Below are 144,179 nucleotides of genomic sequence, written 5' to 3' on the forward strand. Positions count from 1 at the left end.
AAAGCTTTCTAATAGTGAAGAAACAATTCAGACTATCAGCTTGAAATCAGTCAGCCTGGATCTCAGGCAAAAACTACTCGCCAGGGAGATCTGCTAGGGTAAAACAGTCTCCTAAGGGAAGCAGTGGAGATTTCGTATCTTGACACATCACAAGCTACCCTGGATAAAGCACTAGTACATGCATAAGAAGAAACAATCTTGCTTTTCACAGGGAGATAAGTTCAAACATTGAGCTTCTGAGATACTTCGGAGACAAGCGTGATGTGAGGTCTAAAATAAACAGAGCGCTTCATTCCACTATCAGTAATGAACGGTAGAGAACTATCCTGGTTGTTGTACTCTGACAGTAGGGCTCTATCCTGTAAAATACTGAACTCTGTAAATTCTCCTTAGAGAGAACACACAGTATTTTCGAGGGGAAAGGAAGAAATATTTCTGCAATTAAAAAAAAAACTACAAACAAAAATAATCACTTAATAATCACACTTCTGAAAAATAACTAAAGAGCAAACACATGAATTGAAAATCCACCACCAAAACAGTGTGTTATTTTAAGACACTCTTTAGTGTACATTTCAGTTGCCTTCATGTATACAATTCAATTACCCTTAGTTTCAGCATATTAGTTCACATAGGATTTATGGTCAGTATGAATACAATTCAATACCTCACTTTAACTGATTAATGAAAATTCTTTCAATGTGCAAAAAGTTTGCTCCAATTTGGGCTCAGCATCCACCATTTTTAGTAGGTCTAAGTACCTCAGAAAAATTTCCTCTGCTGCAAAAGAAGTTGGAATAAACATTCCAGCTGTTTTAAAAAATTAATTGAGTAGAATTTGAAGGTAGACTATTGGACTGACTCCTGAAGTACTTACACATAGTTCGCAGAATTTCTCAATATAAAACATTTATCCTAAAATCCAGAAATCCATACCAAGTCCTCTTATTTTCTAATCCTTCAGGAATGCTTATGGTTGCCTGAAAAGCCTTTCAAGGAACATGGGCAAGACAGAATAACATAACTTTTGCTGTAATTAAATGTGAAATCAGGAACTTAAGAGCTAATATACACACAGGAGAGAAATCCCTTCCCATTTGTTCTGCTTTGTCATAATTTTTCATCAGATGGGAGCAACCTTTCTTACCAAATGATTTATCAACGATTCTTTACTTAAACTTATGCTTCCTGTCACAGACTTTGGCACATACAAAGCATATTGTTCCAACTTAAAGTTATAACATAATAACTTTGAGCATTTTGTGAAATAAATAGAAGTAGCAGTTAGAATTCTCCTTCACATCATTCATAAAGAATAGAGAACTTGGCAGTTCTCTGCTAAGGAACAAGAGACTGAAATGGAAAATATTTCTGAGATCCATGCAGCATATATGGGTACAAGCCTTAAAATTTCTATGCAGTCACAACAACAAATTGAAATAGCTCCTGAAATCTTTCATCCTTGCTAAAATTGGCTTAAGCAGTTCCTGCCTTCCCTGTCCCAGACCATAGTTCCCAGCCTTGCACTAAAGCTCATTAAGCCCCTGGTTGTGTCTACACAACTGTTCCTGTGATGACATGGTACTGCAGTTGTGTCAGTAGCATAAGGACAAGAACTATCAGTAATCTATCAGTAACAGTTGTGTATTTCCATGGCTTGAGGCATTCATGGCCACAGGAAAAAAATATTCTTTCAAGTAAATCTTTATTTTTTTTTTTTAATTGAAAGAACACTTATATCATGTTTGCAATACATAAAGCCTCATCCCAAAAAGGTGTATCATTCTAGCTATACATGAAGCTGGGAAGCTAGTGCTTATTTCCCATCACAATCAAATGATCTATTGGCATGACAGCAGATGAAAATATTTTTGTTGCCTTTGCAGCAAAAAAAATGGTATTTACTGTATTTTGACATTTCTTACTATAAATTTTTTCTTGGAGTCACATTAAACTTACTTTAATCATCTGCTCCATTTGTATGCAGGCCTCCATCTGACAGTCTGCTGTAACCAACAGAGACACTTCTGTATATACCGTGATATGTCCTACGGTAGTCACTGCTATCTGATCCATGCAAAATCGTTTCTCTGCGCCTTCCACAAAGTGACAGCTTCTGCCTGTTAGCGGGTATACCCCGGTGTTGTGGTTTAACCCCAGCCAGCAACTAAGCACCACGCAGCCGCTCACTCACACCCCCCCGCCCCCAGTGGGATGGGGGAGAAAATCAGGAAAAGAAGTAAAACTCGTGGGTTGAGATAAGAACGGTTTAATAGAACAGAAAAGAAGAAACTAATAATGATAATGATAACACTAATAAAATGACAACAGCAATAATAAAAGGATTGGAATGTACAAATGATGCACAGTGCAATTGCTCACCACCTGCCGATCGACGCCCAGCTAGTCCCCGAGCAGCGATCCCCTGCCCCCACTCCCCCCAGTTTATATACTGGGCATGGCATCACATGGTATGAAATACCCCGTTGGCCAGTTTGGGTCAGCTGCCTGGGTCTGTCCTGTGCCAACTTCTTGTGCCCCTCCAGCTTTCTTGCTGGCTGGGCTTGAGAAGCTGAAAAATCCTTGACTTTAGACTAAACGCTACTTAGCAACAACTGAAAACATCAGTGTTATCAACATTCTTCGCATACTGAACTCAAAACATAGCACCGTACCAGCTACTAGGAAGACAATTAACTCTATCCCAGCTGCAACCAGGACACCTGGCTTCTCATCAGAACATGGCCACCAAGTCAGTGGCCAGTCACAGTCCACTGTAGGTCAGCCAACTGAAAATACAGAAATTGTGCCTCAGCCCTGCCTCAGATCCCTGTCACTTCTATCGGTTTTGCATTGCATAGGACCAATTTATCCCAGATACTACATATTCAGCAAGCAGCAAGTATTGTCCCCATACAGCAAGTCTTTAGCCTGTATTAGAGATACGGAAAGTGGCAATCTCCACGTATCAGACAAAGTTGAGCATAGAGGGCAATCTAGCTACAGTTCTCCTGGGCAATACATTTCTAGTTTAGCTTTTCATGTTTCAGCAATGACTTGATCATTTCTGTATAAAGTCTTGAAAGGTATTGCCGTGGTTTCAGCCCAGCCGGTAACAAAGCACCAGGCAGCCGCTCGCTCGCTCCTCCCCTCCCCGGCCACGGTGGGATGAGGAGAAAACACAAAGGCAGGCTCGTGGGTCGAGACAAGGACAGGGAGGGATCACTCCTCACTTATGGGCACGGGCAAAAACCAGACCGAACTTGGGCAAAAAAAACCCCAAATCGATTTAGTTTGCTACCAATCAAATCAAAACAGGATAATGAGAAGTAAAACCAAACCTCAAACCCCCTTCCCTCACCCCTCCCTCCCTCCTTCCCGCCTCTACTCCACTCCCGGTTTTCTCTCCCTCCTCCCCACAGCGGCGCAGGGGGACGGGGAATGGGGGTCGGGGTCCGCTCATCCCACCTGGTCTCTGCCGCTCCTTCCTCCGCAGGGGGAGAACTCCTCGCTCGTCCCCGGCTCCGGCGTGGGGTCCCTCCCGCGGGAGACAGTCCTTCAGGAACTTCTCCAGCGTGGGTCCTTCCCGCGGGCTGCAGTGCCTCACAAACTGCTCCAGCGCGGGTCCTTCCCGCGGGCCGATCTTCAGTCACAGACTGCTCCAGCGCGGGCTTTCCCACGGAGTCACGGCCATCTTGGGGGGCCTCTGCTCCCTCCATGGGCGGGGGGGGTACGACAGCCTGCTGCCTCACCACGGGCTGCAGGGGCACCCCCTCCTCCTTCACTGACCTCAGTACCTGCAGAGGGGTTCCTCTCACATTCCAATCCCCCTACTCACTGCAGGTTCCCCCTCTTAAATCTGCTCTCCCACAGGTGTTTCCACTGTCACTGACTGGGTCGGCCTGGGTCAGCGGCGGGTCCGCCTTGGAGCCCAGGAAGCTTTGAGCAGCTTCTCACAGGAGCCGCCCCTGCGGCCCCCTCCCCTGCTGCCAAAAAACCCAGCCACGCAAACCCATAACAGATATATAACAATTTTTTTGTTTTAAAGGAGTTGTTACCTAAAATGTGAGCTTCTGTTGGCTGTTATCAACTATATAGACCTTGATTTCAAGTCATAATGTGGCTCTGGACTGAAATAGCGTTCGGCAAAGGTAGCTTGGGTCAAATCACTCAACTCTTGCTCCGAGTGAGCGAGCACTGGTACCTCCCTGGCTTACCACCTCACTCTAGCCAGATCCTTCAGCCTTCAAGCCATGTGTCAGCATGGAAACCGGAAGACTCCGACCACATATTTTTTTACAACTAATATTTTACCCCTGTCCTCTGTCACTCTCCCCATGTCATTGCCTGGAGATGCAGGGGAGCCCGTCTCTCTCTCCAGCTGCACTCAGAGCTCCAGACCCAGCAAGGAGCTGCAGTTCTGCACTAGACATCAGCTATGAGCCAGGTGGAGATTTCCAGAGAGCTCCAGTAAAGATCTTCTCTTAAAACTTCCCAGCTCTGACAGGAGAAGCTGTCTGGATACCACATCAAAACTCTACCTTGCACACAGTACTCACTCATTCTACAACTGACCCTCAGCTACCTGGGTGTGCCAACCATTTGCTCTTTATATAACTGTTAACAATTTTTTTTCACAAGTTTACTTGCTTGCATGAAACTTCTTGTGTGGATTACAAAGCAGAACTGTGAAGCAATAGTGTGTTTTAAGCAGCAATCTGAAACATGAAGCCAAATCCATGATTATTTTTTCCAAAGCATTCAATTCAGTGTACCTTCAGACAACACAAAAAGAAGAACCTTGTTTCTTCAGAGCTTGGTAGTTACTTTTTGTTAAAGGATTTCTCCAGGCTGAATTTTGCACTTAGAGCAACATTTAATCAACACTTATATTGCTTAGCATTGCATTGTGAATGTCTGATCATTTGACTGACTAATCCAATCTTCTCTTTCCCTGTGCAACACTGAAATGAGGGATGTCTTTCGAAAGGGGGGAAGGCTAGTCCCCCGAAGGGCCCCGTTCAGGAGAAAAGGCCAGTCTCTGCACACAAGGCAGGCAGCCACCCTAGGACACTCACTGGAGCTCTGGAGGGGACCCCACCTGAAGAAGGCACAATGTCCTCCATGCCATAAGCAGACAGCTATGGCAGCAGCATAGATGTGCTGGCCTCTGTTCCAGCCTACAAACCTCTGCTGCTGCTCAGGAGGAGAGGTAGCGGGAGAGATCTCTTAGCCTGCCTCCTCATTCTTCTCACAAAGATGCTAGCATCTACTGCAGCGGAAGACCCTGTCGTGGCTTGCACTTTGCACAGAGGCATGTAATCAAGCTTCTGCCCTCTCCTTCTGTCTTCTCCTCTGTACGCTGCAGCAGGCCCACTGACCTAGCCTAACCTTCCCATTTGTGCAGCCCTGGCTCAGCCATGCAGCCATGTGGTGCTTCTCTTTACCTGTCTCTGCAAACAGGACACTTCCCTTCCCCACGGAATGACTGTCAGACTCACTTAATGTCTGTAGATCATTTTGAGTTCATGAGGAACAAGGTATAGTTTAAGCATAACGATATATCTACACAAAGCTCTAACACTGCGTATCAACTTAGTAAGATATTCCATTTAATGCTACTGTTCATGTAATTTACAGTTAAACAATTCGGTTTTGTCTGCCTGTGGAGTTTCTTTCATCCAGGTGATGAATCAGATGTACACTATAAAGTGTTTTGAAGAACTGACAGCCTCCCATATGCCCACCTCTGTACAGGCACATAGAATCACAGAATTGCTCACGTAGGAAGGGGTTTCTGAGGGGCATCCAGTCCAAACCCCTGAGATCTGAATACCTCCAAGGACAGATTTTCCAGTCATCAGGAACCTCCCCCAACTGCCATGATCTCTCAAAGATGACAGAGAGGGACCTCACAATGACAACAAACAGCTCCACGAGCACCCTTGGGTGCTTCCCGTCTGGTCCCATGGACTTGTGTACGTTCAGTTGGCTTGAAGGCTCCCTGTCTGTATCGTCCTTTGTGTTTCACTCTCACAGACTCTGCAGGGAAAGGAAACAAATGTTTCTTCACTATTCCTTTTAACATAAATTTGGGAGGACAGAGCTGTGAATGGGTTCAAAAAGCAATTAAACAAAGTCACGGAATAAAAATCCATCAGGACTGTTCCATGCTGAGATGCTGATACCACCACCTGATACCAGGCAGTCCTTATTCCAAAGATTGCCAGACAGTGGGATGCCAAACACAGGAAACCTCACAATATGGTAACCACACTGCTTTTCTTTTCCTTGTGTATCTGTGCCCAGTCACCATTCTTGTTGGCTTACACTGAAAAAGAATAGATCTGAAAGACTTCCACACCACCAGACAAGGTCCTGGATGAAAGGACTTTTGGTCCAACCCAGTAAATTCTTACCCAGTATGTTTAATGCTTTTTCTCTGCAATTTAAAGCATAAGTTTTAAAGATTCCACTTCTGGTGAAGAGTAGTATATTACAATACTCCAGTGATACAGGCCTAGATGTGAATGCCTGGTCACTCAAATGAGCAATGCTGTTCAAAAATGCTTTTATTGCTGTAGCTATTCACCAACACAAGCTACATGCTAACTAGACTGTAGCAGCAGAGAACTGAAAACATTTTAAAAGTAGCTTTTAAACAGCCAACATAAACTGCATTCACAGCACCTACAAACCCTGAAGCTGATTGCAGTCAGCTGTAGCCCCTTCTACTTTCTCCTACCCTAGCAAGGCTTCTCAAGTAAGTGTTACTAGCCATTTGAGTACTAGGTAATCACAGAGGGATCTAGAGTCTTTAAAGCTATTTGTTGATTCCTGACCTCAGCAAAACCACACCAGATTGAAATCCATCTCCACTTCAAAATATTGTCATACCCTCAAGCAACAAGTGGGGAACTCTTATCATCGCAAAGCTAGTGGTTTATGAGGAAGGCAGAAAGTGGAATATGAGGTTGTGGTTCCTACAAATAATTATCTGAAGTCGTAGTGACCTTTATTGAAAGTTGCACTGAAGAATAAAGAAGCATTATATAAACTGTGCATCCTTACGAGAAGGCAAAGGTACATAATAGCATCAAAGTCCATTAATTCCTAATAGATCCTGTCACAAAGGGGACCTTTGCTATTAAATGACTAATTCAGTCCACTGAGTTATTTTTATCTCTAAAACTCTACCTTGGCAGTCATTTTCATACAAAAAGACCTATTACTTCTCGTTTTCAGGATTTTTTTAAAGTGTATATTTTAAATCTCATTAATATTCTAAGGGCTTCACATGTGGAGGTCAGCAGGGGCCTGTACCAGCACTGCCCTCTTTAATATGTACATTAGCCACTGGTGGTTGGGGAGATTGCTAAGTGTACAGCATAAGCAATTTGCCAAAGCCACAACTCTCTGCTTCCCTGCCATTGAATGTCGATGAAACATGGTTTTTCTTTGCCCTGCAAAACAGAGTCTCTCTGAGACTGGAAGTCAATCCAGCTAAGAAACAGGTATTAGAAAGCTGCAAAGAAAATGAGAGTGAAAGAAGTACAATGAAAAATAGAAAAAGAGTATTAGTGTTAGTCAAATAGCTATATGTTATTTATTCTCTTCAGTATAGGTTCCATTGCAACATTGACGGAATACAAATTGACACAAAATTCATGTAAATTTATGTAAATGCATATATAAATGAATTGCAGCCCTCAGGCTCCTGGCAAGTTGCCACAGTGGCTCTGAGCAGAGCAGAGACTTTGCACCACTCTAGTACTCTGAGAGGTGTTATTGTGAATTAGAGTGTGGTTTTCTGAGAAACGTTAGTAGCTTTATCAGTTTCTACATGGAGTTTGCCAGGGGCGAAAGAAATACCACTTTGTGAACTTTTGGCTTCTTATCTGAGTCAGTAATAGCACTGAGCCTAGAAATAGCTCATGTGTGACCATTACAAACTCTTTCACTTTCTCAGCAGAGTTTATAGTTACTGTAAGACAGAAACATGCAGCTCATGAACATGATAAATTTCACTGGCATTTCTCTGGAATCTGTAATAGCCATGAACTCAGAAATAGCTGGTTCATGACCATTATAAACTCCTTTGGCTTCTCAGTGGAGACTTTCTAATAGCCGTGAGCACAGAAATAGCTGGTTCACAGCCATTAAGATCTTTGTCAACATGTCCATTGGGAATATAATGGTTGTAAGTCCAGGAACAGCTAGTTCACAATTTGTACACATTTTTTTACTTCTCCATACTGAAACACAGCCACGTAGCCAATAATTTGCCAGTAACAAATAATGCCATCATACAGGCTTACTTAGCCGTTCAGGGATAATGCAACAGAATAAAATATAATACATTAAGGTAAATGGCAGGACTAGATTTGGGTAGCTTTCCAAAGCTTGTGGCTTATAACTCATGATTTTCTACCTATCTGTCATGGTATTTAGCCCCAGTGGATTGGCATTCACGGAATCCGGTCCCATCTCCATTCACAAGGGGAAGGCACAGCTTACAGGAGGTGTCACAGACAATAACAATAGCAAGGATGGGGAACTGGCCTGGAAGTGTGATGGGCTGTGCAGGGGGCACAGCTGTGCATGGGCTGTGCTTATTTTTCCATAGAAAGGATCTCAAGATGAATGTGACACCTCTACAGCCTGTCTACAGAAATACCTGTCACCATGCCTATAGAGGTACTTGCTGGATTTTTCTAACTGAAGATACGTTGATTCTAGCTGGTTGTCTGTTGACCATATAGCCAGATGAAGATAGCTGACATGGTAGCTGAAGGTCTGCATACAGACCCCCACCTCGGCCCTTAACAACCCCCACGCAGACCCTATGCTCAGCCATGGCGTGACAGGAGGGAAATCTGCTCACAGCCCTCTTGAATCTCTGCAAAACACCTGGTCTTTGCAAAAGAACCTCCTCCCCTTCAGAAGTCTGCTAGAGCAAGTGTGGGAGGCCTTCGGGGTCCTCACAGGTCCTTTGCTAGAAACTCTATATATTTACAGGTGCCTGCATGACAGCTGAGCATCATTTGCAGGCTTTACCAAAGGAACAAAAATACGACAAGCCCTAACTTCTAATGCTCAAAATAGAAAGGAAGCATGGAAGCACTTTTCCCGTGACCCTCCCCACAGCCCCTGGCTCCGCACCTTTCCCTTCAAATTGCCCTAGAGCCCTCTCCTGTGTGACCCCCTTGTCACTGACCTCCCAGGGCTCCCATCTGAAAACACCTCTCTTATCAGAGAGAGAAAGTTTTCTGGGGGTGGAAAGTCTCTCCTTTTCCCACCTCACCATAAAAAGGACTGAGTGGGAGCAACAAAGCATAAAGGTACCAGTGGCACAGGGGGAAGCATTTAAGTATTTATATGCTCTTCTCCCTACTGCTTTGGGGAATGTATTATTTCTTGTAATAAGAAGTGTTTGTGTACATCAGCCCCTCTGGGGCCATGCGGTTGTAGTCCTGGGACCTAATTCTGTTCCCACTGAAGTCAGTGGCCAAATCTCTGTTGATTTCAAATGAAGCAGCCCTAGGCTCTTTGGTGTTTTCTCTATATTTCCCACTAAGAAATTATTTTCTTTAAAGCTCTGACATCATATGATGCAACCCACTGTAAAAATGATGCTGTTGGTGCGTATAGATGTACAGAAACGGAGGAGTGATTTTTCAGCGATAATGATAATTCTCTGTGGCACAGCGAGCATGGGAGCTGAATCATTGCAGGATAGAAAGCCTCTGGAGAAAGCATGTACTAACACATCAGGCTTCAGAGAAGAGATCATGTTCCAGCAATTAAACATAAGAGGAATCAACCATTTTAATTAATTTTACTGAGTTTTCACTGTTTAAAAATCCCCAGCCTTCGGGAAGGAAAAGGACAGATGGGGCTTTCAAGGAAGTTAAGGGATGAAATAAAAGATTGAATGGGCAAACTGGCAGATAAACAATAAGAGAAAGAGATGCCAACGAGTGTTGTTATGGTGGTGCTGGGAAAGGACAGTAGTCCCAAGAGAGGAGAGGAGGCGATCAAGGGCCTGATCCTACAAATCTTTATTTGCTTATGTGAATGATCTCATTGATCTTAGCTGGACTCTGTGCCTGGGAAACTATTTGTGGAATCAGATCACAGAGCGTTAGAGAGCAAATGCTACCTCATTCATTGCCTAACCTGCAAACATTTAGCCAGAGGGACAGATCGGGGGTGGAGGGAGGAGGAGGGGGTGTCAGAGTAAGAAGAGAAATTAACGCAGCGGGAGAGATTTTGTTCTGGTGTCATTGATGCCACCTTGTCACCCCTTGATCTAAAAGAAAGGGGAGATCCAGGTACTTAAGAATGTATTTTAAAAATTAAATGCAGTTCCTGGGTTGAGGTTTACTTCACCCAAGGCTTAGCTCAAGGAAAGCTTTGAAAATAAAGTTATGAACCCCCCCCAAAAATAAGAAACGTTGATACAAACATATCTAGTCTGGTGTAAAAGCCCTGTCCTACTAAATAGATCGTACTAGGCTATGATGTATGATGAAGCTGCTAAAAAAGAAATATCTACTGAAGAAATAGACCTGTCAAAGTAAAAATTTTGTGTTAAATATTCATTTATTGCATTTGCCTTGTACTTGTTACAGTACCTGCACAGTCCCAAATTCTAAAAATGTATTTGAATGCCTGATTCCTACTGAAACCAGTAGGAGTTAAGCACTTAAATGTCTTTGAGGGCTTGAGTTCTGGTTCACTAATATCATAAATTTAACAGTGCTCTACCTATTTTCTCCTAATGATGCTTCATCTAGTTCCTGATTGTTTATTTTGTTTCACAGCACTGCTAGCGCATTAATAATAGATATTCACATACAGGAGCTATCAAGAATGTTTTCCAGTAAAAAAGATTTTCACTTCCAAAAGCTTTGGACTGCGTAATAAGTTACATACACATTAGTTACTGCAAAAAATGGTATTTATGGCAACCGTATTTTCTCTAGGGCCGCAGATCTATATTTGTTAGTAGGTGCTAAGGTGCTCCTGTCCTTGATGACAAAAAAGGTTACTTTACCAGCCCTTAGAGAAAAAGCAAAACGGTGGCTGCAATGTCTTCTATTCTATTGCATAACCCGCTGCTATTCACAGAGCAGCTTAATTGCCACAGTGAGAAAGCTGATGCTTTTAGCTCTAGCATTACAGACACTGATGTTTTTCAGAAAAGGTTAGGGAAAGGATTTCTAGAAATTTAAAACAAGAATAAAATTATACAGAGGTTTTTCTTAAAAAAAAAAAAACAAAACGTGAAAGTTGCTTAATTTGACTATAGGATCTACTGTGCAAAAATATATCTATGCTGAAACAATTGCAGTCACTTGCTAATGTGCAATCAGAAGAAAGGCAGACAGAACAAAACTGTATGTTCTATTTGTAAGTCTGGGAAATAAGGAATATTCACTTCTAATCCTTTCCATGTTGTAGGCAGGTAGGAAGGTGGACAGAAAAACAGCAAAACACGGGTAGGTGACAATAATGGTTTTTTTTAAGGCCCTGAGCAGTATAAAATTGATATTTTTTTTTTCCACATGTAAGTTCAGTTTCAGAGAGAAATAGCTCAATAATGACATCATGCCAGAGAAGTCTGTCCTTTCACCACTGGAAGCATAGTTTAATCTGTCTAAGGCCATAAGGATCAGATCTATTTTTAGTAAACATAACGCTAAATAACTTTCTTTGCTTTAATTGAGCTCATTGGACTAATCACTAAAGATAGGAGATCAAGGCACAGTTCCTTAAGAACTATGACTGTAGTAAATAATGACAGTATTGGCAATCTTTTCTAAAACAGACAAGTTTAGTATTATTGATTCTGATCTCTCCCTGGTTTTGCATGAATGTACATGTACATGTGGCCTCACTAGAGTTTCTCCACATTTACCCCAGCATCAGTAAGATCAGAGACTCGTTTATTCACCATTCTGAGGAAAATATCTGGCTTTTCATAATGGCAGAATTTTTTTTTTTAACCGATATTTTTGTGACCAAATTTCTTTCATGAAATATTTAGGGTCATACTGGGATGTACAAAGTGAAACCCTGAGACACAGTCCTCACTCAGTTCCCAGGGCTAGAATCATATATAAGAATCATGTAATTTCCTGTTACTAATATGAATAAATACTTGGATTTTCTTTTCTGTTATAAGGTTTTGACTATTCAGACTCAAGATTGTCTAAATGCATTGAAGCCTGAAAAAAGCATGAATCAAATTTTGACACATTTCCTTCCCCTTATCAAAAATTCTTGTCATGAGGTGTTTTTTTCTTAAGCTATATTTTGGAGGTTTCCCCACCTCAGCTATCTATCCTCCCTTTACTCTTATCAATAAGTAAAATACTTTCCAAAGGCTCTACAGGGCACTTACTCACGAGTCTTCCAATTTATCAAAGGGTGCCCACCACATAACTGTAGGACAACAAGTACTTGCAAAAGATGCTCTCAGAGTAGTAAGTAGGAGTGGGTACAGGGTAAAGGGATGGTAAGGGGTAAGGTAGAGCCACTGTAACAGAGCAGCTTGCTGTTCAATTTCTGTGAAGGTGTATCCTGGCATTCAAAGTGAGTCGCAGCTCTGGGAGCCCTCGCTGTGGTCGCTATCAACACCACCTTCAGCACCAGCTGGTGGCACAGAGCCGAGCTCCACATTATTGCCACCAGAAGCAGACACACCAGTAGCACCTCTTTCTTTTCTGTTGTATAAAAGGCAGGACACAAGATGACAAAATCAGTGAGCTTTGCATATGCAGAAGAGTTGCCTGTTGCCAGTCATGTTGCAGGTGAGGTGAAGTACAAAATTGCAAATTAGGCCTAAAAAGCAAGTAAGAAAATTGTGCTTTGATGGTCAATATAGTGACCCACTGTGCACCTAAGACAAGTGCTGAGAACACCCACATTTGCTGGTAAAAGCTTATTCAGATATCCGCAGTGTTGCTGTTGCATATGTCTAGAGGGGCCAGTGCTGTGGCGGTGACTGGCACCCTCTCAAAGACTCTTTGGAGGTCACTTGACTAAGCACCAAGGTCTTCTGTGGCACCCAGGCCAACCCGTGCCTGCATGTCCCTCCTTGACTACTCAGAGGAAGAAAGGATGGTCCCCATGTGTGTTTTCTTTTTAATAGCCAAGCAGTTAGACCATTCAGCCTTGTGGTAGGAGATTTGGTATTCTCAGACCCTGCTTAATCAATACAGTTTTTCGAACTTATTAAAAGAAGCTCATTGTGATGAAATGACAGAGAAAGACTTATGATGAGCAAGAGTCTCCACCTCAAATTAAAAATGTCTCATTCTCTCTGTGTGCTGTATAAATCTGGCGTGTATTTTGGAAATACCTAGCATGTGTCAGTTCCAGCTGAAGCTTATAATGTAAATAGGCATAAGAACATTTGGCAGATAACCCAAATTACAGCTTCGCCACTGCAATTTCATTAGAAAACAGATATATTAGAAAACTAATCTGGTAGGAGGTGTGGAACAAACTGACACTTGCCTTTAAGCTCTTACAATGCCTGAATTATAGAATTTATTATTATTATTATCTTAACATATTTAAAGTCAATCAAGTATGTATCTGAACTCTAGAATGAATTATTATCACTGTGTCACTGCCTTGAAATCTGTTAATTATCTAGGAAGGATCCATTTGGAGACTTGCTGCACAGATAGATATATGTATCATATGCCTGATCTGAAGACTTTCACCTGTCATTTAAAATAAGATTAATCTCTTGAATATCAATACATGAGTGCAGGGTCATGAATCTGAATGAAATGATTCTAAGGCAAGCTCATAATAAAATTAAATTCCAGTTTCTTTTTCTGGAGGCTAAAATGATAAATAGACTTTGCTGTCAGGTCTGATGTTTGATTTAATCAGTAATATATAAACAGCCCCTATCACAAGAAGGCTGCCAGCTCAGTCTCTGCATCAGTCTAACACCTGTGTGCAGAGTACACCTATTTTCAAAGTAGTTTTCAAAGAAAGTAGCTTATAGGACATGTGACAAAGAGGGATAGGGAATTAAAGTCTTGTGGAGATCTACAAGATCTGGGGACATTAGCCACTAGAGAAAGACTGAAAAGCATCTGCTCTATAGTGGAATTTAGGACATTCAACAGGCTAAATGGTCAAGGTGAAATCCTGATTCCAGTCAAGTCAGCAGCAAAGCTCCCTTAGACTTTTAAAGGCCAAGATTTTCCCTTATCTCATTACAAGTATCTTGAGCCCAGCTTTGTGAGATGATGAGCATCCAGAAGTAATGTCTATTCACAGTGACTGCCAGAGTTATGACTTGATTTCAGTTCAGGCATATCTGATACATTTCTTCATACCTTATAGGAGAGGAGATGCTCTGTACATGTGGGAACAGGTCCTTCACAAACTAGCAGTAAAGCCTGTCTTCCTTATCAGGGTATTGTTTAGGTATCCAGAGAGAAGAACAAAGCCTCAAAGGAAGGAAAATCCCCTGCACTCATTTCTTCCATCCACCCTCCTCTACCCAGGAGCAATGAAAGAAGTTCTTTTTGTTACCTGCACAAAGCAATTTTCCTAAGAACCTGTATTTTGAATTTTCCTTTGACTAAGTGGAAAAGGAACCAACAAAACAATTTACGTCGTTGGTTACTTGTCTCCTAATTAAAAAAAAAAAAAAAAAAAAAAAAAAAAAAAGGACAGCAGCACAGTAAGGAACAAGGAAATAAAGCAGCCCTGCAAGGAAAACAAGCAATAAAACATTCCTATTGATTTCGTAAAACAGTCCCAATTGTTCTTGGAACCTGATTCAGGGTAGATTGTGAGTTATGGGAAAGGGAAAAAGGACAAAGTCCTAGTAACAGATAGAAAACTGTCTCAAATATGGTCTTTAGACCCTGGGAGGAAAAAAAAAAAAGTAAAGGATATTATGCAAGCTGAGAAATCATGCTTTTTATTTAAAGGAGAAATATGACAGATCAGTTTCATTCATTGTTTACATCCCTGGATTAAGCCAGCAGGATTCTATAGCTATTAATTCAAACCCAGACAGAACTCAGTTTCAAAATCCATTAATTTTTTTGACTGGTTTAAAAAATTTCCTAATAATATTGTAATTTTCTGCTAACTCTCTCCTGAACAACTTCTTCAAGAAGATGTCCAAACGGGGTACATTTTTTCTGCGTTCCTACTCTCACATCTTCATCTGCTCTTATTTCCTGAATGTTCAGTCTTATCTCTATTTGTTAAACCTTTTTATCCCTATCTCATCTGGGGATTTATATTCACCAACACAAAAGCTTTCACTTATAACAAGGTGTCTAATGTGGAATACTTATAAACATAGGAAGATCTCGGCTCAAACAAACCAGAAAGCAGTCGTAGAACCTGTTTCGACCAGTCATCAGCAAAACATCTCTCCCAGTCACCACTAAAACAGCTTTCTAGCACCTCCCCCCCTACAAAATTACCTCCAGTTACAGACCGTGCTAAAATCCTATAGTACACTAGGTATCACCCAAAGTAACCAGGCAATATCCATGTGTCCCCACATGGTTAATATCTCACTTGCCTTATAACAAAATGTTGACTCTATTACATTTCTGCACGGGGTTGGCTAACGTGACCTGGTAATTCTGTAGTAAGAACACACGTCGCTGTCAGCAGTGACAGCCTTAGTGTTTTATGCTGTTTCCCATCACGGCAGCATCCGAGCACTCTCCTTGTCAGATCAGTCACATTAGGAATATAAATCTCCTGTGAACCACACAGTTACAGCCACTTTTTTTTCTCCTTGCTTTGAAGTTTTGATAGCACATGCTTTATATCTTTGCTAGCTTTTGGTGATGACTTGCATGTTTCTTGGGGCTTGAAAAATAAGTCTTCATAGCCCAAGAATGCCTACAATAGTTCAAAGCAGCAGACCATACACATCTCTGGAAATAGCCAAAGAAATTCTTCCAAGAACTTCTAAGATAGACGAAATAACCTTGCAGACACTGTTTTTTTTCTGAATTCAGCCTAGATAACAGTGATCCTAAAGCATTAGGGTGTGTATCTTTGATCTTTTTTAGCCTTTACAATGTCACTACTGTGGTTCTATTATTCATAAAAATTACAAATCTTATTATGACTCCTTGGAAGCTCTTGGATTCTACAAGTAAGAGCTAGACAGACCTGTTCAAACAGAGAGAAAATTAATTCCAACCTCCACAGAAACTTTCCAAAAGGATTTTGCTAAGGTTCAGGTACAGATCAAAAATTTAATCTTAACTCTTTTAATAGACCTTAGTATATAGAATAGAGTAAGATGGCATTAGAAATAGTCTGAGATAACAATATCAGTACCAGCTTAGCAAAGCATGAGTAGCGATTGTAAACAGTGTGTGCCTAGCTTAGCTTTAGTCATGGTAACAAGAAATAAGATGTTTGGAAAGCATCAGCAGTGAGAACATTCAGATTTTTAAAGCTGAATGAGAGCTTTCAAGAGGTGAAGGTCAGAAAGCAGGTCTGATTGTAAACAAAGGAGAGTTCTGTCCCCTCTGGCACTGAACCTGTATTCCTGATTAGATACCCATCTGCACAGGCCCTAAAACCTTCTTGAAACTCAAATGCTGAACTGAGGTTAAGTTAGGTAGAATAAGCCCTAGACGTCATTCACCTGCAGCAATTTCTAGAATAAATATTATTCCTTTTTCTTTATTATTCACAGAATTACAGATCTAATATATTCCATGTTACTGTTATATATGCTAATAACAACTAGCCTGTACTGCATTGCTCTTTATTTGCTTATTTAATCATGCCTTTGAGATTTTAAACACATTTATTTTAATCTCTTACTATGAGAATATGGTTCATCTATGGCCAGTTCTTTGAAGCATCTTTGTTTCCAGTTATATCTAGGGTTCAGCACAAGCACCCTCTTGTATCAGTGCAAGACTTTGAGACTCTGGCTAACATTGCTTATTGAAAGAGATTTTATTTGCAGTGACGCTCTATATTTCAAATTATTTTAATACATTAGAGAAGGAACACTAACTCTTCAGTCCTCCAAAACATGTTCACTGTGGCAATGGCACAGAACAGTGATAAAGAACCCAAGATTTAAGGGTCACCGCATCCAGAGGAAAAAAATGCCTTATTTGAGTTATCCTCAAATCAACTTTATCCCAAGACAGACATTATGAAATCAGTACAGAAGTAGATGCAGAAAATAGTTATAGGTTGATTACTTTGTTTAAATGCAAATTTAAAGAAATAAAAGGGAGTAATGATTATATATGTCTGCACTTTAGATCCACTCAAAGACATTTTTCTCCTTTGCTTCAAATACTGCTAAGATGCTCCCATGCACACTATTCTTAGGATGAAACTCTTATTTTTCAGAAGAAAATCTTGTTGAAGGCAAAGACCCCTGCTGAGGTCATATTCAAACTCAGACTTTTACCTGGCCACAGACACCTGTGATCTGCAGTTTAATCAGACTGAAAATTTTGGCACTTTTCCTGAAGGGTTATTGGCCCTACCCATCTAACTTTGAGACTTATTAACATCCCTTTCAGGTGGAGTCATCTCCCCATAAACAGAAACTTGCCAGGGACTATTTCTGTATTTAATATAAACAAGTCATTAACCCCCTGGGGAGACAATGTTCCCTCCTGCCTGGTGTTCAATGAATTCAGCTCTCAGTGTATACATTCTTTACAAACAAAAATCTGTCTCTCATGCAAACATCTAAGCTGACAACTGTATTTTATACAAGCATATAAATTACACCATGAGGTGGCTCACTATGTGTTCTTGATCGAGGGTGGATGTAACACTAGACAAGGATCTATGAGGAGACAGTAGGTTTGAAGGTTTCCTTAATCTGGATTTTGCAAAAATCATACCGTACTTCACATTCTCCTATGCCAAGCAATCACAGCTATGATGATGAGCACCTCTTTCATTCCAAACGTAGAAAATGGTCTTTGTTATATATTTTCTAAGTACAGGTCAGGCAGGTGTAACAAATAAGGCCCACAAGCTCCCACAGCAAAATTGCTTCTTTGTTAGAGCTGGATCCCAGGACAGGCTGAACTGTTCCCAGCTGGCACCAGTTCTCAATTTATATGATCAAAGCTGAAAACACAGCTGTCACCTTGATGTCCTGAGCCTTTTGTTGTGACTGTAAAAATTTGTACTTACATCAGTGGTTAGAAGTTCTGCTTCATCTGTTGCTGAACATTACGCTGCTGTGCTCACTGCAGCCTTTCCTGAAAACAAAAACTAAATCCCGTTTTCTCCACCGGCAAAGCAGTGTGAAATAGTTTGTCGCTCCCCTGTCCCCAGACGCTTGGGTCCAGTCTTTGCAAACTCACCTGGTTCACAGCTGCAGCTCGGTGCCCTCCCGGCTGAAGGGGCTGTGTGGGGGCTGCTGAGGGCTGCGCTCTGATCACAATCACCAGAAGGATCAGAGGGACTTTTTTTAAAAAAAACCCTACTTTTGAAGAGGGATTTTTATAATTTCGAATAATCCCGTTTGCAACAGATCTCCACAAATAGTTGTACCAGCACCGCTAAGAAAGTAGTAGGAGAAACATTGCAGAGAGTGGGAACAGGAACAATCAGAACCTGTTAAACTGGCTTTGCTGATGGGAAAAATGTTACTGGAAAAATGTTACTGGGATGAAGTTTTCGGGTTATGGCTTTGTTCAGCAAGATGAGCCCAACAACTGTTTGGAGGCAGGAAAAGAGAAAGCCTGCCTGCCCTCGCCAGGTCTGGACACCCAGGTGGGTCGCTGAACTTCTGCCAGCGGTGCTGTTTGTCCAGTAGCACGGAGGGACAACCGAGAATACTAGAATTCAGTGAAACAAAAAAAGTCGGGTTGTTGGGTGGGTTTTTCCCCCAGCTGAGGGAGTTAGCTTAAAGAGGAAGGGAATTATGCTTATGAGTGGAAAAAGAAACAAGAAGATGTGGGAAAGAGTCAGGGCAGGAAAAGAAATAAGTGGAGAGGGAAAAGGGTGAAATGCAGTCTGCCCCTTCAGGGGTAGCAGTTATTCATTTGGCTCAGCTGTGTCAGGAAAATTTGCCATTTGTCTCTGAAAAAATAGCAGCACTAATAAGAAGATAACCATTGCAACCAATAAAAGTTATTCACTCATAGTCAGGCTTCTTATTATAAAGACAGAAATGGAGTGTGGCTACTAAGCAAAACTCCTCTGGTGATGTTATTTTCAGAGACGTGTGTGTTCACACTGCTGGCACTTCAGCAGGTGGAGGTGAGGGGCTGCACCCCAACCCAGCCAGGCTGGACTTTGGAGCGGGGGATGCAACAAAGCTGTAAATGCATCCATTGTCTAACATAATTTTAAAATGCATCTGAGAGGCAACTTTATGACATTGAGCCATCCTTCAGGGACTCATCGTCCTCCCAGAACTTCCCAGCACACAACCTGCATTGCCTTCAACTCCTCCTAACCCTCACTTAAGCCAGCAGTATTTGTTGCACGTGGCTCTGAAGCAAGAGCAAATAGCCGGATGCTGTTGCCAGAAATCACTGCAATGCTGCTGTTCAGACAGGTTTTGTCTCCTTTGCGTTACCTACATGATTCAAAATAAGGATAGACCAGGCTCTTTCCTTTGCAATAGTAACAGCCTTGCATAGGAAAAAGGAGTAAGAAGCCTGAAATCACTGACTTCTCACTGATAAGATGATGTTATCATTGATAAGTTACTAAAATTCCTGTCTGATACATACCTGCCATTATATGAAAACACAATGCCTTCTGATTTTTGCCATTTTCATAGAAGAGGCTTTGTTTTTCATTGGCATGCTCCATTTTTGTACTCTCTTGCATTGGAGTTAACCCCAGGTGGAGCAAACAGTAGTCAAACACACAGTAATTGTAGCATGGGATTAAGAAACCCAAACCAGGTGACAGAATCCAGGCAGCCTGAGAAATGAAACTGAAGCTTTGTTTCCACAAAGAAGCAAGGTAAACAGCAGCAGGGCCAGCAAATTACTGTGTCCTTTAGTATGACTGTGCAAAATAGCTTTACCTATTGGCAAAATTGTGCATGGGTCTGAAGTTCCTCGCCTACAGCTTATTAATGATAACTCCAGGAGCCATCCCCTAAAGCACTGCCTCACCCTGCCATTGGGCTTGATTCTGAGAGCATCACCTAATTTTCTACTGACCTCTTTGAACTTGGGGTGCTCAGCACTTTTCCAAGCAGGGCCATAAGCTGGGTAATAATGTTCAATGGTTTTACTGCAAAAAAGTCTGCCTTCTGGTGGATTATTATTATTATTATTACTATTATTATTATTATAGATCAGCCTGCATCCTTTAAAAAGATAATTTTCTCCCTGGAAAAAGTAAACAAACCCCAATAATTTCCTCTGTTAGGAAAAATTTCTTCACTCTCTTTCTTTTGTCAGCACGCACCTGACTGGCTGACACCAGTAGCCTTTGCTCTGTTTACTTTAAAGAATAAGCCACTGCTGTTTGATTTAGTTTTTCATTTTTAATGTGTAAGCCCTCTCTTGATCCTGCATTCCAGAGAAAAGGAACCAGAGTTCCTTTAAATATCATGCGGGGTGCCTCTGAAGCCAGAGCTGTAGATGTAAATCTCCCTAGCAAGTTTATAAAAATGAGATTTTTTGGGGGGGGGGAACCCCACAAACATGCGAACACCAAATTCCCCTGTCAGCTTTAACATGACAGGTGTACCTCAGCCCAGCCCAGTTTTCACTTAACTGTCAGTAGACTTGTTTAACACTTCTAGCTGCATTGCACCAGTATAGCTTTTTATTCTAAAGGTCAGCCACCCACACCAAAGTTCAAAAAGACATGTAATGCAAACAAAAAATTAAATCAAAGGTGGCTTTCATCTGACCTGACTTGAACTAGCTAGGCAAGATGAGATTCATTAACACAAAGGTTCTAAATTTTAAAGAAAAAATTCTTGCCAGAGCCATATGAATTGCAAAATGCATAAGATATAAAGAGCTATGTTCTTCCTTATGCTTGTATCTCTTTAAAGTACTCAGGCTATCAGAGTTACACAAGGAGGGATTTGTACATTTGTATATGGAAAGAAAAACCACTGAAGAACGGGACTTAACATTTCATTCTTAAGGGAGAAATAAGGACCCTGACCCTCTCTCAGGAAAATCAGTGCAATTGATTAGGGTGGCCAGAAACTGGTTTTAAACTATCAATTATGAACCCCCAATCCCAGGTCCCTGATCTCGAAGGTGCTCTCCAAGTCATCATACTGGAGGTGCCTAATGAAGCTGTGATGGCCGCTCCAGCATTTAATATCAAGAGAGTGAAGGTCAATGCAGAGCCCTGCTATCGGAGGCTGCCAGACCCTTCCCCCGTGTCACTGAAGAGGCAGAAGATGAGCCACAGTGACTGAGTCAGATGCCAACAGAAGGTGTCTCTATACAGCTCACATCCTTCACTCTGTGTGTGAAGACTTCCTAATGAATTCCTTGCGTCAGAAACAGGTTGCTCATCTATTTCTAAGTGCCTTCATCTGATACAAATATTTACAGTTCTTCATTAGGCAGCTCCAGTCCTTGGGCCTCTTAACCAATTTCATGATACCCTGCCCACACGGTGATCCTGGAAACACCTCTAGGGATGTACAGCAATCCCTGACATATATCTGACTCTGCTAAGGTACAAGGAACAGATTTTCAGGTGGGCTTTCCAGTACTTTAAAGATCATGCAGTCATTTACAGTTCCAGAAAGCAGGGATTGCAAACTGTCCTGCCAAAGAAGAGGGCGGTCTGAACAAACCTGACTATCGAACTCAGCCACGCTGAACAAGGGAAATTGGACTCTGCCTCAGGAGTCACCATATCTAATCTTCAAACCTTTCAGGCTGGTTTATATACCACAAGGCAGGAAAAACAAACAAACAAAAACACAACAGATGATTTTTCTCTGCACTTTCATGTCATTTTTTAGTTTAGACCTAGGGTCAATGGTGTTCTTTTTTTTCCTTCCTAGGTAAAAAAAGAGTTCAGCTACAATCTGCTTAATTTTTCATGTTTTGTGACAATGAAAAAAAAAAAAAAGATTCCAGTTGGAAGCTTGGCTTTGAGGAGTTTATTGTTTTTCTTCTTGTGGAATGTCAAATGATGTGAAATATTGCTATCAATTGAAAAGCCATTTCAAGTGAAAAGCAACTTTTAGTGTAAAAATTTCATCAGTTCCCTTTTGAATGCAAATCTTCAGAATGTTTATATAAAAATTCTGTGCATTTCAAGGTACATTCATACTTCTTCACCTCCTTCAATAAGGCTATGCAGAGGCTTAACTTTAAGTGTTTGTTCAAGTGTTTTGCTGCAGAGGAGCCTCTGAGACCTTGATGGCAGCAGGCATTGTTGTGGTGATTTCAGACCTCGAGGCAGGAAGGCAATTGCACATGTGGCATCTTGCAAAGGACAGAAAATAACACTGGCTTTTTTGGAAAATATAAAAGCAGGCTTTTCCTTGGATTCAAATGGACAAATTAATGGTCATCGGCAAAGCCAAGGAGGGAACAAGAAAAATGATAAGAGAAAGCAAATAACAGAAGAACAGATGTCTGTCTTCTTACAGGCTTTACTGAAATGCTTTCAAACAATTGCCTTTGGATCAAGAAGAATTCCTGAATGATTTTGCAAAACAAAGTAGAACTGCAAATGAAAACAACACTCTGACAACCAAAGGAGATGTTTCCCAACTCAAATATAGTAAAACAAAAGGTCGGGGTTGGGATCGAGGGTGGGGGGAATGCGTGACTCTATAAAAGAAAAGAAATAGAAAGAGGTTTTTAGAGGGATGGAAGTGGCTGTAAAGATGGGAAAGCACTTTTATTTCCTGATGTTTCAGTGGTACATCTATATTCTCAATGTTTCACAACCCTAACATTGACTGGTGTAGTTTGTAAGGGAATTTATGTTTTCATCTTATGGCTGCTATTTTGCATATTAGTAGAAGTGTTTTCCTCCAACCTAAGATATCCATATGCTTGTCTTATTGAACAAAGCCAGAGGACAAAACCAGTCTCCTATTGCTGTACAGTCCACCTAGAGCTACCTACAGAAACCGAAGACCATTTGCAATGCCTTCAAACATATCCCCTCCATGAACATGAGATGCGTGCACTTCAGCTGAGCTGCACTGGGCTACCCTTCTACCCATCTCTCAGGCTGTTTCTGTTGGGGGCTGTCTGCTGCCTATGCTACGTGCTGTTGTGAGCAGGGACACACTTCTTTCTTTGTTACTTTCTTCAGCCCTTACCCAGCCTGTAAAACCCATGGTCCATCCCTACATGTAGGGCATCTGGATTGTTTTTTTATTTGGGATTTCGGAGTGAGCGATTGTGCAACGTTTGGAAGACTTCCATTTTTGTGCTGCACTGCACATATTCCCACTGAGGACTGGCCATCCCAGCCCTTGCTTCCTGCGCCATTACCTCACACAGAGGCATTGTGCAAACAGCTCTATTCTAACAGTGTGGGGCAAAAGCTGTGCTTGCCCGCGCATAAACACCACCAGTAAAGCCAGCGAGCATCTGAATTGCAACTGTCCAAGTACCTGACAAAACATCTTTTCCTGCAGACCCTTACTTCCTTTTGGCGTGGAAGACCATGGGAAGAACCACTCAGAGAAGGGCAGCAGCCAGCATGCCTCTCAGAAGGGCAGTCGTTTCTGCCGCTTTCCACTTGTCTCCTGCTCACTACATGCACCCAAGCACACCACACCATGGGCTTTGCGCTGGGAAATACCCAAGACCCCAGCAGAGACCACTTCAGGGCACTGTCAACTCATAGGGACAATGAAAGTTTGCAAAAATGTGCCAAAATGTATGTGGCAGTCCCTAATATCTCAGTTTGGGGTGCAAGAGAAGGGAGTGCAGCCTGACTCAAACTGGAAAAGACTTGCTGTAGTCAAGCATTATTATACAAACTTCCACAAAAACATAAAAGAGAAATATATTTATTGCCTGTATTCCAGGAACCTGACTGACTAAGCTGTGGATGTTGCTTACCGTAGGCCAGAGAAAATTCTCTGCCAGAATAAGATTTTATTCAAGGTTTAACTACGTTAATTCAAGAGATCCAGACATGGCACTCAGAGGCTGTAGTTCCACAAACACTTTGGTCCGCACTGAGGCCAAAAGAAGCAGTCTCATTCTCCCACCGCTTTCATTTTTTCATGACTCAACATTGCCCTCTCCCTTGTTCTGGCATCAGAAGGTGCGTGTCGATGCAGTGGACCGGAGCAGGGAACAGGCCCCCATTTGAGCTAGCCAAGCCCCTTTTCCTGGCATTGCTTTCTCCTGGATGGGTTTCCCTGCCCAGCGCACTGTGCAGCTGCACCAAACCTCGCGGTGGCACCAGGGATGGCATGGCATGGGGTCGAGGGGGAAATAGGCACAGGGGCAAGGAGAAAGCAGGACTGCTTGTTCCAGTGGCTGTGCTGTCTGCTAGCTTAACTTGGCTGGGAACGACTGTGGCATCAGAGTCATTCTTTCTTGCTGTAGACTCCAAATTCACTGACCTGTTTTGGAAGTGCATCCTCCCCAGTGCCGTGCTGTGAATGGGTAAGAGGATGTTACTTATACAGGATATTTATTAAAGTGACTGCATAGAGCTTACACAAAGAAACTATACAGAACATGCGGAGAGTATGCAGCATACATATATTACACAGGTTTATAAATGGCTTTAACTGTGTTAATGCTGAATATTCAAACCTGGAACTCAAAAGGCTGCATTTTACAAACACTGGCATAACAATGTGTGATCCAGAATGGGAAATGAACCTAGGTTAGGAATGATCATTCAGTTCTCTCATAATCTATGGCTACCAATAGATACAGCAGAACCGCTGTTGAAAAAGACCTAGTGAAAAATACATGCCAAAATAATTAACCTGATTTTAACAAACAGTTTAAATAAAGAATATTTGTTTTCCTCAGCTAAGTTCTTTAATAGGTCTTTAGTAAGGGGGGCGGGGGGAGGCAATATTTTTCTGGGACGAAAAAGCAGCAGTTTGGCTGCTGGCAAGAGTCCCTGTAGAGTATACAGAAGAAGAGTGAGGAATTAGGCTGTGCTATTTTAAAAGGCTGCTTTCATTGACTGGAACTTTATTCACTGGAGTGCAGCGCATTAACACCAGGAGAGCATTTGACATTTTTTTGCAGTTCTTAGAACTTTCATATTTCCTAGTACCAGTCAGACTAAATATGAAGTATTTCCTCTGTGATGCTGATTGTTCTTCTGTGCTTCTTCCTCTGCCCAGGACAGACTGATCTGTTGACAACCAACTACGTGGGCATACACTTGGGTTTACACATTGCCATTTGAATCTTTCATGATACAGATACTACTAAATGCCATGTTGCAGGTGGCCCCAGGTGAGAACAAGGGTATGGTTTCTCCTCATTAACACCTCTGTTTTCCAGACAATGGGACTTTCCTGGCAGACTTCCCTCAGGAGCAAAGACTGCAGGAAAGTAGTGCCATGAGACCTGCACTTCCAGCACTTTCTCTTCTTCTTCCTGTCTCTTCCTCTTTTCTCCTCATGCCTCTTTCTTTCTCTCTCTCAGCCCATGGCTTACTGAACATCCCTCTTCCAAGCTGGCTTTCTGCTTTTCTCCTTCTTCTGGAAACATGGCCCACCTTACCCGCACCAGTCCCTCTGTCCCTGCAGCCCTGGTCCCCATCAAGACCCATCCTAGCCCCTCACAACACCCTCCTGGAGAGCGGATCAGTGACATGGTTGGGGGACAAGCAAGGGCACCCACTTCCAGTTGATCCCCATCATGCTGTCGAGGTAGAGGACTGTGCAGGATCTTACAGATCCAAAGGTGTAAGACCGAAGGGGATAAAGGTGGGCAGAGAGGCACTGAACGTGGGCCACATGGCTAGCACACCACAGGGCAGCATACTGGTCTTGCAAAGGCTACACAAGCATCAGCACCTAGTAATTTTGGTACTACTTGACACCATATATGTTTAGAGCTGCAGCATGCTGCCTAACACTGCTGGAAAGAGCGGCGGGGCGGGGGGGGGGGGGGGATTGTTGCTATTGTTTGGGATTTTTACTGTGTTCTAGCTGGTTTTTATCTTCCCTTGTAGTGAGCAAGTAGAGTGGTTACTGTACAACATAAGGCTGACTATTAACTGACAAGTAGGCACACTAAATCTGCTTCTTGTCCCCTCAGGCAGTGGTCCCTAACTCTTGGCTCAGAGACAACATATTGAGCACCAGATTCCTCAGCATTACTTGCAGCCATCAGGGAAAGCGGAGTATGGCATCAGACATCACTTGCCGTGCATTACTTCTTCAATACTTGACCCCAGGCTAGTGAAAGTTGGGGTTCCCTGCTTGGGATTAGACATTGGCCAAAAGACATCAGAAAGGGAAAATAACAGAAGATGGAAGAGAAGTCAAGTGATAATAAAAACAATCTTGCCCAGTACTTGAAAGCTCATCTTTTCACTGCAGCAAGCCCTCAAAAAGAAGACTGGGCCATTCTTTGCTTTCAGTGCCTTCCACAAACTCCTTCCTTAAGTTCATGAGAAGAGAGATATCATCTCTGCACTAGTTAGGGGCTCCTGGTGCCACGCTGCATTTCATGGGGTAGCTAGGAAAGCCACATCTTTGTTTATAACAAAAAAAACCCAACCAACCAAACAAAAAAAGCCTGGAAACATAAGAAAGTAATTCAGATCACACAGAGCTATTCACCTGGTTTGGGATGATTGTTTTCTTCAGTTTATAAAGAATTATTTAAAACATTCTGGAGTTCAGACTGGCCCCACATGTCTATTTATGTTTTAAGTTTGAGCAAAAAAGAATATTATCCATGAAATACTAGTTAGGTTACAGTGTACTGCTGATCCATAGCCATCGATACGGCAAAATCCCACCGACCAACTCTGAAGGTATTTCTCTCCTATATTCAAACATCATAACGATGATGGAAAGAGGCCACTTGTTCCTCTGGTGTAAAGGGCAGCAGCAGTAATGCCTATTCAGCAGAAATGAAGCGCTGTCCAAGCAAAGACAGATATACAAGCTGACCTCGCAGATAGAGTAATCCTGGTCAGCCAGACTTGAAGTGAAACATGTATTTATGGACAGTATTGCGAGCATGCAAACTCTCCGGGTTTGGATTATAAAGGTTACACACAGATGAGTTAATCCTCTTCACTGCACAACCCGATTGTGGCTAAGAGAGAGATGATCTATCTTAAGGGATCTTATCTTTGAACCTCTACTCTGCATTCAGGAACACTCCCCAGGCAGGGCTAACAGTCTCGTACAGATCTCCTACACGGACGAGGAGGAGAAATACCTTTACTGGCCTCTTGCAGCTATCTCAGCTGGGTCAATGGCTCTCTTCTCAAGTGCAATGGGCTCCCTCAGGCTCACCCTAGTACACTGACGACATGCTCTCCTTCCTACTGAGTAACTTTTTAATACCCCGCAAGCTTCACGCGTCTCCTAGTTGTGCTGCGAGCCGAGTACGTACAGCAGCACAGCTTGCCTTGCAAGTTGCCAAGGCTACCCCGAAAACTCTTCCCTCCTTTTCTCTGCTTCATGTAGCCTTTTCTTGGTACGCAAATGTCAGCAGTTGTAACCTACTGTAGGGAGGCATCTGGCAGTGATGGCTGCCACAAAGGAGGACGCTCTTGCTGAAGATGCTCTGCCAGCAGCGTTATGCAGACTCCCCTTCTCAATTCACATTTTCTTGGCACCTACACCCCTGTCTGACTGACTTTTAAATGGGCAAAGAGTCAACCCAACAGATGGGCTGGGTGGCAGGCAACCAAGACGCTATGAATGTACATTGTCTGGGTGTGGAGAGTCAAACTGACAGTCAGGAATATCCAAGTAGCTGCCCGTCACACAGCAATGTGACGACAGCGCAGAGATATGCTGTGAATAGCCAAGTTTGAACGTCTTCCATAACAGCAGCATTCGTAGACAGAAAAAAGTACAGTAAAGTGGTGTTGCAGCTGACCGCACTTGGGAGGAATCCAGGAAGGAATTGCAATGGAGAGGCGCGTCCAGCGGAAGAATGACTTTCCTCTTGCGAAGGGACTGTCGCTGTCACCCGTCACGATACCTCAGATCTGGCATCACAGGGGAAGATTTTATACGGGGCAAGGCAAGCAGCAGAGAAAGTTTATCTTTTGTCTCTCAGGAGCCCTTTAACATTAGTACAAAAATCCAATGCTTTAAATGTTTTTGCTAAATGGCTCAATAAGCTTTGTGCAGTATGTGGTGGCCTCTGCATGCATGGTGTGAGCAGACTAGCCTAGCAAGTCTAGTTACCAAGGAAACAGGTTTTAAACTTGAAACATAGGTAGTCAGGATGACAAAGAGATCTTACACTTTTTTGGAACGTGTCTCTTCTGAGGAGGGAATGTGGAAGCTGGCTTTCAAAATCCTTCTTGCTGTGGTCACGGGGCCAGTGGAAGATGTTGTTGCATTGCTGACCCTGACTCGCTGGTCTAGCAGAAGGGGAAACAGAATACGTAACAAAGGATCATTACGCAGCATCACCTAATGCTTTACCTTAAAAGAAAGCAAACGGGGGTGTTAATTAGGCAAGGACTTCCTTTCTCTGAGGGAGCCAATCAATCACATTTTTTCTGTCCTGAAATGAGGAGGTTTTTTTTTTTAACATAAATCTTTTAAGCCCCAGTGCTACGGCTTTATACGAAGAGGAAATTGATCTCAGCCATTCCCCGACAGAATGGCACTGAACATGAAGTGTCTTTCTTCCAGAATGTATTCATTAGTTCCTTCTCTCAACCTGACCTTGAAAGCATTTGATTAAATGATTAAAATAGCTTCATCCCAAAACGACAGTTTGTAGGACAAACTTAATTAAGCTCCGGGATTGAGGAATGGAAAAGCGTGTGCTATGCTTCTTGCTTGGTATGAACTCCTATGCTTAAATAACCATGTGAGGGCCTTTGTAAGCCCCTGCAATATGTGGGGCATCTGGCCTCCCTGACTCCCCTCCACCCGATGGGCTCCCCAAGCCCAGACCCCGACAGGTTACTGCTCACTGCCTGCCGCACCGTCCCAGCCACCGCTCCCTTCCCTACAGCAGCAGCTTTACCTGCACCATCAGCAGAGTCACTCATTAGCATCTTCTCATCTCACAGCGCCTCCAGAATACACAAACTGGCCACGGAGAGCTTGAAAAATCAGTTGGTGCATGTAACAAAAAGGGAAGGAATTCTGCTAACTTCATTGTCATCTCATCATTTAAAAATACAAAAAAAAAGTTACACCTTCTGTAGGATAGTGCAGTGAAAGTTGTGAAATTATTACTTTCTCGCCACTTTCTTTGATCAGCCTGTCTACACTGTCAAAAACCTGAATCTGATTTCTCTGCTAAAATAGCACCACTGCTTTTGGCAGCAGTGTAATATTAATGCAGATTGAGATCTTCAGCATTGTTTCTTTGAAATTTCTCAGGTATTCTGGCAGTTTAGAAATATGGGCCTTCATCTGCTAACGTTCACATTGCATCTAGTCCTTTTGCGGGGCCATCAGTGCTAGCAGTGGTGGATATACCACATAAATACACCCTTTTAAACAAGGCTTGAGAGAAAATTACAGCGGGCTTAATACGATGCTCAGTCATAACTAAGCAATTCTATTGACTTCAGTGGGGCTGCATAAAAATAACTGCTAGCAAAACTTGGCTCAGAAACTTCAAAAAAAAAAAAGAAGAAAAGAAATCCTTGAGCCACAAACAGTATGTGGTTCATTTTGCAAACAATTCCTTAATTCTCCAATATATCAACGATAAAAACAAACCTCCCCCATTCCCTAGCCAACAACAAAAAAAAAAGGACTAGGAAAGCAAAATTGCCTACGCAGGGTAAACAACACACAAATAGCCTAGAACAGGAAAAACATATTAATGAATCTTCCTTTAAGAGGTAAACAAAATGCTGGCTTCTCACCAGGGAGGCAAGCATCTAAACCGAGCAGGGCATCCCAGAAAGCGCAGCTGATGAAGCCTCTCCGGTGCTGTAATGGGGCAGGCACAACCGGAGCCATGGCCGTGCCGCACAGACAGAGCCGAGGGGCGAGCGGCCCGTCTTGGCACGGGCAAGCTGGGTGTGCGGCTCGGCTGGGGGGCTGCCGGCGGCCGCTTCCCTCCTGCAGCCGCCTTTGAGGAAGGCCCTAAAGTACGTCGAGGGTCCCACATACGTCGAGGGTCCCGCTCTCGCCCTCTCGGTGAGGAGAGCACAACGGCAGAAAGAATCGGCCGAGGTTGAGCTTGATGTTCTGGGATGTTCCCCACTGGTGCGGCTGGCTGGAGCGGGAGCAGCTTGAGCGGAGCCTGGCAGATGATGCGTCCAAACCATTAGCTCACCCTGTCCCAGTGGCCGGCATCCATTTCTACGCTGCTTCTGTACCCACCACCGTAAAGGCTACGGTGTTTCTGTATAAAGATGCATGCCGCTCTGTGCTTAGCTGGATGTTTTTATTTCTTCCCTTGAAAGGCTCCTGAAAAACCTGAAATGCCAAAGGAAGTATGAAAAGTCTCACTTCTCTTTTCCTCGAGTCACTCATCTTCCAGAGCCACCTTGCAGATTAATGCAGTGAGACCGTGGTTCAAAAAGAGCTTTGCAGAGCCCTCGTCCTCCCTAAGTCTCAGTCACACGGTTTAACGTGACGATTTAAACGGATGCGCTCAGACAGGCACATAGCTGGCGGTTCGGGCTCTCAGGCAGGAAGGTGAAGTCTGGTGGCTGAATAAAGTTGGAGGTCCAGTTGAAATTTCTGTTTTCATTCAGGGGGCAATAGATTTTTGCCTGGTGGATCTTTTGTGCTAGAGGACAAGTGAAATCAGTCACCCACTCATTAGCAAAACAAAGCAAGCAACCAAACAACACCCTCCAAATACATGTCTGTTGGTACACTGACATCTGTCAAGCTATATTTGAATGCACACAAAACGTGAGATTTCTTGTGCAGTAGCAATTATAATTAGGCCTTTATCACAGTATCCGTTGATAAAAACGGAGCGCTGCGTCTGTGGAAGGGGAGAACCAGAGCATTCCCCTGAACAGCCTGGGAGAACTTCACCCACAGAGCGATGATGCACCTCACGCACCAAAAAGGTACATCACTGCTTTAGACATCAAATTGAGGACAATCACAGTGTAAACCGACAGAATTGCTGGAGCTTACAATTTGTCACAGGACAGGCAGTTCAACGGCTGGCGAGTGTAAAGGCAAGTCCAAACATAAATGAGGTTCTTCTGACCATGACCCCTGGATGTTTCTCCTAATCTGCACGTCTGTAAATGAAGAGCCAAGATCACAGATACAACCCGGCAATGGAGTTCTCCAGGTACATCACGTAACAAGAGTACTTGTTAAACAACAAAGGAGCAGGTTTCCAAAATGAAATTACACTGTCTTGAATTTCTTTGCAGTATGGCTTTTCTGGTTTTGAAGGCATGGGACTACAGCTGCTTGATTAGAAATCTTATTTTCTTTATTCCTTTAGAACAGAAAAATCCTGGGGTCTGTTACCTTCTGAGAAATACAGACAAAGTCAATAAAGTAATGAAATGTTTATGTTGTCCAAGTATTTTGTGTGAAATAGTAAAACCATTATTTGATTAAAATAACACAGAATCCAGCACTGGGATATTAATCATGCTGCATCAAAGGCAGAGAAGGAAATTACTATTCCTCTTTTGTCAAATCTGTTACTAAGAAAAGACTCTACTCAAAGTAGAAACACTTCAGTATTTGTTCTTTAGATAAATAAGATTAAATTTTAACCTTTACTCTTCTGAAACCCTTAGAGAAACATTCATTTATCTGCAGCTGAAATTAATATTGGATTGCTTTATTGATTTATTGGCTAAAGGCACAGACTAGCCGTGAAAATTCCTCTCTGCTTGCATTGACATATTGAACAGGAACAAAAAATATGTCATTTAAAAGCAGTTTAGCCTTGAGAAAATGGGCAGTCACTGTGAGGTTTGGCATTCTAGAAAAAAAACAACCCGTTCTTTGTGTATCCCACTTAAGAATCAAGATATTTATATAGAACAGCTTGATAGAAATGATAAATAACTGACTATAATTACATTTCTTGAGGTACTACTCAAACACAGTGTCCTGGTTTTGGCTGGGATAGAGTCAATTTTCTTCCTAGTAGCTGGTACAGTGCTGTGTTTTGGATTCAGTGTGAGAATAATGTTGATAACACACCAATGTTTTAGTTGTTGCTAAGTAGCTCTTATCCCAAGTTAAGGATTTTTCAGTTTCCCATGCTCTGCCAGCAAGCAGGTGTACAGACAAGAAGCCAGGAGGGAGCACGGCCAGGAGAGCTGACCTGAACTAGCCAAAGGGATATTCCATACCACAGGATGTCGTGCTCTGTATATAAACTGGGGGGAGTTGGCTGGGAGGGGCCGATCGCTGCTCGGGCATCAGTCAGCGGGTGGTGAGCAATTGCATTGTGCATCACTTGTCTATTCTTGGGTGTTATTCCTCTCTCTTTTTGTTATATTATTGTTATCTGTTTTATTTCAATTATTAAACTGTTCCTATCTCAACCCATGAGTTTTACTTGTTTTTGATTCTCTCCCCATCCCACCAGGGAGGGGGGAAGTGAGTGAGCGGCTGCGTGGTGCTTCATTGCTGGCTGTGGTTAAACCACGACAGGCAATCTTATACCACAACACAGAAAAGCCTTCAGAGGACATAAGTTTTAAAAAACAAAATATCAAAAAATATGTACACAACCTCCCAAACGACTTTGAGTCAGAGCTTCAGCTGCAGTAAATCACCATGAATGTGATGGTGGCATATTCCTAATCTGCAGCCGCTGAGACCGGGGCCCCAGGGTTTATCTTTGCGCGACAGCTTGTGATATTTAGACTGCAAATTGGCAGCAGTAAAAGGGCAATCAGTGGGTATGTTGTAGGTGATCCGGGTGACCCTGCTAAGGGGGAGCTCGGTGAGAACTTACTTTCCAGTCTCTGTGTTTACGCCCTGATCCCATGGCCAGTGCAAGGTAATTTGAGGTAATCACTGTTCCATAGGGAAAGGGGTAAACACCTCACAGTTACCTCTGGGTCAGATTAAGTAAAACGATATATATGGCAGCATAGTTGCAGTATCCCTTATTTCTCCCCTATCTCTGCAGCCTGTTTAAGTACATACACATTTACGTGAACCATGACAGCTTCACCCAGGTTTATCACACAACTGAAGTAATGGCATAATACACCCCCCCACACCCCCTCACACTTTCTGGTCCTTTTGCGGGATGGCAACACTTGCCCGAAAGGTTTGCTGAGAACAGGCTGCTTCGTCATGCCAGCCAGCTTCACCCCCAACGCCCGAGGAGCGGTGGGAGACCCGCGCGGAGGACCGGCTCTGCCCTGAGCATCCTCGGCCAGCAGAGCTGCCAGGCTTCTGCAACGCGCCGGATGGCTCCTCTCCCGATACGTGGAAAGCATTCATGTCTCCCGATACAAAATGATACCGTCTGCAACTGTCAGAGAAGTCAATCCTGGCGTTGCTTTGGTTTTTTTGATTCATCGTGTTGAATAAGGAGTTTCATCTGCAGTTGGGTAAGAGCACTTGAGCAAATGATCTTGAGTTTTAATTGAGCATAACCAGTCTCACGAGTTCCTTTCTCTTCAACATCTGCATCTAAATCAGGTCAATTGCCAGTAAAAGGCCGATGTTACAGATATTACCATTATTTTTTTCCAGGAATAACTGCCCTCTCAAATAGGGTCGTAATGTATTGCAGCACCACAAATTTAGACTATTCCTTGGAGACCTCATAGGGGATACCTGGGAGACCTTTCCACAGTCATTTAGTGTACAAATTTGTCCGAAAAGCCATTATGCCTGGGTGAAAGGAAACTTTTTAAAGGAATTAGGAGCATATATTAACTCTAGTGTTTTAAGGTCAGACTTTTCACAGAAAAATATTGTAGTGGAGATGTAGTAAATTCATCCCTTTATACACCAGTTTCATAATTTGATCTGGTATTTTGAATTAAGGGTACACTTCAGTTCACTTTTTTGGGGAAAATCTAAATGATATTACAAGATCTAAGTCTGGACCCTTTTGCTTGGGTGGAATTTCCACATCAGAGTTTGTCTGAGGTAGAATGGTGGGCCTGGATGTTCACCTCTGCAATACAGCTTACTCAGGCTAAGGAATGAATGGGGAAGTAATAACTGCTTTGTTGGGTACACCCACGTTTTCAGACAGGATCCTTACTTAATGACAAGAAAAACTATTTTTAGGAGCAGTAGCAGAAATTTCAAAGGTTGAGACAGAATAATATATTAATGTTTAATTCCTGTCAAATGGGGGAGTTCCATTTGACTGGTCCATCTGCAGCAAGCATGTTTCCAAGGGAATCCTGTTCCTTTATCTAGATCCTCCCGTATTCATATTAATGGATGTTTCAAGGTGTCTCTAATTCCATCTTTTGCCTCCTCCATTTACAATACGTAAATACAGCCTGATGTTTATATCCTCTTCCTTGCATAAGAGCTAGTATTTTGGCAGTAGTGCTCCTTGCCTTCTAGACAGACCTTCTACATTCAGTTTAGCACTTACTGATGCATTTTTTATGATTGTTCACTTTAAGCAGAGGGGAAGACAGAAGATGCAAAGAGGCCCTGTAAAGAAATACTGAGAATCAAGTAGACTTTTCAAAAACTTTTGGCAGCCACACATTCCCCACAAGACACCATGTTGCCTAATAATATGAAAAAAATTGTGAGGCCATGGCTCATATGAAGCAATGTTATGTGTCATATCCATCCCAGAGGCCATAGTTTCCCCATCCCTAGCCTGAACACTGTAAAGCTTATTTTTAGTCTTATATATAGATTGGACACATCACAATAATAAATAAAAGACAAAAAAAAAAAAAAAATGAAGAGGGATGTACATTTTCAAAAGTGAATGGTGACATTTTTTGTCCCTGTTATTTTGGTAGACCATTGAGATACTTCAGAGACGTCCTGTCTTCAGAAGTCAGATTCCCACTAAATGTCACAAATCATACCCTTAAGTAAGAAATACCTATCATCAACTGTAAGCTAAATATATAGGGCTCCTAAAAAGCAAAAACTCCATTCATTAAATATAATCTCTGTTTGCAGACCCTTTCAGAGACTCTTGTCCCCCAGGAAAAGCCAGTTGCAAGTCAGGTGAGCCTTGCAGTACATCTTGATGTCTCTGCAAGAGCTGGCTGAAGTTCCTCAAGGGGGAAAAGCCATCTGGGAACAACTGAAACAGTAGAAATACACTGAAAGATTTGGTAGGTGATTTGCCTCCCACAGAGCATGAGGGCTTGCAACTCTGACCAAATCTGTTCCCTTTGCACTATTCAGCAATGGCTCTCCCAAGACCAGACTCCAAGCTGCATTTCCTCACTCAGAGTACTCACAAATGAGTTCAGAATTAGCGTAGCAAAGACCTGAAATCTTTCTTCTTCCCATCCTCTCTGAGAACAGAAAGCGAGATGGACACTGTTGAAGGTGGCAACTTCCTTGTCCCATGTTCATTATTTAAAGGCTATTGGAAGATGATGCCTTTTATAGTGGTCTCCAGGGCCACTTGGAACTGGAGAATTTGGGAATGCTTCTGTTGCACAGAGCATTGGGCTCCTGTTCACCTTGTACCACTGTGACTACACAGCATGCATAGGGCAAGCCTGCTCCCACTAAACAGGCTGCCAGGAGGACTCCCGTAGTCTCCCACTCACTCTTAAAACCAGAATTAGAAAATTAAGACCAAGTTCTGCTCCTACTTATTTCCTCAAGTACACAAACTTTGCCTTTCTAATACTAATCATTTTAAATCTTGTTTAAGACTAAAAAGATTTAACGATTTTTCAGGAGTGTTCTACGCATTAAAAGGAATGCAGGTAAGTATGTGCAGAGCAGTAAAATTTATTCAGCGAAAGTGTGTTTCCATTTAAAAGAGAATAAACTGATTTTATGTAAACAACCAGAAAAACCACCCCACCCCTAGAGAAAACAGGCACACAAATACTTTACTCCTTTCATAAATAATGTATTTTATTGCATATGGCTATTAAGGAGAGCATCCATGATCAATACAGACTAAATACAATACACTACTCTAGTTCCATTTATTCTGGTCTCCAGCAGCATCACATTTATCCTTATATACAGCGTGTACATTGGAAGACACAGCAAGATAAGTTAAGTCTCTTGTCATATCACAATAGCAAGAAATATATTTAACATCTTGATATCCAGAAACAATACGTACCCAAAAAAGAAAACACTGCTTAATAACTGTTAAGGTTATATAGCAAAAAATATTTTAAATTTAAGGTAAGTCAGGCAAAATGTACAAAGACCCAATATACATTGTGAAGTTTTAGCAAACATAACATTTATACATTTTGGTTCCATTCTGTAAACTAAATTAAGAATGTAAGTATTGCATATGCCTTTGTGAAATATACAGGATAGAGAAGAGTTGACTATATTGTCAAGTTTTTGTTTTGAAGTTGCTGTATGCATTTTAGCCATTTGTTTTAGTGGCATGATTTCTTAATTGGTACAGAGGGCTACTTCCAAATAGAAGTTCAAAACATTGAATTCAGCAGGTACCACACTCAGTGCTATGGGGAGGTTCAGACAGAAAATGTCAAAGGTATTTGTTTTTTTTCAGTTCCAGACTTGAATGAGCAGCATTTTAGAATGTCTTAGAACCATTTATAGTATTGTTATTTAAAAAAAAAAAACTTCAGATAGATCAGATATTTAAATTGATTTTAGATCTAATATTGTATTAGACTATGCATTGCTGTGATTTCAGACCCCCAAAATTACACTGAAAAATAACCTGTATCATGGGGTAGGGAAGGAATTAGTTTACATTCATCTTTGTCTTGTAATACAATCCTCAGTTCTAAAAATTCAGCACGTAAGCAGGAAGACCGCATTGCCATTCATTATATTTGTAAGACATTGACTCTTGTCTTCCTCAGAAAAAAAAAAAATCCCAAAAGATAATGCATTGTCAATAGTGAAGTACAGGTTCCACCTAGCACAATGATTTAAAAAAAGAAAAAAAGTCTCATGTAACTCAAATAACTTAGTAATACTTACATGTCTATCAGAGCAGGCACTGGGGAGGTACCCTTAAAATGTATACGAACTCTTCAACAAATTTATCGAAGGAGAAACAAGGTGGCATGACATTCCGCTAGTCTGGTGCAACAGTTGTACGTGACATTTGTGACGGTAGCCGCCACATCACTCGGATTTTCAGGCTACTGGAAATGTGATGCACGGGTAGCCTTGAAAAGAACTCAGGATAAGTGACTGCAATGGTTCTTCTTCCCTGTAATAATGCCTGCAGCTGCAATGGTGCTTTCCTGGTAAAAGGCAAATATCAGGACTTTCTAGATGGCAAGATAATACTGTGTTAATATTAGCGCTTAAATCTGCCCGATACCTATTATCATCCCTGCATTCCTAGCATGCCTACGTGGATTTTTGGTTACAAGAAACGCAGCTAAGAACAGAGTTAGCTGACAAAAGTGAGCTTGTAAATAGGAGAAAAGGCTTTTGCAATCTGAAGTACCTACATAAACACCTACATAGAGAGGATTAAACAAGTGTGTCAAAGGTACAGAGAGATACCCCCAATACAGTTTGATGTTTTTAACTCACGTTGCTTCAGTTACACATTTTATATTTCTTAACTACTCTGAATCCTCTGTCCAAGTCCGATTCACAGAGTTTTATCCCATTTTAGACTTTCCAGTGCCCTGGTTAGGCTTTGTCTGAGAAGTAAACCCTGCGGCTAGTGATTCACAACCCAGCAGCAGCAACTGTACGCGTTGCAAGTTCAGTAAGGCTGACGACCGTTCTTGAGAGAGACTCAGCATAGAGATAAAGGAGGTCCTGTCGTACACCAACACCGTAAATCCGGCTTTACTTTGAACTGAGGTAGTACTGTGGTAGGCTTGAAATTATGCCAGTAAATACCAGATCTTACTGCTTCAGCGGGTGTTACAGAATCCCCTAATATGACGAAGAATAAATACAGTTTGTCTTTGCAGAAAAAGGAAATGAAGGCATTGGCCGTTAGTTAAAGAGGCCGGCAGAAAAGTTCCTACGATTTAAAGAGCATCTCCAACTTCTGTCGAAACAGCAGCAAAACGATACCGTAGATGCCATGGACAGGGAATGAGTTAGGCAGGTTGCTTTCCCTTCCTCCCAGATTTGTTGCACAGTTTAGTCCACAACAGTTAAGTAACTGTCCGGACCAACAATAACAACAACAAAAAGGAAACCTTAAGCAGCTTCAGTTACAAAAAAAAACCCCCAACAACAAAAAAACCAAACCAAAACAAAAAGGTATATGCCGAGCAGCTTCTTTGAATGTTGTACTCTGTTGTTTGAGGTCATGGTGAGAAAACTAACTCCTTCACTCTGAAAAGAAAAATGAAAGAAAGTCAATAAAAGCTGCAAAAAAAAAAAAAAAATCATATCTGTTTTAAACAACACAAAACAATACCATAGAAAGATTATTCAGAATGGGTTTTAATGGAAGAAAAAAAGCTATGCAATAGCTACACATAAGGTATTGCAGAAGCAATAAAGGGAGTACTCCCCAATCCCATATCACCTCCTTTTCTTAGGACTTTTCAGCTATAGCTCTTCTGACCAGCAAACCACAAGAGACAGAACTGGTTAGAAAACCCAACACAAAATCCCCCCAGTTCAAGTTGTGACCATCACTGTTTGCGTCAGTGGAAAGGAAAAGGGGTTGCAGAAAGTAGGTACAAACTCAACTGTTTTCTTAGTCAGCTGGGTGTTACCAAAAACTGTCCACTTCCAGACATTAAAAACAAGTTTCTTGAGACTACTTTGTCTTTAGGGAGTCTTCTAAAAACATAAGCAAAGTATAGAAAGAACCTTCTTCTAATTTAGTTATTTGATTTACAAAATAACTATTATTCCAGAAGTAAAATGTGGGTAGGTATGCAAATGGAAGGAACCTTCTCCAGATTACTGACTACAAAGCTGCTTTAAACGGTCAAGGTGCATTGCACAGTAAAACAGAAACTGATTACAAAGCGACCCATCCTATTCTAAAGAATGCAGCTGACTCCTTTTGTGTTTTTTCCACTGCAAAGAATTAATGGATAGTACGTGCCACCTCTATAAAGACACTATTATATTGATTAACTCACAACATTAAGATGATTTGTTAAGGTGGTCATTAAAAATCAAAATTTCCTTAGTATGTGGCTTATTGTGTAGATTTTTCCTGTTTGCTATGATATTTGGAAAGCAGCAATGCACAAACAGTAGTGATTAAACCACTGATACTGTAAATTTCACATGACAACACATTGACACCTCATTTCGAAAGGTGCCAACTAAGTGGTAAATTCTGATACAATGTCAGGCTGCAACATTACATTCACACTAAGTGCTATTAATAGCGTTTAGTTCATTTAATAGTTTATAGCAATCTTTTTTTTTGTATGTTGTTATCCCCAAGTTTAAAAGTTAAATGAAAATTTTAGTTTGAAGATGTATTACACAAGTTTTCCTAAAACTTGAAGTTATTTGGAACGCCTGGGGAAACAACACTGTTACTTCGAAAAGTCTATAAAGAACATGACCCATTAATTTTGACTGTATTGACACAATAAGTCAGTATTCCTGTATATTTTTAATTCCTTTGGGATCATAAAACCAAAGTAAATTACATATGAAACCTGGATGTCAAAGTAAGCATAGTGCTTATCTGTGGAAGTTTCAACCCATATAAGCCTCCGATAAACCAATACGAAGGCTTTTCCTCCAAGTCTACACAAAAACAAAGGTTGTCATAGCCTGGCATATATGTGAGAATTGCTGAATTGCTATTGAATCTCTCAGAGCTAAGGTTTACTTAAGGAATTAGTCCTGCTGGAGTCAACTGGAGCCGCTACATGATCAGATACTTAGGATATTATGATTTTATTTCATGACACAGCTCGAGATGAATTAATAGCTTGCCAAGACCAAAAGGAAAGCATCTCATTGCCCACCCCCCCCACCCCAGCCCTTGCCATTTATTTGCTGCCACTCTTCTGACCAGAAACTAAGTCAAATCTACCCATTCAGTCTTCAGAAAATGAGCCCGCATTGTTTGGGCTGGGAGGGTGTTTCAAATTAAGAACTTGGGGCTCCCTTGATTGCATCATAAGCCAGTTCAAAACTGCCATCAGCATCCAGTAAGGCTGCGTGGGAGAACGTGCGGCAGGATGGATGGCTCTCAGAAGGGAGCAGAGATCCCTCGTTTGAGGAAGAGCCGCCTAACAGACCACTTCGTTCCGATTTTTGTTCCGGGAAGCAGGATAAATGCATCATGTAGGCAAACAAGCGAGTGTTTAAAGATACCTGCTGACTCTGTGTTATTGCCTTCCTCCTTCAAATGGAAACCAACCTGACAACTAAATTTAGGTTCCCAAAAGTGGCCATGTGATAGTGAAAGCCAAACAAATGAGGAAAAAAAAAATAAATAAAAAAAAAAATCATGTGTTCAGACAACTCGATCAGAGGAAGACATTTGTGTACATGTAAAGAACACAAATATGTTTCCAGAAGTATCTCAGCCTAGGGCGGTCATCAGGGAGGATTATTACCAACTGAGTAAACCTGCCATTGTTCTTACAGCACAACAGGTACTTTCCAGCCAGAATTAAACCGGAGCAGTTGAAGTGGCTGATGCTTCAAAGCATTTCCAAACTTGGTTCGTAGGGTTTTGTAGGTGGATGATGGGACTGTGGGCACAAGCCTAAGAGCCTGTGATGCAATAAATACATCATCCGATGAGTCTGTAATGCTGACCTATAACTCAAATACTAACCCAAACATAGTCTTCAATAATGAAACTATTTCCAGACATCAATAAGCTTTGAATCAAGAAGGGAAAAATAAGTACTGCCACCACTTGATCCACAGAAGAGCAGCATCAGCTTCAGAGGAAGCCCACTTGCAAGAAATAAGTTGCAAGTTCCATGCTAAAGTTAAAAAAAAAAAAACACCACCAAACAACCAAAACCCAAACCACATCAGTATCACTGTTAATTTTTACTTCAGTAATTAGTATCTTTTACTTATTTCAAGTCTCAGGTCAACATTCCACTTACACAGCAAGTCACACCAATGTACATTGTCTTTATCCAGGAACGAAGCAAAATTCCTACAGGACACAAATACATTCTTTAATAACCTCATTCCCCACAGGCACGCACAAATCAAAATACAAAGTCCAGCACTGTGTCAATACTGAAGTCTCCTCTTGGTTTTGGGCTTTACTGAGAAAAGCATCCATGATCACTGCTGAGTTTCCAAAAGTAAAGTCACGTGATTTCACCAGTGCTTCCTGGGGAATAAATCAGATAATAATCACAAACACACAGATTGTGGGGAAACTACCAAATAGTCAAAGACTTGTTAAATATACTGTGAAGAGAATACAGTGGTTAGTCAACTAAAGAAGATCTAGTCTGCTTATTAACTTTCAAAGACAGTAAGCAATGAAGAAAAATTTTCTTAATTCCTAAAGGTAATTCTCGTCTGCTAAGAAGTACACAGACAGAAACAGCTATTCACGCGGCTCACGGCAAAACACGTTGCTGGTCATTCACAGCCAGTAAACTTATTCCACCGGCAGCGCGACAGCCAGAGCGGATCAGGCATCGGGCGCAGAACCCCCAGCTCCGCCACGGGCTTCTGCCCCGACTCCAGGCACGTCCCTCGCTGGCTTTGTCCCTTTGCTTCCCCTCCCCACGCTGCCCGCCAAGTCGATTAAGGCTCTGATCCCGCTGACTAACTTCTCCTGGAAGAGCAATCCTATCGACACAACCAAATCCGGAGGTTACCGCCACGCACGTCTGCGGGCGCCAGGCCAGCCCGTCAGTCGGCACAGCCCCAGGAACCGAATCCCGCCGGCAGGGAGAGGCCTTCGGCCCCCCGACGCCCGGGAGGAGACGCACGGCCCTGGCCGGCCAGAAGAGGCAAGCGCGTCCCCCCGCCGCGCCCGCCAAGCCGCACCGTCCACCGGCGGGCACCGCACGGGTCGCGGCCCCGCACGGCGGCGCGGCCTTCCCCGAGGGACAGCGAGGGGCCCGGTGGCCGTCCGCCCGGGCCGAGCCGGCACCGAGGGCGACGGGAGAGGGTCTGCAGCGCGGCGTCCGGGGGCTGCTCCGCGGGAGGGCTGCGGGACGCAGGCGCCCGCCTCGGACGGTCGCGGCTTTGGCTGAGCAGCCCAAGGCCGGCGCAGCCTGCCCGGCGCCCGGGACGGCACCGGGGAGGCGTGCCGAAGGAGCCGCATCCCGGCCTGGCTCCGGCGCGTTCGGCAATTTAGTGACCGTGCTGTCCTTAACGTTAGGTACACGGGTAACCCCGTGCGCGGAAGGCGACGGAACAACTCGCGTGCTGAGCCACGGCTCTCCCCAAGCAATTCCAGGGAATCTGGGCTCCGCTCGGCAGGGCCGCTCGCGCCGCACGAAGCCGAGCTCGGCCATCCTCGCAGCAGAAGGTTTCAGCCGGAGCGTCAACACCCGCCTCGCCAACACTGCGCAGGGAAACAGAAAGCGGCGTGCTCCGGCAGTTTACAAAGCGCATGAGTAATATCCATCCCAAGTAAAACGTTTCCACGTTTGATGGGGAAAACAAGTTAAACCATGAAATGGAAGAGCCATGTTGTTGTTGTTTTTTTTTTTTTTTTTTAAACAAGTCATGGCTGACTGTAATTGGAGACATGCTGCCCCAAGTAACTAGGCTCTTTTGGTGGGTTATTCCGCTAAGAAACAGTACGCAACGTCATTCAGATATGTCTCCGTTGTTTTACGAATCGAGAAGAGCAAGCATCGGGTCAACATAGATTCTTTGTGACTGATAATAAAAAAAAAAAAAATAATCGCTGAACTTCTCTGAAGTAGTAAAGTAGGGATTTGGCGGCCACAGTTATCTATATTAAAATAAGCTTCATAGTACTTTTGCCTCTTGTGTCAAATAGTTAAAAATTGTAACATCTTGAACTGCATTAAGGTAACCATAGGGAAAGATATCACCTTCTACAGTGGGAAAGGAAACACTAGATTATCTGGAAAAAGATGTTGCATGTCAGCACCTGGGAGTACTTTTTTTTTTGTGTGTCCCAGCATACACACAAGAGGCTAAATGTTCATCTGATGGCATGGACAAATCCCCACAATTTATAACGAGTGTCAAGTTTTATACAAAGGTACTAAAAATCAAAGTAATCTGTACTTGATACCATATATTTACATGACTAACACTTATTTTACCTGCAATCTTACACTAGAGTTTAAGCAGCTGAGTCTACAGTAGAAGTACAGATGACAATGAGGGCTATGCTTAGTTGATTTCAGAATTTGATGTAATTCATGTTTCATATCATTTTGTCAACGTTCTTATAGATTTTGTAGTATGAATAACTACACATTAAAATGTAATTATGTGGAAAATAAAGGATTAAACTTACAAATGTCATTATAATGAATTTATAGCTAAAGTGCTGGTCCAGAAATAAATTTCCCATATCAATTATAATAAAAATAGGCACTTCGAATTTAAAATTAAGAAACTAGACATGCTCATTTTTTCCAGGATTAATTGAATACAGTTGCTATTATATCTCTTCATTTCAGAGCTACAGCCACTGTGTACTATTAAACAAGTTTGTATAGATGTGATTTAATCCCATGATTATGGATAAAATAAATTAGACAAAAACACCTCAGCGTAGTACTATCTGAAATTTGTTCAATTATTCCCTCCCTTGCAAGTTGGGTATACAACCGTTCAGAAACTTTACATGAAATCAAACAAAATCAAGCTGCTTTCTCTGAGCAAACAAAATGCTAGAAAAAAAAATTTAGTCCTTTTGGCCTTCCGTTGGGAGTTTGTAAGAGGGACAGAAACACACATGCAGAAGCAGATGTGGAAACTATATAGAAAATTTGCCACTGAAAAGATTAGTCTGTGGCAGCCAGCCAAAGAGCCACGCGACAGTTCACATGCGCAGGATTTAACCATCGTGGAACAAGAAGTCACGTTCTTGGTTGATGACCATTATCATGCAACTGGCACTGCCTCCCACCTTACAACCATCACAGCATTCCTTTTTCAGCGCAGATTCAAAACCCAACACTGCAAACGTGGCCTCAATTAGGTGGTGGGTTTGATTTTCACAGCTCCTTCCACCACACCAAGGAGAGAGCGCAGCTCTTCCCAGGAACAGACTGACAGCAACTCGCAAACTCCAGTGACCCCACTTTGCATACAAAGTGAGGCTGGAAGTTTCTTAAGACACAGAATTTTTGCAAAACAACACGCTCACCTTCCAAGCGATGAACAGCGAGGGAGGAAGGGATTAGTGACTAATACACTGAACTACCTACCAACCCCATCCTCGGAGACACAACAAAACCAGGTGAATTAGCACATCTGCCCCTACGGCATACACTGGGCAATACCCAGTGCGCACCTCTACAGCTCTGGCCTACTCACCCTATGAGGAGCTAGTCATTCTAGCTCCTTAGAGTCAAAGAGAAGAAACAGGCACCTCTAAGCAACAACTCTTCTGCCCCATTTCATGTTAGGCTCAGATGAGTAAGAGTTACGCAAGATCTCCAAGTCTGTGAGGTGTATGACTTGGTATTCATTTTAGGAGCAGAGACCATACCCTTTTACACACCTTTACAATTGCTGGGAAGTTTGCTCAGCTGCGATGTCAGAGGCATATTTTTCCATCTTCTAATATACAGCAGTAGTCATTAACAAGGGCAACAAGGTCCCACAAGAAAGAAGAGCTCCTGGAAATAGAGCTTGATATTCTCACACAGCTGCTGACTGAAATGCCATCAATGCTGGTGGACCTATTTCAGGCAGGTAACGGTGGGGGGAGTATAAACAGACTTCTGGTTAGATCCACAAGTGAGAACCTGACTGCCGTTCAAGATATCAATGGCCAACAGTAAAGTCCAAAGCTTCCCCTGAGCCCCTAGGTTACCTCCATCCACATGCCAGAGCTCACAATGCGAGAGTGCTCTCAAAGAGCTTAAAAGCATGCTTTTTCTCTCTCTCACTTGGGAGAAAAAGCAATCTTTTCCAGTGACTAAACTGAAGAATTATTAATATTAAAGATTTAAATATTCATGGGAACAGGGATAAGGACTCATGTAAGTTGTGGGAAGTCGTGTTCACTCTCCCTTTCCATTAAAGTGGGTATCTAATTATTCCATGAAAACAGCTTCAGTAAGAACAAATGAGAGCACCCTATCAAAGAATATATGGCTAGGATGCACTAGGGATGGGGAGGGGCGGGAAGAGGATTCAGATTTTCTTTCAGCCAGAAAGGTCCTGGATGCTGGTCAGTCCTGGGTGAGCACTCTAGGCACATAAATATTGTGGGTAGGGGCATAGAAACACTTCATCCAGGCCCTCTTTGAAAGGCTGATCCCTGCCTCCATCATTGCCAAAAAGGCTCAGGCACCCAACACCAAAAGAGGTTTCAGACTTACAAAGTCTTTATGGAGACTGGAGCATTCCTCCATCCTAGAGGAAGACACTTACCTTCTTTCTTTTAAAACACAAGGCTCTCCTCAATTTTCAGAGTCAACTACCTGCCTGTTTTGCAAACTGACTTTCAGACTGCTTACCAAGGAGTAATCATTTACGCATCTAACCTGGCACCTAAACCCACTGGATGGTCATGCTCTAAACATTGGGCTGGCTGCTGCAGCTTTTGGACCTTCAAGTTCAGAGATACGGCCAGAGAGATGCTGGTTCTCACAGAAGAGAGACATGGGGAGCGAAGGGAGAGAGAAAGCAAGCAGGGAAGGTCTGAGAGGAACAACCTGGCACACGCGGGAGGGCAATCTTTTCCCTTCTGCTTTCTCTTGTTGTCACACCCTCACTTAAAACTCTGAGCATCTGGTAGTAGGATAGAAAAAGATTTTAAAGGATGATTTTCAATTTCTGTCAATGCTTTTCTGGGAAACTTTTGTGTTCTCACTGTTGCCAGTGTGAATCAGTCAGTAATAAAGGAGTGAGGGAGAGATGAAGCTAGGCAAGAAGTTGCAGACTTCACGGTCTGTGATGAAAAGACACCACCCTCCCCAAAACCATTTAGTGAAATGAGCAATACCATCCAAAACAGCTGCACCGAAGCAGGCTAAAGGCTCCTCTAATCCAGTTTCCTCTCTCTGACAGTGGGTCAAAAGCAGCTCATTTTTATAGTCTTGCTTAACCAGGACAAGATATGGAGAAACTTCCCCAAATTCTCATCTACCTTCTAATGATTTACCTATCAAGGACCTCCTGCACTTCACCTCCCTTCATGGAAACCTTTAGTACCCTGTAGCCTGGAGTTTCACATGTGAACTACAGGCTGCAAGAAGAACGATTTCCTTCTGCTTGTTCTGAACCTGCCACACGTTAGCTTAATGCCCCCAATAAAGCTGAAGTCTTACTTCCCACGTGCAGTTAAGACTCACAGTCCATATATTATCACACGTTGTCCTTCTTTTACTCTCTATATGGAGACATGCAGCAACAGAACCACAATTCCCCTGTACAGACGTTTCCTATCTACAACCTGAGAGCACAATGGAAACGCTCAAAAACATGGTGCCAAATCATTTCTATACAACCCTACAAAAACTAGGATGAAAAGCCCTGTGCAGCTGGCCAACACCTTTTGCAGGATTCCTGGGAGAAGAAAAACTATGCTACATGTTACCTGAAAAGGTTCCTAACACTTTGATGGGAAATCAGTTGCACTGTGTACGTGGACTGCGGTAGAGGGAGGGAAAAGAAATTCTCTGTGAGAAGAGAAAAAAGCACCCACAGATGTACAGTGTTTCTCAAGAAAGGTCACTATTTTATTTTGGCCGTTTACTTCAAGTCTGCTCTTTAGGACAAAAAAAGAGGAGAAAATAGATACCCTCTTTTTACATAATTTCCTAATAGGTTCTCAATATTTGACAGAGATAGCTCCTACAATTTATTTTCATTTTAACCAAACCTTTCTCAGTAGGTTTACACAAAGAAGATTTTTTTCCCCTCTGTTTTTTTTTTTTTTGAGGTTTGTTCTGTTCAAGTTTGAAGAGCTTTCTTCCATGAGACCAGGTTGGGATCCTTTTCTCACATGGAAAGAAGGAGCTGATGCATTTTGGGTAGTATTGCTTAGAAAATGTAAGAACAGTTTACTTTCTCAATTTTGTATCTTTTGAAGTATCATTACTGAGTTGTTAAACAGCTACGTATTTCACTTCAGCTATTAATCTTGTTGCATATACTACTACCCCTGTTCTTTTAAAACTGTCTTGTAGTTGAGAGTTGTTAACACACTAGCACATATCATGTTAAGCCCTTAACCTTTTTGCTGTATTAATTCCACTTAAACAATAATTCAAACTTCTATATACAAACATTTGGATTAAAAAAAAGGTAAAATATTTCAATTAATAAAGCCAGAGTCTCCTTATTTTAAAGCCTTTTTTATTCTGTAAACTTTGGGGTCTTTATATTGCTGTTGTTAGAAACCTCTATTAATGGAGCCTATAGTTCCAGGCACTGTATATACACATAGGCACAATACATTTTTCTACTAACCACAGTAAATTAACTGAATAGAATTGTGATTATGATTTACCAAATGTATTGCTGCTGTTAGCAACACATAAAAGAACTAAAAAAAAAAACAAACCACCAAACCTAAAAAACCAAAACAAAAACACAACACTACCACACCCAACACCCCCCCCCAAAAAACCCCCAACAAACCCACTCCAAGAAAGTGCTTGGAAACAACACTGCAAAAAGAATTTGGAAGACTAAATTTGTGGAAAAAGCTATTACAACAAAACCTTGTGAAAAGATGAACTTGAACTTCCCCATACTACCAGACCACTGACAAACCTCTCATGATGAGGGGGAGCTAAATCCAAAGCACAGCCTTACCAGTTCATCATGCATTAGGGATGCGGCTCCCAGCTGCCGCTCCAGCCGTAACCAGCAGTTTTTCCTCCAAGCAGAGCAAGCTGCTCCTCGTTGCATCACCCCTGAGCATGTTCCTTCACTTCATCTGCAACACACCTTGGTACTTACTCTGCATGTGACACCAACCATTGCTGGCTTCAGTATGCTGTCACAGACACGCTACACAACACAAAGATGGGAAACCACCTGTTTTCTGTGAATTTTTTTTTTTTTTTTTTTAAGCCTTAAAAATATTTCTGCAGGAACATTATGTCTGACTGTTTGAATTACAAGTTCAGCTTATCACTGGTCAGAACCATTTGCAGATCTATTTCTGCTCATTAGAGTACTACTCCTTACCCCTGTGGCATCTGGTCGCACAGTTCAGACATGGCATTTGGGAGACAGATCCTGCCCAGAACCAAGAGTGCTGAGTTTAAGCAAATGCTTTGTAACACCTCCACAGAGAACAATCAAAACACTGTACCCTTTTCTCAGGTACACAATGGGATTATGATCATCTCTCCAGATAAAGTTTATAAAAGTACTCCTAGCCAGCTCGTTAACAACCATGAGCCGAGCTCTCATTAACTCCCTTGGAACCCACACCTGGAACAGCGGATACTGTCCAAAAGCCAGGCTCACACACCTCACAAGGTGCCCCGTCCCTGCTGATTTCAACGTCTTCGTCTGCTTCAGCCTTAATACTCATCGCTCCACAGCAACCCACTAAGTCTCCTTGAGAACAGCCACTCTAACATAATCCCCCAGCAGACGTTTCCTACTATTCCTTCAATAAACAGACAAACACCCTAGTAATCAAAGCAAAACAATGTCTCAACATTATTTGTAGACTTCTTATTTACAAACTGGATTGTATTCTCCCTTGCATCAAATGCATTTCTGAGCAACGCTAGAAAACAATGTTTTTATGTTGCATTTTTAAAACAAACAGGGGCACCTGTAACTTCCTGTTCTGAATTTAATCTTGAGATGAACTGGCATTTCTTTCTGAAGCTGATACGGATTGTATTGCCTACAGAATCTACTATTATGTTAAGACATGAAAGGAGAGGATGTACTTTTTGTCACATGGGCATCATAAATATCATCCACGTATCACTCCTGGAGGGTAACAGATACTCTGTTCGAAAGCATAGGCAAAAAGCTTAGTAAACTGTTTAGAAAAGTAATTTTGCTGGTTAAAATTTATCTTCTGAGAACACCAGTTTCAAAACTGAAAGCTGCTCATAAAATAACTTGTGAGAGCAGAAAGCATATAGAGTAATTACCTCCTCTGTCTTACTCAGATATTACTTTCTTTCTCAAGCAAGAAACAGATTGTACTGAATGAATGAGGTTGTTCCCAGCCCCACCGGATGTGCCTTGAATCCTCCCCATCTAATAGTTTACTGCAGAAATAAAAGTGAAGCAGGCCCACATTCATTAGCTCTGCAAGACCAAACAGACACTAAAGCTTCACTTTTAAGAAAGGCAGCTGAAGAAGGTGAATGCAAAATGCCAAGTTTTACCCACCCTAAGGAACAAGAATATCCGAGACATGCAATGAATCTCAGCTTAGAAAACAGCATTTATTTCACTGTTGTTCAGCCACAAAACCTGCAGTACAAAATATTACTTTCCCCAAGAAAAAAATAATTGTTAAAATACAAAAAAATACTATGCCATCAGAGCACAGTGTGCTTTCACAGCACTTTTCTCAAAGCTTCAAAGAGACTTTTCAAAAAAGGACCAAAAAAATTAGCATCACTTACGTGCAATATTGCTAACTCCAGACAGAGCAAGATGCACTTTCTTCTAGAATTACAAGAGCTCTCAGTAAATATTTACATGAACAGAGCTGTACTCTACTTTTTCACCCGTTCTGTTTTCTCCTCCTCTCCCAAGTGCTCTCACACAGGTGGCTTGGTTTTGTTTTGTTTCATGGCTCCCCTGATTTGTTGCCAGTAAATATGCTTATAAGCAACCACTGACACTTAATTTGCTTAAAAAGGCTCACCTGTACCTCGTATAGCATTTTTGAAAAATACATTTTACTTACAGCAATATACCTGGCCACACAACTATATAACTGATGCTGTCATCTTTTTGAAATTGTATTATGTTGCCGGGACTGTTTCTATGAAATAGATTAAACCCCATCTTGGTCACTTAAGACAGGATACTTAAGAGTTTGGCTCTAGTCCCATGATGCTCAGCAGAGAATTCCCCTAGACTTCAGGGACGTTTTCCCGTACATAAAGACCCACGTGTGTTTTCTCCCATTGCCAGCACCCCAGCTCTCTGAAGTTGCTTAGGACATCTCAAGGAGGTGTGATGAACACTTCAGGACGTCACATTAAGGAACTCTAGCCTCCTGCAAGATACTGTGCAGCAGGTGAGACTTTAGAAAGCGAAGATGCTGTTCTAGAAGGATGCTCCACGAAGAATGGAAAAGGAAAGATCGCAGACAACGTGCGTGAACAAATACTTTGCAAAACACCAGTATTTCCCCCAAGGTGCCTGTGCCTTTAAAGCCCCAGTTTGCTCCCAAGTGCTAAGGCCCTGACACCACTGCCTATTTCACGTATTGTGACTGAGTGGGACGCGTATTGAAAAGCCTTCACCCAACAGTGCAGCAGCTGCATAGCTAGAGAAAACACAAATCCCTTTTAATTTCACATTTACTGAACAAGTACAATACATCATCAACTAGCTGGAGTACAGGCCAGGTCAGGCAGGAACACTTCGCTACGCCAGCTGATCCACATATGAATATCCATCTCATTTCAAGTCCTTCTGCTTAAAATAGACTCCACGCAGCAAGTTTGATTTCACAAGCCACAGACCTCTGGAAGGTAGATGTTCCGTTCATGCCAAGCGTATAGGCTCCCTCTGAAGTCAGGGAAGACGGGCTTGTGCCAGTCTCCGGGTCTGGCTCTGACCAGCCTCTTCGACACTGAAAAGGCACCTGCATCCTTCCAGTGACCACCTATGGGAGCCAGGTCCTTATTTTAAGAGGACTGTTTCGGCAGGCTCCTAATAAGGTGCAAATGGGTGTCTACAGACCAGGCCAAACCTCTCGGTTCTACGTAAAGTGCAAGAACACCGGCTAGATGAAAAAAACCCACCATGTACGTGGAAATCTAAAACGGGAACATGGACCCTTAGGACACACTGGAGACAGCTGAGCTGGAATCTGCAACACGTAAAAAACCAACCAACCCACCTCAGGCACTAATAAAAGGCACAACAATTTTGACAGTGGCTTCCACTTTGATGCCTCAGCCTCTCCAACTGTCATCAAAAAAGTCCCTTAAGTGGAGGGAAAGAAAAAAAAAAGCCAGATTCAATCTATGTTTGAGACAAGAGACCACAGATACACTTTCCTATACAGCAGAAATAAGACTTGGACAAAATCAATTAAACATTGCCATAAAACACATATAAAATAAACCCAACACGAACAGGCTGTAAACGACTGGCTCCTCCACATCACAGCTTTCCAAATTACAGTCCACAGACTACTTTATACTGCACCAGGGGTCCTTATTTCCAGTAGCTATTTTTAATTAAAGTACATTGAAAAAATTGAAATAATTAATTATTACTATTCCAGAAAGACATTATGTGGCCACAAATGGCCCAAAAAAGGGACCTAAGACAATCCAAGAGAAAGAAGAGAAATGGTTCCAAGCCTCCCTATTAATATCTCATCGCTGCTATGAAAAATCTTGGAAACCTCTGTCAAATTAAAAATCATCACATTACAGAAGCAGGAGAAGTTTAAGAAAGGTGCCACCATATACACCAAGACAAACACATATACTAGGAAGAAAAAAAACCTCCGGTAGCATCTGATCCAATGAAGAAACAGAATTTCATACTTAAAAGACAGATGGCAATGCTGTTCATTCCGACAGTTACAGTCACAGCCCCACTATGCTACTTCCTGTACTAACATGGGTACCGCTTATTTCCAGTGTTTCTCCTAAACTAAATCATGGAATTTGGACAAGAGTTTCCTGCCCCGGATTAACTGACAATTACCAAATATAATTCTTTTTAGCACGGTGCTTTTTTTTTTTTTAACTGATGAGACAACAGGCTTTTATGTATCAAATACACTTTATTCCCTTCTTCCAGGTAAGGATTTGCTTTGTTTGTATCTGATGCAAATAACGAGTTAATATATTTTGAGACATACCAAAATGTGAAATGTTTCTTTGGCTACAGAAGCAAAATGAAGATCTTATTCAGGTACACACACACACACACAAAACCACAGCTACACTAGTGAGTAAGATAAAGCCACTTAACAGTCCAATAAAACAATGGTTTTACATGATAAAAAAAATTAAAAGATTGCAAAGACGAAATTTAACATACAGTTTCAATAAAGGATTTATTTGTCTACTGTTTTGCCATCTTCAGCAGAACTTAATAGAACTTTGCCTCCAGAGTGGAATGAAGAAGAGTCGGCTGCTCAGGTAGCCCATTACAAAATGTATGGGAAAATGCCTCAAGAAGACAAGCTAAAAATCAGTGCCTGATAAAGGGGCTGGGATCTAAAGCCAACTCACAGGAAATACTGAGAGCATCTTCAGTTAAGATACCTGACTAAGGACAAGATGTCTACACTTCATTCTGCTCAGGGTGGAGAGTCTGAAGTTGTCCCCTACACACCAACCCTCAAAACAGCTCACTATTTCCCAGGTACATGTTCTAAAGTCCCAGCACCTTTTTTTTTTTTTTTTTTTTTTTTTTTTTAAAAACTTCAGCATTCTGCTTCTCCTATGCTTAATTAAGGAAGCAGAGCAAGCTGCATGACAACATTATGGAAATTATTAGTAAAAAGCAATACAATCATATTCTTTGGCAAAGTAAAAATAAGCAGAATACAAGCCTGAGTCTATATGGCCAAAAATACCATGTAAATAAGTCTCCATATGTTTTTTAAAATAGTATCTTTGAAATGTTATCCCCTTGTAAAAGCCTCAACAGCCAATCTATGAGTACAAAGAAAATGGGGAATATCTACTGACAAGTGAGAGGAATAGAAAAAGTTCCAATATTTTCTCTTACTATGACAACATAGCATCCACCTGGCCAGCATGGCAAGTTAAAGCTTGCCATGTCTGTGACTGATTAAGCAGACTCAAGACTTAGGGAACAATTTCAGGCTCGTAGGAGACTCTCATGACGACTCCATCAAAGAGCAGCGTGGTATCTAAACATCCTACATAGCTCATTCACAGCACAGACCAGCTCCTCCTGCATTCAGGCACAGTGTGACTGTGCTCACTCAAGCTGCAAAAATCTAAGTCTATCTTCTTCCACCTCCTAGCATAGTCAAGTATACATTTATTAAAACAAAAGTCCATCAATTTATTTCCTGAGAGCTGAATTCTAGTTCTACTAAAAATCAGTTACAAAAAACTCCAGCTATTTCACTACTATGAAGTAGGTTTGGTTTTGGTTGGTTGTTGTTGTAGGGTTGTTTTTGTTTGTTTTTTTTTTTTTAAATAACAGATGGACTATATCACGTTACCAAATCTTACAAAGCTTCTAGTTTACTGTCACTTGAACATTCATACTAACAGAAAAAAATTGAGAGGACCTGGGCTAGAAATCGCTTATAGTGCTGAAATACATTGGTGCATTTGTATCTGGAAATCATCCTATTGGCTAACATTCAACAACAGAGTACTACCAATTTATTTATTTAGAACCCACGCAGTCTACTCTTTATTTAAAAATACACCAGTTACAGTTAAAGTTAAAAGCTTATCATGACAGGATTTTCATTTGATATTTAAAGATTAAAACAGAACAGTGTAATAAGTTACCTTTCTGTAGATATCCAAAAGAAAGCAATATTATCCTAGCACTCATTGGTGCATGTTAGAACCTCTCGTTGGTATTTGTGAGAGTAACTGCTAGACTATTGGGATTATGAAGTCATAAATACCAACCATTTTAAGTTTATGGCCAATTCTCTCAAGTATTCTGTGCCTCAGGATCATATATATATATGCGCGCTTATTCCTAATGCTCCTCCACATAGTCATTTCTCTATAACTATTGTGAAAATCATAAGCACTAATTCTGTAACTTTACCATTGAGGGGAATTATGTACCCTTGCATTAAGTTATACAACTCTGATTCCAAATCCAAACATAAATGTTCAAAGTTTTATGCTAGGTCAAAACTAATTAGTGGTACATAATTTTATTATAAAGTGACTTTTCATAGTTCACAAACAACTTTAATATTAATCACCATCACAAATCTTTATCAATAGTTTCTGTACAAGATTGGTACAACAAACACGTAACTTTTCTTTTTGTTACGTTAAAGAGACAGTACTATTATACTTGTATTTCATTAATTTTGGCAGAAATAATTGCTCGGGACTGAAATCTGTTGTAAAATATGCAAGTCCAACCCCCTGTAAACTTTTTCAAATGTTTACGTTGTAAAAACGAATGATGTTACAACACAGCCAAGTGCAACTGCCTTACAGAAGAATTTTACCTCCACCTTACAGATCCAAATCTCCTAATTCCCTCACAAGAAGTCTTTTTTGGGTATCAGTGAAAATTTTGGTTAGACACGTCACCTGACATTTGGTCTGCCTTTTAAAGTAAATTAAAACCACTCACTGGAGTTTTTGAAAAAAAAAAATCAGTATCAGAGAAACTGGTAAAAAGACTACAGACGAAATTCACACCACAGCTTCTCAATAGCTCAAGCACTGGAGAGACCACAGTTGTTGAAGCAGTCAACTTGGTGATGTAAAGGGGTTTTGCATTGACTAGAAAACTGACGGGGTTTGCATCCATTCATTAATTCTATTCTTACTTCTTTTAAATAATGCCAAAATGTAGCATTAGCGGTTATTGCAAATAACTTTCTACAGCCTCAGTTATCCCCATCAGCGAAGGCAGACTAAGCCAGCACACCATTATTGTTTTCTTGTTCTTGAGTAACTGTTCAACACTACGGTCTCCTACGTAAGAGTTAAGCCTCACTCTCCCCGCAAAAGACTGTCAGACGTCTTGTTCAATCAATCTTGTGACTTCTGGTCAGCAAAATCCTAGATCCGAAGGGGCAGCGGGGCTGGGGTGGGGGGTGGGGGGGGAATCTTCCGAATTCTCAATCCATGCATTAGTTTGACAATGCTACCCAATTTAATGAGGGGTTAAATTGGACATGAGGACTGTCTTGAAAACTGTTTTTAAACAATATACTGCCTGGGAGGACACAACGCAAGGGGCAAATCTAAAACTGCTTAGATCTTATTTCATTGACATGATTTTCCCACTGTTACTGGAATGATTTATTGATTTGCCTTTGACTGAAGAGAAGCAAAGTCCTCTGCCTCAAGCGGCACAGACAGTGTTGCTCTCAGCCTACTTTACAGTATCTGTGAAACGCACTTGGAAATTGAGACCCAATGGAACAATGAGTTTCATACCTTATGGTCATCATCACAGCATGTATCAAACAGATTTTACTAAAGCATCACCTGGAAAAGCTTGGAAAATTCTCCACTGTGCTCTACTGTTTCTAAGAAACTTCTGCTGTTTCTGGTATCAGCAAGTTTGCTATTTTGGCGTCACACTAAAGCCCCAGCACCTCCATTTCTGACCCCTTCAAACAAAAACAAGCTGCTCAACAATGTCTAATCCGTGCGTCACGTAATCCTGCTTAATACTCTACAAACTCTGGGTAATATTTGGGTAGTTTTTAAATTTAGCAAAGAACATCCTGGCCTACTTCAAAGATACCCTCGCCTTGGGTAGCGTCCCCTAGAAACGTCGCCCACACTCATTTCAAAGAAGAAAAGCAAACACGCATAAATGCATAAGAGAAATGAACAAAAGATAAAATAAGAGATCCTGGTCTAATGACATGATAAAAACATATAATATTACAAACTGAATGATCGAAATGGGAATGCATTACGCAAGCACCAACCCCACCACTCGAACAATTAAAGAGACATTCTGACTTTCTGACGCCGCTTTGGCCCCATTTACCAGCGGAGGACAGAGCCCTGCGCGAGTACATCCGACTCCCCGCTTCCAGCGAGGGCAGACTCTGCCGCAGAGGACCGTGGCACGGCCAGCTCAATCACGCAAGCCTTCCTCCCGTCGACACAGAGCTATTTATATAAAGTCGGCTATCGCTCCGCCGGAGAAACAGAAAATCCCTCCTTTGAGACGTTGTTCGCTTTCTGCAGCATCATTACCTTAAAAGCGGCTCACACTGCAAACACTGCCAAAGAGGTCTAAATCAAATTCCATGATAATTCTTCAGTATACCGTTCTGACTCTCCTTCCTAAGATCTCTCAGACCCTCGCTGAAGGACAAAAATATGTTCCTATTTTGTTTAGGCTGTCAGGCAGACAGTCTCCAATCATTAGCCTCTTGTCAACAGCGATGCTGGGGTAGATTACCAGTGCGCAGTGCTTGTAATGGCAGGTGCATGGCCCTGGGGCTGCCATCTGCCAGGAAGGAAGCGTTCTCCTCTAGGATGCTGAAGAGATTGACAAATAATGTAAACAAAACCCTGAATCCTTCCTAATCTATGGAATCAAGCTATGGCATTACTCTTCTGCAATGTAGATGTTACTATCGGAGGTGGGGGCTTAGGTCTGGGGCATGGGTTGGGTTTTTTTCACTCTTAACTATTTCTGCGATTGATTTGCTGAGATAAAAAACACACTCTAAAATAACTTTTATTTAACCGAGACAGGCAAATCTGGATTTGAAAACAAACAAAAAACCACCCTAGTATCAAAGATGTTTGTTTTGGAAAGTATTTCCCCACTGTTAATTTGTAATGTACCTCTTTCCAGAGTGTGTTGCCCTTCACTGTGCACAAGAACTGGATTTTTTAAACTACTATTTTTGATACACCTAAACACAATTTTGGGCCATCATCACTGGTAAAAAATTGAGAACATCTCTTCTGAAAAATTTTTTTCAAAGTAAAAAAAACCTGGACAGTAACAGAACTCTGAGTATTGTCTTTGGTCTTGTAAATCGATTTGCAAAGGGATTTCTCATGATCAGATTGAACATCTTTCCTATACGGTGCTAGTTTAGTGACCCATTTTTCACCTCAGCTACCAAGCAATAGCATGCTTCCGTGCAAATGTGCACACGCTTACCAGACTAGTTGCTGCGATCGCACCTATTCTTCAGGAAAGTTATTCCTTACTGTCTAACCGGCCACACAGAGGAGATTACACACTACTGCTGCCTTTGAGCGAGCCTCAAATGTTACTGTATGTGTTCGCACTTTAACACTCCATGAAGTGTATTTTTTAGGTGAGCCTCTGTAAAGATGTAAGCAATCTTTACATTGATTTCTCTGTGGTTTGTATCAGGCTTATAATACCTAAGCCTTAAAACCTTGCTTTAAATACAAACACTTACGATCCTACAATTAAGGGATTCATCCTACCCAAATTAGTGTGGAAACTGCAAATGCAATCCAAACCAGTAATCCTGGTTTCCTCTACAGCTGACGGAGACGCAGGTGAAAATCCATGCTACTTTATAACTTGCATTTCAAAGAGGTGGTGGGAGCAGTTGCCCTTGCTGGCTCTGTTCACTGCTGCTGGTTCTCAAGAGCGCCCGACGGACGGACTGACTGACCCAAGATGCCCACGTGCTGGATGGCTAAAGGCAGCTGAGACAAACACAAATGTAAAAAAAAAAAAAAAAAAAACAAGAAAAGTTTTCCTTTTGAAAGGCTGCAGGAGGAAAACCAGCCTTTTCAACAACCGGCAGCAAGGGGACTACTCAGCTGAACTTGGCTTTTCAAGGCTGCCGCTCTTGACCCCCTACATCCATACGCACAAAAACTTTAAAAATAACTACATGCCAGACAACAGACACACAAACAAAACATATCTGAACTCTGGGGTTACTACACCGCTTCCTAAAACCTCAAAGGATGCTACAGATTTCCATGTATACACAGATGGCTTCTAAGCAAACATTGTAAGAAACTACAACAAAAACCAGAGTTGTGAAACCCTCATAATTGCATGCCCTGATTTATCAAATCAGTTGCTATATGCACTTCAAATTGCTGTTACACACACTGCGCCAACACAACGTTCGAACTTCCACAAACTCTGCTGAAGTATATCATGACTAATACACAACACACCTAGACACAAAGAGAAAACATATGGATGACCAGTACACAAAAGCACACTATACCTCAACAAATTGGGAAAAAAAGACCCCAGATACAGCCATTTCTTTATGTGTTTATTACTTTAAAAAGAAACATATTAACGGTGCTTTAGAGAAAACTTCATAGAAACAGAAAATACCTGGATGTACTTATGTTGCCCTTTAACTGCTGAATAGGGAGGAAAGTTAGGCTACATACACTAACTCTAGCTTAATTCTTCTGGGGATGTTTGCTGTGTTTCAACTTTTAAACCACTCCAGCATTCCAATGTAATTAATGGTATTTAAAAATAATAGTAAATCAAGTGTAAAGAAACCCATGTTATTCTCTCCTTATTAAAAAAAACACAAAACACCACCACCACCATATAAAACATGTCCTAATGCTCTTTCTGTTCAAACATTCCTTTATCCATTTTACTTACAAGCAAACGTTAGTCTCTGTAGCTATCTTGAAAGAAATCAAGTAATCAGAAGCAATCATCAACCTAAGCATTTCCTCTGCCTTGAGCAATGACTGTACTGGTTCATTTTAGAACAAACCCACCATTCAACTTGGTCTATAACAATTTATCTTAAATGACTCAAAGTAACCATGACATTCTTTCTATAAGCAGTATAGCTGAACATAATTTAAAGTATAAAGCAAAATAAAAGTCTAATAGATGTTACACATTTTAATATTCTATTTGCTTGTAAAAAGCTGACATCCGTATAATCAACATAATTTAAAATATCAAAGGCTTCATTTAATCTTAGATAACCTCAGTTTACATCTTGTGTTTCACAAGTGGCACTGCTAGGTGCAGACCCAACCATTTTCGTTTGGACAGCTGTGAAATGATTTTTAATAATAAAAATCACCTAGTAATAATCACCTCAGATTTTTAATTCTAAGCGTAAGAGGTTAAAAAAAAAAAATCAAACTATGTAAGGTTATTAGAAGCAGTTCAGTTCTTCCTGCCGTTAATTGTCATGTTCTCACAGAACTTATCAGTAAGAGAAACTACTACAGCTAATTTATGCAAAAACAGACTTTACAAGATGTATAGATTTGTAATACCGCATATACTTCTTTTAAGACTTTTAAAAAGTTATTTTAAAATGAATACAAGTTTTGTTAAAGATACAATTAAACATTCTCATGCTGCTCTGAGAACCAAAACTTTATGGCAGTTGGCATATTAGAGGGGGAAGGAAAAAAAACCTTAATAATATAATTAATCGTGCAAAGTAATCCCAAAGAAAAAGGAAAACAAGGGTTATTTCTTGAATTATCTAAAATGTCATTAGAAAGACACAGGAAGAGATTTCTTAAGATAGGCTTTTTATTGTTTAGGTGCAATCATAAAACTCCCACAAAAGTAAGAGCTAATTGACAAGGCTGGGGGGGGTCATTATTATAAAAAATCACCTTATTACGATCTCAACTAGATGCATTACAGATTATTTCTTTAAATAAATCAAGACAAAAGAAACTTAACACAGGAGGAAAACCACCCTCAGGTTTTTTTTGCACCATTACACATAGTATCTGTTCAATTTTAGGAAACTAGACCAACTACTAGAAACATTTACAAGTTACAGAGGATTTGTTAATGGAAAAGAAAACAAAACTAAAGATAACCCACCCAAGTCTGGTGTTTTCAATTAAGCAAAATTCCTTATTACACACCCACTAAATTTAACAGGAATTTTACTTAAGGATTCCATGATTACACACAAAGCGTAAAATCTTAACCCCACCAAAACAGAGAGAAAACTCCCATCTGACTTCAATAGAACTAAGATCCACCATAAAGAGTCACATCGTTATTGGGTGTAATCTGTCATAAATACACTGGAATAAGTAGTTTACACTGTACGAGAGAAATGAGTGTAAATGTCTCCATAATGAAAACCACACACAGTTCATAAGTTTTTAAGCAAAAAAGCGGTCATAATTTAAGAACAAAGGCTAATTATCAGCAAGTAACAAGTTTTAACCAACCAGTAACAGTATTATTTTATTTACACATCAGATGAATGCAAGTGTTTCTCCAATTCTTAAATATTTGCACACTTTCAGAACACAGTAAAACTAAATGAACCGGTAATTTCGAGCAACCTTTTAATTTCGCTGTTTTGACAGCAGTTGTGGATGCACTCCCTTGCTCTTGCCACGACAGGATAATATGGACAGGGATCTCCGCAAGCACAGCACTCCCTACAGCAGGGGCAAGTTACTGATAGCAGAGAGACAAGCTACATGTGAAAACCAGCCACCTTTAAATGATACAAGTAATTTCGCTTAAAACACTTATCCACGTGAAAACACATCTACTGCTACAGACCATCAGAAAGAATTCAAACTGGTTTTTTACATGTATTTTACACAAATTGAAATATTAACTTACTGAGAAGGTAATTACAAGGAGCTCATTTGCATACCCTGTATCTCTGAGATTCTCCTGTTCTAAATATTAAATATATGTGGATTCTCCATTGTCTTAAAATTGCTAGAAACCTCTCTTGGTTTTTGAAGAACCTTTGAAGAAGTTAAGCTTCTCACTTTGCTAATGTAGTTAAAAACAAAACTTGAAAAAAGTGCAAGCAGCTAAGTAAACAATGCTGATCATATATAAGCTATCTCTTGTGCAAACCATTAATTTTTACAAAATTAGATTCTCTCAAATCTACCTGAATTACTACTGTGTCAAAGTAATCTTGCTTATGCTCAAAATACAGTTTTCTTTAAATTGCATAAGTGTTTCTCTGTAAAAGATGAAATTCTTAGTAGGCTCCCAAATCACAATGCTTGAAATTCAAATACACTGGCACAATACTTGGTGATCTTTTAGACAGTGGCAGAGGTCCTTCCGTAAACAAACTTCAGTGTGAAATGCCAATGAAAACCAAAAGAGAAACTAGGAAATTTGCAAAAGTTAATGACCTGATTCGACTTACACCGGTAAAGTCCTTTGTGATACATGCCTCCTTCCCCATGCTACGACCGCTTCAGTTTGCCTGCCACAAGTGCAATTAACCCGAAACCCCGATTTTGGTACCTAGCCCTGCACACTGCGGACTGATGGTGCTCGTGTGAGGCTTTTCCTTACTGCCTGGGCCTGACACCGGCCGCATTAATCCCCGAGCCCCATCACCCAGCAGGCGTGCACGCTCCTCAGGGAAGCGGGGAAGACAGCCAGCCTTGCCTCCTACAGCCAGAGCAAACCTCCGCCAGCTTCCCCGCACCACTTCTCCATGGGGTCTGCGTTTAAAAGCTTACGGGAAAGAGGAAAAATAAATACGCATGCAGATTAAATATTGAAAGAAGGCAAGCCTAGAACCTCCCTTTGACAAACGTGCAGCAGAACTGAACCCTCTCCTCTGCACGCCGCCGTGCACCCAGTGAACGCGGCGATGCTCACTGCCCTCTCCTTTTGTCTACCGGATGGCAAGGACAGCAGTCGGTTCCCCCTGCTTCTCTGACCAACCGGCTCTTTCATTCCCGCTTTGCACCTGGATGGTGACCGTGCTCCCATCCACTCCCAGTTTTCTCGGTGCCCCCCACCCCCCTCTTAGGGTCAGCACTTTCGGGAATGCTGTGGAAATAGCTCTTTCCCAACACGGGGCTTGGTTTGCAGCTGGGGCTGTAGGTGGCTCAAGAAAAACTCCTCGTTTCTGTGAAAAGTCACTCTGCAAAGCAAGGGGCGTGATAGTTTGTTGGTGCCCGGGACCAAGGCTGGACACGGAGAGCGGTAACTGCAGCACCCGCACCCCTCCAGGTCGAGCCACAGGGAACCTGAACACAACCCCAGCAAAACTAAAAGCAACAGACAAGTAACACACTGCCCTCAGCCCTTCCAGTCATTCAGAATAAGCGTTCATCCTTTCAAACTCTGACATTTCATTCAACAATCCTCTCGTCTTAATTAGGTTCAAAGCTTGCTCCGCAAACGGTGAATCTCTCATCTTTTCCATCTTCCTGTACTTCCTATCAAAAGAGAAAATATTTTCTTCTTCAAAATCAACTAGCTACTAAGAAAAAAGAAAAAAACTGCAAGCGGCTCTTACAAACTCTCGCTGTTTGCTTATTGTTGATGACCTCTATCAGCACTGTGAATACAGAAGCAATACCTATTCACCTCCAAGCAACTGCTTTTATGAGGTATGTCATTTTACCGAGCTAGACCCATAAACACATATTACAGCTATACATGCATATGGGTTTAAAATACTGTGTCTTGCATAAATTCAAGAGCAAAGAGAATCCCTGCGGTGTCTCATCATTAACTTTTCATCCCTGACAGACTGGCTGTTCTGCGCCCTCCTCAACCAGCCCCCAGTTGTGTACAAATTCTCACTCGCTAAGAGGAGGCAGGCTGCTATTTTGGGGGGGGGGGGGGGGTGGAGGTGGGGGTGCATTTCTTTGTTTTGGTTTTTTTTTAAAAACAGCAAAACTAGCACCTCAACAAAGGAACAGCTACATAATCAAATCCCAAATTCTCTCTCACCCCAAGTTTCAGATTTCTTCGGTTTGCTGTTGTCTTTGAACACCCAGCATTTGCAATCCGTATAAAAGCAAGGCAACCAACTGGTCATTTGGGCTGGGACTGAGCTGCCAGCTGGAACGCAGTTAGGCACCACCATAGGGTGGGCCTTGAAATGAAATGTGTGATACAACATGCAACAGCTCATGCCTATAGTGACTTCTGGAAAGAATTTTTTTTTTTTTTTAAAGTCACATTCCATGCTCACCATGATTTACTGTTAAAACTTTTGCGAGAGATAAGATATTTCAAAACCAAGATATTAAATTTATCCTTCTCATTTTAGTAGGATTGACCTTCCCAGCCAGAGAGCCAAGGATTTTTTTTGTAATCTGATGTCCTCAGTCCAACAACCTTGTTTTTTAACTCCATCGTTTTACATTTTTAAATAGCATTTAGAAGCTGCATTAACATAAACTATTTTGGTCACATTTTCCAAACACTTTCCAAAAATCTTACATAAGAAAACTCTGAAGTACAGCCCAAACATAGCAACCGTGTAAACATTAGCTTCTATTGGGGTACCCAGAAGTATACACTTGTAATAATAGCACAGAATTCAAACGTGAAGAAATATCCCGAAATTGAACTTTTTCTCACACAAAGAACCAGCGAGTTCCTCCAAGGCCGTTTATTCCAGGACATGTCGGGGGAAAAAGAAATCTTTAAGAAAGCGAGGAGGGACAGGGCCCTACCCCACACCACACAACCCCACGGCGAGGAACAAACACCAAGCACAAACACGCGGTGGCACAGGCACTCTCAGACGTAGCTACTCACCTTTCACAGCACTCGCTTCTTTCAGGTTGTGAGACAGAAAGTCTATGCTGGCATAGGCGCTCATCTCCATGCCGTTGACACCGCCGTTCAGGACGTGCCTGGCTCTCGACCTGGCTTTGTCACAGTTTGCCAGGGTCCCGTCCACCACGTCGATGGCGATGTAGTTGAGGCCGTTCTGGAAGCCAGCCGAGGTCTCCCGGCACATGGGGCTGCTACCCTGCTCCTCCTCCAGGCCTTCGCTTTTCCTGAGGGACACGTTCTCCACCGAGGCCGAGTTGTGCCGTTTGGGGTTGTGTGCGAAGGAGGGGGACACGGGGGTCACAGTGGTGGTGGAGGAGAAGGTTTCCGAGCTGTGCCTCCTGCGCCCCTGGGGATCCGCCCGGATGACCTTGGCCCCCCGGTTCGGGTCCGGGGGAGGGCTGGAGAGGATGAAAGCCTCCACCCCGGAGAGGGTGAGCCTCTTCACCCCAGCCGTGGGGCTGTCGACCCGGGCACTTTCTGGCTTCTGAACGATGGGTTGGGGTGGGGTGGTGGCCATGCCAAAGGTCATCTCGGTGTAATCCCCGCCGTCGGACGGGCTGGACGAACAGGCCACCCCCACAGCCGCCTTCAGGTAGCGCCCCTCGGGCTGGCTGGTGCTGGAGGAAGAGCCCGGCGAGAGCGCTTCCAGGGAGCCCACCGAGACCGTGCCCGACTGGGAGGGCGACTGCGACCCGAAGTCGATGTTCATGTAGTCAGAGAGAGGGGAGCGCCTCTGCCCCGTGCCCGAGCCCAGGGAGGAGGCCGGGCTGTCGGCAGGCAGCGAGGGGGGCGAATAGACGGCGGCATCCCCGAAGTCGATGTTGATGTACTCGCCGGGGCTCTTGGGCTCGGGCGGCAGAGGGTGCTCGTTCATGCTGGGCAGCATCGTCCGCAAGGTCTCCAGAGAGAGGCGGCTGGGCCGGGCCGCCCGCTGGCACCGCTGGCTCAGGAAGCTCTCGGTCCGGCTGTGCCGCAGGGGCGAAGGCACCGTGTGGCTGGAGGGGGCGAAGGTGCTGGCGGGCGACCGGCCCGCTCCACACACCGCCTCCTCCGGGATCGTCCTCCCCGGGGAGTTCATGAAGACGTACTGGTCGCTGTCCTTCGCCGGGCCCTGGCTCTTGTAGGAACGGGGTAAGGAGCTGTACGAATAGCAGCCGGGCTTGGGGGGCTCGCCGTGCCCGTGCCCCGAAGGGGCGAAAAAGAAGTCCGGGGGGGTGAGGGAGGGAGCCTGGGGCCCGTGCTGGGGGTCCCGAGGGGACATATTGATGTAGTCGCCGCAGCTCAGCCTCCCGTCCGAGCTCTCCACGGAGAGCCTGGAGCCGCACCACATCCGCATGTACCCGCTGTCGTCGGGGGAGCTCTCCCCGGGCGAGCTGGTCTTGTAGCCGCTCCTGTTCCCGGGGGACCCGCCACCCAGCCCCGCCCGGGGCTGCAGGATCTGCTTGGGGGCGGACACGCTGGTGGGGCTCATGGGCATGTAGTCATCGCCGCCCCGGCTTCCCTGCCCCAAGGCGGCGGCCACGCCGGGGGTCATGGGCATGTAGCCGTCATCATCTCCCCCCCCCCCCTCCTCCTCCTCCTCCTCCTCCCGCTGCCGGCGGCCCCAGGTTGGTGCTGCTGCTGCCGGAGCTGCGGTGGGAGCCGATCTCGATGTCCCCGTAGTCCTCGGGGTAGGGGGTGTAGGTCACTTTGGGGGAAGCCCCGGCTTGGCAGGACGGGAAGAGGCGGCCGGCGCTGCCAGCGAAGGTGGCGCGCATCAGCGTGTACTCGTCGAGGGAGGCGGAGGAGACCTGCGGCGGGGGGGGGGCCGCTGCCGGCACGGGGTGGTCAGGGAGTAGGTCCGCTTCCGATGGCCCCGGTCGGCCGCGGCGTCGGGGCACGGCCGGTAGCAGAGGCGGCCGCTCGGGGGCCGCTCCATCGCCATGTAGCCGTAGAGGTCGGTGCCGCCCCCGGGGTCCCGCACCGGGGGGGTCTCGGCCACCGACTCGGGGGTGTTGCTGCGGTTGCTGGCGGTGGAGGAGGAGGAGAAGGGCCGCAGGTCGCCGCCCGGGCTGGAGCCGTACTCGTCGAAGGACATGAAGCCGGCGTCGCTGGGGGAGCCGGAGACAGAGGCGCTGCCGCTGGACGGCCGCTGCGGGTGATGCGGGGGGGGCCGCCTCGGAGCCCAGGCCGCTGCTGGAGGAGAGGCTGACGGGGCTGGTGGCGGAGGGGGGCGAGTGGGAGGCGGGCATGGACATGGAGCGGCTGCTCTGCAGGCCGCCGCCGGCCAGCACCGGCAGCAGCTTCCCCGCCTGCCGGCCCCCGCCGCCGCCGCTAAGCGTGTGCGAGCGGCTGAGGGGGGTCCGCACGGGGCCCGGGCTCATGGGGCTGCCGGCCGCCGAGCCCACCCGGCAGCCGTCGCCCTCGCTGGCCGTCCGCACCCGGCACGGCGTGCACTTGCTGCCGGCGCCGGCGGCGAGGCTGTCGGTGCGGGAGCGGCGGAGGAGGCCGGTCTGGCTGGGGGGCAGGTTGACCAGGTGGTGGTGCCGGCGGCCGGGCACGGTGATGGGGTGGGTGGCGGAGGCGCCGCCGCCGGGCCCGGCGGCCCCACCGGAGGAGGAGGAGGAGGAGGACTGGCTCTTGCTGCGGGGCCGGAAGGCGTACAGCTCCTTCAGCGCCTTCATGGCCTCCAGGATGGTCTCGTGGATGTTCTGGGCCACCACCGAGTCGTCCGCCTGCATCCAGAGCTCGCCGGGGCCGGTGGCCGCCGAGCGCCCCACCTCGATGAAGAAGAAGCTGTCGGAGTGGCCGCAGCGGCGGATGTTCATCAGCTGCAGCGTGACCGAGGGCAGCTCGCAGTTGAGGCGCACGAAGCCGATGGTGCGGGCCGAGAGGCAGAGCCGGTGAACGCCGGTGAGGTTTTTGCTCTGCCCCAAGCCCTTGGGCTTCAGGGTCACCTGCCAGACCTCCCGGTAAGCAGCGGCGGCCGGGGCGATCAGCCCGTAGCTGAGGTCCTCGCCGGCGGCGGCGAGGGAGGCGGCGGCCGCGCTGCAGGAGGCGGAGAAGGGGGAGGCGAGGTGGCGGTGGGGGGACCCCTGGCAGGCCGCCTTGCCCTCGTTGAGCAGGTCGGTGAACGCCCGGTACCAGCCCTCCTGCTCCTGCTCGTTCTCGGCCGCCACGGCGAAGTACTCGTCCTTGGTGTAGAGGGCGATGAGGTACTTGTGCTTGGCGTCCGCCCGCTTGTTGATGTTGAGGCAGGAGTCCAGGGCGATCACCCGCTTGGGCGCCCCGGACTTGTTCCTCCATTTCTTCTCGCTCTCGTAGTACTCCAGCCGGGCGCCCCCCGCCTCCTCCCCGCCGCCCGGGCCCCGCAGCACGAAGAAGCGCTTGTGGCCGTGCTTCTGCTTGCGCAGGTACCCGCACTTCCTCACGCCCTGGTTGTTGTTGTTGTTGTTGTTGAGGTTGGGGCCGGGCGGGGAGCTCAGGGGGGGCAGCAGCCCCAGCACGGCGGGGCTCGCCATCCCCGGCCCCGCGGCGGGAGCGCCGCCCGGCTTCTCTCGCTGCCGCCGCCGAGCGGGGCTGGGGGCCGAGCGACGCGGAGAGCGGGGGGGGGGGGGGGGGGGGGGGGGTAGTGGTGGCGAGAAGCGGGTAAAATAAAGTTATTCCTCCGCAGGGAGAGCGCGGCTGCCCGGAGCCGCAGCGGGGTCCTCCGCCGTCGCCTCTAGGCAGCGGGCGCTGCCGGCGGCCGCCCGGCGTCCTCCCCGGCTCGGGTACCGGCGGCTGCGCCGCTGCCGCTCCCCGGCCGCTGCTGCTGCTGCTGCTGCTGCTGCCGCCGCGGCTGCTGCCGGCGCCGGCGGGAGTTTCGCCGTAAGTAACACATCGCGCACCGAGTGCCCCAACTAAAGAGCAAAACAACACGTGACCGCCGCCTTACCGAGACGCTCACACACCGAGACAGGGCGGGGCGCGGCCGCCGCCGGCGCCGCCCCGCATTGGCCACCGCGCCGCGGGAAAGACGGCTCCGCCCGCCAATGGGACGGCGGGGCGGGCCCTGGGGTGCGAGGCGGCGCGGCGCCGTTGGGCGGCGGGAGCCTCGCCCCCCCACCCCTCTCCCGCCCCTCCGCGGCGGGCGCGTTCCCGCCCACAGCCTCCGGCCCCCCTCAGGCGCGGCGGGACCCGCCTGCCGCCCCCCCCCCGCCTCAGCGCACACAGCGCGGAGCGCGCCGGGGCCGCGGCACGGCGGGGAGAGCCGGTGCGGCCATCGAGCCCCCGCTGCTGTCCCTCGCCATCCATCGTAGTCCCGGCGGGCAGCACGCCGGGGGCAGGGAGGGGGGGGGCGCACCAGCGTAGCTCGCCGCCGCCGCCGCCATCAGGTGCTGCCGACCCGCCCGCCGCGGGCCCCTCACCCCCGGAGCGGAGCGGAGCTTCCGGGCGCGCGTGTGCGCGTGCCAGCCTCCCCCCCGCCACCCCTTCCCCCCGCACTCCCACACACACGCGTGTGTGCGTCAGCCCTCCTCGCACATGCACGCACGGCGGCTCCCACCTGCCCCCCCTCCGCCGTTCCCGCGCTCCTCCACCCGGTGTGTCAGCCCGTGGCCGCCCCTACCTCACCCGCCTCCATTCCGCTCCCCCCCCCCCGAAGGACTCGGGGAGTCGCCGCTCCCCGCCGGGCCCGGCTGCTCCCGCCCCCCCCCCCCCCCCCCCGGCAGCGGCTATTTACGCGCGGCGAGGAGATGCCACTTAGGGAGGACCGCACTGTTACTGGGTTTTAATTAAATAAATTAATTTATCCGGGCGTTCCGCGTTAGCGGTGAACGAGGGCAGCGTCCGCGTCTCCGCTGGAAACGAACCCGGCCCCGCCGGGGGCATCACAGCACGGCGAAGCGATTAAGGAACGCGCGGGCTCCCCCCCGCCACCCGCGTCCCTTTGCGTGGGGTCCCCGCGGGTCCCTCCGGGGACGCGGCGGCTCACACGCTGACCGGGGCCCCGCACGCCAGGGTCGGCAGGCGCCCTCCTCTCCCCTCCCGCCGGCGGAGGGAGGGAAGGCAATGGCGGAGAGGAGGGGGCGCGACTGACCGCCGCGGGGCGGGGAAGGGGCCCCGGCCGGGGAGGGAGGGGGGGCTCGCCAGTCCCCTTTTTGATGTGAGCGGCGGGAGCGGGGGAAGGAAGGGGGAGCGCAGGGGGCCCGGGAGAGGGCTGCGATGCCCGGCTGCCGCCCACCCCGGTGAGGGCGGTCGCGGCTCCTCACGAAGCGTGCTGCGGGGGGGGGCAGCGGTAATAAAGGTCGGGGGAGGAAGGGAGAAGGCTGTGCTGAGAACGTCCAGCCCGGCCGGTTCCTCATCGCAGCCACGTCTGCCGGGGGCGACCGGGGCAGCCCGCCGCTGCCCACGCCTGGGCGGGAGAGGGGGGCTGCGGGCGGGCACCCACCCGCGCGGCCGTCGGGACACGCGTTCGTTTGTGGGCCTGCGGCGAGGCTGAAGCAGCCGGGTTTGCGTGTAAAGCCCAGGGAAAAAAAAACCAAACCCAACCAAACAACAAACAAGCAAAAAGGTAAAAAACAGGCGAAAGTGATGCGGCGCTGCCGGGGCCGGGCGCTGCCCGTGTTCCCGGCTGAGGCGGCGGCGGGGCCGCACGCACGTACCGCGACCGCCGCCGCCCGGCTCCGCTCCGCTCCCTCCTGCCCGAAATTCTCCGCGGTTTGGGTCAGAATAACCCGTTTAGAAATCAACAGCTGTAACGAGGGGGGGGGGGGGGCTGGGAAAGACCACTGCACGGTAGGCACCGGTACGCTGCAATAAAGCAGCTTTTGAAGAAAGACCTCTCCCTTCGCCTCACGGGGAAATACGAACGTTTACATACAAGGTAGTAGTTACCGGTTTTATTTATTTGTTGGTGCGGGGGGGAGAAGTGACCGGAGGTGCGAGGCGGGAAGGCGCAGGCGCGGTACCCCCAGCCCTCCGTACCTCAGGGGGCCGGCCCGCAGCCGGCGGTAACGTCCGTCGGTCTCTGCGTCTGGAGCAGGCAGAGGAGCGGTAGTTGTGAATGCAGATGGTATGTAATGGCTGCGTAGCCGACCTCAGTGAGGAAAGTTTCACGTGAAAACCCGGGAAGAGTTGACTTTCTGCCTGGGACCGGAGCGAGCCGGGCCCCGCGGTGCCCGCGCCGCCGCAGACGTGAGGGGGGTCGGTTCCCTCAGGGGCTTCCGAGGCACCGGGGCCCACCGGCGCCCAGCGGGGCCTTTTGTCTGGAAACCCCCTGGAAATTGGGAAAGGTTTTTCCAGACGTTTCAGAAGTGCGCTCGGTGACCTTCAGCAAGCAGTCTTAGGTCTGACATCTGAAAAAGATGAATATTAATTCACCTATTTGATATTTCCATATATGTTATTCTTGACTGTGTGGGCAGTGTGCTTTTGATACACTGGCTATAGCACCACAACTAAGTTTGCGGACGATTCCTACGACAAAGGCATTAGGATAGACTAGAATTCAAGGTTGAAGTTTGTACTTTTTATTTCTGTATTGGCATTGATATAAGGAGCATCTTTAGCAGTTCGTCTTCAGCAGCGGCAGATTCATAACAAGCATTATTTTTTCCATAATTATGTTTGGGGTTTGTTTTTTAATGCATAACTGGGGTATGGAGCACAAGAAGTGGGACTCAGGTGTGCGTAAAATTCAGGTTGAAAAGTCCTATTGTTTCATGACCGACACTCCAGAATGAATGACCCCAGTTTACGTAGGTGACCTGTCTCACTCAGAGTTTTTTCTGAACGCCTCTGAATTGCTTTTCAAAACTACATCCCTTCTGGAAATTTTCTCTGGTCATTTCAATGTAATTACAGGGGCATTTAATTAAAATAAATGCACTAACGCCACTTGTCCATCCCATCTCTCAGCTACAGGTTGCTGTTTCTACGGGCTGGCAGTCTTACGCTTCAGCTTTTCCTATGCATTGTGTAGCATATTAGCTTTAATTTCTGAAATAAGTGGGTTTTCAGTGATGCAGCGGGCTCTGAATTTGGACGGTTGAAGCATAGCACATGGTCTCTTATTCCACCAAGTAATTTGAGGCAGAACGTAGTGGTGGATGGATAGAGACAGCAGCATCTTCAACAACTGCAGTAGATTTGCCGGAGGATGCTTGCTCAAGTCATCTCTGTAGAATAATTCCATCACAATGAAAGAAAAAATTATCTCGTTTTACCTCTCCCGTTCCTTTTCTTCTGTCATGTCAACCTGCCCCATCTCTATTTCACCATGTTTATCTTCTAGTTTGAGGTCTCTGCTGGGAATGCTTTGCTAATATACAAAGTAGACCAACAAAATAGCGCTAATATTAGCATCTCCCCTGCCTGCTAAACTATGTTTTGCCAGCATACCTTGTTCCAGCCATCTTCTTTTTCCTCCAAGAAAAATAAACTGTGCTGGTTAATGGTCAGATTTCTCAAAATACACTATCTATGTGAGGGGCATTTGCCATCAGTTATGTCAGTCCTAAAATGTTACCTCCATCCAGCCTAAACTGGCAGAGACATGCCTAGAAAATTATAGACGTTGCTTATGAAAATGATGAAGTTTAGTTTAGATATTGCAAATACAGTTTTGCCGGCACAGAGCCCTACTGATTTCATGTTTCCATGCTTCAGGTACTTGGGGTTCCTTAGCTGTATGTCAAAAAAACCAAAAGAGAGTGCGATTATTTCATTTATGTATTAATGTATTTAAACTCCGTGTTTTGGTTACTGAACTTTATGGATAGATGATAAACAGTGGGCAGCAGCAGTACATTTTGTGAACAATGAACTTCTCAAGCCATCACTGAATTCTTCTTGGGAAGACTGTCTGCCTGAATAGTAGTTAAATGGTCAGATAAAAGTATTACTTCTAGGGGCACACAACTGTTTTTAGTTACATGTGGAAGCCTGATTCTACAAGGCCAGCACACGAAGGATCCAGTTACTTTTTTGGTGGGTTTTTTTGCCCGACATTAGGGGGATTGGAGGACCAGGCCCTATGAATATGTAGCTGTATTTAAATACTGCCCAAAGTCACAGCCAGGCTACTCAGAAAGCACGTTCTGAGAGGCTGGATGCACGAGTAGCTTGAATTTCAAAATTTGTCACGTCCTTTAAAGATACGTTTTTGTTTGTTCTTAGTCTAAATCTCATTTTGAAATCCCTTTCAATTTTGGGCTAAGGAGTAACAGTTGAAGGGGATGTGCTTGATGTTTGGCTTGGCCGTTGCCTTCTACCTGTTGCCAGGATCACAGAGCTGATGGTAGTGAAGCCATGGGAAAAAAGTGTAGGGAAAGATTATGCAACACTTTCTTAGACTATCAAGAGTACAGTTATCTGTTCCAACAAAATAGAGTGATTTATATTTTGATGTCCTTGAACTTCTACATAAACAGGTGAAGTCAGTTTATTCCCTTGTACGTTTATTTGCATGCTTCTGATCCAGTGTCATTCTGGTTATTTATTTCATAACCTTACTGTAAGAGGACACAAACTCCCATCAGCTCCTTTCTCTCCAACCTTTCTCAGCTCCTTTGCGTGCTAATGTACCGTGACTGTGCTACTACCCGGTTGTGAAGTCTGTGTTACTTGGAAGGGAGGACCAGCTTATCTTTCCAGATAGTTTTATAAAACGGTTTGTTGATGCTACTCCTTCAGTAACTCCTGACAGCATGCTTTGTCTCTGTATAGCACGAGTAACAAGTAACGCTAAGGAATACCGTTGCCCTACCCCCCTAAATTGGGGCTGCCAATTTTCTGCCAAATTTTTGTTTCCCCTGGCCCTGTGAAGACAATTACGGGTGGCTTTGTACATGAGGGAAAGGTATTCAGGAATCATCTGAAGATACTTCTTTCTTAAGATTACTTGCCTGAGTGAATATTGCACCCACAGATTTCCAGAGAATTCCAGGTTAAAGAAATTGGGGTTACAGTTATGCAACTTTGTGCATATTCAGTGATTCTTGAAGCTAGTAGTACTTTTATTAATTATTTCAAATACATAGGGAAACAACGTCAATGTTATTAGCTTGTACGTTTGTCTATGGGAGGGGAACAAAGCTAAGGAGAAGCTGGACCGTGCCCGATTTCCAGTTTATTTTTTTTTTTGACAAAGACTTGGGTATTTTTCTGCGTTTTGGACCGCGTCTTCCTCACAATCTGTATGTCCAGGGGCAAGTGCAGAAGCCCGCGGCCCGTCAGCAGGCCGGTACGCTGGGAGCATTTGGAGGAGACACTCCGGAGCAAAGTTCCCGCGGTCCGAAGCGGGGGGACGGGGACGGTTCTCGCTCCTGTGGCAGGTGGACCCAAAACCTCCGGCTTTGGGGACAGGCCGGGGCCGGGGCCAGGGCCAGCCGGGGGGGGGCCCGCAGCGCCTCCCGGTGGGCTCCGCGTATTCGCCCTCTCCCTTGGCAATCCCTGCCTTTGTTCAAGCTCCCGGGGGCCATCCGGCGGGGGGGTGGGCACCGGCTGCCAGCCCCTGCCCCGCGCCCGCCCCTCCGGGAGCGAAAATGACGTACTGGGGGCCGAGATGCGTCAGGGCGTCGCAATCGCCAGGATTTTCTTCCCGGAACATCTCTTTCGGTTGGTTGCGGGTTTTATTTTGCTCGGGAGTGGTTGTTGTGGGTTACCCCCCCCCCCCCCGCCGCCCCGTTCCCGCCTCCCAAGGGCGCGGGCGGCGATGGAGGAGGCGCAGGCTGCGGGGGGAGCCCGGCTCCCCCTGCCCGGGGCTGCGGGGGCGGCTCCGCCGGGGCGGGCGGGCCGGGGGGGGCCCGGGGGGCTCTGCTGGCAGGCAGGTATCGGCAAATGGGCTTTACGTGACGGGGGTTTGGCGGGGGGAAAGGCTCTCTTTTACTCCTTCTGGAGTGATCCCGAATCTAAAAAATACTGTTGTTTATTTAAAGAAAAAAGCCTGATAGAATATCACCGATCGCGGTTTAGAAAAAAAGGGCTCGTGAAGCAATACAGCCAAATATTTTCAAGCAATAGTTGAAGTCTATACCCTCTTGCGTATGAGAAGAACGTGTAAATATTTAGGAATCATTGAAAACAATGCCCCTTTTTTTCTTTTTTTTTTAAAAGAGATTTTGTAATGTACGTTCCTGACCTGCATAGCCGTGGTCTAGGGTCCTTCGGGGTATTTCTGTTCAAGAAGAGGCCGACGATAGAATGCAACATTTCTTTGATGCAATATTTACAGAAAATTTGCAAAGGCCTATTTGCCCAAACACAATAGGACTCCAACAGAAGAGGGTTTTTTTGTGGTCTGCTTTTTCCAACTCTGTTTCTTTCCAGGTAGCATTCTGTTTGAAAACCTATTTGTTTGCATTTTTCCCAAGGCAGGTTACTCCAGCCTCGCTTTCTGTTTGTTTCTTACTGCTCTTGGAGGCTCTTCCCCAGCAAAACAATCCGAGGCATTCAGCTTTCCCCTCTGCCCTACAATTTGTTTGGCTATTCGTCTTTGTTTCAGATGGCCTTTGCATCTGCTTTAGGTAGTAACTCTTTTTTCCTCTAGCTTTTTTTTTTTTTTTTTTTTTTTTTTTTTTTTTTAAACTTTAGAAGGGAGCCTAACTTCCTCCATCATTTATCTTGACATCAGGACAGTTTTCCTAACAACAGGGGTAATGCAGTCCTGGAGTAGATTGTCAAGGGATTTTTATAGAGTCCCCATCACCGGAGCATTTTAAGCTGTGCAAATATTTATCGGCAATGACACAAGTACAGTTGTCCTGACTCAGGGCAGTGTGATAGTCTAGATGATCTCATGTTTACTTCCAGTCCTGTTTTATTGGATTTCTGTGATATATACACCTTATAAATAGCCCCAGGATTATTACTGCTGAAAGGGGGAAAAAAAGTCTTCTCTCTTTTTTTCTTTTCTTTTTCTGTCTACTTACTAGATTGTGCAAAATAAAGAGTATAACACTATGGTTATGAATCGTCTCTTGCTTTTACTGTTTGGGATAAGCTAGTGGTGCAGTTCTTACTCATGCAAAACATTTGCTGGTCTAATTTGTGCACAGACAAGACCACCAGGGAGATAAAGAGACATTTGGGGAAATAGAGTCACTACAGGGGAAAATCTTGCCTGCTTTTTTCAGTGTACCTCTTCAGTGGAAGCTTTATGTGAATAAAATGAGGAAGGCTTGCCCTCGGAATGGGCTGACTGCTTTCGAGGAGAATTATCATCTATCTGCATTATTTAGACAGCGTCCGGGAAACTCACTGGAGTCTCAGGCTCCCATTGCGCTAGACATTATGTAGATGAGTAATTAATGGTGGGCCTCCTTCTGTTTTGTGTAATGTATATATTGTATATATACAATGAACTGAGGAAGATTGTCGATGCGGGGAGTCAAATGGGAGAAAGGCGATTCTGCAGTCCTGTGAACGGTGTGGCTGGCAAGCAGCGGTTTCAGCTTGCTGGTTGCCTAACTGATGGACGCTGCAGGCATGCTCAGGGTTTAAAGAAGAACTGAAAAGTGTCAATCTTCCATATTTTGGTGGGCTCATATGCATGGGGAAAGCACAAAAGGCAGCATGTGCACTGAAGGAAGAGGTGGAGTATCTTTTCCAATATATTTTTGGAAGCCTATTTTTTCAGACATACAACTTAGATCCAACTATTAATTTCAGCAAGGTTAAGCATTGTAAGATGAGTTCGAAACTGTTGGCACTTGAAATTTCTGCAGTTTCATGTGCCTACAAGAGAGGTTGAATAAAACCTTCTCCCAGTTGGTGGGCATCATGGCTCAAACACCACACCCACTGGTCTAGACTCTGTCATGGATGGCTGGATTGTGGGGCAGAGGAAAAAGGAGCGGGTATCTCCAAGATGCTTGTTGTAGCAAGCACTACTGTGATGGGAGGCAATTTATATGTCTAAATAATAATAACTTGCTAAAAAAATTACTGTCAAGTAATTTCCACAAAAAGAAAAAAAAAAGATTCATGCATGTTCTGCTGAGTGCTCATGGACACAAAACAAAATGGTCACTTAATGTTAATAAAATATTCATGTGAACATTACATTTTCATTACTGAAGTGGGAGACCACAAAATCAAATACAAGTGAAGAGTGTGCTTTCAGTTAAACTGCTGATTAAGCAAAGGAACAGCATTTGTAATGGGAGAGAATGAGGTAATCATGGCAAACGAACATGTTTTTAATTTCATCTGTTGCATTTAATCATACAATAAGGGAATGTTTCTGGGTGCCTCACTTCATTCCTACACACTTCTCTCTTGAGAGACTTTTTGCTGACTTGGAAAATCTTTTGAGGCTATGGAAGTAGATTTTTTGAAGGTGAATAACTCCAAACGCAGATGTTGCAAGAGTTGCTGTCATCTCTCGAAAGCAGCTGTCATGGAAGCAGATCAGTGAGCTAAGATTCAGTCCAATACCTTGTGGTGACCAAACCAAAGCAAACCGTTTCCTCAGCTGGAGTTGTACAAGGACCTGGAAGAAGCCTCGGAAATGAAGCCTGCTAGGGGTATCTTTTTCTTACACCCTCCAGTGAGCTGAAAGGGCCTCTCGTTTCTGGTGCAAAGCGTTCTGAGTTTGCTAACAAAAACTTCTTCTGTCCTAACTAACTTGGACCTGGTGAGAGATCCCTGGGCTGCACCATAGTTTGGCCTTTGGTTTATGTTTCCCAGCCAATGTATCTACCCAACTGTTTCCTCTGCAACGATTTCCTGAGAAGGTGTCCCATTTTGTGACAAAATGACCTTCTTTGCTTTGTTTAGAAATGCATAAGCACAACAAATGTGCTAAACATGTAACTCTATCACAGCAGTATAAATTACGCAGATGTGATTTATTGATTGTGGAAAGATCAGATAGTTTTAAAGTCAAGGGTTGGCTGTCAAGTTCTTAATTGAACATTTGCTGAAAAACGCCTATGGGTAAGTGATCTAGATATTTTTGCAGGATAATCAAGTTTAAAAACAACAGTTGTCTGCCACCCTCCTGTGTTTGCTATATTTAAAGAAATACCAACAAGTTAAAAATCACACTCCCCAAAACATTCACACTCAGACATCCTTACATTACCAATCCTTTAGACTGATAATAGTGAAATAATTTTACAACCCAATTTGATGACTTGTTGATTTTAGTTGCTTTTTTACTTTCAGTTGGGGAAAAGAAAGTAGGTTGTTCGGTTTCTCACTTTCAAAGGTTGTCGATAATTAATTTTGATTTGCTTTTTCCATATGCAGGTTCAACTTCGTAACCATGCTGCACACACACATCAAATTAATGTATTACTTTAAACAGATAACTTGTCTCCAATTGGATTTAAATAATTGAAGACATCTTAAAATCTTACAAACCATTCCTTCTGAATTGTTTCAGCAAGACTCAGGAACACACAACAATTGATGAGGCTCCCTTCTTTTTGAAAACAACCCCACAGAGTTGACAATATTTTGTCCTAAGTTTATTAGTTTCAGTAAATAATTTTCTATCTCTCATTCTAAATGTTTTAGTGCTGTATAGACATGGGGTATTTTACATAAATGCGACAGCTGTACTCTGTATTTCCAGAAGTGATGTTCCACAAGACCTATTTTCTCTCAACAAGCGCATTCTGTTTTATTGGTTTTCTTGGATAAATTTTGTACTTTTTCTCAGGCTTAACGAGTCACTTAAGAATAGATATTCACAATTCAAGTTGTATTTGTTATAGCAGCATGGGTTTTAAAGCAAACAGTAGAGAGTTCAGTGATCTGATGTTCTCTGCAGCACAAACAACCTGTGATCAAACTAGATTATAATATTTAAGTCTTCCTATACAGGCCTCAAGTGGCCATTAAGTTATATCTGTAAGTGATGGGATAAGTGAAGAGATGCTGTAAACTCAGCTGGATTGAATCTCCCTGCATATTTGGTGAGGTGGTGTTCATCTCAGCTAAGCACAGCTGTCTAAAAGCTGGATGACGAATGCATTTTAGCCTCTAGTGTTCCTCCAGAGTGATGAAGGGAGAGTTATTCTTTCTTCAGGTAGATCTGAAGTCTAACAGTGAGTATATTCACAATATAGTGAATCTGGGCTTATGTTCGTGTTAATACTGGATGAGACAATATGTAGCCATACGATATAGATGTCAATCTGTACAATTGCAACTACTAATTCAAATGTTTTACAAAGAATTAAGACATTAACTTTTTGTAGCAGGAAATTTATACCCGGTCAGATACTGTCCACTCTCAGCACTCACCTACATGCCAGTTAGGGCATCTTAGAGCTTCTGTAGGCGGCATAAAACCCTCATGCCAGCATGGACTCAATATTGTGTGCTGTGCTCATTTGACAAAAACATTCAGCTTATTTTAAAAGAAGTGTTCAAGATATGTTTAGTATCTCTTACGTTCATTTGCGTGCAGCTCTGGTATTAATGATGTCAAAACAATGGCCTAAAAAAGGTATGACATATTTCCATTAGAAAATAACTGTCCCTCTCCATTTGCTGTAACGGGACTCTAGAGGACTAGCTGACAAGCTGACACTTGCCCCCTCTCTTTTAGAAGGCCAAGATGAATATATGCATTTGATTGCTTGCCTGCCTGGATATGATGTGACCACTTTGCAATTTATCGAAAAACTTCAGGAAACATTTCAGGCATTATGGGGCAAAACCCTGATGATTTTGCTGAAAATCAGAAAACTAGAAGACATTTGTACTTTAAAGTTGCTCATTGCCCTCTGTGTGCTGTGGGACAGACCCTTAGCCGGCAAGGGAAGCTGGGGGGGAGCAAAATGGAGACATTTCATTTTTTCCCTCTCTCTCCTCACAGACAGTCTGTCGATGATGGTAGAGAAAGAAGGAAGATACCAGCTGTTGGGTCATTGTTTTAGAAAGGGCAGAATTACAGGCTATTTAGAAGAGGGATTAAAACCAGAAGCCCACAGTATCCTTAGTGTGGTGGTAAAGATGCTGAGGGGCAGGGATGTTATTCATCAGTGCTTTATTTATATCCTATCCATTTTATCCCTTTTCATCTATGTTGATCTTCACATTCCATACAAATGTCAGTGATTATTAGATTAGGTGATTTTTTGACTCCTGCAGTCTCCCAGCCCCGATGTCAGTCCTGCCCCATATTTGCCTCACACTTCCCAGTCTGCCAAACCTCATGCATTAACCATGAGATTTGCACACTTGCTCCTGCCTGACACTTCTCTCCATTTGGCCCACATCTCACCCATTTTTGCTGCAGGCTTTTCTGCTCCATGAACTGATGTACTAGGTGCAGCTGATGGACAAACCTCTGGTTTTACTGATCAGATAAAGGATTGCGTGTCAGATCAGAGAGGAGAGGCTGCAGGACCGTAAGGTGGTGAGTCACCAAAGATACTTTGCACTCTTAGGTGTGTGGGGTGTATGCCCGTGTTGCAGGGCAGCATGAGGGCTGCTGCTTCACAACATGACCTGATACACCAGTCTGATTCGCCATCGCATTATCAGCCATTACTACCGTCTTATCCACAGGCGCTGAGTATACCAACAGATTTGCATCTCCCCACTTATTTCTCTTCAGCTTCATCTCTGCTTCCCTACAGCAGCCTGCCTAACCCTACCAGCTTAGCAAACCCCAAGCAGTTTCTTCAAACTTCAGGTTCGGCTCCATACAGAAATGAAACCTAAACATTGAGTGGCCCCTTTTCCTGCTCCTGGTTTCCATCTGAAACTGTTGCCCTGGAGACTGGAGAAGACTTAAGAGATTGGGGTCCTGGGGCAGGCTGCATGCAATCTGGTATAGCTTCTCAAGTCAGCATCAAACTGCTTTTGTGTATGCTTTCTCCTTTCCAAACTACGAGTGGGGTGAGACGTACAGAGATTCTTTATCATCTTTCCTTTTTAAAGCATTCCAGGAAGGGAAAAAGGAGTGGAAAATTAGTGTCTTTCTCTGATGCTCCTGGAGAAGGGAGACCGGAGGAAGAAGGGGGAGTTGGGGAGGGTGGACAGAGGGCTCTGTCCTCCTGTGCCAACGATGACTGCCCCGGAGGGGACCAGGGGAGCATTCCACCTCTTACTCAGCAAATCCCTGGGGACCAGGAGACAGGAAAATAAGCAGGATGCTGTCCAGATGGGTTTCCCATTAAACATCTCAAAAATTTCAGCATTGTCTCGAGCTTCTTGATTCACTCTAAGACTTGCTTTGTGCTTACAAAAATCAAAAAACCCCAAACAAAACCAAAAACACCACAAGGGCTAGCAAAGTTGTGCAATCTTATTTACAAATAATGTAGCCAAAGTCTTGTTTCCCCAAACACAGCAAGGAATAACTCCCTGCTGTTCTTCTGTGCCTTATTTATGCAGATGTACATAACCCTTGCTAACCATTTCTCCATCCACTGTGTTTGCAATATATCCCAGAGAACTTGCTCTGTTTGTATAGTCCAAAACAGAGTAATATGTGTTTGTAGTTTCTGCCTTTTTCTATGGAGAGCTTATTTTGGTCTTGCCACCATACCCATTAGAAGACCATCTCTGACCCCTTCCGGGGTAAAACTGTGGATCACATTAGCCAACTTCACGCTATTTTACACTAAAAAATTGACCATCAACCATTGCCTTCCCATTTTTTTAGAGCCATTGCACTTCTCAGTCCTGCAAGTGTAACCTATATGGCCTCCTCCCAAAATAGCTAGCTTTTAATTGGCAATATTAATACCCACATTGTTTCTGCTTAGCTAGAAAGTTGTCTAAATCACTTCCTGCTTGTAATCTGTCCTCATAATTTCTCTCCTTGTTTTGTCATTTGCATAATTGAGAGGTATTACTAGAATTCAGTTTATGGTTTTTTTTCTCATGCCATAGGTAAAAGCACTGAATAACAGTGTCTCAGGCATGAAAGGATCTCTGTAGCACCACACTGGCAATACTTGGTAAGTTTTAGTTAACAATTACACATTGAATTTCTGAGTTATACAGTTTACTCTCATTTAATATATGTTTTCTTGGTTTTGTTCTGGTACTAATATTTTAATCAGGGTGCCATGTGGTATCAATGCTTAACAGAAGTCTGAAAGACATTGTTTTGTCAACATAGTTACCTTTATTAAATAAATCAAATAATCAAAATTCTTATCTCATAAAAGTTCTATGCAGTTTGTTTGACTTAACCTGTTTTGCATAAAGTCATGTTGACTGGCAGTAATTATGTTACCATTTTTTATTTCCTTATGGACATGGTCCTGTATCAGCTGTTCCATTCTTTCACACGGAACCAATGTCAAGTTAACTCAACTACAGTTACCCTGGTCATCCTGTTTACGCTGTTGAAATATCAACATGGTGTTAGATTTTTCCAGGCCTCTTGGACTTCTCCAGTATGCCAAAGCTTTTTGCCAATGAGTAGCAGTACAAGATTCCTTTTAAAAGCTTTAAATCAAGTTATCTAGTCCTGCCAATTAAAAAAATTAATAGATGCTCTATACCATCCACTTAGCAGAATGTCGGAATAGATGATACTTTGGCAATGCAGACTCTATTTTCCTTTCTAAATGCAAAACAGAAATACTCAATGAATGCTTTTTCTTTTCCACAGCTAGCAATGGGACTATGTCATCACTAGGATTTCTATTGTCCTGAATAGTCCTACAGAAATCCAGAATAAAACAAAGACATGTTGTTACTGTCTTTATCCCTACATTTTCGTAGATATATTTAGTTTGCATACCAATATATTGCATTTATTAATGTATGAAATTTATTAATTTATGTGAACTGTCTGTTGGCTTTCAGTTTTTCTTAACTACAATTATTTGTAATTGTCTTTTAAGCATTCTGTTGGTATGTGTGTATACACATATATGTATATGTACACTAATATACTGATGTACTGCTGTATGCGCTAATTATAATACACATACTAATCAGCACTGAATTCTGCATGCGCATCTTTAATTAGATCACTGCTATGTACTTCTTGGCAAGTGTTTTAAGTTTAGTGAGCAATCACTTTCATGAGTCAGAATGAAGGATAATGCAGTATTATAACATGTTTTCTTTTGTGATAGGAATTTCAGTCTTTAAGTTTTAGAGGATCTAGGGCATTGTAGGGAACGTGGAACAAGAGCTTTAGCACATATCATTGTGTTAGAAGCCTTTTTATAGAGGCAGTGTTTCTTTCTTTATAGATATTTGTTCTTGGTCACAAAAGTTACATGGGGCGGAAATCATCTCACCTTACTTGATAACATAGATATCCACATCTAAGCTAGTGATTCCCTAGGGTGACCATGCCTCTGTCTATAGAGAAAAACAGACATTTTAGAGCTCAATGAATCTGACCTATTTTAGATGCCTACATTAGGATGGTATGAATCATGCCTTAAAGTGCTTTTTCTCTTTTTTTTTTCCTTTTTTTTTTTCCACAGACAATAAAAGGAGCCGGGGGTGATTAGTCCTGATCCAGTTCTTTGCACTGCAGACTTATACATCTGGCCATCCATACTGCATTTTTCTTTCCTAACTGAAAAAAAAAAATAGTTTGTTACATAATCATGAGGAAAAGAAACAGCTGAGCCTCTGAATCTTAAGATACAAAAATCATTTAAAACCCTTCATTTTCTTTACCAAAATTGCAAGCTAGACTATGATTCTGGGGTGTGTGTATTATTATTTTTAGTTACATTTGATGAAAGAACTTAAAGTTCTTAACTAAACAGCTTTACATTGAAGTAATGATTATAAGTAGATATTTAAGGTTACTGTATGTCGAATGAATCAGACTAAATAAATCAAGACAACATTCTTTAATTCAGGTAACAATTAAATTCATTTAATCCCTTTTTATTTGCTTTACCTAAATATTATTTTTTATGTTTACTACACTTGAAAATGTTAATCTTTAAGTTTTTAAGGGTCTAAAATGTGTTCAAAACTTAAAGTTGAAAATTAATTTGTTTCCAATAAAACCATAATGGCATGGATGATCCATAAAAGAGCTATCTGAAGGGGTATGTTGAAGCTGATTTCAAATAACTCGTCTTAATTTACCAATCAATTTGGCAAAAGATTTCAACATGCTGACTTGGTGCAAATAGCTAGCTGGGTATACAGATTGCTTCAAAAAGACTTTGGCTAGTGGGTGAAGAATTTCTTTCGCATTTGAGAATGCTGCTCTAGTGACAAAGAGACAGGAAATCCTCAAAAGAAACTGTTTTTTGCAACACCAGTTTTTCAGTTCACTCTTGGGCTCACCGAAATACTTTTGATAATCATCAGTGCAGCTATTAAGCCTGTAATTTGAACAAAGAGTACTCTTCCTCGATCATCAAGTAGGAGACCTCTAGAAGTAACAATACATTACAGACAATGTTTAAGTGAAATTCCGGTGTTAGAAAATACTTTTCCTATTGATGATATTTGCTTGTCTGCTCTAGGGATTGAAAACATTTCAAAGAAAATAATTTATTTAAGGTATTTGCAATATTGACCATTTCCCCCCTTTTTATGCAGGCTATGCCACAAAACCTGTGGACAAGCCAAAACTTTCTCATTACCTATTGCCATCAATAGGAAGTCATGGCATGCAGGCCTTTAAATGAATGCCCCAAAGGCTTAACCATGCACAGCATCAGAGGTTCTGGTTGTGAATGTATCTCTAACAACCAAGAACTTGAAGCAAGCAACAAGTCTTAAGATGTTTCATTTGTTACAAATGATGCAGCTATGCCAAATGCTTGAATACCTCTGATATCTTTTGAAGCATAAAGCGTTATGCCAAGGGCTACCCACCTATCGGAGGGGTGTAGTTCTCAAAAGTTATTGAATTTGTCGATGCACTTATAAAGTACAGAATTCTTTTCTTTATACAGCCAGCTACTGAATCCTGATTCTCTCGGTATTGGCTGTACTTACACTGGAGCCTTCATGTGCTAGTCTGGTTATGATCATACTGCCTCTTCCAATGAGGATGGTAAGAACTAATACATTTAAGAATTAATGCATGGCCATATCTTACAAAGACACATTCCTTTATATCTAATATACAGCTTTCCTACCATAATAGATGCTTTGTCAAAGGTTACGAAATACATATGCATCACCATTTTACACATAGTCTTCAAGAAGACTTTTGCACACCTATGTGGCCTCCAGGATTAGCTGGAGTGCTGCTGTTTTCATAGTTAGGAGCATTCAAGGGGTATTACGTGCATCGTGGTATTTGATCACTTCTGGTTCCTTGACCCAAATGACATATTCCTGAGTTGACTGTGGGTAGACTTCACCACAAATTCACAGCAGTTCTTGAATTTGTCTCCTGATGGATAGCAAGATGCCCATCCATCTCTGACTCTATAACACATATGGCCTCCATACTAATGTCATCTTCCTTGAATAGCTAGTGTCTAACTTCACTATTGGTTAATGGAAGTTGGCCCTGAATTTTGTTTTCTGAAGAACCCACAGTAGAAGCAAAGCACTTAACTTTGGAATTGAACGCTAAAGTGCCTCAATGTACAAGACCCCAGTCCCACTTCTTGTGAATGTAGAACAACTCTCAGATGAAGTTTGCTGAACAGCCCGTCATCGTTGTTGCCTTTCTCTCCCATTCTACCATTTACCTCAGTCACACGTATCCAATGGGGCAACTCTGTGTGGTCTAATGAGTAGAAGGCAAGTTTATTGTAACAGCAGGTACAGGATAGAAAAAAATGATAAATTTTCTGGCTTATTTTCATTATGCCTTCAGCTTTGGACTGAGTTGTTAAAAAATAAATCACCCAACTCAAGTTGTGACTACACAAGTATTTCAGTAACTACAGAGATTCTCAGCATTTTTTATCTTTGGTGACTGCAGAATTCTGTTTATTTAACAGATTACTTTATACTGACCTACGGGTATTAGAAAAGAAATCTTCAGGCAAAGATAGTACTCTATTTTGGAATGGATATTGTGCAATTAAGGAAAGAGCAATATTTTATTATTCTTGGCACAGAGGCTATTTCTTGGGCAATGACTACCTGATCCTTTTTATCTTTCCCACCCATGCCACATTGCAGCAACCATGGCTGCAGGTGCCTACACTGGATGAACACCTGTCCAATCTACGCAAGAAGGAAAGGAAATCAAGAGATGGCATGTTTGCTGATTTTGTGTACACAACACAACAGAGTGATAACATGATGGAGAAATGAAAAGAAAGTTAAATTTAGCATGATTAAGAGGAGAGAGAGTAGAGGAAAACGGTCATGACCCTTCAGAAACAGCTTTTGCAGGAGACAGAGCAGGTAAGTTGAAATACGCTTTTTTCAAAGACAAAACCCAGCTCGCTTTGTCTGTCAGCCTTTCTCTAACACTGTGTCTACTGAGGTAGCACCTTTTAACAGCGGTTTGCAGACACAAGTTTGTCCTTCCGTGTTCCACATTGCAAAGCAACAAATAAGATGTGCATAGTATGAGAACCCATAAACTCATTCATCTGCCCAAAGGGATAGTTTATTTCTGCAGTTCCACAGAATATTTTCCCCTGCTCTCTTGCCTTAACTAACTTATATCTGCTGAAATAATTTTTGTAACATTGCTTGATTATATAAAAAGCTTTGCAGAATTCAATAAAATCCCTGTGTATATTAAAACCCTTCATGTGTATGAATTTCCCTACTCCTGCCCTAAAAAGGCATCCATTTTGTTCACAAATTTGCACTCATTTTACATTTGAACTGTAGGGCATCCCTGACTGTTGTCTTCCTGATCAGACGGAGGTGTGCACCATCACTACTCTTTCTACTACTCAAAATGTCTCAGTGTTTCTCTGTTTACTTTGCTGTGAAGGAATCTGCATAACACAGAGGAAATAATTCTCACAGGAGGCAGATACTGCCAGTCAAGCATCCAGTTTTTGAGTATTGCTAATGCAGTCTAAAATCACCCCACTTGGTTGGGTATAAATGAGACTTTCTTTAGTTAAGCATCCAGTGAAAGGCTTCATAAACAGGGGAAACATGGGTGTATGGGTATGGTAAGTCTTTAGGACAGACAAGCATCATCTGTTGTTTTCTATATTTGTCCTTAAAGAAAAAAGACAGCATTAAATAGCCCAGCATTTCTAAAAATGTAGGTTTCTTGGACCTACCCATCACATCATTCTAATATTAGTAAGTCTCCCACGGTGATCATCTGTCTTTGCTATATCATAGAAAAATGCTGCCTTCTGTTAGGTACGATCTGAAGTGAGAACAGTTTTATCGGTCACATTAATGACCTAAACACAATCAGCTACCTTCAAATACTTAAACTTATCAATAAATGCCTGTGTGTTGCCAGCTCATTTAAGCCAGACAGTTTTTTAGTTGTTGCACATAACTCCTTCACAATAATCCTGACCATTTTTCCTGTGGATTTCTCTCTGCAGAAATGGTTACCAAATGAGAACGGCGAGCCTTCAGATGAAAATGGGTGAGTATATTTCACTGTGCCAAGAGAAATTCTTATGATATGTTCCATTCTTACAGTTGCGGGGCAATTTCTCCATTTAAGGCTCTTGAAAGTTAATATTCCCAAACCCTGTTGAAATTGCTGGCTGTCCCCGTTTTGCATCACTACTGAGCCTCACCATTTCGTGCATTAGTTTAGTCAGTTGTCTCTGCTCAGCTTCAGCTGTGCACAAGTCCCCATCCCTAAAGATACACAAATAGCACCAGGAACCTCCCAGCGATCTTCAGTGCTGCTTGCCTGATGCCTAACAGTCCTTTGAAAACGGAGCTCACTTCGAACGTTGTGATGAAATGAGAGAAACCATGGGAAATACTCCACTACCTTCTGGTGGGATCTTTCACAATGAGCAGCATGGAAAAAACCAGAGGGGCAAAGCAATAAACCATGGAATCTTCCAAGAATGCAAAGCAGCAGTGTCGTAACAGCTGTGTAGACATAGTGATTCCAGAGCACTGTGTAGACATGATTATTCCAAACGCAAATTGCATCACCGAGGATAATGAAACACTCTGGACATACTGCTCCCTGTTTCAGAGGACTTCTTGTAAATACAGATGTCTACAGCGAATTTCAGTCGTATGTAGAATTTAGGTCTCTTTGATAAGCTTTGTGCTGTGTGGAGGGTGGACTACAGAATTGCTTCTGAGGTAATACAAAAGCAGATTATAAAGACTAGGTCTTTGCTACTAAAAAAAAGATACAATATTTTTGCACAGAAATCACTAATATATGTCAGATATGCCAAACTGGAAACGCCACCAAGTGCTGGATTCTTCAATTTTATCACAAGGTTAGTTCAGCAAGGTCAGGCCTGTCCTCTTGCCTGGGACTGACCTTGGAAAATTCACCTCACTACAAAATTAAAGCACCTTATCTTGACTGTGTTTTTAGCGCAGGGGAGCTGATGCATGTTGGTTTCTCTGAGGTTAAAAAAATAAATTAGTTAATCTTTTTAACAGTAAAGAAAAGTCCAAATCAATAGAGTCATCTCCATTAGGGTATCTCTGCAAAACCATGTGTTACCTATGTTCTTCTATGTGTTCACTGTTGCATTGGAACATGATTAGTAACCATGGTATAGACACAACATTCTACTAGTGTGGCTGGTGGTGGCTTTATGCAGGACTAGTCTTGAGAATGGCATAGTATAAAATAAGGTAGATAATGAATTTAAACAGGCATAGAGGTTGGCATAACAAGTACCCTTGGCAGCTGTACACACGGCCAGTGAGGTGCTTTGTCTTGCATCCTTTTTATACTGGTAAAAGCCCGAGGGGAAACCCACTTACTGTGGCACAGAAGTGGTACGGCTTATTTTGCACTTCTGCACTGGTATATGTTACATAGCTAAAGCACTTTTCTTGCTCATACAGGCTCTCCCTGTCTTAAGAGGGCTTGCTGAGAAGGCTATTCTGACAAATCTTTCCTGGCATGCATTTGGTCCTAACTTTGTACCAGCGCAAACTTTCACGTGTACGCTTCTATGACAGAGTAAGAATGATTTTTCCCATTTATCTTGAATATATCACTGACAGGTTGAAAATTAAAAACGTCCTCTGATACCAAGAAGGTACAGAACATGGACAGGCACTACAGTAACTATACTGGCTTCAAAGCTAATTAAATTTACCTCAGTGCAGCTTTCCCCCGTAGACAAACCCAGAAGTGCCAACCCCATCAATCATTGCCTCACTCACCTCCCTGACCTATCTCTAAAACTAGAAAAAAAGCTGATCAGCTCCTCTCCATTTCAATTTTGTGCTCCCCAGCCTGAAGATCTTTTTAAGTCCTAGCTTCTGGCATGACGCCTTCCAGTCACTGGTCAGATTCAGCAGTGGCAGCTGCTAGCAGAAAATCCTCCTATTCAAGGGATGACCTTATGTGCTCCAAACGCTGCTTTCTCATTCTGCCTAAATCGTTTCTCCATGTTCAGTGCCTGCACTAACACCATGATGCAGATAGATTGCAAATGTTCTGGAACAAAAGGTATTATTTAAAAGGTAAGGGGGTTTATATTTTAAATTCAAAATCATGGTGAGACAGTGTTTTTACTAAAAGAAATTAAAATTTCACACAGAGCATCCAAATTTTATTTTGAAGTCAATGCCACAGTATCCATCCTGATTCCCTTATGAAAGATCCCGTGTAAAATCCTGTAATGCCTTGAGAATAATTTTAATGATTCACTCCTATGCAGATCTCTTATTTTTCAATGCAGATATTGCATAAGGGTAGCACAGTACTTTTAAACATGAACAAGACATAAACCAATTTCATTCAGATTATGTTTGTGTCATAAATAAGGCTCTGTATCCACTCAGTTCAAATCGGCCTCCTTAAGCAGGCTTGCACTCGTTAAATCCTGTCTATGACCTCAGGCAGCCTGTTCTAAATGCACGACTCTTGCATGTGAAGAGAGGAGCTTGGAAAATAACACTGAACTGAGCTAAGGCTAAATCTATTTGGATTCATTACATCGATGACTGGACTGTCTTTGTAAATAACACTTATTTACATATATTTTAAGAACTGTCAGTTTTGCATATGGAAAACAGAATCACAAGAATATGAAAAACTCATTCAAGTTTGGGTGACCCACAGTCACCAGAAAAAATGGCTGGTTATTCCTTCATATTTTACAGAAAATACACAGTCAGTGCATGCCTACTAAAATCACTACATTTCTCCCATCCCTTTTTTTCCACACCATTCTTTTGTATTTTTCTGCTCATCATACTAGCTTGAGTACATTTTACATATGCAATTCTCTGTGTGTGCGTATGTCTGAAATGACTGCTATCAGTGAGTGACAAGCCAGTATCCAGGCAAGTTTTGACGCTTTTTTTTTAACGAACTTTGGGAATTTTCCAGCAGCACAAAGTATGGGAAGGTAAAAAAGGTTATATACAGGAAGGTGACTGGTTTTAAACAAATGTCTTCAGAGAGTTTTCCTCCCTAAAGCATACCTGTAAGGTAACAGTTTTTCTAGATGTTAACCTGGTTTTACTCCTGTTTGAAAAGGTTCAGTTCTGCCAGCTGTTTAATTCTTAAACACAGGGTTTTTTCCTACTCTAGGCTTTGCTTAGGAGCCCCAGTAAGGTGCTATAGCTAGAAATCTTCCATGGTTGTGCTGCCACAATTAAGGGATTTGACTCATGCTCACACAGGACTCTGACTCAGGAGCAAGAATGGCTTATGCTGGCGTGGCTGTAATGTTTCCTGCTCACAGTCATCTATTTTGGTCTAGCTTTCTCCCCTCTTTTGAGTTTACTTGCTCCACTGCAAGATGGGCTAGGCTTTTTGGGAAGCAGCTATAACCCTAAAGTTTTTAGGCCTGTCAAAATAAACCAGCACTGATATGTGGTTCTTTAATTCATGGCCATCAGCAACTTCATTCATAACTTAGTCACCCCACAGTAAAGGTGGGAATGGAGAACTGCATCTGGGAAATGCTCTGTCTTGCCCAGTGTTGGTCACTCTTGCTCCCCAGTTTAAGACCGTAGCTTGTGGACATGCATCCTCTTCCAGGTCTGTCTGCTGTCTGAAATTACGACCATCCATAGCCATGTATTGGCAGGTTGTGTTAACCAAGCCAATTTTACCTAAGAAAGATTAAAGGAGGTAATGGGGGAAAACAGAGTGGGTGCCTCCCCTGAGAGGATACTGAGGATCTAGGAGATTAAAACATTATCAGAGTGTGCTGCTGTTTGCAATACAAAGTCCATTATAAGCAGTGTCGTGACCTGTGCAACAACTGCTCAGCTAGAAAACCACCTCCCAGTCAGAAGTTAGGTGGATTGAATGCAAGTCCACATGTTACCATGTCAGTCCAGAACCTAACAGTTTCAGTTCACCTGTATAAAAAATTTATGCTGAGCTCATTGACTCTGCTGTAAACTGGCTGAGGGTCATTCATGTGTTCTGTACCACCATTCTCCTGAGGTGGTTGTAACCTTGGTCAGGGAAAAAGGGAGGGGTGAAAGACCAAAGAGCTACAGGTGACAGCCACTTTAATGCTACAGTTCACTTGTCATCCCTCTAAATTTTCCATGGCAAGGACAGTATCAAATGGACATCACGTGACTGCGTAGAGGTCCTTAATCACCTTGCACAGTTAGTGTGCAAGCCCCAGCCTCTGCTTTTGCTAGAGAGTGGAGCTTGTATGTAGGACATACTTATACTGGTGCAGATAAACCAGTTTGAATTATTTTGGCCTAAGGGCTGACACCCACTGAAACTATGAGAGATTTTTTGGCCAAATTTAATAGGTATACAGTTTGGTTCTAAGTGTAACCTTAGGCAAGTCAGAATGGATTTGTACAGTCTAGAATTAAGAGTAAATTGGCAACTCAGGTAACACTTCTTAATGGGAAAGGTAATGCATGAACAGGATGGGTTAAATTGCCAGGGAGGATGAACTAGATGAGAACCTGTAGAAAATGTCAATTTTAATTTTGTTCTGTGCCTTGTTTTTCAGCAGCTTGCTAAGAAATAGACCTTTTACATGCTGGTCTTCTTACAAGTACATACCAACCATCTCAGGAAGATGATTCATTAGAGCTATTGTGCTGGTAAGGCCCTGAAAGAGAAAGTCAGAGGAGGTAAGAAAATACATGGGATCACTGTGTGGAGGCGATTTGATTGTCCAGGTCACCGCACATACTATTAGTTTGCCACATGAAATGCTGGAGACCAGGCTTCAGGATCTTTAATGCTAACTTAATCCTCAGAGGACAGTTAGGCAAAAGGCTATTTTCCATGAACAACAGCAAGCAAACTGCATAAAGGTGCCTTAAAGTAGGGTGCCACCAGGCAACCTGCGGTGATTCATGCTGGAACAATTTAAGCAGGTAGTGGCCCCAGCCTTATGCTGCACCTCTCTGTGGAGGTTACCACGCCTACAGCAAAAAATGCGTGTCTGCTTCCCAGCCACACCAGCCCACAGTCCAGTGCATGGGTTTAACTGGCTTTGATGGCCATTTAATGTAGTATGCCAAGCTTGAGGCTGTGGCAGCTGAAGAGCAGACACAGTGCCTGTTCTTTTCAGGCTTACAAAGGGGCAACAGTTCCTTCCAGAAGAGCAGAGCAGCCAGCAGGAGTGATACACTATTCTATGTTGCCCTAACTGTGCTCTTTCTAAAGCATTCTTTTATTTGCTGCTATTTTGCATCTTCAGCTGATACCATATACTTTTTCCAAGTGACCCTGTGTAAACACAGCTACTGCTATCACAGTTGGTGCGGCCATACCTAAGCCAGAACGTGGGTCTGGTACTCTGCTGTCAGTGTAACCATAGCAATGTGAAGCTGTGCATCTAAGACATAGCAGAAGATACATGAATATCTTCTTCCCAAGGAGTCAGTTGATACATGAAGTACAACAAGCCTTGGGTCCATGACACAATGTTTTGACTGGGAAACACTAGGGAAATGACCACTGCTATGAAAAAAAGGTTTCTGTAGACCATCCGTGGTTACTCTGTTGGCTAAATAGTGGCCACCTCCGAGCTGACATATTTCACGTGTTTCAGGTGGTTTCTCCCTTCTTTGTTATGAAGATTGAGTGCTCTCTCCCAGGTTCCCTGGGTAGGAACATCACATATTTCCTCTCTTTACATTTAGGAGAGGGAGAAATTTTTAGCTAGGGGTCCTCAGCAGGCATTGCTTCAGAGAAATCAGTGGCAACATTCCTTAAAACACAGGCAGACAAAAAAAACCCCAAACCTTCTTAAAACTATCAGGTAGGTTTGAATCAATTAATGTATTTCAATTCAGTCCAATCGATTGGCAGTCTATGAAGATGAAAAAAAGACTCTTCTGGCAGAAGTCCTCTTACCTTCAGGAGAGGGGCTCACTGATGCATCAAAACTCAAGTTTAAAAGTCCTCACGTGATTAGAGAAGGTTGCTGTTACCACATCAAAGGCACAGTATGGTACCCAGTTTAAGCCAGTTTGAAGTGTCATGGCCACTGATGGAGCAAGCTCTTCCCCCTCGCCCTTGGCAACATGTGCCTGCTGCCCCTGCCGTGATGGCATGCAAGGTGACTTGGATCAGTTTGCTGATTGCACTAAATACTGATCTTACCAAAAATAAAAGGTTGTGTTTCAGCTGGATCAGAGGAGGAAACGTGAATGCATTGTCAGGATAAAATCATCGCTTTTGTGAACTTGTGTGTCTTAGATCACCACCCTGACAGAATGACTGACTAGTGACTTTGTATTCAAAGAAGTCTGGTCTGCCTGTCGTTAAAAGTTCTTTTGAACACTTTTTAAGAGAAGGCTCTGTGTATTCAAGTTGCTTTTTATAAGCCCTATGTGTTCTAATATAACAATTAGAGAACTTGTAAAATTCTAAATATTTTAATTTTGGAATATTTGTTATGTTGTTCCACAATAGTAAATACAATACCTTCTCTTTATTATATCACTCGGTGAAGGAGATGTGATTTAAATCAGTTATGGGCCCATGATCATAACTGTTGAACTACTCACGAAAAACAAAATGGGGTTCAGGCTGACTTTTATGCATGTGTGCTGGCTTTATGCAAATTGTCAGCAATTAGCTTATACAATTAACAATTGTTAAACTACTCTCAGATCAATACTGAGTTCCTAATTATACTGGTAATTCTTCTGTCTAGCATATCTGGTGCCAGGAGAGTACTTCTTTAGCATTGATAGATCAGAATTTCATGACAGGAGTAGCCAAGTTAGGAGTTAGGCTTGTCGTTTTGGCCCTGAATAAGGCTGGCCAAAAATATATTAAATCAATAATATATTGCTCAAAGGTACCATTGCTTCACAAGGAAAATGTTTAAATAGGTTTTAATTACTATTTTACTGTCTGAACATAGTTCAGATTCTCATCTATTAGTCATTGTTGCACTTAATACTGTTTGTTCTGTGGCTTAGAAACTTTTATAACATATAGTCTACTTGAGTACATGTGTTTGAGTTAATTTTCCTCATTGTAAAAACTGGCAGTATAGACATGGGAATGGAGAACCTGCCTGTGTCTTTTTTGCCAGGACCCTTTGCCATCACAAAAACCTCATCACGATTCTCAGATAACACTATCATCCATTTTACATTGGCATTCTTCTTCAAAACAGTTTAGGTTATTAATCCAACCTACTAGAATATTAGAATTCCCTATAAGAATATTGTTCCAGAGCCTTATTTTCCCCAATGGTCCTGGTAATTGTTTGATTTCATGAAATGGCGAATTGCAGCACGTTGTCCCATTTCACTGGGAAAACGCTGCAGTATTTATGTTTTCTATGATGAACACAATGAATTCTAGTTACAAGGGACTTTTAGGTGAAGGTTAGTTACAAAAGAACTGTAGCAATAGCAAGACCTAAATTTCTTAACTGAGATTGAAAGATAATGCATTCATCAACAGCTTTTTTTTATTGTTATACTTCTGTAATAAAGTTAAACAGCTTGTGAATTGTTCAAAACAATGCACTCCATCTAGCTTGCATCAAGTTATCTCTGCTGAAAACCAATGCAAATGAAGTGTAGCAACTAATGACATAGGTCTTCTCTTTCCTAATATGAAGCTGAATTTTTCATTGGTAAATCAGAGTATGCCTGGATCGCTGATGGCATAATGGGGAATTACATTTCAAATTGACTTTTAAATTAGTTATTTCCTTTACACTTTCAGTCATTTAATAACTAGGCACTTAAATCTTCACGAGATCAGTTGTATTTCATTGTCCTTCCTTTTCAGTAGTAGGTAAGAAATAATTAGAAAGCCATCTTCTCTGTGTCTCCTTTCATTTTAAAATAATACCTGTTATTATGTGTGTAATCAGGAGTAGAGTGGGATCATTTTAAATATATAAAATTAAAATGGAATTACATCTCATAGCTCCAATAAATTAATAAAAGGAACACTATGACTATTTTTGCAAAAAGATTCCTTAAAATTACCCTAGAATAAAAAACTTACATTCATTTTGTCTTGTATTTTATTCTGTAACTTGTATTAGAAATATATACGTATATTATTTAGGTTATTTCTGTCTTAGTAACAAGAATGCTACTATAAACTACCAAAAACAAGTGATAATGTGTATCTCAAATATATTAAAAAATAGAACATTAAAAAAATCTAAGTGACAAAGCTAGGAGTAGTTGCAATTTCACATTTATGAAATGGAAACATTTTGTCAAAAACATGTTCTAGTTTCAAAATGAATGCAAAATGATTTTTTTATATAATTAGCATACATACTTGCAAAGGTTCAGATAAAATTAGAATTCAGTCAAGACGAAAAAACTACTTAACATGCACAAAAAGGGACCCACAATTAGAGACTGGAAGGGGGTTAGGCACAATAGTAGGAATGCATAATTCAAAATGTCACTCAGCAATCTACTTTGGAATAATATTAGTTGTACGCTGATTCTCGTGTTTGGCAACTCAGAAGATACTTTGGCTCAACACAGGAAAATAAAAAGGTACTTCACATAGTTCTGTTTGGGAGGATGATGAGAACTGGAACATTTTCTGACTGTTTCAGGAGAGATCCCTATCAAATTAAATAAGGCTGCTGTCTTTCTCCTGGTTTTCACTCAAAAAACATAATTCACCTATGCACAAAATTCAGTGCAGATTTCTTAAAGTCTTCAACATAACTGTCCCAGCATTTTAGCTCATTAAGTAAAAAGTAATGTAGCTTAACATGGACTAGTTTGAAACAGGAAAACAAAAAGCAGGGGGAAGAAATGCAGAGGAAGCAAGTTAAATGAACACATGATAGAAATTCTAAGTCTTTTCAGGAGACAAAAAGAAAAAGGTGCAGTTAACTTATTCTTAGCTTGGAGTTTTATTCAGATGTTTCCTCAAGGCTTTCAGAGAAGGAGAGTTGAGGAGGAGAAAGAAAAACACTGTGGAATAGCTGGAAAATATAGCAGAAAGGACAGTATATGTGGCATGAACGGTTACGGAAAACTGGCAGATAGTGACAGAAGAGTCAATTGACAAGAGCAAAGGTCAGCATAAAAGAAATCAGTATTAAGGCCCTGAAGCATGGAGAAAAATGTCTACGCACTAAACAAAATTGTTTACTTAGTTTTGATTTATAGCTGCTGCATCATGAATTTCAGTTACAGTTAGCTGCATAAGACAACATTTCTCTTCAATCCAGACCTTGCCAGTAAATATCTGATTTTCAAAACAACCTTTCAGAAAGGGAGTATTAGGTAACATAGGACTGACGAGTAACTATAGTGTTATTAAAATTAATCTAATCTAATGTACTCCCAAAGTCTAATAGTTAGTCATTTAGTTCATTGGTATACTCTCAAAAGCTGAAATAAAAAATGAACTGACCAAAACCACATTTAAGAAAAGCAAGTTCAAAAAAACCCCAAACATTATATAGCTCCAGGCTTTGCCTCATGTTTGCAAGTAGCAATCAATTTGCTTGCTTATTGATGACAAGTGGAGCGACTGACCATTAACCTTCCTGGATGCTACCAGGCACTGAAAACGCCTTGAATCCTAACTGGTATCATCAGGTACCAACATTTGAGAGCTCTTCAGTTTCTTGCAACCATTCCACGTTAAACTGCCCTGCAGCCGCAGATGGTTGTTCAGGCAGCTGTTCTGGCCAGAGGTGGTCCCTCCTCAGCTCATTATTTCATAGTTCATCATAGAAGTAGCTCGGGGGGGTTGCACTGCCCGGACTGACTGACAGCAGTTAAAGAGCACTCACGCAAGTCCTTCTGCAGGCAGTGTTACAGAGGTGGTAAGTCAGGGCCCTACCGGCTCTAGCACAGTGAAACCCAGAAGTTGTCTGTTTATAGGCTGAAGTTTGCACTGTGCATATGGGATTGACTTAGTAATTTAATAAATTAGCAAAGCAAGGTAAATAGAGGTAGATAATGGCTGTGGGAAGGATTGTACAGAAGCCTTTGACTTCATTTTTGCAAACCTGTGAATAGATGAGAATATAGAGAGTTCCATTCCATGTTTTGGACATTGAATGGGCAGGACACGCCTCACAGACAGTCAGAAAGATATAAAGCAAATTCCAGCATTTAGAAAGTGTTCTCAGCAGACTGTCTGATGTGGTTGGGCCCACTGGGACACGGAGAGATGTTCACTGCAGAACACGTGGACTTAAGATTTTTTCACTTTCTAGTTGCTTAGCATCACTTCTCTATGAGATATCGCTTCCATGGCAGAACAAACCACGGGAGTATTCTTCATCCACTACAGTGCAAAGCCACTTAAACTAATTTAAGCTAGTTTTTTACTGAAGCGAATGAGGTGTATTCATGTAGTCAGTTCTAACATCGCTGAACACTAACCTCCAATAAAGCTTTTTGAACACAAGTGGCAACTTTTAAAAATCAGTCCACTGAAATGCAGCACTGGTTATCCAGTCTACAAAAGATCACTTCCTGCAGGTCACCGCAGAGCTGTAAAAACCAGCAGTGACTTAGCAAGAGCTAAAAGTAGGGAATTTACATCTTTGGCAGTTCCATATCTACTCTTGGAGATACCAGAGGTGACAGTTGGAAGCCACCTTGCCTTTTATGAAGGTGGCTTCTAAAGGCGTAGTGAGCGTTGAGCACCAAGGAGTTACCTTTGATAGTGTCTCCTTTGGTCAGCTCTCTTATTTACTGGTTTGTTTTCAGCACTGATTCTAGGATGCAGCAGACCTGCTTAGTGTAAGCAGGTGGCAAAGTATTTGCCTGATCAGGGATACAAGAAACCTAAGAGCTTAGTGAATGAAGAAGACAAATGAAAGGACCAGCATAAAACTGCTATCTTGAGTTGGTGTTAGAAAATAAAATGCAGAACTTCACCTACCATGAAAATTTTATAGAATGAATATTAATGTTATGAAGAGAAGTAGGGTGGATTTGCATTATGTATTTGACTTGTCCCTGGAGCGCAGAGACTGACACAGACTTGTGACTGCATTAACTATAGCCAAATTTTAATTGAAGATGATTGATTGTTGAGCATTCTGTTAATTAACCTCTTTATTCTGTGTTTTCCTACAGAATCTGAAATGTCCTTTCAAAGTAAGTTTTCAAATTTAACCATCAAAAAACATGGACATGATCTTCATTCACAAAAGATGCCTTGTAATAGCAATCCAGGAAAAAGAAAAGAACAAATGGCAAATATAATGTGAGTGGATTTGAGCTCAGAAATGGTGTCATGAAAACCAAAAAATATTTAAATCCAGGCTAGTTACTTGTCATTTCAAAGCTAGAAGCCCAGTCCTCAGAAGCTCATCAGGGACTGGTCCTCATAATACAGAGATAAGCTCTCACAGCTCCGTTTTAATAACAAAAAGACAATAAATTAATTTTAAAAAATTCATGCCCAGAAGAATCTCCCCCCCTCCATCCAAATGCAATCGACTTTGTTTACTTTGAGCTTTTATTTCTCCCCTTTATCTTGGATTTAAAATTAAATACATGTTCAACCACAAAATAAAATTTCTTCACTGGTTCTGCATTATTTGCTAACAGGTTTGTGCAATATATCTGATTTCTCATCCTGGCTTAATACAAAGGTCAGATTTGTGATATGAATGATTAAAATAATTTGCCCAGGATAAGAAAGGATGCTTGTTTCCTGATGCAAAACAACCTCTTTCTAAATCACGTACTTTTCTCGAACAGTCGCATGTGCTATGAAGGAACCTTCTACATCCAGTGACATAGAGAAACGGAGGGATCCTTCTCCAGTCGGTACCAGTCACCAGAAGCAGCTGTTCCACATCTGATCAGGTGTCACTCCATCACTCTCCAGCTGCCCCACGAATGGCAGCTTTGAAGCATCTTGTCAGTGACAGTCTGATGCAAATTTCAGCACCTTTACAGTGCAAAACAGATCATGATTCACAGAAGACTAGAAGGAAAACAAGGCAGTTAAAATGATTTACTTGTTTTGGGATGGCACACTGTGCCGTTCAGATTGAGATTTAGGGCGGGATTAATCTAAACACTGAAGTCATCTCAACGCTGGAGGACTAAGCCAAATTGTTTCTCTGCACTCCCTCAGTGTGTGTCCAGGAGAAGAGACAGACACCACCAGACGGTGATCACCCCATCCTGCCACGGGTGTCAGAGGCAGTGTGATGAATTGCTTCCTAAGGTACCTATCTCTTCTCGCTGACTACGGGGGAAGCACAGACTAGGCATCTTATTTTATAGGCTAAAATTAGGTGAGATTAAGGCTACGCAGCTGCTCCAAAGTCAAGACAGCATTTATTTTCCTTTTACATACTTGATGGGAGGTGCAGATAGCAGGATCAGGAAAGGATGAACAGAGCTCAGTGAGTGCGTAGTTGTTCAATATTTCTTTTTAGACTCATCTCTTAACGTGTCCCCCATCCATTATTTACTGCACACCATCTGAATGCTGCACTGAATAGAGAATCCGTCATTTTCTCATGGGCTTTTCCATGCTGCTCTCATTGTAGTACTCTATTTCTCTGCAAATATTAATGAATTTATCTTCCCGACACCCTGGTGATATTATTAACTTCCGCTTACATGTTGTGAGTGAAGATGCTGAAAAAAAGTAAAAACGGTCCTCTAGTACTGTTTCCTCCACGTAACATGCTTTCCAGCTGGATTTTTCAGAGTGCTTAGCAATTTTAGGCCTTCATAAGGTCAAAGTACAGTTCCTGTTCACTTGTGCTGCGATTATTGGTGCTTAGCATTCAGCTGCGTAGTCTCTAGGTGTTTTAAGATGGATACCCAGAAAAATGAAGAAAAAACAGGGGCCCAAATGCCTCCCTTTGAAGTTCTCTGCCATATTCATGACACACTTTCCAACATTTGCAACCAAGCAGATTCGGGCCTTTTTCACTGTTCAGCGTTGACTCCTTCCCTGTCTGAATGCAATTCCTCTATTTCCCCTCCCGGCTGGGAGGTCCGTGGCGTTGGGGGCTGCGCACTGCTAGGTGCGTCAGGCATCCTGGGACATAAAGAGCTAAATCCAAGCCACGTCCCGGCCCCGCGCCGATGCGAACAAGCTCAGTCAGGCCATGCCTAGGTGGAGTGCCGGGTGTGTGCAGTACTGGGGACAGAAAGGGGCCATCCACAAGTTAAATAAAGGGGCTCCTAAACCGGACTTGAGCATCAGACCCCTGATCACCGACACTGCTGGCCCTTCTTTCCCTAAAAGAAATTCCCACGTGAAGAGGGGTAGTTGTGTCCTGGACCTCCAGGGCATCCCAGAGATCACAGGACGACGTGCGGCACGGCACGGACCCCATCCTGCCCGTGCCCGCTGTGCCTGAGCGGTGCGGGCATAAACCTCTCAGTTTCAGCAGCGGGAGTTGGTCCCAGGTCCTCTTGCTCAGCAGGAGCCCCCCTCGGGGGCTGCGGGGTGAGAGCGGGCCCCCACCGGGCAGAACGACTGGCCGAGGTGTGGGTGAAGGGGGTGAGAGCCCTCTTCTCCTGCCCTGCCTGCACAGTGTCAGGCTTGAAATAAACGCACGGAACAGTACATGCTCTTCTCCTACTTGGTTACGGAAACAGTGGTAGCAGTGTTGTAGCTGGGATGGGCTGAAGACACAAGAGCAGCAGGGTATACAGGAAGAAATCCTATTTTTGATTAATTATTAAATAATTAAAAATAATTTCAAAATCACCTCACCCTGTAACTCATGCTTGTATTTCAAAACCAGGCTTTTATTCTGTGTTAAACAGCCCCGACCCCTAAAAAATAACAAAAGAAAGCCTTTTTTCCTGAAAGGATTGCTGCCAGAAAAATGTTTTTGCCAATGCTGTGATCTGTCCAGGCTGCATGGCAGGGGTACACCAACTGGCTGTGTTAGCCGAATAAGCTTTATTATTTCAGTGAATTTCAATTACTCTATTAAAATAAAACAGACTGTTGCAGATAATAATAATAGAAGAAAAAAAGTTATAGGAAAAATTTAGAATAAAAGTCATCAATACCATGGTCTGATTTTAATTTAATCAAAGTTAAATCAAGATAAGCACAAACAGTGTTTATAAAATCAGCGTAAGTCTTGGCGTGTCAATTGATATAAAAACTGAATAGGATACTCAGTATTGCCAAGCCAGTGGATTTCCAAAGTTAAATATGGGTTTAATCAGAGTCCATTAATCTTCATTTTCCATCTGACCAAATATAAAGAAATTTTATTTTGTCAGCCTCATTGATCATTTTTACCATTTACTTTTTTTCAGTTTGCACAAACCACTTGTGTATCGCTACATTCCTGCTTTTAATGGGAATATTTTCTGTAGGATATTGTGCAAAAAATAGATTTGACATTGCACTGCTTCTGTCTTCACAAGTCCTTCTTTATCTCCGCATCCATTAGCTGACTGTTTGCAATATGGATTTATTTCAGTCTGCTTCTCGCACCATCAAGGTCTTTAAATGAAGTTCTGCCCCTGTACATGAAAAGACTTCTTAATTCGTAGTTTCACATTATACAGAGATTAACAGTAGAAGGTTATTAACAGTGCAAGGTTATTAAGAGCATGTTTAATATTATTTGAACGATAGCAGAATCCCATGGAATCCCATTTTGGTGTAACTTTATTAGCGACAGAAGCATTCAGCTAATTCCATGCTTTTTCCTAGAATGACCAATAATAAATTACTGCAAATCAGTATGCATTTTAAGCTCCTTTTCAGCTAGCTGTCGACAATTTTGTGGTCTATTAGAGGCTGTGGTTGCTCAGTGTAAGCGCTGAGAAATGAATGCACTTTACCAATGGCAAAGCTAATAATAGTGTTACTGTTATTTCACAGAAATTTCTTTCTGGTTTACATATAATCATCGCAGATACATTTGGAAGTTTTTGAGTTCAAGCCTAGCATTCAGTAGGCTAATTTCCTAAACTCTGATGAGAGCCAGATCCCATCACATGTCACTTCAGTGTAATCCAGGGAGGAGGAGAAGGGGGGAAGCGCGGAGGCTCTATCAGCTAATTTGGTTTGTAAGGTGCTAGAGGTGATCGTTTCTGGATCCAGCCGGGGCTTACAATTAGCCACTCTGAGCTTTGTTACTAATCCTCAGCAGCAGGTCTTTGCCCCCAGAGCTCAGCTGACATCGGGGATAGCTCGGGAGTGTGTTTGCCCCTGCCTTGCCACAGGCACCCACAGGGACACTAACCCGACCAGACCTGTGCCTAGGAAACCCGCTCAAGATCCTTCACAACACCTGTGCTGGAGGATGGGTCCACCATCAAACCACATGTCAGGTGTAAACACCTTAAACCGCCATGACTGTTTATAAAGTAATCGTAAATCTAAGCTCTTAATCAGCACCTATGCTGAAAACACCATAGATGTAGAGTCGTCATCTAATACATTAAGAGCATACACCTACACATACCCAAGAAAACTTTTCTTCTCCAAGCCCAGGTAATACTTTCCCTGTAAAGTTTCAAAATCTCACAATTGGTCTCAATTCCTATTGCTTTGTGATTTTCTCACAAATTCCTTGCAAAACCAACCTAGATGCGCAAATATGCACTTCTTTAAAAACACTTGTTCTAGAAAAATTTTTCTACTAGAAAAATAAAAAGATGATTTGCTGTTGAGGGATAGACTTATTTTGATTTTGTAACCAAACTATGCTTAACCTTCGGAGCCTTGTTTTAACAGCACTTTGTTTACTTAAATTCCCTGCTGTTGCACAGCATCTGCAGCGTGTCCTGTGGGATGCTCATATAGATGAGCCCCTGGCAGCTATCAGTGCTTTTTAATCTTCATATCGTCCAGCCCTACTCAGTCAAGGGCTGTAGTGTAGTTCCAGACTTCATTTTCTCTGGTAGCAAAACCAATTTAATAGATTTCCACCCTTTTGCACCCTAGTTACTCACTCCCTCCCTTGCACAACAATTTATCACCTCCTTAGCCATGCCTGCGTTGCAGGACAATGCGTGTTCAGTGCCATGCTCCAAATTAGATTAGTGAAATAATCTGGGCTGAAAAGACATTTTTTTTTCAGGAGGATTTTTCTTCACTTAGAACGTTTTGCTGAGCCTATTCAGTAAAATCTTATCAATGACTCCGCTGGCAGAACTGAGGAGATAAATATCAGTAAGGGAATGGAAACAAGCAGCTAGAGAGGAAAATGTTGTCAGAGGGAAAAATTGTTCATGGACCTCCATCTTTAGATGCTGTATGCTTTAGTTCCTCCTCTGGAGAACCAGAACTCCTGTTTTCGATGATACAGAAACCCTGCAGCGCAAAGAAATCATGAGAACAAATTTGGTAATAACTATGAAATCCACAGATATCACAGAGCTCTAAAAATCCCCAGAATACTTTGGAATTTTTATTCCGACAAGAAAATTTTATTGTCTATTCAGCTTTCTGCCTGGCTCCTGAATTTGCAGCTCTGAGAGCTGACTTTGCACTTTCCGTTTGAAAAGCTGTTTTTCTGATTCAGAAGAGGGTACTACCCTCCCTTCAGAAGAGGGGAGTCTGCTCTACCGTGCACAACTTTTTGTTGCCTGGCTTCTTTTTAGCCTCAGAGCGTGAGATGATTGACACAGAACAGACAAAAGCTCACATACCTAACCTGCGACACTTGTGAAACGCACAGTGTTTCTGTACACAGCGCATAGGAATAGCCAGAATTGTTCGGTCTGTGCCTGAGATCCCGACGAGCAATGACAATTCTGGGGACACCTTGCCTTTAGGCATGGGCAACAGCTAGGCAGGGCATACCTACCTGGCTGGAGTGGTAATGGTTTAGACTCGCGTTGAAGTGTGGGTAGCTTTGCTGGTGGTTACTTTGCAGGGAAGTATCTGGGTAGTTCAAGATAAACTAGTGCACTACATGCTCGCAGCCTCTGAGAAAGAGCAGAAGTTCACCGAAATTATCGAAGGAAACGGTGAAAAATAGAGACCGTTTTAGCCGACACATCCCATGAGCAGAAATAAAGAGGGAGACGAGGCCGAGGGGACGACCGGCAGGGATGCTGGAGAGCAGCCCCGCTGCGGCGGCATCGCTGGGGCAGGGGCTGAGGGACCCGGGGGCTGCGGGCAGGGCAGGGGGTCCTCAGCGCCCTCCGCGTCACGGCAGGCGGAGGGTCAGGTCAACGAGGGATGGGGTGAGGGAGGATAGTGTCAGAAGATAAATCCGCCAGAACTCATTTGCCACGGGTTAGGTGAGAAATTACAATGAAAAAAAACCCAAACCCTCCCAGATGTAATGGTTTGCCGAATGCAATTTGTTATGATATCGATAGAGAAATAAAACATACTCTGCGCCTCTAAGCCACTGAAAAGCAATCATAAAATTACTGCAACCAATAAACACACCACAATGGAAACAGAAATGTGAAGTAAAATTTTAAGGCCTTGTCTTGCCCTGTGTGTGAGGGGAGGGGATTCTGCTCTATTGTTAAAGAACATCACAGAAAAGATTTTAGAGACAAAAGTTCTTGCAAATATGTTTTCATTCAAGCCTGCCTGATCTTACCTCCTTCCTGCTTCCACTACATTCCTGATTAAAAAAAGAACAGGGTTTGATATGTGGCTCTCTTGCCACCTGCCTTTCCCTCTTATCTCGTGGGTCTCTGTGGGCTATTAGCACCCAATGGGAAGACAAATCTTTTGCCCCCTTCTGCCTTATTTTATGAATAGGTAAAGCTGTTTAAAAAAAAAAAAAAAAAAAGAAAAGAGTAGGTAGAGATCCAATCAGGTTTTTTTTTCCTACCTTGAAAAAATACTTTCTTATTTTTACTGGGAGATTTTCTTAAGGACTGAAAAGCTCTCTGCACCATTCACAGCAGAGGGACAGGCTGTGGGTTTCACAAGGGCAGTGTCTGGGTGTTCAGGCAGGGATGCCTGCCCTGATCCCCTGCTGCCCGCTCCCCGCTCGTCCCACCCGCCTCTCACTCGCTCCGTGGCAGAGACGACCAAGGAACCGGAGACACTTACTTGCGCTGTTCCCTCAGCTTGACCCTGGCAAACGTGTCCATCTACAAACCTCCAAACAGGGGGGCTCGGTCCGCAGAAGCGCCAAGATGTGGGAGGGATCTGTTGTACCCGTTACACAGCTGCCCACTTCATTGTGCTTTCTTCTGAGTTCCCCTTCATTCAAATTCTTTAAGAAAAGAAAACATAGTCTTGCTTTTCTCCATTATAAACCCCACTGTACTTTGTTTGGAGATGATTATGAGAAGAAGCACTTGTTCTAAGCTACAGGGTTGAACGTTTTATTTTGAATTTGAGGTAGGAATGGGTCCTCTGCAATTCTCTTACTGCTACTTTTGGAGAGTTTATATTTTATATGAGGCTGGGTCACATCAAATAACTAAAACATGCTTTTTTCCCCCAGTGATAGTTTCTAATTACTGCTTAACTATAAAACTGAATGAGGAATTAGATGGGCAGTAGAATGACAGAGTTCAACATAAACATTCAAAATGAAAAATAAACTCACCTGGGAGTGGAGGGGAGGAAAACAACAACATGTGCAACCCATTTTATAATTCAGGACAGTCTTGAACATTTCAGCCATTGCTTCAGCTTGGCAGAACTAAAGCCAGAAAAAGGCAGATTACCAGAACTCCCCAGCTTTAGGGTTTGTATGAAGACAAGGTGATTTATTTTGTTGACTTTCTCTACTGAGCTTTATGTTCTGATTTGTTGATGTATAACTATGATAATGGTTCCATAGGTCTAATGCAAAAAGTCTTTCAGTTCCAGGTATTGCTTTCAAGATGTCATTTCACAATATGCTGTCCCTAACCACTCATTCCTGCCTCCCCATATTGTACCACCTCCACAGTTGTGTCAACACAACTGTTTGTGGAACTGCAATCTAAACTGGATCACTGAACTGATTTGGATTAGAAATAACATTTGCTTTGGAGGGGACAGGGCGTGGGAATGAGGAACTGGGGGCAGAAAAGGGCTGACTGAGATGGAGGGGAGGAGAAAGGATGGGAACTCATTAAACTAGTCTTACCACTGAAGTTGAACTATTGTGAAACTGTGAATTCATACTCACCTTTTAGCTAGCAGAGCCATGCTTTTCACCCAGTATTAATCAAATTAGAGACATTGAACTCTCATTCCCATTACATTCAATGCAAATAAGGGGACGAATTCCATGAAGAGCTTATGACCTGTCAGTCAAGACTACATCCATTCCATGTACTGTTCATACTATACCAGAGAAGTCAGTAGCAAACAACACTACTGAAAACGTCTAACCCAGACCTCATGGAGGTCAGTGAAGGTACGCCTCGCTAAATAAGCAAGGGCCAGGGAGTGAGCTCTAGCCCTGGTCTTAGTCATCGCCACAGATGATTTGTTAGCTGACTCCCCAGCTCTGCACTGGCCTGTCACATCTTGCTCGTTCAAGGCAATTCTTATACAAAAAGGACTAACCTGAAGCAGTGTGGGTACAGGTCAGCGGAGAAACGTGGACTTCAAGCCAGTTACTCATTCCTGTCCCACTTCTGTTATGCAATATCGAGAGGCCTGACTGCCCTCCCTTTGCTTTCAGCAGGCTTTAGGTCAGGATGCAGAAACGGGAATGCCAAAAAAAGTTATTCATACTTGAATTTCACACAAAGAGATGTAAGCAACACAAATACACTTGTAGTCCCTCTGTATATTTTGCTTAAAATAGATCAGGAACTAAAGGAATTCAGGGACTGAATTAGAAACTGACCCAATGAAAAGATGATTCCTTCCTGTAAAAAGTCACCATGATTACCCACTGATCTGGAATTATAATTTAATGACATCAGTATGTCAAGTAAACAATACCACAACCAAACACTGGAGTGACCCACATGTAATTCCCTTATTTATAGCACAAGTATCAACAGCACATAAAATTGTAATTAAATATTTTAGATCTAGATCATTGGCCATAGGTTAATCAAAGAGCTGCTAAAATCATTGCTAATATGTCATCAGCATGCATAATGCTTTTGTCATATCTTAAAATATGATTTCATGTATTTATGTCAGCTTTCTCCTAATGAACAATCATTTCCCAGATGCCCTATCAATCCACATAAATAAAAAGCCTAAGTAATTTGCTAACTTGAAGCAGTGAGGATATAGTTAGACTTTTGTTATCAAAACACCCTTGAGATTATGGCTAGAAGCAAAGTGACTCTGTTTAATAGAAAAAGATATGATCCTATGTCCTCTTGTGAAGAAAATCAGCACCAACAAGTTAGTGTTTCCTAATTTTCTAGTCATTATTCTTTTACTAGCTGTCGACCCACAGATAGCTGTGATTTGCAATCTAGCCTGTTCTGTGCTAGGATAAACCAAGTACAATATCTAAGTTAACATACCAAAGTCATATTCGAATGAGAAAAAGAAGTCAAGATTTATGATTTCTCTCAATGTCATGCCTGTGAACACTGTTGATAGAGTAGTGGGTAGTGTTTGTGGGCAGAGACATTCAAATGCTCTTACTTGATTCTGCTTAAGCAAAGGTTATTTTTCGACAAGGTTATGATTGTCACTGTCATAGACCAATTAGTGCCCTGTGTCTTATCTTTTGCCAAAAGTGCTATGTAATTCTTCATGTACTGTAGCTCCCCTATGGAACATTTGACAGTGAATGACCCCCTCAGAAATATTTAATCAGGCTTGAATTTGCCACGGTAGCTATGGGGGCAATAGGTTTCCTTCTAGGACAGGATGCCATGGTGTGTAAGCTATTGCCTCCTGTATCAGAGGCAGAGCAATGTGACTGTTCAACTCTTCCTTCTGATCATGGATGTCTTTATCCTGTTAAGAAAAATCATAACTCTTCTCATATTATTCCAGTTTCTCCCACAGGCACCGGACAGGTAAATAACAAAACCAGAATTTACAATACAAAACTCACACTGCAGTTTTTTTTTCACAGAAGTAATTGCCAGGTTCTAATTGCATGCAACCTTTATCATTTTGGAGGAATGAATCTATACCCTCTGCCTCAAAGAAGAGCTGCTGAAGGCGATGATAGTCTTTGCCTACCAGCAAGTGCCTCCACATTTTTATAGCATCCAAACAGTGCAATCATAATGGAAAAGAAGATCCAGTGAACAGTAGCTCTGTAAGTGTGTTGTATGAGGAGACACAGAGTTCAGAGGGCATGATTTAACTGACTCTTGGAAATGGAAGAAGCAGAGCAGGATGATTTTCCAAATTCTGGAACAGGAAGACCTGCAGTGTCTAGAGTGACAAGCGATTTCTGGGCCATGGTTTCACACTACGAAGAGTTTATATCTGCAAGATTTTCAGTTCCATGTTCAACCTCACAGCATGGTGCCACAAAGAGTTTTTCAGCAGAGCTGAGGGTCTGCCCTCAGCCACATGCTGCAGTGCAGGGTGGCAGGAGGAGAAAGGGAAAACAGTATCTAAAGCCAGTGTTCTCACTGAGCGCTTTATGCCATGAAACCACATCTCGATGTATTAATTTTCAGATACTCACATTAGGCAAATGAAAAGACTAGAAAACACAAGCTCTTCTAAAAAATTAGGACCTTTTAATAACAGTTCACACTAAACTGCCAAAGACTGACACAGAAAATTCATTAGTCACTCAAAAAATGAAAGAAGAGTATATTTAGTTCTAGGAGTTGTTTATCTAATTCCTAAAGGTAAGGTATGCCAACCCAGGAGTACAAAGATTATTCTTTATGGATTTTGTTCTGTCTCAGGCAAGAAATGTTGTTTTAATTAACTTTTCTGATGTACAGATACCCATTTCTTTTTGTAGGCATTGAAAAACTCTGTAGGAAAGTGATGGGTTCCATAAATGAAACAAAGGAATTAAAACCTGCAAAACATTACTGGCAAGCCTGACCAGATAGTTTTTAAAGCTATAGCTAAAGTCATTGCAGACAGCAGCTGAAATTACTGTGAAATAAATTAATTGTTTTGTGGAGATAGCTGGCAGAAATTATATTCCCCTTTACATGGAAAAACAGTGTGAGAACTATTTCTAAAATACTATGAAGCTGTGGATTTAAGCCAGTTTTCCAGCAACTTCATAACTAGTAAGAGTTATAGAAAGCATAGGATGTCCTATGTTTCTAAATTTATAACTAGGAAAAAAAATCAGCAAGACTGTCCAAATACATATATTTTGCTTCAAAATTTAGCTGCAAAGTAATACTACTTGTTTAGATTCAGATTAAAAGTTGCGTTTAAAAACTCCAGCATACTGAATGGGGACCACCACAACCCTGGTTCAGGTATCAGTGAAAAGCTCAACACAGTTTTATTAATGGTTAATAATAGTGTTCTGAGTTTCCCCAGCATGAGTCATGAAGCTGAGTAGGCAATTATGTAAGACAACTTTCGGTAAGTATGGAATGACATAAAATGGGTCATTTTAGTTACAAAAACTTAGGACCATTTTATGAAATGCTGTGTTGTTTGCTCCTAACAGCTTCAGTAAGTATTCAGGGTTGTCTGTATCTCAAAAAATAGGGCTTGTTTTGCTAAAAGTTATGTTGATAAATTTTATAGGTAGATTACTGCATATTACTAAAATTTATTAAAAGTAAATTGACAGATACTAATAAGGATCCAGGAGAACAAAGAAAACAAGATGCTCAAGGACAAGATCCCTGGCTGGTGTAAATCAGAATAGTTCCTAGATTTCAAAGGATGTATATTAATCTGTATCTGCTAAAGACTTCATTCTGTAAATACACAGATGCAGACAACACTTTAGTAAATTTATTTTTCCCCTGAGGGTCTGCATACAGATTCCTGCTCATGCCATCCATTTTCATTCACAACAACCTGCGCATTCATAACCTACCCAATGAGATCAAGAGTGGGGAAAACAAAGTCAGTCATAAATTATCTAGAATCAGAGACCTGGAACTTTGGGAAAGGAATTTTTGTTCAATGTTTTGTTGCACTTGAGGACTTACCTATTGAGAATATTTTTCCAGTCTTCATGTAGGAGTTTGGCAGTCTCCTTCTGAAAAGCAGCACTTTGGCTAGGATCCCCTGACAGCAGGAGCATCATTACTGTGGAGCGATAAGAAGCCCTCGGAAACCAAACCACCATGCTCACTTCCCCACGGACAATGAATTGTCTTCTGAAGGGTACCAGACCGACAAAACTATACATCCAGATAAACAGTGGGCTTATAGAAAAGCAAGTAGTTTTCCAATGCTTTTACAAATCTATCTGAAAGAAGATGGTGCCCCTGTATGTCACCAAAGACTAATTCCTCACCAGTAAATCCTGTAGAAGTATGGCTTCATGTCTGAAATAGCTTGTGATACAGAGTAATGAGAAGGATAGGCTGAACTGTTAAGAAATTAATGTATTTCAAAGTACATATGTTTCATACATGAGGTCACTTCAGGAGGGCCTCAGGAGTAGGTTAACAGAGTCAGCAACTTCAGCGAAGGAGGAGAGAGAAAGCTAAATTGACCTGAAATATGAGGGTAAGTGCTTACATTTTGTGCTCTCAAACTAGCATCTGGGGAAATAAAAAAATTAGCAAGAAGAGTCTGAAAACAGTGGTCCCAAACTTTTAGGATCAGATATGTCTGTTCTTAACCCTTCAATTTTACTTGCAGACTGCCCCATGCCCTTTTATTATGAAGGTTCTAGGCAAGCAGTTTAAATGTTTCCAAGGACCAGATGTGGACGACTTACCACAGCCTTTCATTACACACTATGGGAATGGCATAATTTTCATCTACTGCTTATTACCATCTAAAATGTTTTATTTTACAGAGAGCTTATTGGACTACTTTCAATTCTCCTGAAATAAAATTGCAGTGATGGCTTAAGGTCAAAGTCTTAGATAATGGTTTACATGATAAGGACTATCTCTACAAAGAAGCCTAGAAATGTCTTTCTAGCCCCCCTCCTCCTGACCACCAACAAGTTTTTAACTGACATACTAGGAATTTTATTTGGTGAGCAGCTATCTTAACACTATTGCTTATATTCTTAATAATTTTAAATAGCAGTTCACTCAATTATTCTTTAAAAAGTGTCTTAGCTGTCTGCCAGATGAGTCGATCAGAGAAAGCTTTCTCTCTCTTCTTGCTTCTTTGCTAAAAACTGACAAAAATTATTAAAAGATAAAGTGAATTCTGATGAGCATTTCTATTTTGTGATATCAATATTTCACTTCACATTTGGTAGAAAAACTAATTATATATCCTTAATTTAGTCACTCTGAGGTAGATTTTAGAGGGGAAAAATACATGGATTTGAGAAATGGCAAAACAAAATATATCACTGAAATTCAGTTAAAGGGTACCAACATCACACCACGCAGAGGAGCTGGAAGGGGACACTTTACATTCTGCATCCAGTCGCCTGGCATGTGTCAGCGTCTTCAAGGTTACCCCTCGTCACATGAGAGGCATCAGTTTCCACTGAGCATGGGGGCTACTATTACAGCAAGCTTCAATCCAGGATGGTTGTCCTCCCCCGTTTGTAACAGTGTTTAAAGCATTTGTGCCTATCTCGTAAGCTCTTTCTGGCCTCATGACTTTTGCTGTTTTACAGTCTAGGATACAGCGTGTGCTGTGCTCTGGAATATCTGCTATCTGTACTGCACATACAGCTGAGACATGAAACATTCCATAGTAAGGCAATTACTTAATACTTTATAGATTGTCCCTTGCCTATAGATTTCTTTCTACCCATGTTAGAATAGCTAAATCTTTTTGTACACTACTTTTATTAAACCTAAACCCTGCAGATATATTGTCTTAGTTACCTTATATATTTTGTATTAAATTATGGCATAATAATAATGAAAAGAAATTATTTCTCTTTTCTGCAAGCACAGACCCTCCTCTCCCCAGAAATATTCAGATATTTAACAGACTTCTGAACACATAATGATCTTGAAAGACTTTTGGCATACAATAAGAGAGTTTGAACTCTGAAACAAAATCACCTTACAAAGTCATAAATTATTAAGTATTGCCATTCAAATCACACAGCCTGTTCAATAAGCTCCAGCAAACAGGTCCATTTATCATTTGAACTCAAAGATCTTTCCACTACTTAGGTATCATAACATATTCTACATGATTTTGGGACAATCACTGAAGCGCAATAAATTCCACGATTTGCAAAAAAAACTATCCTGTTTTCATGTAATGAATAGAAAGAAGTAAGTGGACTGCTTTTCAATGGCATTTACCACCCAGAAGAAGCCAGTCCCACTGGACATAGTGAAATGATCTTGCATTGAAGTGAAAATATGACATTAGAAGCATGACTTCTCAGTACTAATTTTAGAAGATCTGGAAAAGGCAAACACATTACTATGCACTAGGAACATACCTAGGTGTGTATATGTTGTTTTTGTATGATACCATTTATTTCTAAGGTATATATTATAATATAATCATGGATATATCTTGGCAAATTCGTGGACTATATCACATATATAGACATGCTTGTAAGGCTGATAATGGAATGATTGAAGAACACAAAAATGCAGTCTGTGCTTCTCTGTTAGTGATTTAATGTACCAGAGGAGGTTGGTTTTGATATGCATTTGCTTTCCTTTTATACTTAGGGATGTGATATACAACCAACCACATCACTGGTGTTGAGAGCAATTTCCCTCCAGAGGGAATCAAGGTTGAAGAAACACAAAGGGCCACCACCCAGAGCACCTCACCTACAGCACGGGCTCCAGGTCCTGCAGCGGTCACCTACCATGCATGCACTGTGTGTGTGCCATGGACCGACCATTGGCATGAACCTTACTGTTGTTGAGGTACTGTTGAGAGGCATTTAAAGAGTAATGCAATCATAAGGCACAGTCAACGTGGGCTCACAAAGGGAAAGTCCTGTTTAACTATTTTGATGTCCTTCTATGGTAAGGTCACCTGCCTACTGGATGAAGGGAAGGCAGTGGATGTAGTCTTTCTGGATTTTGGTAAGGCGTTTGATACTGTCCCCCACAGCATCCTTCTGGACAAGTTGTCCAACTGTGGGATGAGCAGGTTCATGGTGCGCTGGCTGAAGAACTGGCTGAAGGGCTGGGCTCAAAGGGTTCTAGTGGATGGGGCTGTTTCTGGCTGGTGACTGGTCACCAGCAGTGTTCCTCAGGGTTCAGTTCTAGGGCCGGTTCTGTTCAATATATTTATCAACGATCTGGATGGAAGAGTTGAATGCACCATTAGCAAACTGGGAGGTGCTGTTGACTCTCTTGAGGGACATGAGGCCTTGCAGAGGGATCTAGATAGATTGGAGCATTGGGCAATGATTAATGGGATGAAATTTAACAAGTCCAAATGCCAGATCCTGCACCTAGGATGGAGTAATGCCAGGCACAAGGATAAATAGGGAGAGGAGTGGCTGGAGAGCAGCCCTGCAGAAAGGGATCTGGGGGTGCTGGTCGACAGCAGGCTCAGTACGAGCCAGCAGTGTGCCGGGGCAGCCAAGAGGGCAAACCCCATCCTGGGGGGCATCAAACACAGCGTGACCAGCCGGTCAAAAGAGGGGACGATCCCGCTGTATTCAGCGTTGGTGCAGCCTCACCTCGAGTACTGTCTGCAGTTCTGGGCCTCACCGATTCAGAAGGATGTGAAGGTCCTTGAATGTGCCCAGAGGAGGGAACAAAGCTGGTGACAGGGCTAGAAGGCATGTCCTGTGAGGAGCGGCTGAGGACTTTGGGCTTGTCTAGTTTGGAGAAAAGGAGGCTGAGGGGCGACCTCATTGCTCTCTGCAGCTTCTTGGGGGGGAGAAGTGGCAAGGGAGGTGCTGAGCTCTTCTCCCTGGGATCCAGTGATGGGACGTGTGCGAATGGCTCAAAGCTGCACCAGGGGAGGTTCAGACTGGACATTAGGAGGCATTTCTTTACTGAGAGGGTAGTCAAACCCTGGAACAGGATTCCTAGAGAGGTGGTCAATGCGGCAAGCCTATCAGTGTTTAAAAGGCATTTGGACAATGCTTTTAACAACAAGCTTGGTCAGCCCTGAACTGGTCAGACAGTTGGACTAGACGATCATTGTAGGTCCCTTCCAACTGAACTATTCTAGTCTAGTCTAGTCTAAAGATGCGATGTAGACATACGGTTCTGGAACCATGATAGATCTCACCAAGACAAAATCCAGTGCTTTCCCTTTGCACTGTACCAGCTGCTGACAGAGATGTACCATAAGTATTAAAAAGAACTCTATAATTATTAAAAAACTTTACATTTCTTTTAAAACCTGTGCCCTTCATTTGTGTAACACATTTCTGACATGCTTATTTGGGCGCTCTGACACACTGCAGCCTTGTCATCTGTAAATACTGTGGTCACTCCAAGTTTATTCCAAGCAAACTTTTATTCCACAACCTCATGTATACATGTATGCAGAAAATAGGCAGAGATTGAACATATTACTTGAAGAAATCTTGTGAATACCTGATCATTAAGTAAATGTAGTCTCACAGTGATTTCAGTGGAAACTGAATTGTATGTATATACCCCCCGTAAGCAATCAGTGACAACCAAACAGTGACAAACCCACTATACATAGAATGTATATGAATTTACATAGCATTTATCACCAATCTGGAATATATTTGCATATATTTCTTGCTATTTTAGCCAAGAATGTTACATTTTAGTTAAAGAACTACAGTTCACATTTAAATATGGAGGTGCTTTGAAAGCCAGCTGGTGAAAAAAACTAAACAGAAGTTTATTTTATTTATTTATTTCCTTTAGACGACACAAGAGAATGCAGAAAAAAGTTTCTGCAGCACATTTTGCACCAGGGTGTACCATTTCTGCTGCGCATTGGCTCACAAATTCCACTGTTTACATTTTTGTTGGTAAATTAATAAAAGGTCAATGAGCTGTGATAGTTTCCAGTTCAAACAAACCAAATGCATTTACATACAAGATGTATCCATGGCTTTCATGCACTGCTTTATCAGTAGGAGTTAACAAAGAGAGACATGGTTTCCCTGTGCAGGGCCAACATTCCACTCATACCAGCAGAGAGTAATGCTACTGAGGTTACGGGCATCCCTTCTGATGTTTCAAAGCTTCAAATCGAGATATGGTTGGCAGGCAGCAAAAGCCCAAGCAGTATAAAAGGCACAGAACACTGATACAGGAGTGTAAATTAACAAAGGAAGGGTTTCATTCCATTATATTAACCCTGCCTTTTCACAGTGAATTCATGGAGGTCCCTGATCCTGCAGTGAACAGCCTTCAGCAGCAAAACTGAACAGACACCAAGTTTCTGTACTACCTGTATCTTCAGGTTTAAAATGAGGGACATGACAGCGTAAAAATCAGGAATAGTCACGAGGGACAGGATTTACGTTGGAGCAGTAGGAAGATCATTTTGGCAGTAAGTTTTACCTATAACCCAACCACAAGGTGATAAAAATTAAATACATTTGTCAAAAGCCATTGATGCAAGCCAAATATGGTATTGCTTGCAGAAAATAGACCCTTGGACTGCTGACAAGAGAGCCCATCTTCAAGGAAGCCTGCACTTAGGGAGCACACCTGTTTTCAGCTTTATTCCACAATGCTAAGTTACTTGGCAATTTTTAGTCCCTTTTCCTCTCCATGTCTGCACAGACTTGGAAGCAAATATTTTCCCTGCAGTGAGCTTTGTGTGCATGTTTTGTGTATTGTTTTAATTTTAAGTACTTGGCTGGTAGTAAGTTCACAGCGGTAGTAGCATTATAATCAAATTGAGAAGGCCACCTTCCATCTCAGCAAAAAAAGAAAAAAATAAAGCAATAAATATGAGCCGAAATAAATTCTGCAGACCCTGAAGATCCTATTTGTATGAAATTACAGGTTACCTGGGCATTCAGCAACCCATTCCCCTTAACTTCAAAGAGCGGTTATCTTTAATATGTCAAAATACTAAGCAAGTATACTTTCTAAAGCTGCTGACCTCATTCAGGTATGTTGACAGCAAAATTAGGGAAGAACACAAAAATTAAAAGGCTTCTATAATTGTCATGATATGAGAATGCCAGAAAGAACAAGAACAACTCAAAGTCAATGAATTTCTGAAATACATAGAAGCTCTGTCAAAACATCACAGCTTAGATTTTTTAGAGAGAAAGGGAAAGGTACTTTGAGTATCGAGTAAGAGATTCTTTTAACCAGGGAAACAAGGCGGTAGTCATGTTGTCTGCAATGAGAAATGTCTTCTTAAATTAAAGGTTTCTTCCCTGTTTTCTGTAGGAAGTAGAATCAGAGCGCCAAATTCCTGTCCCCACTAATGTCTGATTTTACAAGCAGGAAAATATTAAACAAAACTAGCTTTCATATAACACTTAATGCCCTTAGGCCTCAAAAGAGATGTCAAAGAGGGACAGTATTGCTCTCTGCAATTTTGGACAAACATTGGCCTATTCCTGCAGTCCGTGACTCAGGCAAGACTCCTGGTAATGCCAAAAGGTCAACCACACTCATTCTGAGGCCCAGGCAAAGCTCGGTCTGAGCATCTCCGCTCTTTGGGGGATCAAGCCCTCCTTTGCTAACAGAACAACATACATGTGAGAGGTAAAACATTTGCCTGGGAAAACAAAAATTTTCTTCCTGTCAGATAGACGAAGTACCAGCGGCCAGATACCACCTTAAATAAAAATAATAAAATGCGAAATGCTCAGAGCCAAAACAAGATTAATGCTGGATTTTTGGGGGAAAAAAAAAAAAGAACTAGAAAAGGACTGCAGAAGGATTTTAAGCCTTAACTTCTAGCAAATAATTGGCAGCAAATGTCTAACAATTTATATGAGGGAATAAAAATATTCATTGTGTGTGTATGTGTGTTGGCTTTGAATACCGTGGTCACCCTCCAGCTAAGGAGCCGTTTACAGCTGCCAGCCAGCAGCCAGACACCAGCGGGGAGCTGGCAGAGCCCTTATGGGCTCATTGTGTGTGTGTCCAGCCAAGGAGCAGAGCCAAGGCTCCTTCTCGGGCAGTCCCCAGCAGCCAGAAGGAGCAGCTCCCCTCAGCGAGCTAAAAATGACCTCCCTACCTGCTGGCCGAGCCCAGGAAGGTGCCGAGCTTGGGTTAGTTCAGATGGATGCCGCTCCCCCCGCAGCCCGCCGTGGGCGTCCGGCGACTGTCGGCGTGTGGCCTGCGAGGGGCTCTTCCACGAAGTCTGATAGATTTCACTCGAAACTTTCCACTGCCTTGGAGTTTCAGCCTATGGTTTGCAACCTTTCGGTGTGTTTGTATTACTGCAGTCCTGACACGTAAAGCAAAATAGTTCTCAGAAGCGTGTCTCCTCCTGCTATTGTTCCAGCAGAAAAAACCCAACCACCAACTGAAAACCTGAAAATCTGGTGGACTTTTTTTTTATTATTTGTAGGCAAGAGCAGCTCTTGTCCTAGGGCAAAGTCAAAACCCCTGTCTTGCAAAGCTGTAGCAGAGGTGGAGAGGTGGTGGTACCTGAAGGGAAAGACGCTCAGCTCAGCTCAGCCCACCTGGTGCAGTGACTCCACAGGGCAGTTTGATTCGATTTATTTTCTTCCAGTGAGGGAGAGGGAGTTGCTGGATACAAGCTTTGCTGTAGTGACCCACATGTGGGCTGTGGAGGGGAGCACGTAGTGGGGTACCGCAGTTACTGTGGCGTCAGTGGGGAATAGGGGAAAATATATGCAGAAGAGGCCTTCCATTGAGCATGGGAGATGAAGCTGGAAAAGACAAGCTTATTCTCTGCCCTTAGGCTACCCAAGGCAGCTATATGATGTGTATGAGGTAGTACTGGTGAGGAAACTTCCACAGCAAGCAAGAGGCTGTCGACCAGAGCCCAATTCCAGCGACACAACCCGGCCACCGCACTAACGGGAAGGTGTGAATGAACCTACTTCTTCCTTTCCCAGGGCATTTTAGAAAAGCCTTGCTTTTAGCTGCCGGTAAGTCAACTGTAGATGTTACCCACGGTCACAGAATGTGATTCATTAGCATATTTATGAACTGAACCAATCATAAATATAGATATATGTTATACCTGGAAATATAAAGCACCCAGGGTCCAGCTCCGTAAACATGAATGCGTTTTCTCAACAGATGTACAGTGTGACGGACATGTCTCCTTCAGTCACTCAATACATTGATCCTAAGCAAACAGGATTATTCAGAAGGCTATGGCACATGCCGTTTTGTAATTCAGACGTGTGATCTTTTAAACAAATCAATGGGATTATATTTGCATTTTGCAAGTGGAAGATGAAATGGTGGCAGCAAGTCCATAATTAGCACTCTTTCTTTTGTTTCATTCCAGTTTGATTTTTGCTCTCATTTCCTTCAATCTCCAGGAAAAATTATCTCAAGCTCAAATGTGCCACCAGACGATATTTTTACTGTCCTGTTCATTTTATTCAGGTAAGTCCTTTGGAAGTGGGAAATGAAAAATCATCTTTAAACTAGCTAGGAAATGAGGTGGAGAGGGATGGGCTACAGCTGAGATTTTCACAACCTTGAAAGGACTTTTGTATTTAGAAATGAAAAAAAAGAAAATAAAGTTAGATTTCAAGGTCATTAGTAGAAAAATGTGAAGTTTTAATGAGTTTTTATTTAGTGTTGCCAATCACAGCAGTCAAGAATCATGACTCGAGCAAAAATTAATGAGATGGGCTTAAACATTGAATTTTACATGTCATAAATTTGGACTTCTTTGTTTTATGTCTGGTTTTAAGCCTTGGGCATTCTTTATAACAAGGATGGCTAGAAAACTTCTATTAAAAAAAGGAGAATCTTCTATATCTAAGGAAAATGGTGTTAAAAGCATAATGTTATGGAGCTCTGTAAAGAGAAGTATTTTCTAAAGTTTTGGAATTGTGTACTAAGTTCAATATTAGAAAATGCTTTGTGATAAGGGATAATTTGGACCTTTCATCACCAAAAATGCTGAAGTTGGGTTTTAAAGTTCAAGAAGTTTCATTTTGAAGGTTTTGGGTTTTGTCTATGAAATAATTTTGAGGGGGGTACACTGCTCAAACATTACAATTAATAAAAAGCATTGTACTTTATTTTTGTGACTAACCTTAGGCAGTAATTTAGTCTGGGGCGTTTTGGAGCCCGGCACATGCTTTGTAAGTACAGTGAGTGAAAAACCTCATGGGAGCAGAGAAGTTCATCCTGCTCCTGTGGAGTTTCTGATGTTCAATGGCAATAGGGAGGAAAATGGAGAGGGTCAAAAGCTCCGTACCCTGAGGCAATTTTGGGGAGTGAGGACTATGCCAGCAGCAAGCTCCTCCCAAGTTCCACAGGTTTCTGCAGCTCCACCTCTGAGAGGAAACCCTCCGGACCATAGGAAAAATAAGCTTAAAACAGAAAATAAAACTCCCTGAGCTATCTGAATCCCTCATTCAGTGAGTGGATGGGGAGATAATTCTGAAGTAGGTAGTGAATGATGTTAGCAAATGGATAGATGGGAGCGGATGAGTGATGAGACAATGAATAAGTAAGGAAGGAATGAGTGGTAGGTGTGATAGCCCAGAGCTGCTATCTTACAGCCTTAACAGGACTCCCCAGGAAAAGATAAAAAGAAGCAGGAGAAACACCTGAGTCACCTGCAAGATCAGCTATTGTCAAAGCTTTCACTGCCTTTTTTCTTTCTTTCTTTCTTTCTTTCTTTTTTAACATCTGCATCTTTTATGCAAGGATTGTAACAGTTAGGCCTCTGAAATATACTGTCAAGCCCTGATTCCAGTCTAATTAGGAGTTACTTACTTGCTTGTCTGGGAACTCATGATCTCTTTGAATGGAGCTTCTAGATAGACACATGAACACCTCTGGCTCCAGTAGAATAAATTTACAACACAATTCCTGAAAAGGCTCAGGCTTGTGTTTGCTGGCTGATTCAGCTGGGATAGCTGAGGCAGCTCGCACCCACAACTATCCCAGCCCTTTCCCAGCAGTGGCTGAGCAGGACAGATGTTTGAATTACCTCTGTTTATAGTTTGTCCTATAGTCATAAACAGAGACTGGTAGTGGTTTTATGTTAATGCTAATCAGACATTAATATATCATGCTGGAAACTACAGCAGTAGAGGAATGGATGTCAATCCCTTTTTAACCTCTTCTTTATCGTGGTTGAAACTTTGTGCAGGATGGGCAGCTGGGACAATGGCCACTTCCCAGCTAAATCTTTTTCTAAACATGAGTCAAAGCCCAGATTTAAACAGTCTTCAGCTGAAGTCAATAATACTGAGATCTTACTAAGTTTCAGGCTGTTTTGTGACTGAGAGACTCTGTTGTGTATTACCAGCAATGGCAACAACCACTTATGAATGATTTGAAGCCAGTTTTTAAAACATCCTCTGAAACACAACTCCTCAGGACTGGTAGTGTGAAGAATCCACGTTTATTCCGCATCAAACATTCCCGTGTGAAATCTGACTTTCATTTTTAGCATTATTTACCTGTAACATCATTTACTCGGGACTGGAAAGGAGTGCTCCAGACCAGAATTTGAAAACAGTGTGGTGTACTGCAGCTGTGCAATTCTTTCACTGATGTCCAAAGTAGTGAAAACTACGTTTGTTATCTTAGACCTGTGTTTCTTCTATATTGTTGACAACCTGAAGTAGAGTGTAGCCTCCTTTATAGCTTAAGGTTACACAAAAACATCCAAAGTACCTAAATGATCCAGAAATTCCACTGTCAAAGGTAACACCTGCCCCTTTCACATCTAGGTTTACTTTAATGAGGTTTAAGATTTCAAGCCTTCAGGACACTTCAGAGAATGAGATTTCTGTATGAATGTAGGCAATTATGCCTAATGAGTTTAAAAACAAAAGGACAGAAACATTTAGTTAAAAACGCTTTTGGATAAGACTACCTGTTTCTTGATGCCCATGACAAGCTCTGTAGTTTGGTTTATCTCCTGTTGCTGCTTGTAAGACTTCCATAGGTAAAGGGGAACCTGGTGAATGACTGTACAGGGCGACAGAGAAAATCACTGCCCACAGAATGTTGCTTCAAGCACTTAAGCAAGGGAGAAATCACGAAGTTTTTCTTTCTTTCCCATCTTTTGGTAGCAGAACAGGGAGCTACATTATAGCAAAAATACAGAGAGAGAGAGAGAGAGAGAGTGAAAGAGCTTTTGTCAGAACAAAGGGAGAAGAAAGTAGGATACCTACTCAGTTACTCTTGGGGAAAAAAAGGGTTAACTGTGTGTTGAACCGAACACCAGATTAAGCAGCCAGTTATGACATGCATGAATATTGTATCCTGCAACATAAAAGAGGAAAAGTGATTTTAAAATGGTGACAATAAGTGAGTGAATGAAAAAGATTTGCTATTCAGAACAAAAGAAAAAATGGCTAACATGAGAAGCTGCCTAATTCTGAAGATAAAGATTAAAGTAGAATCTGACAAAAAGCCACACAGCAACACAGCAGAGAAAACTGCAATTGTTACATGTTTTGGACTACCACAAAGCTATATGAAGGATAGAGCAATATTACTGGACAGAGGTAAAGTGAGGATGAAGTCACAGCTGCTCCAGCTCCATCACTTGGTCAGTGGTCTTCAGTAACAGTGAAGGCAGACCTCTCTGCAGAAAAGTAGAGAGAAAAACAGAGGGAGTTATTTTCCTCACATTGGTCAACAGTGAAATTAAAACCCTTAAATCTTTTTCTTTTGCGGATTTTTATGACCTCGTTACCTCACCAGTGCTTACAGTAGAGAGTACTGTGTAAAGCATAGTTCCTCTCTAGAAAACGCACTGTTACTCAGGTGAGGTGTTTTTGTAAGAAAGCCAGTCTTGCAGTCGTATCACGTTACAATGCATCCCGGTCAAAGTGAATGGAAACCCACAGCTCAAAAAAAAAAAAAAAAAAAAAATCCATTCTGCTACTTGCTCTTCCTCCATAGGTAGGAAAATAAAGAGTACGAAATAACTCTTCTGGTGACGCACAGTTCAATATGGTTGAAGTGTTATAATGTGTTACTTGAGTCATAACTGACAGGGTGCCAGCCTTACATTTGTTAGAGCAAACAGAGATCAGCTTTAAATTTCCGTGCTGTTATGCAACCATGCTATTACTTAAAGGACTACTTGTACTTAAACAAGAAAGGCCATCTACCTTCCTGTTACAGTGCTGATATAATTGTCTCTACTACAGACACATGTTCATATACACACAAGTATATATTTAAAGACACACATAAAAGGCGGCATTTTAACTGCTCTAAGGAAGTGCTCACTACCTGGCCTTCAAGGATCCTCCCTTGTTTTTACAGAAGTTTGAGACTTGGGGTTGCTGCAGCTAGTGAGGGAAGAGGTGACCACATAGTCCGGCTGACCATGCAATTCAATTCTCTGCCAATCTCAGTAGTCAGCAGGACTTACACACTAAAATGCAAGAAGGCAACATTCGTATTTTCTGCCGCTAGTTTCTCAAAAGCTGATGCCATTATAACTTGGCTTTCACTTTCATTAATCAGTCATTAGCACAGTCATTGTATTTACCCGGTCTCTATTGGCTTTGTGGGAGGTATCTGCTAATAGCACAGTGTACAGAAAAAATACTGTCAGTAAGGTTGTTTGGAAGACTGTTAGCGAACAAAACTATCAAACTACTACTGAGAGTAAGTTGGGCTCCAGCTTTCCTCGGGCAAGGGGTTCCCTTGCAATCTAGAAATGAGAGATCCTAGGGTCTCTCTCTGGGATAGCCCAGGAAATGGCTGTGCCCAGGTGTTACCAGCGCAGTCAGAAGGCAAACCAAACCCACAGAGCCTCCTGAAACCCGGGGGGGGGGTGTCAGCCGTGGGGCACCTCCATGCCTTTAGGTGCTGCAGCAATCAGCTTCTTCCTTTCAGAGCCTGAATCAAGATAGCAGGACTATTCTAGCTTAGCTTCTCAGAGCAAATCACACGACTAATGATTAATCATTCAAGTATTTGTCACTTCAGTACAATTTCTGCATACTATTATTGAGGTTGCACCTTCACTCGTGTGGCTCCGGCACGACTGGAGCTGACACTTGGGGAGCATCTTTCAGCAAAGAGCTTAAAGAGCTTGAGAGCCTGAATACTGACAACAGGTGAGGCTGCTGCTGGCTTGGAAGCAAACAGAGGAACAAGCCATGACAGCTGTGAGAGCAAGCAGAAGCAACACAATTTGATATCATCTCCAGGCCGCCCCTTTGGGCCATCTCTGCAGACCCAGGGCTCTTCATCCCCCATGATCTGAGAAGGGAAGAAGGTTGGTGGCATGGAATTTGGGCAAAGGGCCTGAGGCACGTGCCACTCTGGCAGTGACGTGACACTGCTTGTACAGCCCCCAGAAATGTCCAGCCCGGGTGGCTGTGCTCCATCTTTCCACCCCGCCATGTGTTCCCCCATGCAAGCAGTGCAAACACTTGTGATGTCTTTTCTTGAGGAATCCAAGGAAGTTTGTGCCTCACCTTCTCCAGCAGGATAGCAGTAAAGGCACAAAGCGAACTGAAATTAGTCAAATGGTGATATCTCTTTGGGTCACAGCATCTCAAGCTCATTTCCATCCTTTAGTGTTTTCAGTCCAAATGCTGGCAGGGAGAATTTCTTCTAAGGTGATTGTGTCATGGGACTTTTCCCCTTCTTCAGCTTTTGATGGAGTGTAACTTTCACCTGATTTCTCTTCTGGCAAACCCGCTCTGGGACAGCTAACTCTGGGAAAATTCTGCTATCGTACTGGTATTTCTGGATTTATCTGCAGCCTCTCCATCAGCACAGGTCATCTCTCCCATTTCATTTTTCTGTGTTTGTCTACACAAGTTAACTGCAATCATTTCTCCAGTCCAACTCCTTCCCTAGCCTTTTCCACTGGTTGCTTGTGGTTCAGGCTGGAAGACTTTTGTCTTACCAAATGTGTGTAAGGGTTGGGGGGAAGAACATGCTCTACCCTTTCTCAGCACCCTAAGCCAAGTTGTGAAGCTGTCAGATTAATTCAGGATTTTTTTCAGAGACTGTTGCTATTGGTCTCCATCAAGGCCACCATCTACCTTTCCTTCACCTTGCAGTGAACAGAGAAGAAGGGGCTATCACAGAAATGGCAGGGCTAGAGACCAAGCATGTAATAAAGACAAAAGAATCACTCTTTGGCTTATCCTTGAAGGCACAACAGAGTATATCTGGATTCCAGTCCCTTCTACCAGCTTTGGTTTTGTGTTTTAAATAAAATAGCCGTTGGACGACTGCGGAGGCACAGGACAGCACACACAGACCAATGTGATCAGGTGAAGTCCACTTTACTAGAGCATCAGACATCTTTTTATACATTAGTTACATCTGTACATGCGTTTAGCTATTTTACTATTGGTTGCACACATTATTCACGCACTGTCCACGCGCCCAGTTACACTTAATGATTGGTTATATCAACACTGTACACGCGCATAAACATAAAACATAATTGGTTATACTAACTAAAACATACAAGACTTGTCTCAGTCTAATTGGTCAAGATAAACTGCCGAAGTGAGGTTGTTTGTGCCAAGTTCTCTTTATCGTGGAATGCGCACCTGTGTTTTTCTAATTGGTATCTTTCTTATTTTTGTCTTCTGTTTATTCTGTTCAAGGCCTTCTGAAGGCGTCTGGAATGCTCTTGTGATCATTAGCTAAAAGTGTTCCACAACAGACGACATATAGAAATTGTCCTGGAAACAGGAACAAAGAACTCCATGCTCTCAGCTCAGTGCTATGCCCACTGAGATGCAGTGTCATATGTATGTCTCTCCATCTCATTCCCCAGTAAGGCTGAAATCTCTTCTGTACAGTTGCATAGGTTTAATTGGTGGAGGAGAGAAGCTAGTAGAGAATGACATGCTCAGATAGGAGATGTTGATCTGAGGGAACTGAATTGGGTTTTCCATTTCCCAAGTAGATGCTCTGACCACTAAATTATGAAAGAACACTACTTCATCCAGTTTTTTAAGAAGTGGAAATAACAACATCGCTTGAGGAGCCCAGTCCTGTGGGTGTGTTGTAGGTGTGCTCTGATAATGCTTAATAGATTAGGATCCCCTGGGTAATTGTGCACAGTGAAGCTGGGCAGCTAGATTTCAATCACACTTGTGAGAACTGAAGTGTTCACAGAGGGTGAGTGGCAGATACACAGAGCTCCAATGAGCTTGCAAGTAAAGGCAGTACCTAAATGGGAATCTAAAATTGCAGGTTTGGACCTATACATTTGACTTTTGGGGGGTTCTGATCCCTAAGTCCTGTCTTATATCTTAGCCCGACTTGTAATAGTGCCTTCTTGTGACTCCTATCATAAGAACAGGAAGTTTTTACCATGCTTACTCTTGGCCAGAGTTTTGTGAAAGTGTGACAGTGGATGACACAGCAGTAAGGCGCAGTTCTTACTGTAAGAAACAGGTCAGATGGCCATCCAATAAACAAGACCAATACCCCTCTCATCCAGCCCTAGCATCTGTCCAGGAAATCCTTGGTTCCCAAATACAATCTCAGCCTTTTTCTCTACTATCACTTACTGACATCCTCATAGGAGGAAGGGAACGTCAAATTCTACTTCTTACCCCCTTCAGAACTGAGTCCTCTCTGTTAGATAATCCAATGTCCTCCTCACTGTGGATCACATTCAGGCAGCTGTTACAAAGTCCATGCTCTCACAGTGCCATTGTGGCCGGAGGGTCACATATTTTTCCCTTCAAAAACTCCCTACATAAGGACAGAGCAGGAACAGAGTTTTCTGGTATGATTTAAAGGTCAGGAACTGTCAGCCCTGTGTCTCTACATGGATGCTCTCTTGCATGGACAAGCCAACGTGATGCACACACAGAGCAGTGCCATGTTACTCTCCTACTGCAGGCTACAGCTGGTGTTTGGCATTCGTCAGCTGGAAAGGAGCCAGTTATTTAGTTACCCAGTTACCATCGCGTCTCCACGGGGGATCTCGCAGACCAGCAGTAGAGCCTTCCCTTCTCTCTCGCCCTCCCAGCATGTGATCTGCGGTGCCCTGAGATGCCCCCATCACATAGCCACACGCACGCACATCAGACACATGACTCCCGCGCCCTGGACCGCTGCCACCCATCATTTGACCCAGTTCATGGTATCTCGTATTCAGTCATGGAAGTAACTGCACAGCCTGTACTCACATTCCTGTGAAGACTGCTGAAGCTTGTGGACAGAATGCATTTCACAAGATATAGCATGTACAATTTCTGCTGTTCAGTGTATGTGTACATATTAAAATAAAGCTGTCTGTAAGTGTTTGTGTGTGCTTGTCTGGGGATAACTGTGTGCAGAACCAGGATTTGGTCTTAGGGCAAAAGTAAGAGAAGCACTGTCCTGCAGGCATTTTTAAAAATATAACTTAATAAAGTGATGATAGTCCTATTTTTAATTTAGCTTCTGTGTCTGCTCAGTAATGATTTTTCATAACGATTTATTGGACCCAGCTTTTTACTGCGCTCTTCCTGCTAACACTTTAGGAAGAGTAAAAAGCCTTGGTCCTAAAATTTAGTGCTTTATAGATGTCTTCTGGAGAGAAATATCAAAAAGTGGCTTGGGTTAGCCAGATTTTTTTGGCTGTCTCATTTCTGCTTGGCTCAAGTCTTACTTATTAGACATTTTCACATTCGTATCCCTGGCAATGGAAAAACTATACATTCAAAAATCTGGCACATGCACAAAGATGTGCACCGACATTCACGAAACATTTCCTAAGGTTGTAGTTGCTTGAATTTCAGCTCCTTAATTAGCAGGATGCTTTCAAGAAGACATTTTCAGGGTTCTGTTCTATCTGAAAGGCTTCTTCTAAGATTAGACTTACTGTGGGGCCTGACCTGATATCTCTGTGGATTTCTAGACCAGTTGTCTTTTTTACCACTCAGAATTTTTGTCCCAGTTGAAGAACATTCTATTAACCAGCGGTCATTTTTGATGCAAAAGTCAGGTTTGAAGTAAAGCCAGCACACCCAGGACATGTTGGCTTTACTCCATGTGGTATGCAGTCAGTAGCTTGTGAGTAGTCAGTTTGACACTATCAGAAGCTAATAGTCTTGGTGCATGTGTATAGATAATCAGCAGGTCTGACATGTCCCAGAGGCATTGTCCTTGGGGTGCTTGCTCTGCACGGTAGGTGTGCAGAATTTCTTGGAGACAAGTACAGAAGCCTTCTCCCATCCTGCCATCCTTAAAAGGTTTTGTCTAGACAAGAGAACATTTTTGGCATAATTATTCTCTTGCATTTTAATTTTGCATGCAAATAATTAGAACAGTGGTGTTATAATATAATTTCAAGCAGGCCATGCTACTTGTAGAGACCTGAACCAAACTCTTAGAGGCCGTTGGGAAAAGAAAAGAAGCTAAAATACTGACAAGTCAGCATAGTATCTCATAAGAAAAAATAAAAGCTAACTTAGTTTTAAACACAACACTAATTAATACAGATACTGAGAGCTGATGAAGGAATATGACCCTCTTTCACAACACTGTGCCTTTGGACGGATTGACAGCAACTGGATACACACACACTCATTTTTGCTTTGGAAATCATTCATTACCACTTTTAACAGCAGAAACTTTTCTACATTTAGATAAAGCAATGGAAGGTTCCAAGGAAATAAAAGGAAAAGGGGTTGTTATTGCCAGCCTGCCATTCATTTCCCTTTGTATGCCACGTGCGGTACAACTGTGTGTGGTGCCAAATAAAAGGCCCCAAAATGGAGCGAGGAATTAATACAGATTAAAAAGATATACTTTTTCTGGGTGTTTTTCTGGGTTATCAGTTTCTCAGCCTGGTTCGCTGTGCAGCTGTACAACGGGAGAGCATACGGATGGGGAGATATGACATGTGAACTCGCTCTGCCACAAAAATAAATGTTCATCTAAATGGGGCCTTAGTCAATTTATCATTCAAGCAAGTAAACTAGCTCATTACATTGGATGTGCTGTACTCGAACTATAAAAAAAATCCTTATCTCCATAGTAAATATGCAAACCTGGGAACTCAAACTTGATTTATATTTTACTTGCTACAAATACATCTGACATAATCATCCAACCGTACCCTGGGCTGCCTCAAAAGCAGCACGGCCAGCAGGTCGAGGGCGGTGATTCTCCCCCTCTACTCTGCCCTTGTGAGACCCCACCTGCCGTACTGCGTTCAGTTCTGGGGTCCCCAACGTAAGAAGGACATGGACCTGCTCGAGCGGGTCCAGAGGAGGCCATGAAAATGATCAGAGGGCTGGAGCACCTCTCCTATGAGGACAGGCTGAGAGAGTTGGGGTTGTTCAGCCTGGAGAAGAGAAGGCTCCCGGGACACCTTATAGCAGCCTTCCCGTACCTAAAGGGGGCCTACAGGAAAGATGGGAAGGGACTTCTTACCAGGGCCTGTAGTGACAGGACAAAGGGCAGTGCTTTTAAACTGAAAGAGGGTAGGTTTAGATTGGACATAGGGAAGAATTTTTTTTACTGTGAGGGTGGTGAGGCACTGGCACAGGTTGCCCAGAGAGGCTGTGGATGCCCCATCCCTGGAAGTGTTCAAGGCCAGGTTGGATGGGGCTTGGAGCAACCTGGTCTAGTGGAAGGTGTCCCTGCCCATGGCAGGGGGGGTTGGAACTAGGTGGTCTTTAAGGTCCCTTCCAACCCAAACCATTCTGTGATTCTATGATCTAGCTTTGTAGATGTGCTTGAAACAACCACACATGCTCTAAATGACTTTAGGAATGTAGAAATATAGGAATTTTTAGTAAAATTACTGACATCAAGATTATATGAGTAATCAAAATCTTACCACAGTCTACGTATTTTCCTGCTATTCCGATATTCTAAAATGACTCCTCTATAAAGAGAGTCTAATTTGGAATAGAAATTATTTCATTTTAGGATATTTACCCTGCTTTGTAAGTAGAGTAATTATTCTGGAACATGCTTATTTACATTTTGGATTAGTGCCTGCAGAATGGCTCAGAGGAATAATTATTTTGGAAGAGCTATTCTGATCGATTCCTGCATCTGAGGCCCTGCAGACCATATGTGTCACTAACGGCAGTCCAGAACTCCACAAAGTAGTAATTGAGGCCTTTGACTTAAAAGGCTTCAACACTATTTGATCTAATGTATAGTATTAACTATTTATAGTGAAAAAATACAGTTATCACACTTTTAGGGCACTATTTATAAGCCAGCTAAACACAGTATGCAATCACTAAATGCCTAGTGTAGGAATTTCAGTGCAATAGAGAGGAAATGTATTTGTCTACAAGATGCCGTTACGGCCTTGATGGTCCCCATGAAAAATGCTTTGTGCCACGGCACACTGGGTATTCACTGCCGAACTATAACACTTGGAAGAGAGATTCAGCTGGCCCTGGTGTGCAGGTACCAGGTTTTTACTGAGGTGGTCAGGAAGCTAACTGAGAAGTCCAGACCAAGTTCTTTTCTTCAGCACAGCACCCACAGGCTGCCAGGCCAAAACCCCATGGTGGGAATGCCCACCAGCCCAGCACCAGCGAGGAGGAAGTTTCTGGGACCAGTAACGCTGCCTGGCAGCGTGTCACTCACTAGTATAGCCACAGCCTTATATCCCTGTCAAGGAACAAGAGCAGTAGGGTGATTCCTAGCTTATTTGTGCTCCTGGAAAATGATAAGACTTTGTATACAGTATATCTCTGCTTTGCTATCATGGCTTACATCATTTCTTCCCACAGAAAAAAACCAAGGTAGCATATGCCAGGAGCAAAAATCTCCCGAGCGATCTTGTTGTGGAGAACTCCTCGTTCCATTGGGATGGAATAAACTCTTGTCCTACCAGCATGGTTGCAGGGTCTGCCCCAAACAGTGTACTTACCAGAAACTCAGGATTTACCCCAGTAGGAAGGAGAAATCAGAACCTATTCATTAGTTGTTCCATAATAGATTTAAAAATACAAACTTGCAAGGTCACTTACATAAAGCCTGAAATACCATATGCTCAACACATTCCAGAACACCAAACACATGAATCACTGCAGTTATATTCATAAAAATACTCTTCTACTCCTCCAGCACATCACACAATGATGTAGTTACAGGAACTTTTTTCCAGGTGGAAGCTGATTTAAGAGGTTCCTGCATTTGCTGCTTGTTCCTGCCCCATAGCTATAACTGATCACGTCCTCAGTTGTGCTGGTTTAATTCTGTGCAGCTGTGCCAGCCACCATACTGGGTTTAAAAGACCCCCAAACAACAACCAAACAAAAAACCACCAATACTTTTTGCAAGTTGATTTAAATAAAACCCTTGGGTTATTTCAGTGATGTAACTGTTGCTTCAGCGCTGCTGAGGGGCAGTGACCTGCTGCTCCGTGGCAGGAATGAGCAGCTGAAGGTGGGGAAGGTAAGAGCTCTTAAACCAGCTTTGCAATCAGAGACAACACACTGACCAGGCTGGATTCTGAGCGACTAGTGAGAACAGGGACATAACTGAGCAAGCCACCAGAAAGTGTCCTTCTCAGAAACATTTGCATGGTTTTTAAACAGCAAAGAAAATCAGTAGCTGTACGATAACATGTCTGCATAACAGAGACAAGCCTATAAATGTCCCAGGTCGTAAGTGGGAGAGATGCACGAGCTGGCCTGGGCCCAGCATGCAGGGGCTCTATAGCTTCTTTAATTATTAGACCTTCTGAAAAGTCTTTTTAAAAGATGTGTAATAATAAAAATAGTAAAGCTGAATGTTATCAAAACACATTTTATTAAGTTTTTTTAACCTGGGCTCTACTGAAATGCAATTTTACCCTAGCCCTTTTTAAAAGCTTTCTGTGTATATTCTGTATATTTCTGTGTATATTCTAACAAATGGTATAAATCCTCATCTGTGTCTGCATTGTTTGCACAAGCATTCAGCCTCAGTAAAGGTGTGGGTTTTTTTCTCACTTTCACTGGAGTAAGACAAGAAAGCCTCAGTGGAACTGACAGAATTAAGCCATTCTTAAATAAGCACTGGTGAAAGATGAAGCAAAGCCTCCATGCCTTGGTATTTAAAATGAGGTCAGTTGGCAGACAAATTTCCAATGTAACTGACTTACTAATCAATAGAGAAGAACTCTCGTTTGTTCCATAAAATGAATTCAATTTGCTTAAGAAAGTTGTGGTGTTCTGAATATTGAATGCTAGAAGAGGTGCATGTATGTGGAAGATGGAATGCAACCGTGACCAGTGTGTTTAATGGAAGCTTTTTCAAGAAGATATTGCTTCTTCAAGAAGAGTTAATTTATCTGGGAGAAAACCAGGAAAAAATCCGGTATGGTTTTATGTATTTTAGGACTTTTGGTGTGTGGCTGCATATTGTTTTACTAAAGCAGGAAGGCAAAAAAACCCCTCTCCTCTGAAAACTTAAAAGGTACTGGGAGAAAAAGTTAAGACATTCACAAAATCAATTCTTCTTTAACTTGCTTTTCACTGAAAGACAGTTTTTCCATTCTACTGCTTTTAGAAATCAAACAGCAGGAATTATGGGAATGAATATTTTCTTTTTCCACCATTTGATGGAAAGGCTACCAGGTTTTCTGTAATATTTGTCTTGAGAACTGTTGTCTCTTCAATAAGAACTTGATCAGAGATACAAGGGCCTTTTTATTCTGTTATAAGAAACTATTAGTTTACAAAGATGGCTCACAAGAAGTCCTGTTTCAGTGAACAGAGTGGAAGCAACAAGATGCTATTTCCCCACTGGCAGCATGAAGGGCTCGGGTTTAGTAGCGGGGATGGCGCAGCTGAGGGTGGCTGATGTGATCAGACTCAGCCCTCTGCCCTGCTGCTTCCAAGAACTGGGTCTGCTCCTCCATATGAGAAGGCGAAGGGGGTTCCTTCCTGCTGTCTGCAGCTGCTTCATGGAAGGGCACAAAGGAGATGGAGCCAGAGTCTTCCCAGGGAGGCAAGGTGGAAGGAGGAGAGGTGATGGGCACAAGCTGTAGCACTGGCAATTCCCGACTTGATACAAGAAAAATATTTTCACCGTGAGGGTGGTCAGACACTGGAACAGGAGCCCAGGGAGGCTGTGGACAACCCATCCATGGAGATATCCAAAGCCTGACTAAGCAAAGCCCGACTAAGCAAAGCCCTGATCTTGCTTTGAGCAGGTGAGCTGGGAGAGACTACCTCCAGTGATCTGTCCTGTCCTCTATCCTCTGACTCTGTACAGAGAGCAGATCCATTTGTGAAACCACCCCGGCAGCACTGCTGAGTGGTGCCAGGTAGCTGTCACTAGCTTTGATTTACCTGAGCAGTTGAGGCAGTTCAGCACCCGACTGATGGGTGGGCTCGACTTGAAGGACCTGACTGGGCATCAGAGCTGAAGTAATCTCTTCAGGTGTCCTCAGTTAAGCCTCCCTCTACCTAGTCACTTACAGCTTGGAAAGGTCCCACTGATGTTGCTTGTCTTTGTCTCCTTCTCTCTCCAGGACTCTTAACTGCTGAACTGTGGACATTATGGCTATTACTGATGTAGAAAGAAAAATTTATTTTTGGTGATCTTACATACAGACCCACAATGTGAACATATATCCAGCTAACCTGTGCCAAGGAAAGAAAGCTTACTGATCGGTAGGTACTCTACCGTCGTCACTCTCTGTAGCCTCAGAGCTCATTCCTATTTGGTCTTGTACCTTCTGTTGTTTTCCATTCATACAGCTAAAGCAGTAGTCTGGGCTCTTATTACCCTGACTGCCTCAAAGTCCTCTTCTTGGGCCTCGACAAGAGCCACTAACATCTGTTCACAATGTTGCTGTAGAGATGGCTTTGATTTATCACTATGACAACGTCATCCTCAGTGCTGCATCCCAACACAGCTTATGCTTTCTCCGTTGTTGCATCCGTCACTAAGCACTTGTCTTCAAATCCCATCTATAGGGAAATCACGTGCTCCACTGCTGAACTGCAGTTTCCCCCGGGATGGAGCTCCAGCAATGCATAACACTAAACATCAGGTTTAGGAGAGGAAATGAAAAGTTATAGTATATACAGTGTTAAATAAGGATGGATCTACATAGGCTGAGTGTAATAGCCAAATAGGAACCGAAAAGGTTCTGAAAAAGTTTAATTGTATTACTACTTTCTGACATGTTAAATATTCTCAGTGGATTTTGAGATTTACCCAAATGAGTAGGTGGTTTAAAAGCCTTTTATCAAAACTTTTGTGCTACTTAAATTCAGAAGTACTTTACTTGACTCTTAGAGGAAGCCACTGACAGAGCTGCATGTGGCTGTTGGAGGGACACAGCACTATGCAGTGGCAGTAAGCTTATCAGAACCTGGCCTTAGATATAAAACTCTCCTTGAAATACTCTCCACTTACCTCCAGCTCTGACTTTAAAAGCTAAATGTTATATTCCTTTTAGCAAAACAGCTTATAACTGAGACAAAAAGGACAATGGCAGCTTCCAATTCCGTACAATGATACATATGTATGTGCACATTTCTGTGTTTGTTATGTACCGATACAGAAACTTGACAAAGCATTAATTTTGTATATAGCACTTCTGAGCCGTGCTTGATATAGTGTTGCATTTGGCTACAATTCAAGATGTAGCTTGATATTTATATGCTATTTTATATTGAAATATGATTGCATGCTTTTAGATTTACAAAACTCTGGTCTTGCCAGGAAATTCTTGCCTGTAAAGCTATTTTAGGACTTTATCAGTTAAAAGGCTTAATAGCTAAATTTTGTCCTCACATTGACTTAAATGGGTACTGCGTATGCGTATTCAGAGGCAAGCTTTGGCCTTAACTTTGATTTAATTGTTTAGCATGGTTAGAATTACATACTTAAAAATCCAGGGTGATTAATGAGACTGGTGACAGTTTGTGAACTCCTAACGGTTCTCTGATGCTTGGAAAAAGCTCTAAATTTCTGTCTTTGACACATTATACAAACAATAACTTAAATCCCCATGTGGTTTCTATTTGTCACAAATACAGATGATTTAAAACTTTTAATGAAAAACTGACTGAAAAGAAAATTTTCACACAACGTATTTCCTTCTTTCACTTTTTCTTACCAACCAGTTAACCAACTGAAACACTTCCAGTGTTCAGAATTAAACAATTTTAGTATTGCACAGAAAATGTGAAATATACCTGATTTTTCCCCCCCCTCAGAGAAGTTTTTGTAGCTCTTTTGTAAAATTCTGTGGAAAATACTTACTGTTTTCTAGCTGACCCAGAGACTTGAGCCAGAAGAGCAAAGGCACTTGGTCAGTAGCTGCTCCTGGCAGCCATTACAAAGTTAGCAGCCCATTGGAATCCCCCAGGAATCCAAGCTTTAACTTAGGAAAATAAATATGTTTCCAACCCTAACCACTCCAGAAAACACTCAAAATATGAACTGGGAGTAAATCAATGCATTGTTTCTTTACTGACTGTGCAGACAGCCTGAAATAAGGCCTGGAGAGATGGGAGGCAGTACACTACAGTAGACTACTAACTGAAAATCCTTAATATGATCATTCAAGTCTTAGCATCAACCGAATCACAACTGTTTATCATTTTAGCAGCAGCATTCAACTAATGTGCATGCATTGTGATTCTAAACCAGCTGTCAATCTTCTCTGTGTGAAGACTGCCAGAACCTCCCCCAAACCTGAAAAATATAACACATTGATTTTTGTATCACTCAGAAGTCAAGTCACAGAGGCCTTGTTGCATAAACTGCTAATTAACATGGAACAAAAGGCTAGTCTCTGCCCTAAGGAGCTTGCAGTTTAATTATGGCTGGAGTCAGTGTGTAAATACCAACAGAAAATAAATGAGCATAAGGGTTCACTTAAGATTTCTCCAGGGAAGCAGGTTTAAGAGATGTCCATCTTCTTTCATCTCAGCTACTTCTTTCTAGGATCGAAGAAGTGATCCCATTTAAAAAACACCACCGCTATTTTTAGTGCCAGGTTGCAGGGGCTGTTAGCTGGGATCATTTCACTTTTCAGGGCTGGAGTGTAAGCTTGTGGGGAGCTGGATCAGCAAACCTGATGGGATGGCAAGCAGCGTCCCATGAGCAGTCGGTGCTTCAGCCTGAGACCTGCTGGTGCGGTGGAATTGCTGCCTTTGGGATTGCAATGGGTCACCGCTGCTGAAGAGCACAGCAACGCGGCAAGGTCACAGGGATCAGCTCGACAAGCAGCAGTGTCAGTGTGCTGGCTCCGGGGAAGAGTCTCAGCACCAATAACGGTGTGTTTGCAGAGTGAAATAGCAGCAGTAAAGGCACAGAGTACTTTCCTGAAGCATGACAGGTAGTGCAGGTCCGAGCCTTTGACAAAGAGGAGGTGGGCGTCAACATTGCCTTACTACATGAGTAGGGGCCAAATAGGAGGAAAACTGGAACAGCCTGGAAGATGAAGCCTGGTCAGTTAGGTATTGGCTGCATATTAGCCATTGTTGGTACAATGTCTAGCAATTGTGAAGTTAAATGGACAAGAGCTGAAATTCCATGTTATTTCATCTCAAAGCCATGAACGTGCAATATTTGTTTGCACACTTCAGTAAGAAAACACACGAAGTCAAGCAGCAGCAGAATTCCCAGTACTTTCCAGCAGAACAGGGCAAATTTCAGCATCCTGGTGTGTGGCAAACTGCGCCTATATTACAATGTGCTGGCTATGGGGCGGGATACCTACCTGCAGCACTGTCTTTCCATTATAACACGCCTGACTTAAGGGATAGTTGTTATCACAGTGACATTTTTCTGTAGACTTTATACACACTGTAGCTATTATAAAAGGTAGAAAGAACTCTTCTCTAAGTGTATTATCTGTACACTCCAACTGGGCCTTGCTGAATCCTCCATGTAATTGTTACGCTTTGTTCAGCTTATAAAAAAACCTCTGTAGACCACCACGAATTTATGGTACATGGCAGCTTTAAACTTGTTTGTAAAGGTTTAAAGACAGAAGTTGAATTCCCTGGATTAAAATTAATTTTAAATGCTTTAATGGGGTGAGCTCTCTTATTGAAGACTGATGTGCCTGCAGGCTTTATAAAATGCCGACGTTCTGGGATGCAGAGATATTCTCTGAGTCAGGTTGCTAAAGGATATCACACACCAATGGCAATTACCACTCTCCCTTTTGCGGTCACATACGATGCCATAAAATGGGCCCCAGACTTCCTTATTTAATTGCCTGGTTTCTTTTCATCCCAAGCACAGGGCAAGAGAAACACACTTACCTCACCCTTGTAAAATAGCACACATTTTCTTACTGTTATGCCTTTGAAATATTGCACGTGACAGCAAAAATTTAGAGAATTTCATGAATGGCAGAGACTTGTAAGCAGCCTTATCCTGGGGATATTTATTGGCACAAAGCTTCGGTGGCATCATGCTTCAATGGTGCTGAAGAGGTAAGACAAGTTTGTGCTGGTGGATGTGAGTGTGAGCAGACTCGTTCCACTTCAGAAGGGTGACTTGTCTCCTAGCCTGGCTACCAAAGGACCATGCAATTGATGGTCAAACATTTGCATACTTCTCATTAGACTGTTTTGAATGAAGAGAGAAGATAATGCCATTTTGCAGGACTATTTTCATATTGCAGCTTCGATTTGACAGGTGATACAGGTCCTGAACCCCAGTGTGGTCTTGGAAAAATTGCTTCATGGAATGGACAAATTGCATGTTTATGCCCCAGTTTACCCAGCTGTGTATTAGGAAGAGTAGAAATTATAGAAATCCTGCCATCCTCCGTGAAGATGTTTGGAGAATCACTGGTGAAGGTACTAAGCTAGTGTGAAGTATTTAGTATTATTACACAATTCAAAATTAATATAAGAAGTTGAAACTTTTCACTAAATAATGAAAGATGTCAGGATTCCTAGGCAAGCCCAGTGACAAGGACAGTGCCAAGATAGGCTAGGTGATGTCTTAACAGCTACCCAGCATAAGGAGAAGCAGGAATGCTATACAGAGGTGGGGAGCAGAGGAGGAAAGGAGCAATGGTCAGAGAAGGGAAGCAGAAAGGAGAATGGGTGAAGTGAGGCTCTGTTCTGCTGCGTTCTCCTCTGGTGCGACCCGTAGTTGAAGTGCGGGGCACGCAGCTCTAGCTCAAGTGGCTGGCATCAGATTGCTGCAAAGCAGTTGGCACTGCACCTCCCTTTCCCCTGGCTGTGACCTCTGTTCAGATGCAGAAAACCTGCAGAGAGAATGTATTCTGCATCTGTTCACCAGTGCCGCCGGTAGACAGCCTTCCCTGACATCCCCTGCTGACCTACCAGTCAATCCCCAGTACAGAAGGCCAATGGGACCATCACACGCTACCACCTGCCCACTTGCCTCCTTCTCTCCACAGCACTGCAGCAGGGCCTGGGAAATGCTGCCTCGAGGAACCACTTATTTTCCCCCTTTTTTTCCCTCCTGATGGAGCACAGAGGTGGTAAGCAGGCGTTTTGCTCTTCCCGCTGTGCCTGAGCTGGCAGCTTCTCCCAAGTCTGCCCTTGCACTAGTCAAGCAGGAAGGAATCCGGGTCCCTCAGACCTCCAGGCAGCAGGATGTCAGTGGCAGTGCCTACAGAAAGAAAGGAAAGACATTTTTGTTAAGACACACATTTTCACACCCCAGAAGATAAAGCTTTGTCTGTTAAAAGTTACGAAATAGTGGTTAATATTTGTCCATAATGAGCTCTGGACTAAAAGATAGATTCTTTTCACCCATTTGGCTTAGCAACAAAAAAGAAGGGGAGGAGTACACCCACAGTGATAAAGATACAGGCTTTTAAAGTCTGTAATCACTCTGTTTTGCACAGAATGAATGAATCAGAAGTTCAATGAGCTACAGAAAAGAATTTCAGGAGAAGCATGAAAACAGTCCTCCTCCGTAGTTCAATAATCTCACTAATGCCTGGAAAAATAAAAGCTCCATATTCTAAGATTGAATATTTCCCTTTATATTCCGTCCTATACAAATTCATATGTCTGTTCCCCAGCACATGTTGCCACTAGACTACCAGTTGTTGTTCTTGTGCTAAAGAGGATTCAGAGGCAAAAATGTCAAAAAAAGAGGAAAAGACAACCAAAACCTTCAATGATTAGGTCACCATTCCCTCTCTGTTAGCTGCAGGGTCAAGAGGTGAAGAGCAAGCCTCCAAGGGCTGTCACTGCCAGGCTACTAGAGATTCCTGTCCTGAGCTACTCGGAGAGTCAGTCCCTGACCCACAGCTGTCAGAACGAGCCAGGTTAAAGCTGAAAGAGGGTAAAAAGTGCTAGCACGGGCGACTCTGCAGAGGGGACGGTGGTGGGGATTGCCAAGCGTTCCCACCGTGGCATTGCTGCCCTCAGCAGAGAACGTGCGGTGAGTCTCTCGGAGCTGAAACCTGCGGGGAGCTGACAGCCTTTAGAGGGAAGGTTTCTATTACTGACCCTGCCCTGAGGTGGTACTTAACAACCTGGCACCCCGGGGCTGTGAGAGAGGGATGCACACAATTAGTTCCTCTTGGTGATGTTTTCACAAGACAGTAGTTGCACAGAACATAAATGTATATTTTGGGGAAAGCCCAGCCATGAAAGTATGGGTGCTAATAGTTAACGGAGTTGATGAAAACAGAAATGATACTTCTCAGCCTAATTTTAGTGTGGTAAACTAGGGACAGATCTCCAGCTAAAATATAAATGCACTGAGAACGTAATTCTGCATTTCATAGTACTTAAAACAAGAACTAGATATCTAGAACAATCTTTTGAGGAACTCATTCTGCAGTTGAAACAGCTGAGGAGCTTCTCTAGGATTTTTTGTTTGTTTATTTACACACCATTTGTCTCACACTTAATATCGCATTCAGAGCCTAGCTGTGCTTAGGAACATTCAGATGCTCAAGTCGAAGAGGAGCACTTGTAAGGGGGCATGGGTCCTTAATCCTGTGTCTCTATAAGCCAAGCACAGTTTTAGCTATATTGCTACAGAAGGAACAGCCAGAAGATACATTAGGCAAACCTTGTAAGAAATGTAGTATCTTTTATTTAACCAGCCAGTAAAAAACAGACAGCCTTTTGGATAGGCATGCCTTCTTCAGGCCTGAAATCAAACCTTTTTTATTGTCTTCAGTAAATGTTATGTCAGGTTTGGATAGGCATGGGAAATTGTTTCTGCCATAGGTGAGCATGAAAGATCGACAGATCCATCGATCAGTCGATGCACTGTTCATCAGTTTACAGAAAGAATCCCCCCAGCAGAGTGCAGGAGGAGAGGTGGGGTGCCGAGGGGTGTACCTCATCTCCTCTGTGAATGTTTCTGCCAAGAAGACAAGTGCAGTTCCCTTTGTGTGTGCATTTAAACTTCATTACTTACCTGGCATCTCTGAGGGTGACTTTTCTTCGCAGTTCAGAGCAAAAATGAAATAATACTAACCCTATGGCATAAAGCAAGTGTTAACTTATTTAGTATGGCTGGTGACTGATTGAAGCGTAACACAGGCATCTATCGTACAGGCTGACGAAGTCTGATTTGATTCCAGCATTTGATTCCCACCTTCCCTACCACAAAGGCCCTATCCCATGAATCTATGTACTGTTTACCTTCTATCCAAACTAACTGGTCAGCCTTTTCTATGATCAGCTGGACAATTGTACTAGACACAGAAAAGATCTCATATATACACTGAAAAAGTCAGATTCTCCCAGGCTACAACCTCACATCACAGCCCTTCCATTCCCACAACACGTGCATATGAGAGATCCTCCAGATCTGGTGGTCCAATGTGCAGGGGAGCTCCTGTCCCATGGACTAACATACAGCACCTTGTGCACTGCGACAGAACAGACTTAAGTCCAGCTGGAAGATGGTAAAAGCTACCATCAGGTATAAGTGTGCTTAAAGGTAATGTGTACACTAAGCGTGCTTCATTCAATATATACTGAAGCAGCAATTAAACATTCCTTTGGTCAGTGGCAGCTGCAGTGCTAAGATAATGCCCAACAAAGCAAGAGCAAAACCAAAGCTATGTGAACTGATAGGTTTCCCAGGGGCTTGCTTGCAGAAACAGGATCTGGTAGTACTGATTTATTTTGCAGCTGGGTGTGAGACAGTCAGAAAGTGAGTACAATGCCAGGAGGAAAAGAGAAATGCAGGAGTGTGTGTTGCCTTCAGGCAGTGCTTTTTTGGGTAAATAATGTTTTTTTGGGGAAAGTACTAACCAAAAGGGCATGTCTGAATTCCTGAAACTGGAAACTGCCTCCTCCTTAGTATTACAATGTTCAGGAGAACAGAACTTTGCAATTTTTTTAGGTATTTTTTTTAGTGTTAAATATTTAAAGACTGTACCGAAGAAATTCTTGATCTACATTTAGCTACTTTGTCTAAGATAAAACTGTTCTGTGAGTTCCAAGTATCAGTATTGGGTGCTTGAACCAACAAGCAAAACAGAGTTTCCATGGCAAATGGAAGAATTTCACAGGCAAATGAGGATGCATTTCTTCAACCTGGTTTGCTTTAGCAAGTTTGCAGGGAGTGTGCAACAGAGGCACCTCTGTTATTCAAGTCCTTGTACAGCACACAGCTGGTATGGCAGCATTTTCTGTCATCAGGTTAAATTTGAGACAGGACCAGGGAGATGAAACTGTGAAGATTTTGCAATTTTTAATTTAGAAATTGTGTAAGTATGTGAACAGCCACATGATGAACAAAGTACCCAGACATGAAAGAGTTTATGTTTACACAATATGTACAGTAATAAAAAGGAGTCATATAAGGAGAGAGAGCTACCTCCCTTCAACCTACTAGAAAACAGTGTTTCCTGAATTACCTCTCACTGTGCTTTCATGAACACCCTCATGTTTGTCACCAGCACCTTTATCAGAATTACCAGCAGAGCTGAGCCACGTAAAACTGTTGTTGAAAAAAAATGAAGGCATCGGGCGTTGCAAACTGTATAGCACCCTGAGAACAGATGCGTTTTCTGTCAAATCAAAAAATAACACGGCATGTGCGCATGGATGGCAATGCAGGCATCGCTGGAGGAAGAACTTGGAAGTTTCCACGTGAACTTTACCTCCTTCCTTTCCAGGACCGCAGCTGCCCGCAGGGCTGCAGGGCCCGAGGACAAGGCAGAGCCCCACATCTGGGGCTGCACAGCGGCGCTGGCGCCAGCTGTGTTCATCTAACGGCATCACTAAGGATTAGTCCGCAGCAAGGCGGCTGGTTGTACTTTACCTGATCAGGCGATTAACCTTTGCTTCTGAGGAAGGACTGGCTCTCCTGAGGAAAGGCACTTGGGTGGACTCGTGGGGACCAAGAGACTCCTCGGCATTTGTTTCTGTAGGTAAGGTGCCCAGCTTTGAAAAGCACGTGCTATTTTAACCAACGAGAGGATGAAGGAATGGCTTGAAAGCACCATGCTTGTGAAAGCAGAGAACTTTATACACAGAAATACAGTCTTGTATAATCAATACCGATGTGGCCAGACCCTTATGAAGAGACATGAAAAGAACTTGGGAAATTATCATCTATCCCTACACTTTTGGTTCAGAAACCCTTCAAACACAGACTAATTTGCCCAGTGTTAACATGCAGCTGCACTCTGCGGAGCTGCTGCCACCCTCTCCCTTGTCCTCTGGACCTTTTCCTCTCCTTTTAGATTCCCCCGGCTCAGTGGAAGACCATCAGCCTACATTTGGGTAATGAACACTAAAGAGAAGTCATGAGAATGGAGTATATAAACAAAGGAGATGTTAAAAGAAATTGAAAAAGTATGTTAAAAAGATAAAGGTTAAAATAGCATTTTAAATAGCTAAAAAAAAAAAATAATCAAAACCTTTTGATAAAAACTCTCATTCCCCGCTTGATGGTGAGCAGTATCTTATTCAGTGAGACTAGTCAGACTCCTCACAGATTATGAGATTTCTATAAGCTTATTGTAACTCGAGCAATAGGAACAAGCAAATGCTTCAGTCTTATTAAGAGTGGTGATGACAATATAAACTTTATTCCTTTAATTTCAAAAGCATTTTCAAGGAGATTCAATATAATTTATTTAACCTCAGAAGAACTACTTGAAAGATTACAGCTGAGTGACAGGACAACTCTTGGGCAGTTTTTACTCCAAAGGCTGCAATGTCGATGTGGAACTTCCTTGAAGTTCCAGAATTAGTCTGGTTTCATGCAGTCTAATTGAGATCAGAACCAGGTCAGAGGATTTCTTCATGTTCCCTCAACTGGCTGTTTAATAAACATGAGTATATTCCCTTTTTCTCTCACTGACAATATCGTGGACTAACCTGGAATTATTAGCAGGTTTCTTCAGCATTAAAACTGACCAGTAACATTGCTAGCATTTTTTCAAAAAGCACACAAAAAAAATAGCTTCTCATAGGAAGTAATTTAATACCAGTGTGTAAAAAGCTGCTCCTCAAAAGCAGCTCAACCTCAAATTGTGGTTGTAGAGATATATATAATTTAATGAGTTCCTGTACAGATGTATTTGAGCTGCTGTTTCATCAGAAAGCACCACCTCTGATGACAGGTGTCTCTCTAAATTTGGCCCCATTTCAGTTACTTCTAACTAAAAATGAGGGGATTTGACATTACTCAACCACAGCATTTGTAATTTAATCATTAAAAAAAAATCTCTGTATCTTATTGCACAGGGCTGGTATTCAAATCTCAGTCTCAGGTCATCGTTCTCTTTGAAATACCCTTCTTAGACAAAGCAGCCCATGCTGATCCTACCAGACTTTTGGGGAAGGCATCAGCCAGTTTTGTCCAAGCTCAGTAGAGGGCAAAAAGCTGCCAAGATCATGCAAGTCTTAATAACTCTGTGCATTGTCTGAAGTTCTGGGCGGAGCAAAATACTGGTTTTGTACAGCTTTTCATGTCTCCCAGTTCCAGGTCTTAGAATCAACCAGGTACAATTCTCTAACCTTACTGTCTTTGTGGCATGGGAATTACCATTTAACAACACAGCACTGATCCACAGACTGGTTTGTCACCCTGAGTCTGACAGCGAGTGTTTCAGAGAAAGGTGAAAGAAAACCCAGACTGAACAGGTGCAGAATGATCTAGCCAAGGGGGGAATATCTACCTAACCTTCACTAACTGGTAGTTCTCTTACGCTGTAACACACCACAGGTATATCCTGTACATTTCTTATCCTGTCTAATTAACTGTGAGTGTTCGTATTATCTGTATAAAAGTCTAATCTTTTTTTAAATCCTGCTAAGCCCTTTGCCTCAATTATCTTCTAGCAGTCAGTCCTAATAGATAATTACACGTTGCATAAAGAGCATTTCCTTTAAACCATGTTTAAACGTGTTGTTTCCCAATTTCACAGACCATCCCCTTTCTCTCGTATTATGAGAGTCATAAAAGGAATCTCCCAATTTACATTCTCTCTCTATTTGAATTGCCAGTGTTTTATCTCTGTCTCTTAGTCCCTCTTACTTGTCTCCTTCCTAGCATGAACTATCTCACGCTCTCATGATGCAGAGGTTTCTGCATAATCCTCGTGATTTTAGCCCATTGCCACAAAACTTCAATTCAGGCTTTGTTTTGTTTTGCTTTGTTGTTCTTAGATGTGACTACCATAATTTGGCATACTCTCAGTTTACATAACTATATTCTTCTCCATCTTCTTGTCTATTTTAGCATTGTTTGATTACAAGCAGATATTTTCACTACAGTTCAGATGGTGAAAAAAAGTTTTTCCTGCATGCTGACAGAAATCCCTAGAAGCTTTGTTTAATCCAAAATTGATAACATTATTTGTCATACGTATCTACAATTATAAAAATTTTGTGACAGGCTTTAATAAAAGCACTTTGGATCTCAGGATGGCATGCTTTTCTTTTAAGGATGGTTTGGAATTTTTCAACAAAACTTTTATTTTGGAATTCAAGTTTTATTTCAAATGTTCTGCCTTTCTGGAGAAACATTCAGTGGCAACCTTTCTATGTGTGTTAAGATCACACAAAAATGTGACAAAAATAAGAGTGTGTGTGTGAGAGAGAGAGAGAGAACGAGGGAGGGAGGGAGGAAGATTGCCAGTGCTGCGGACTCAGGGCTCTTCCCCAGGGTGGAGGGTGCCGAGGTTCAAGACTCGACTCTGAGAGCTGAAGTCCACTGGTGTGTGCTTGGATCTCCTGTCTACCAGGAGCTCCCAGCATTTCAAGTTGAAAGGATCCAAACTGCTCAAACGTCAATTATTCATACAAAATGCAATTCTTGGTTTTTGTCAGTCCCATCCCTTGGAATCTGCTATTGTGCTGAGACTTTCACAGACAGACATTTTATTTGCAAAGGCAGTGCTTATTTACCCCTGTTATGTTACATTCATCACAGCATTTTATAACTTTAATTTTGGTTACTGCTCCAATTAATTTACTAGTTACTGAAGAACTGGTTTCTCTGGTTTTGATCTCATGCACATCCCTTATGATATTTTTGAAAGACAGATGCAGCATTTACTGCCATCGTGCTCTTCGGTACAGAAACTGATTTTAGTACGTTCCTTCATGTTTCTACCCTTCTTTTCTCATATACCTCAGAACTGCTACCCCAAATCTAGTCACAGAATTGTGTTAAACTTTATGAATGTTAACTATTATTTGTAAAAAGCAGACAAACTTCTCCGAGCTACCTTCTTGCATTTCTATTAGAGACACATTTCGGTGGACATTTTAATTTTTACATGCTTCAGGGACCAAAGTGACAAACGATTTTTTGATCAGTTTTGCTTTTTAGCTGGCTTAATCAGAACTAAGGGAAGACTGGCAAGGTGTGTGAGTTCTTAGCCATACAGTTAGAGGGGTCTACATGGAGAAAGAGGGTGCTGTAGAGCTGGCAGCAGGGCTGACATGATTCAGCGAGTCTCTGGTGCCAAGACAGGGCTCGGCAGCAGGGAGGGCAAAAGTCTGGCGCGGACATATGGTGCTTTTCAGGTAGGAAGTGCCCTGAGAGGAAAGGGTGGGACGAGGGCAAGCAGCTGCTGAGAGTCAAGGAATTACAGATCAACGAGCAGGTATGGCTCACGCCACTGGTTGTCTGGAGGTGGTCAGGTGTTGATGAAGGTGGGTCTATTCTAACTTTAATTTGCTTTTGCCAACAGCCATGTAAACAGTATGTGTAATCGTAACACAAAGCAGCTTGACGAGGGAGTTTTACTGCTGTGAAAACCTGAGGTGCCCCACGCCTTTTCAGACACCCAGGCAATACTTTACAA

General features: G+C 42.8%; 1 protein-coding gene and 2 long non-coding RNA genes across 4 annotated transcripts; 2 read left to right on the forward strand and 1 right to left on the reverse strand.

Annotated features, from left to right (window-relative positions):
• Positions 1-36,109: 36,109 nt before the first annotated feature.
• Positions 36,110-67,583, reverse strand: IRS2 (insulin receptor substrate 2). Its single transcript, XM_029998737.1, is given in 6 exon segments — positions 36,110-38,527; positions 62,828-62,884; positions 63,644-65,231; positions 65,233-65,469; positions 65,472-65,813; positions 65,815-67,583. Coding segments are annotated over 6 exon segments (3,579 nt in total). The 5' UTR covers positions 67,165-67,583; the 3' UTR covers positions 36,110-38,522.
• A 2,018-nt stretch (positions 67,584-69,601) lies between these two features.
• On the forward strand, positions 69,602-94,045 carry LOC115334515. Of its 2 annotated transcripts, XR_003921135.2 has the most exons (7): positions 69,602-69,695; positions 78,879-78,998; positions 80,483-80,550; positions 82,045-82,431; positions 83,488-83,588; positions 84,677-84,904; positions 86,029-94,045. It is a non-coding gene; the product is annotated as an uncharacterized LOC115334515 (long non-coding RNA). The 2 variants fall into 2 exon arrangements; XR_003921134.1 differs by lacking the exon at positions 69,602-69,695 and having other exon boundaries at positions 78,470-78,998.
• A 336-nt stretch (positions 94,046-94,381) lies between these two features.
• Positions 94,382-99,608, forward strand: LOC115334516. The gene is made up of 2 exons (XR_003921136.1): positions 94,382-97,271; positions 97,772-99,608. It is a non-coding gene; the product is annotated as an uncharacterized LOC115334516 (long non-coding RNA).
• The last annotated feature ends 44,571 nt before the right edge of the window (positions 99,609-144,179 follow it).

The sequence above is a fragment of the Aquila chrysaetos genome, chromosome 23, assembly GCF_900496995.4.
Source record: "Aquila chrysaetos chrysaetos chromosome 23, bAquChr1.4, whole genome shotgun sequence".
Lineage (NCBI taxonomy): Eukaryota > Metazoa > Chordata > Aves > Accipitriformes > Accipitridae > Aquila > Aquila chrysaetos.